Source organism: Eptesicus fuscus, chromosome 15, assembly GCF_027574615.1.
Source record: "Eptesicus fuscus isolate TK198812 chromosome 15, DD_ASM_mEF_20220401, whole genome shotgun sequence".
NCBI classification, from domain to species: Eukaryota; Metazoa; Chordata; class Mammalia; order Chiroptera; family Vespertilionidae; genus Eptesicus; species Eptesicus fuscus.
The window spans coordinates 21,873,000-22,013,795 of NC_072487.1; the positions used below are offsets into that span (position 1 = coordinate 21,873,000).

Consider the following 140,796-nt stretch of genomic DNA (forward strand, 5'->3'; position numbering starts at 1 on the left):
CAGCCTGCTGTTCAGTTGTTTGGTGGTCTCTCACTAACCTCCCTGCTGGCCTGGTCGTAGGCAGCCATCTTGTGAGGGTGTGAGGGTTAATTTGCATATTACCTCTTTATTATATAGGACTAGCTTTCCCGTTGCAGGAAAATTCCTGCAATGGGATTTCCTGCTGCACTCTACCCCGCCTCCGTTCCTCCCTTGCCGCCCGCCTCGCCTTCTCCTCCGCCCACCCGCGTTTCCCTTCGCCCCCGGCCCCGCCTCCGCCCTGCCCTTGCCGCCCGCCTCGCCTTCTCCTCCAGCCCGCCCGCGTTTCCCTTCGCCCCCGGCCCCGCCTCCGGCCCGCCCTTGCCGCCCGCCTCGCCTTCTCCTCCAGCCCGCCCGCGTTTCCCTTCGCCCCCGGCCCCGCCTCCGCCCCACCCTCGTCGCCGGCCCCGCCTTCTCCTCCAACCTGCCCGCGTTTCCCTTCGGCCCCGGCCCCGCCTCCGCTCCGCCCTTGCCGCCGGCCCTGCCTTCTCCTCCAGCCCGCCCGCGTTTCCCTTCGGCCCCGGCCCCGCCTCCGCTCCGCCCTTGCCGCCGGCCCCGCCTTCTCCTCCAGCCTGCCCACGTTTCCCTTCGCCTACGGTCCTGACTTCGCTCCTCCCTTCTCCTCCCCCCGCCCCCCTGGCTTGCTTGCTTCTTCGAAGCTTTACTCCCCTTTGCAGCTCTTGGCTTCTTTCAACAGTCTTGATATGCAAATTAGCCGCCATCTTTGTTGGGGCAATTTGCATACTCGTCCTGATTGGTTGGTGGGCGTGGCTTGGCTGGTGGGCGTGGCTTAGGTGTAGCGAAGGTGCGGTCAATTTGCATATTTGTCTATTATTAGATTAGATAGCAAATATCTGGAAACAACCAAAATATCTTCCAATAGTTTAAAGGTTAAACAAACTCTGTACATCTGTACTGTGGAAACTACTCAGCTATAAAAAGCAATGCACTATTGATACACAAAACAATTTGGATGAATTTCAAAAGTACTAAGGTGAGTGGAAAAGCCCATCTGAAAAGGTCACATACTATATCTTTCCATATGTATAATGGAAGGAAATGGCAAAATTATAGGGATGGAGAAATGATTAGTGATTGCTAAGGGTTAGGAATTGTAGGTGGAGGGGAATGGAGTGACTAATAAGTGGTAGCATTTAGGAAGATATTTGTGGTGATGCAAATGAAGAAAAGAAAGCATTGTAAGGGCCGTGTGTTAAAACACACACACACACACACACACACACACACACACGAGGAAACACTACAAATATGGAATTTCTTGGCTAGACCTCTTCCTAATAACTTCCTAATATCTATCAACACAAGCAGATTTTCCTTGTCTTAGACAATTACCTTCCCTTGATCTTTTGATATATCAATCTTTTTCACTTTTTATTTTGAAATAATTATAAATTCACAGGAAGTTGAAAAAATAATGCAGAAGGTTCCACTGTACCCTTCATTCATTTCTTGCAGTGGTTACATCTTAACCAACTATAGTACAAAGACAAAACTAGGAGACTGCCATTGTGTTTGTATAGTTCTATGCCATTTTTATCACATGTGTAGATTCTTACAATTACTTCCACAACCAAGATACAAAACTATTCCATCACTAGAAATATCTCCCTAGTGCTACTAATTGATAGCCATGTCATCCCTCTCCCTTTAACAATTCCTAGCTCTTGGCAATCACTAATGTTTTCTTCAACCCCCAGAAGAATCAAAGGCACAAAGATAATTAAAGACACCATCTCATGAGTAGGCCCAGTCACCAGAATAAGGGATCATTCCACTTCCCAAGCCACACCTCTCAGGTACACAAATCAGGAAGTGAGAACATGCAGCGTAGGAAGAAGATGAGAAGGAAAAAAGGCACAAACAAATAAAAACCAGGCAGAAGAATAAAGAGGAGTGTGATCCACAACCATGTGGGATATTAGAAGCCTTAACTGAGACTGGATATGGAGACATAAGAAAGAAGCCAATCAAGTGCCTGAGATGAGAAGTGATTACAGGAGGTCAGGTAGTGAGGTGAAAATTCCACTCAAGACAGTCAAGGCAGCCTTCAGAATAGGCACCAACAGCACCCCCAAATCAGCTATCAATCCCTGCCCTGGTCTACCTTATTTCCAGCTATTCTAATGACCACACAGTTTCATTAATGCTTCCCTGATCCCTGTCTGAGAACGACTCTCCTCATTGGAACACCATCTCAGCAGTGTATCTAGTCACTGCCTCAGAAACAAGGACATCTTCATTTTTTTTCCTTAGAGGTAAAGTTCCAAATGCTTATTGGTTTCCAGGGGGAAGCTGTAATTCGATAAGACTTATGACATCTCTGACTGAACTAGCTCTGATTAATGCGTTTTGTTTCCCCCCTATTCTGGTTAACTTCCCCACCACAAGGCTTAATATCACACATGAGAGAACAGTTCAATAATAGCTAATCACACCAATAAGCTGAAGGTGTATTACTAATACTGTGTATTAGAGTGGGAAGTGACATATATGTAAAAGGTGTGGAGGGAGGGATTATCACTGTTAAAGTTTGGGGATGTGTTAAATCTCACAATGATTTTCATTAAAATGGTTACAATCAATGTATTTGTAGTCAATGAAAAATGTCAGTGATTTTAAAGGGTAAGTACATGAAAAATTCACAAAGTCTAAGCAAATATAAATACCCTCAAGTGTCTTCATATCTGCTTTCTCAGCCTAAAGGATGAGGAAGTCCCTGTCAGGGTTTTTCATCTGCCCCTTCCTCTCATTCATTCTGTTAGGGGCAGAAATAGAATATTGGGGACTGGCTATACTTATCTATATAGATAAAAGCCTAAGTGACCATTACGACCAGTCAACTGAACGACCAGTTGCTATGATGCGCACTGACCACCAGGGGACAGATGCTCAATGCAGGAGCTGCCCCTGGTGGTCAGTGCACTCCCACAGCCAACCTCCTGTGACCAGCCAATCTCCTGCAGTCCCCCACTTCCCCCCCACCGCCCCGCCCTCCCCAGCCCAGCTGGCCCCCATCAGGCCGACCACTGGCCAGGCTGAGGGACCCCATCCCTGCACGAATTCGTGCACTGGGCCTCTAGTAAGTAATATTAATCATGCTCTGTTAACCATGATTGTTTTGCTCTGATTAAAGAAAGCATGTTCTGATCTGTTTTAGCACATGGCCCATTTTAATTCCTTTTGCATACTCATTCTTATTCCTTTTGCCTACTTCCCCATGTAATCTTTATCCTTCTACCCAATATAAGCAGCTGGCTTATGTGTGTGTGGGGGGGGGGGGGGGGGGGATCGCAGAGCAGATTTTCATGGATGACCTGCTGCTCTTCCATACTGCCGGCATTATTGGAATAAACCCTTTCTCTGCTCAGTTGGCTTAAGTAGTGACAGACAGGCAGCCCGGGCCCATTGGTTGTCCAGTTTCAATTCACCAAAATGTATTGAGAAAAAATTCACCGAGTGCCTACTTCTAAGCAGTTTGAAAGGCTGGTTGGAAAGATTGCCAATAATTATGCCACAGTGAGATGAGGACAGAGACTTTGCCAGAGGTGATTTTTGGATTGAGTCCTTTAGGACTGGAAGGAGTTAAACAGAATGGACTGGTGGTGGGGACAAGCTGGGGAATGGGGTGGGGTAGAGGGAGGAGGGTTGTGAAGAAATTTGAAGCTGGGAATACTTTCTAGTCGGAAGACAGAAGGTGGAAGAGTGCTGGGCTGCTTCTACTTCCAACATCTTTTTCTCATTATAAGCTCTTCTGCTTGCAGAGCTGCTGGCTCCCTGCTCCACCTAGAGGTGGTGTGGGATCACACAAAGGCGGGGGCTGGAGAACAGACTGGCTGGAAGCTTGCCTAGGCTGCTAGACTAGATGTGTGATTCTGGGCAAGCCGCTAAACTTCTTTGAGCCTGTTTCCTCATCTGTGAAATGGGGATAGTAGCACCTGGATTAAATGAAAGAATGTAAGTCAAGCTCCTGCCTCAGTTCATTTAGATCTCCTTTTCCCCTCCCTCCGGCTTCAATTTGGAAATTGTATTCTTTCTCCTTATAACTTTCTCATTGCTCCTTTCATCTCTATCTTGCTATACTTTTGCTGGCATCCCCACTTAGAAGGGTGGCTATGGGGGGAGGGGTGCATCAAACAGGGCTGGAGGAGCACAGCCTGTCCATAGTTCAGAAACTGTCTCCTAGTGGCTCTGATGAGCCCAGCCCTCCCTCCTTCTTCACTCCTCCTCCTCCTCCTCCTCCTCCCCTTTCCGTTCGGATTGCTGCTCCCAGGGATCCTGGGCTTTTGTTCTCTGGAGGCTTAAAATACCACCTGTTTTCCCCTGACTTATTGTTCGAAGGGTATCAACCACAGTGCACAGACTATCAAATTGAAATTGCGCAAACTTAAAGAAAGCAAGAGCTAAGTTTGTGCTTTAAAAAATAAAACAAAACCCACAACCCTAAAACATCAATGCTTTCCCATTCCCATTGTCCCATTGTCTCCTTTCATTTCTTTTCTGAGGAACTCCCTTTGCAGTTACCACCTTTCTTTACTTGTTGGTAGAATCATTTAAAAGTAATAAACAGTTATCTTTTAATACTAATTATAATTTATCTATTGTAATCCTGTCTCCCCTATTTTATAGTCTGTAGCGTCCTCGGTATCTGTGGGCTGTTTCTCAAAATTGAATATGCGTAAGAATCACCTGGGGAATCTTTTTAAAATGCAGATTCTGATTTAGCAGTTCTGGGGAGGGGCTGAGTTTCTTCTAACAAGCTCCCTGCTGAAGCCACGCTGCTGGGCCCTTGACCACGCTTGGAGTTAAGCCTTACAGGGGTTACAACAAAGGAGGTTCACAAGAAATGATTGCTGGGTGAGGCCTTCGTCTCTCCTACACAGTCTTGGAACTTTCTTCAGTACATCTTTCTTGACTTTTTTCTCGTGCACGATTTATGATTAACACCTGACAATTATTCCTTTGTGTGCTTAGCTGTGCTCTTCATTGCCTTTTTCATTTATCAGTCTCATCCAGAAATGGATCACTTAGGGCGTACAACAGTAACCTCCGGCTTCTTTCTATTGTCATCTACCTTGTAGCGAGCAAGAATAACTTGTTAAAAAAAATCATCTCTGCCCTTTCTTGCTCAGCAATGTCTTGTAGCTACGGAGCTTCAAACTCAAAGTCAGGATGAGAAGCTTCAAGACATTTTTCCAAACCTACCTACTCCCTTGCCAATCAGTTCTCTTTCACCACTGGGAATCTTCTGCGTATTGCTGAGGTATGATTTAGTCTCTTGAAACTTCTTGAAGGACATTTTGCATTGGAAATGTCTTCTTTCATTCCTTTTAATGGCATGTGTATCACTTTCAAAAAATTCTTCTCAATGTTTACCCAACTTAAAGGTTTTCCTGATTTAGTCCTAGTTGTGAGTCCTTCAGTTAAAGGAGTATGAGCTCCATACCATTATTTATTTATGTATTTAATATTCTTAGTTTTTTTTTTCCATTTTCATTGTTTTAAATGGGAATTGTTTGTGCTTGTTGTTCACGATTGTATGCACAGCACCTAATAGTGCCTGACACAGGGTAGGTATTTATTTTGTGATTCAATGAAAGATAAAACAAAAACTTAAGATGAATTTTTATTAATTTTCAAAATGCCTTATTTACTATATTTGTAAATAAGTATTGGCTAAAGGATTAAAAAAATTGTAAACTCTATTGTAAATAAGTATTGGCTAAAGGATAAAAAAAAATTGTAAACACTACAACTCACCAGCAACCATTCTACTAGGGATTTAAAATTGAGACGCAGTTAAAATTTACTTAAGAGCCCGAACCCACATCCTATCTAAAAGGCTTATGCTTTCCTGTCATTGTTTTTCACTCATCACATTTTGCATTCGTTAGGACTGCATTTTCTTAACAGTCCTTGGTGCTTTAAATTTAAAAGAAAAGGAATGGGCGTTCTCATATTACAATTTCTAGAAGAAAAAAAAAAAGGTTGCCCAGGCCCATTCAGCGAGGTGTAAGAGGCCTACAAGCTGCACACCCTGCAACCGCCTCATGCTCGGATTTCATCTATGGGTTTTTGTACAGTTCTTTTTTGGATGGTGCAAACCGCGCAAGTGCAGCATTCAAGGCTCCCCACCCTGGGAAACGATGCAAGAACATGCAGCTGAGGCTGCCAGGTTTTCCCTCACATACAGTCACGGGCTAGAGGCCCGGATCCCCGCTCCCAAACCCAGTCCCCAACCAGCGTCCCCTCCCTCCCGGCCTTTTACATACAGTACACATACAAATACACACACGCAGCGCGGCCAGCAGGGGCGGGCCGGGCCCGACCACTCTGCAAACCGCAGGGGGGAGCCGCCGCGGGCCCATCTACCTTCGCCCACACCTTTCCCCTTCGCACCCATCTCTCCCTCCACTTGGCTGTAACTTTTGGGGAAAAGAGAACATGAGGATTTAGGGACTTCTGTCGTTCCATTTCGGAGCTACACACCTTAGGCGAGGGCTGCGCTGGGCCCCCTTCCTGGGCGAGCAGTTGGTCCCGCCCCAGCGCTAGCGGGCGCCGAGCGGGAGCCGCGCGGGAGCAGCGCAGCGGCGGCGGCGGCGGCGGCGGTTGCGATTCGGAGCCGTTGAGACGCCTCTGCGGCAGCTGGTGGCGCAGGTGGCCTGCGTGGACGCGGGCAGTGGCGGCCGGCCCGCCACCGCAGCCTCGGCGGCCGCAGCCCCGGCAGGTGAGCGGGCGGCGGAGGCTCGCCCCGCCCCCCACCCCCTCGGTGGCCTCGCTCGGGGCTGTAGCGGGGAAGTGGCCGCGGCCCGCCCGGGCGCGGAGGGGCGGCCCTGCGCTGCGACCGTCGGGAGGCAGGTCGGAGGGGGAGAGGTCGTGTGAGGATGGAGAGGGGAGGTTCCCCTTTCTTTTGCCATTTGCCCCCCTCCGACCCCTCCCTCGTGGGGCTAACACCCGGGGAGGGGGGGGGGCGGGAAGCTAGCGGCGAGCTGGGGTGGAGAAAGGAGAATTGGGGCTGAGCAGCATCTCTGCCTCAGGTGGTGGCGTCTTCTGGTCGCGGAGCGGAGGACCCGCCGGGGCCTGGAGGGGTCGCTCTGGGGCTGCGAGGCCGCGCACTCGCGGGGGAGGAGCGGGAGGCGGCTCTCCCCTCACTCCCACCCCCACCCCCCTCCCCCTCGGTCCTCCCTCCCGGTCCTCCCCCTCCCCCGTCCTCCCCGGAGGCCCCTCCCTTCGGGTTTCTTTGCTTTAACCGCCCTCCGCGCTCCCCCCCGGCAGGCGCGTTGGAACTCCCCGAGGCATCCTCCCGCTCCCGCCGCCCCGGAGCCTCGCTTCCCGGCGGTCCCCCCCGCCGCCCCTACCGCCGCTCCTCTCTCTTCGCTGGGCTTCGGATCCGGATCCCCCGCCTCGCCCCTCACGAAACATGACTCGCGATTTCAAACCTGGAGACCTCATCTTCGCCAAGATGAAAGGTTATCCCCATTGGCCAGCTCGAGTAAGTGATTTTTTTTTTTTTTTTTAGTCTTCGCGTTTAGCGGTGCTGCCTTAAAAAAAAATTTTTTTTTTTTCTCTCTCTCGTGTTCTTTCTCCCTCTGGCTTGCTTGTAGTCTCATTTGTAAGCCTACATTTTATTTTTATTTTTTTTTCCCCCCGTAGTCTCCCAGGTAATTGTGAAAATCCAGGTGTATCTACATACTTAACGTGTTTCCCTATTTCCTTAATGTTTTTGACAGACTTTGGCAGGTTTTCTTCAATTGGAAATGTTTACATGTGATGCCCGTTAATGTTTCATTGTAGGTGAAAATAATCAAGTGTGGACTTGATGTTTAAAAATTAATGAAACATTGACATTTTCTCCATTTTGAGTCAAATGCATAATATCAGTGAAATTGGGCAAAGTTTTGGATGTCAAAGAGATGTGTGATTAAATTGGATATGCAGGTACTTTTCATGTTTTGTAGTTTAGTTGATGAGGCCTTCTGTATTTGCTTGTTTAATGAAGGGATTAGGACTAGGTAGTCATGGGTATTGCACAGTAGGTTAGCACCAAGGAAAGTGTAGGAAATTTAGTATCGCGTTTTTATTCATGAAGTTAGCCTTATGACCTTAAGGAAGTTGTTTTGCTCTTTGATTGTTTCATAGGGGCAAAAGGCGGAGTTGACCCAGACCCCTGGGTGCACATGGAGTGATACAGAGGTGATGAAGGACCCAGGATGGGTGTGTGTGTGTGTGTGTGTGTGTGTGTGTGTGTGTGTGTGACATTTAGGAATTGAGATCGTCATAAGTGTCATTTTCAGAAAAAGTGCTATTTTTGTTAGTGTATGGTAGGACTCAGGTTCTAAGGTAATGATGGAACCTAGAAAATGTTGAGGCGTATTAGGTTAATAAGCTCAAAAATTCTTAAATATAAATGTGATATTGTAAGGTTGAAATTGCCACTAATTTACTCTTCTTTGAGGATTGTTGTTTCTTAAAGATAATTAAAATTATGGCAGCTGGATGAAACATAACCCGTTTAGTTACAGAGAATCACGAGTTATTGAGGCCTATGCAAATATAAAACATTGCTTGATTTTACCCATCTAGTTCTTTACAGACTCAGGTTTACAATTTCTTTCCCCAATCTGGAAAAATTCACCACCCCCTGTTAGTCTATCAAGGCTACCCTTTCAGTGGAATCTTACTTGAACAATCCTTAATCATAATTCTTGTCTATATATTTGACACTATTTCCTTTCTGATCATCTCTTACATGCACACCTTAACTTCCAAATAGATTGAAAGCTTCTTAAGGGCAGTAGATGTAAACTGAACTTCTTTATATCCCCACAGGACTTAGTGCATACTAATGCACTTACAAAACACTTTGTTTCATGTTTAAATGGAGCACATCTTTAAAGCTTGGCAGGTTTAAGACCCCTCTGAGATACTTATGGTTTTAGCATCCTTATTTATTTATTTTGAGGTGTTATCTTAGGTAATGGGATACATTTATTTTCAGATTTCTATGCCATAATACAGTTAAAAGCCAAGTGAAAATATTTTAAAAGTTATTTACTCTTCCAAATCGTTCTCCCCACATGCTTCAGTATGTCAGGTGAGTAAGGTTACTGCTGATAAAAGCAAAATAAACTAGCCTTAGGAGAGCCAGAATATTTTCCTTTATTTAATAAGTTCTGTATTTAACAAGTTCATTTGTATTTCCTTTTCTCCTTTTTTTCTTAGAAGTGAATGAATTTTGATTATTTATGTCCAAGAATTATATTCCTTTTTCTGTCTTCTTTCCAGTCTTACAAATTAGAAGTCTTTAAGAGTTTAGAATATGTATTTAAGGTCTCAGCAGTGACAGTGACAACCATCTGTTCCTATTTTGATTTTAACATTTTCTGTTCACATATCCCAAATTTCATTAATTTTTGTGTCTTGTACATTCTTTTAATCCTATACCAGTATTAATCATCTTTAAAGTCAAATTTTATTTAAAAAAATTTTTTTATTGATTTCAGAGAGGGAGAGAGAGATAGAAACATCAATGATGAGAATCATTGATTGTTTGCCTCTTGCACACCCCACACTGGGGATCAAGCCCGCAACCTGGGCATGTGCCCTTTACTGGAATTGAACCCGCGACCCTTCAGTTTGCAGGCTGATGCTCTATCCACTGAGCCAAACCAGCCAGGGATAAAGTCGACTTTTAAAAATTGCCTCTAACATTTATTAAACTCTGTAGGTACTAGACATTTTTTACAGACTTTTAAAGCTGTTTGCTAGCTGAAACAAGCATATCAATTGGTTTATCTTAAGGCCTCTAAGGATTTGCATAAGGCCTTAAGATAAGGTAATAATTTGCATAATTCTTGGGGCTTTCTCATAAAGTTGAAATGACAGGTAAAATAGTTATTGATCAGATAGATGAGACAAGCCCCTAAAAGTGTTGGGTGATAATGATTCTATTGATGCCTGAAACCTTCAGACTGCCAGTGAAATCATCCCAATGGTCTTTTCTTCAACATGGTAATAATGCTTGCAGAGCATAGTAGGTCTTCTGATGGTCTGCTCTCTCCTTAACAGAGTGAACTGATTTTTAAATTAAAGTGTCTTTGAAATTAGGGGGGAAATGTTATTATGAAGTTTAAATTAATAATGAAACAACATAGAAATTTTTAAAAATTGTGGCTAGATACTACTGCCTGATGGCTTAACTCTGAGATCTGCTTTCCTTTATTAATAAGCAATAGTATCATAGATATGTTAGAGGTAACAGCACCGGATGCTTTCTTCCTTAGTTAGTTAGGATTGAAAGAGAAAAAAGGAACAAGTAACTTCATGTGATTCAGCCATGTAGGTATAAGACCTTTTCAGAATATGTTTCAGACTTTGAGAAACACTACTATAAGCTTTTGTTAAAGTCTCTTTTACATTACTTCAATATTTGTATAGCCTTCCTGTAGAAATACAATTTAGGATTTTTGAACAGGTTTATACTCCACTATCTAAAATGCTTAGGGTCAGATATGTTTAAAAATTCAGAATTTGGGGATTTTAGAAAGGTAATGATGGTACATATATACCATATATTTTGCTCCTGATAGGGTCTCTGGTGGCACAAAATAATCTAGCACAATATTTCTTCAGAGGAGCATCTGTAGAAACACTAGGTGGACAAAAAGAAATGGACTAGCTTCCCTGTCAGATAAGGTTTTGCCACTGAATGACTTTTTAGAAATACCTTGGTTTTTAGAGCTGCTTGCGTTTCAAAACTGGGGATAAGGGATTATGGACTTGTAGAACTGGTTCACGTTATATCAGATCCGTTTTGGATGTTTTGTTTTCAGTTTATTCTGTTGTATTGAAGAATGTATGATTTAAAATATTTTAATTTTTCTGCTCTTTATTTTAGGTAGATGAAGTTCCTGATGGAGCTGTGAAACCACCAACAAACAAACTACCCATTTTTTTCTTTGGGACTCATGAGACGTAAGTCCTTTTAGCTTTAAAGGCAAATCAAAGTTAATTTAGCAGGGTCATTGGACATAAAATGAAAAACAAGTAGAGATTAATTTAAAGGGGAAATAGTAAAGGAATAAAAATTTAAAATCATGTTTGAACTTTGGAAAAAGTCTTCAAGTGTCCCTTTTAAAATTTATTTTTAGGATTGAAAAATTAGACACTATAGATTTTAACTTTTATTGGAAGAGATGTTTCCTTAATCATAAAGAAAGCTATATATGGATCTTCTCAGCAACTAGAAGAAGAACTGATGGATGAAAGTATATAAATGAAGATTAAAGGCATTTAGCATTCATATTTAGTATAAGTCCTTTTTTTTAAAAAAAATACGTTCTTACTGATTTTTAGAGAGAGGAAAGAAGAGGGATAGAGAGAAACACTGATGAGAGAGAAACATCATCAAGTAGATGCCTCCTGCACACCCCCTTCTGGGGATCAAGTCTGCAACCCAGGCATGTGCCCTGACTGGTAATGAACCACTGTTGGTTCCTGGGTCAAGGCACAACCACTGAGCAACACCAGCTGGGCTAGTATAAGTGCTTTTCATACAAACAGTATACAGTGGAAAAGGTGAGAAGAAGAAATCGGGATAGTTCCCTCTGTATTTATACGGTCCGGTCCTGAGAAACACTGTGACTGTTCTGTTGCCTCTGGTGCATAAGTGGGCAGAGAACCCGATTTGGTGAAACAAATTAATTTATAAAATTACAACTGAATATTGAACTGTTTACTTCCAGGTACATAAGATTACTCTAAGGCAGTGGTTCTCAACCTTCCTAATGCCGCGACCCTTTAACACAGTTCCTCATGTTGTGGTGACCCCCAACCATAAAATTATTTTCGTTGCTACTTCATAACTGTAATTTTGCTACTGTTATGAATTGTAATGTAAATATCTGTGTTTTCCGATGATCTTAGGCAAGCAACCCTGCTAGTGGTTCTCAACCTGTGGGTCGCAACCCACAGGTTGAGAACCGCTGGTGTAGAGCCTAAGACCATCGGAAAACACAGATATTTACATTACAATTATGAAATTACAGTTATGAAGTAGCAAGGAAAATAATTTTACGGTTGGGGGTCACCACAACATGAGGAACTGCATCAAAGGGTCGCGGCATTAGAAAGGTTGAGAACCAGTGCTCTAAGGGCTATCTCATTAATTTTGGAAAATAATATCCTGCATACCTTTAATTTAATGGCCTTACAAATATTATATATAATTTCATTGATTTTTGGACCTGAAGTTTAGAATTTGCCATAATTTTGGTAACATATACTTGTTTACTTGGGAGCAGGAGAAACAAAAGTATTGATATTCTAATAAGAATTATGTATTCCTAAGAGTCTACAATGGCAACATTTGCTTTATTGTTGCTTAGCTACTATATGAACTTTCCTATAATTTATTTTACAGCTTTATTGAGATTTAATTTGTTTCATAAATTTTACTTGTTTAAAGAGTGTAAATCAGTGGATTTTAGTATATTTACTTCCATAACTATTAGTGTTCATTCTCCATTCCCTCCCTAACCCTAGACAACCACTATTTTACTGTCTGTTTAGATTTTCCAAATCTAGATATTTCATATTAATGGTATCATACAATGCCACATAATTATTTTCTTTAAAATATAGTTTTGACACAGACAGTAGTGTGGTGAAGGCCAGGGGGAGGAATGGCTAGAAGGGGTCCATGGGGAAAAAAAGAGGACATATGTAATACTTTCAACAATAAGGATTTAAAAAATATATATATAGTTTTGAGTCTAGAATTTGGCCTTCAACATAATTATTTTGAGTTGAGTTTAGGAATATCCTATATATAAATACTTAATTTTGTAAGAAATTATGAATTTCTGATTCCATGGGATAATATACTATTTAAAAACTGTTCCATAAATGTATTAGGGAAAAACCCGGGCATGTGCCCTGACTGGGAATTGAGCCATGATCTCCTGGTTCATAGGTCAGTGTTCAACCTTCCGAGCCACACTGGCAGGAAAGGTATCTTTTAATGAAATATTTGCATACTGTTTATTAGAACAAGGGTTTCAAAGTGTGGTACCAGGTCAAGCTGCGCCAGCATCACATGGGAACTTTAGTTGACATGCAAAAATATGTTTTTACTAGAGGCCCAGTGCATGATTAAATCATGCACGTGTAGGGTCCCCAGGACTAACCTGCCATCCAGGCCATATCCACTGCCCCGCAAAGCCTAGCACGCTCCGCGGACACTGCTAGCAGCCTGCTCCCCGCTTTTGATGGAAGGGTGTCCGCTGGTGCCGGAACGGACACACAGCTCCCCGCTTTCGATCGCGGGGGAGCTGGGTGTCTGTCCGCTGGTGCACCAAGCCTTTCAGAAGCCTCCGGCGCGGCGGAGGCTTCTGAAAGGCCTGGTGCCGGAGCGGACAGGCACCCAGCTCCCCCGCTTTTGATGGTCCGCGGCGGGACGTGGGCTCGCTGCCTCAGAGGCCCCCTCTGTGCCACAGCACAGCCATGGCGCAGACGCGAGCTCAGCGTCCCGCTGGCCCAATCGGCCACCCCGAGTCCCACTCCCCCGCGCCTCCTGGCCAATCGTGGGCATAGCGAAAGTATGGTCAATTTGCATATTCATCCATTATTAGGTAGGATTGGTTTCTGAGAGAGGAAAGGAGAGCGAGAGCGGGATAGAAACAGGATGAGAGTGAATCACTGATCGGCTGCCTCCTGCACACCCCTACTAGGGATCGAGCCCACAACCTGGGCGTGACCTGGAATGGAACCAGGGACCTCCTGGTGCATGGATGGATGCTCAACCACTGAGCAACACTGGCTGGGCCCTTCTAGATGATTTTTATGTATGTGAAGTTTGGAAATACTATTAGAATAATGGGAATAGACGTTTCATAGAATTTTTCAGTTTTACAAGTTTTAGAATTATTTAATTTTTCTGAAATGGAACAGATTTTATACATATATATTGTTATAGTTTTATAGAACATATAGTTCATTCTTATGTTAAATTTAAATGAAACGTGGTCAGACCTTCACCAACATTTAAAAATGAAAATTTTTAGCCCTAGCTGGTTTGGCTCAGTGGATGGAGCATCGGCCTGCGGACTGAAAGGTCCCAGGTTCGATTCCGGTCAAGGGCATGTACCTTGGTTGCAGGCACATCCCCAGTGGGGGGTGTGCATGAGGGGCTGATTGATGTTTCTTTCTCATGGATGTTTCTAACTCTCTGTCCCTCTCCCTTCCTCTCTGTAAAAAATCAATAAAATATATGTTTTTTAAAAAAATGAAAATTTTTACATTTTATCTGTAAACTTGAAATCAAACTGCACCAACTACTGAACTTTCATAAGCATAGTTTGGTTAATGTAGACCATGGGGTGGGGAATATCCGGCCTGCAGTATCCTTTGGTTTGGCCCTATCAAGGCAACTGCAGATGGGACTCAAAATTAGATATACCTGGGAGCATAGCTACATAATTTTTAAGTTGATAATTTTGTATGACCCTTGGCAGAAAAAGGTTCCCCACCCTTGATGTAGACAATGAATTACTAGTATTTAAGAAATTTGAATATGTTCAAGGAATTGGAATGTAATTTTAAAATTAAGCTAATAATACATTTCATTTCAAAATGCACTGGTAATGTTTTGTGCCTTAGTGTTCTTATAAGTATACCATTTATCTTTGGAAAGGCCATGCTGCTGTATCTGTCAGTTCGGTGACTTTTTTACCTCAGGTTATATTTTAGAAACTAGGTCTTTGGTGATTTGCCTATCCCCCATCCCCAAAAGTTGGGAGGGTGGTTATTTGAACATTTCAATTTGGATTTTGCATAAATGGGAGTTTATTCTAATGGCCTGTAGTTAGGGAGATGGGAAAGGAGGAACATAGAAGATAAAATAGCAATTTAGAAAACTGTGCTTATTCATAACTTTTGAATATGGTGTTTTCCTTGATTATATATTACAGTTTTTCCCCTTCCCACATATAGTCAGCAGGTCTTGTTCTTTTCCTTTAAAGTGCATCCTGATCTGTCCACTCTTCTCCATATCCTCTGCTACAACTCAAGTCCGTGCCACAATTACTCTTGCAAATAGTTTCCTAACCCTATCTTGGTCTCAGTTTCTACTCTTCATGTATAGTCCAAGTGATCTTTACTAGGTACATCCCTGTCAGATCATGTCGTTTTCCTGTCTATAAACCTGCAGTGGTTCCCTTACGAATGTTACCAACCAATAAAACCTGCAAATTTTGTCTACAAATGCAATTTATGAAACCCTATATGAATTATTACCTTTCCAACCTCATCACATGTTTTTCAATGTTACATAAATATACTTTATTTTGTCTCGGGTCCTTCTTGCTTGTTTTTCCCTTTGTTGGAAAATGCCTTCAGATTTTTAAAGTCTGGATCTTAGCTCAGATCTTTCTTTTTATGCTTATTTTATTGATTGCAATGACGATTGAATTTTTTTCTGTTTGCTTCACCCACAAGTGAAGAGCATGGAGAGTAGGGAACTTATTTTTATTGTTTGTGATCACTTAAGTGCCTGGAACATAGTAGTTAAATAAATATTTGGTGATAGATTGCAAGCTCTATGTCCTAGATAAAATCATTTGTTGATTATGAATTTGCTTCCATTAACCAACATTTATATAGTGTTTAAGCCAATTAGATCAGAAGGCTGTCTTTAAATCCTGACTGCCATTTAACCTGCTATATAATATATGACCTTGGGCAGATTACTTAACCTTGTGTCCTTTTATTATTTGTAAAATGGGAACAATTTTGGGGTGCAAATAGGATATTACATGGAAAATGATTGGAACACCCTGGCTGGTTTGGTTCAGTGGTTAGAGTGTTGGCCTGTGGACCGAAGTGTTCAATTCCGGGTCAAGGCCTCATAACTGGGTTGCAGGTTTGATCCCAGCCCTGGTCAGGGGAGGCAACCAATCCATGATGTCTCTCTCTCTCTCTCTCTCTCTCTCACAATGATGTTTGTCTCTCTCTCCCCCACCCTCCTCTTCTTGTTCTTCTCCCCCTTTTTATCACTCTCTAAAAATCCATGGGAAAAAATATCCTCAATATCCTCTGGTGGTGATCCTATCTAATAATAGACAAATATGCAAATTGACCATACCTCCGGCACACCCACAAGCCACGCCCACCATCCAATCAGAGTGAGTATGCAAATTAACCCAAACCAAGATGGCTACAGCCACAGAGAGCAAGATTTCCTAGGTAACAGAGGAAGCCAAGCTTTCTGCCTGCCCTTGCCAGGCCTAAGCCTCCACTCAAGCTACAAAGTTTCAATTACAGAAGGTAAACAAATGGCAGCAGAATGGAGCTTGAGAGAGCAGGCCAGGGTTGCCGCCGGCAACAGGGGAAGCAAAGCTTTCCGCACACCCTGGCCGGGCCCACCCGCTTAAGGAAACAAAGTTTCAATTATAACCCCAACACAAATGGCTGCCGGGCCTCGGAGGGTGCCCCAGGCTTGGCTCCACTCCAGGCTACAAAGTTTCAATTGTAGAAGGAAAATAAATTCCAGATACCAGGGCCTCTGCTTGGGTTGCCAGGGGCCGTGGCCGGCCTGCAAACCACCACAGGCCCCTTGCTCAGGCCGCCCCACACCCCAAGGGAACCTCCACTTGATCTGGGACGCCCTTCAGGGCAAACCAACTGGCCCCCACCCCTGTACCAGGCCTCTATCCTATCTAATAAAAGAGTAATATGCAGATTGATCATCACTGCAACACACAATATAGCTGCCCCCATGTGGACACAAGATGGCCACCACAAGATGGCCAGAAGGAGAGGGCAGTTGGGAGGCACCCGGCCTGCAAGGGAGGGCAGTTGAGAGGGACCAAGCCTGTAAGGGAGGGCAGTTGGGGGTGATCAGCCCTGCAGGAGAGGGCAGTTAGGGGTGACCAGGCCAGCAGAGGAGGGAAGTTGGGGGCAAACAGGCTGGCAGCAGAGTGGTTAGGGGCAATCAGGAAGGCAGGCAGGCAAGCAGTTGGGAGCCAGCAGTCCTGGATTGTGAGAGGGATGTCCCATTTTGGAGAGGGTACAGGCTGGGCTGAGGGACAACCCCCCTCCGTGCATGAATTTCGTGCACCGGGCCTCTAGTTAAAAAATAATGATAAATAAAAAATGCTTGGAATGGTGATTGCATGTATTAAACACTAAATATCAGCTCTTAATTAAAGATAATGTTGCATATTATTTTTCCAAGACTAATAATTGTAGTGTTATTAAATTGTTTGGCATGCGGTGTGAGTTTTGCTAATTACCACCATTGCTAATTGAGGGAATAATCTTCACTTAGATCTAACTATTTCTCTAAAGTCTACAAAATTTAAATGAAGATGGTGTTTTTGCTTCTTTTATCTTACTGCTCTTTTCTCTCTTTTTTAACACAAACAGGTTGAATGCAGGCTGTTTTAAAACCTGCCTAATCTATAGTTTTAGGAGGGAAAGTGAATATGAGGTACTGGTAATGTCCTAATTTTTCTTATAACCTGTCCATGAAAAAGGAATAAAGGAATGAATCACAGAATAGGATTTTATTTTCTTCTTCATCTGTGCTTCTGTACAGCTTCTGTACTCTAGCCAAAGCTGCATGTGTTGGTGTGGGATTTGTCTAGTTTCACGTAGCCTAATACCAAGTAATGAGAGGAGCTGTTTATTCATCTCTATAACAGCAGGATCATGGCACGTAATAGATGTATATTCAGTTGTCTGTTGAATCATATTCTATTGTAAAAGAATGCATGCTGTTGTAAAATACAAGACCTAGTTATAAAACAACTAGAGGCCCAGTGCATGATTGAATCATGTATGTGTAGGGTCCCCTACACGCTTTTGCTTTCGATCGCGGGGGAGCTGGGTGCCTGTCTGCTCCGGCACCAGCGGACAGGCACCCAGCTCCCACGCTTTTGATGGTCCGCGGCGGGACGTGAGCTCGCTGCCCCAGAGGCCCCTTCTGTGCCGCAGCACAGCCATGGCGCAGACGCTGAGCTTGCGCCGCCACTGGTGACGTGGGCGCAGACGCTGAGCTCGCGCTGCCACTGGTGACGCAAGCTCAGCGTCCCACTGGCCCAATCGGCTACCCCGGCCACCCTGAGTCCCGCCCCCTGCACCTCCCTCTGGCCCAATCGTGGGCGTAGCAGAGTGATGGTAATTTACATATTACCATTTTATTAGGTAGGATATGTGTCAGATTTTATGATTTAATTAAAAAAGAAACAGCAAGTAAGAATTTAAAAAATAGAACTTTCTATTTAGTAATATTTAACAGTTTTGAGTTTGATATCTTTAGCTCTGATAAGCTTTCCCATGTTTTATATTCGACTTAAGGTTCGCCTTAAAGGAAGAATTCTAGGTGTGGTAACAGCTTTTGTGAGGGATATATGTTTATTTGTTGGTATACACATTGTTTACAAAAAAGTGAATTTAGAGAAATAGCTGCTTTTTCTATGTACTACGATCTGTGAAACCTGGAATATACAGAAAAACATTTATGGCCTTTAGGAGTATGCCATGTAACAAAGCACTTGAAGGATTTCAGTTCCTTCAGAATTGTAAAATGAGTACTGTAGTTAGTGATTTGTTATTTTCTTAGGATATTTTACATTAGCCTTGGTTCTTATGGGCTTTGACATTGATATTTGAAGTCTGAGTTCTTTTTTATGTATAGGGATATGGCGTCAGTATTAGTAGATGTTTGAAAAACTACAGTGGATAAAGGAAACTCTGAAACCTTTCTAAGGAACATTGTCAAGAGATGAGGCTCTGCTGTTGTGATCCCCTAAGGTTTCTTTTAGTTTGGGAATTTGGTTGAGTTACTTGGTTTGAATTACTACATATTTTTTTATTGCTAAAATAATCTTTTTTAACAACATAAAAGAGTTCTCTACAAAAGAAGCATTTTTACTCATATTTTTTAACGACAACCCCTAACCCTGTTAATGTTTTGATATGTTTTCTTTGAGATTTGCCACTTGAGTGTTTTGAGGGATGAATCAGCCACAGCCGCATAAGTTTGTACCCTTGGGGACCAGCAATGGCTTTCTAAAAGCTAATCTGGGTCCTATTCACCAAACCTTTGTGATTGCATCCCCTCCCTCCCACCCAGGATTCTATGTGTTGTTAATGTTTTTTATTAAAATGTAATTGACATATATTGCCTAAATTGGAGGTAAGTTAATTTGATACATTTATATATTGTAATATGATTACCACCATAGTGTTAGCTAATACTCCCATCATATCCCATAATTATTATTTATTTTTCGTGGTGAGCACATGGGAGGATTCTTTCTTCATTCACCATGATTTTTTTGTCTTAAGCATATCCTTTGACCCAAGAATTCTTTTTTCCCCGCCCAATAGTTTTACTTAGAATTTATTTTGGAGATATGTTCAAAGGTTGTGCAATATATTTTTTAATACAGCTGAATTATTTTATAATAGAAAATTGGACATAGAAAGCCCAATAATAGACAAATTAACTAATGAAATAGTATGTAGCTGTCAGGTAATTGTTGATATGAGAAGATGTTTGCTTTAATTTGAGAAACATTTATAGATGAGTATGTATATTTAATGTATATTTCCATATGCATTAAAATTTATTTCCATATACATTAAAATTACATATTTATGTGTATATATACAACTAAAATATCTGAAAACAGTGCCTATCTAGTTGATAAAATTATGGATAATTTTTATTTTATTTGCTGGGATGTGGCATTCACTGAAAAATATTTTAACAGCTTTATTGAAATATAATTTATATCCCAACCAATTCAAAGTGCACAATTTAATAGATCTTAGTATATCCAGGTAGCAGTGCAGCCATTTGCTCTTCTAAAACATTTGTAGCACCCAAAAAGAAACCCTGTACCCATTAGCAGATACTTCCATTTCTCCTGTTTTCCCTCCCATCTTGCCTCCTTTGGACATTTCAAGTAAATGGACCTGTACAACATGTGGTCTTTAATGACTGACTTTTTAATTTTTAATTTTAATTTTTTGAAAATATATTTTTATTGATTTCAAAGGAGGGGAGAGAGGGAGAGAGATAGAAACATCAATGATGAGAGAGAACCATCGATCAGCTGCCTCCTGCACACCCCCAACTGGGGATCAAATGCGCACCCTGGGCATGTGCCCTTGACCTGAATCAAACCCGGGACCCTTCAGTCCGCAGGCTGAAGTTTTGCCCACTGAGCCAAACCAGCTAAGGCATGACTGGCTTTTTTATTTACCATGTTTTCAAGGATCATCCTATCTAATAAAAGGGTAATATGCAAATTAATGTTATTCCATCACAAAGATGGCAGCACTCATAGCCACAAGATGGTGGCGCCCAGTCCTCTCAGTCCCGCCAGAGTCCCCCAGTCCTGGGGGGGCAGCCGCTGAGAGCGAGCAGCGTGAGCAGCCTGGCAGAATGCTTACTTTGTCGCTGCAGTGATGAGGCAAGCATTCCACCCTGGCCGCGGAGGGTCTCTGGGCAGCGGGCAGAGTGACCCAGGGCGGGGGGCGGGGGATAGCTTGCGTCGTCGCTCTGGTTCGCCTGGCTGCAGATGGGCCTCTGGCCAGGCCAGGGCACGGATGGGCCCCTGGGCTGCTGGGCAGCGGGTGCGGAGCGGCCAGGCCCCGCAGAGAGCTACTGGCACACGGATTCGTGCGTAGGGCTACTAGTCTATATTATAGCATGTGTTAGTACTTCATTTCTTTTCATTGCAAATGTTTCGTTGTATTGATGTACCATATTTACCAATTCATCATTTGCTAAATGTCTGGATTGTTTTGCTACAAACATCCTATCTAATAAAAGAGTAATATGCAAATTGACCATCACTCCAACACAAATATGGCTACCCCTATGTGGACACATGATGGCCACCACAAGATGGCCAGCAGGGGAGGGCATTTGAAAGGGACCAGGCCTGCAAGGGAGGGCAGTTGTGGGCGATCAGGCCAGCAGGGGAGGGCAGTTGGGAGGGACCAGGCCTGCAAGGGAGGGCAGTTGGGGGCGATCAAGCCTTCAGGGGAGGGCAGTTATGGGTGACCAGGCCAGCAGAGGAGGGAAGTTGGGGATGACCAGGCCTGCAGGGTAAGGCAGTGGGGGGGGACCCAGGCCTCCAGGGAAGAGCAGTTTGGGGGGACCAGGCCTGCAGGGAAGGGCAGTTAGGAGTGACCAGGCCTGCAAGCGAGGGAAGTTAGGGGCGATCAGGCTGGCAGGGGAGCAGTTAGGCATCTATTAGCTGGCAGGCAGAAGAGGTTAGGGCAATCAGGAAAGTAGGCAGGTGAGCAGTTGTGGGCCAGCAGTCCTGGATTGTGAGAGGGATCCCTGATTGGAGAGTGCAGGCTGGGCTGAGGGACACACCCCCTGTGCACAAATTTTGTGCACTGGGCCTCTAGTTTGTGTATAAGTTTTTGTGTGGACATGTTTGCATTCCTGTAAGAGTTGAATTCCTAGGTCAAAGGGTAATTTTATGTTAATCTTTTGAGCAATAGTCAGACTTTTATTTTATTTATTTATTTATTTTTAATATATTTTATTGATTTTTTACAGAGAAGAAGGGAGAGGGATAGAGAGCTAGAAACATCAATGAGAGAGAAACATCGACCAGCTGCCTCCTGCACACCCCCCTGCGGGGATGTGCCCGCAACCAATGTACATGCCCTTGACCGGAATCGAACCTGGGACCTTTCAGTCCGCAGACGCTCTATCCACTGAGCCAAACCGGTTTCAGCGGAATTGTCAGACTTTTAAAAAATCAGCTGACACCTTCCTGCCAGCAGTGTATTAGGGTTCCAATTTTTCTGTAGCTTTCCCAAGACTTGTTCTTATCTATCTGTTTTATTAGAGCTATCCATTTGGGTGTAAAGCTAGTACCTCATTGTGGTTTTGATTTACATTTCACTGATAGCTAATGATATTGAGCATCTTTTTATGTGTGAATTTTTTTAGCCTTCTGTTTATAACATGAAGGTCTCAGAAGAAGTGCCAACAAAAACATCCTATCTAATAAAAGAGTAGTATGCAAATTGACCATCACGCCAACACACAAGATGGCCAGCAGGGGAGGGTAGTTGGGAGGGACCAGGCCTGCAAGGGAGGGCAGTTGGGGGCGATCAGGCCAGCAGGGGAGGGCAGTTAGGGCTGACCAGGCCGGCAGAGGAGGGAAGTTGGGGGCGACCGGGCCTGCAGGGAAGGGCAGTTGGGGGGGGGCCAGGCCTGCAGGGGAGAGCTGTTGCAGGGGGGACCAGGCCTGCAGGATAGGACAGTTAGGGGTGACCAGACTTGCAGGGGAGGGCAGTTAAGGGCAAACAGGCTGGCAGGGGAGCAGTTAGGCATCAATCAGGCTGGCAGGCAGAAGTGGTTAGGGGCAATCAGGAAGGCAGGCAGGTGAGCAGTTGGGAGCCAGCAGTCCTGGATTGTAAGAGGGATGTTTGGCTGCTCATTTAGGCCTGATCCTACCGGAATTGGGCAGCCAGACATCCCTCGAGGGGTTCCCAGATTGGAGAGGGTGCAGGCTGCTCTAAGGGACACACCCCCGTGCACGAATTTTGTGCACTGGGCCTCTAGTTAAAGATATTTCACATCACTGAAGGTAGTGCAAAGAATAACATGTTGGAGGCTGATCATACTTAGGAGTATTACTGTTTGCTAAAGCATAGAAAATATGCTCACTCCATATAAGATATGTGATCAGAGGGCAGCAAGCGCTGTTCAAACTATTACAAATTTTACAGTGATATGAAACAGTTTAAATATCAATGTTTCTAATATTTTAAATTACAATGCACTAAATAAGTATTGGTTTTGCTATTTTTTTTTTCATTTCCTTGCACACTGTCAGTAATAGTGTTGAAAGCTTTGACAATATTTAAAGATTATAAGCCCTGCCAGTGTGGCTCAGTGGTTGAGCGTCTTACCTATGAGCCAGGAGGTCACGGTTCAATTCCTGGTCAGGGTACATGCCTGAGTTGTGGGCTCAATCCCCAGTGTAGGGCATGCAGGAGGTAGCCGATCCATGATTTTCTCTCATCATGGATGTATTCTATCTTTCCCTCTCCCTTCTTCTCTGAAATCAATAAAAATATTTTAAAAAAATAAAGATTATGGAACAATCATAATTTTTCCCATTGTTAAAATGGCCTTACACAGTCATTTTTATGGTCTCATATTGTCATGCAAGAAAAGGACTGCCTTTTTGAGAAAAGAAAAATCCATGTAAATTTATCTAGTCAAACCTACAAATACCAGCAAAAACTTAATACATACTTGTGTGTATCTACCTTTATAGAATTGACAGACTTCTACAGAACTGACTGATATAGTAAAATATAAGGGGTAAATATATCTGTGTGTATACACACACAAAAACAATAGAATCTGCTTCATTGGCAGATTCCATATTTCTGAATTCACCTCCTCAGTAAAATTTGTAATTCCAAATCAATACTTGTGGTGCCTTCATGGTCATGTCAGTGTGCAAAATGGCAAAAAAGTCTGAGTAATTTGATGCACACATTCCTAGCTGAGGCTAAACAAGACAGTGCTTTTGCCTTTTTGTTTAAGCTCTCATACTATAAACAAGTGTACTTTTGCAGTCTACGTAGTGCCATGGTTTTTGCATATTTGTACTTGTTGTTGGTCATTTGGTATTTATAATGACCCCCAAATGTAGTGTTGAAGAGCTGTTAGTGTTCCTAAGTTTAAGAAGGCTGTGGTGTGCATTATGGAGAAAGTATGTGTAATATAATCGCTTGGCTGTGAGATGAATGTTAATTATAAATACTTATCAAATATACTAAATAAGATGTCTTTAAATAAAATGACACATAAAGCAGGTTATGTATTTTGGTTTATTGATGAAAATGTGACCATAGGCCCACAGGAACCTACGTTGTATTTTTCCTGAAGCAGTGGTGCAGTATTTACTAATTCAGTATTTGTGATAACTTTATGACACAGTTACCACAAATACAAGAAGTTGTGCGTGTGTATGAATGAACCAACGAACCAGTTAGAACATTCGATTCCTTTATTGAAAAAGTAAAATTCTTAATACTTTTTAATAAAAATTTGTATAAATATAAAACGTAAGTGCATATAAGAATATATTCTATTGGTGGTGTTTTATGAGTTGTGTAATATACCAAATTACTTTAAAATAAACTTCTATTTGGAGTGCATTTAAATGTATTTATTAATGCAATCATGTCACAGTTCTGTTTTTATATTGTACAATCTATAACAATTTCCCATTTTAACAATTTCAAAGTATACAGTTCCATGCCCTTAAGTATTTCTCATTGTTGTGCAACTTGCTTGTTTTTTATTTAATTTTTTCCATCACCATGTATCCCTTTTATGCCATCTTCTACGTACATTCACTCCCCCCCACCCTAACTTACTTGGTTTTATAAATAGGATTATGGATGTAGGAACTTTGACTGAATTTAATAAAAGTATTCAGAATTAAATATAATTACTTGTCTACCACTTTATGTAAGATTTTTAATGCATTTTAGATTAAGTTTGATAATTGCATCATATAGTAGTGCTATTTAATAACATATTTTGAGATTGCTTTGCACTCATATTTTCCCCCCCTCTCCTTTTTTTAGTGCTTTTTTAGGCCCAAAGGATATATTTCCTTACTCAGAAAATAAGGAAAAGTATGGAAAACCAAATAAACGAAAAGGCTTTAATGAAGGCTTATGGGAGATAGATAACAATCCGAAAGTGAAATTTTCAAGTCAACAGGTGCGTCATATTACATGATACTTAGTTTAGTATTATGTATACAGTCTTTGGGAATACTCACTATTGTAGCAGTAGGAAAATATTGATTTAAGAACCATGTCAGTTTCAGATTAAATTGTTCTTATTTGTGAGGTTGAATGTTGACCTTTAATATCTAGATGAACTTTTGAAAGATCTCAGAAAACTGGAATATATTGTAGTTTAACTCCATCTGATTGAGAGTTTATTTAACATATCATTGAATATAAAGCCATATGTACTGTTCTCTTAAATTTAGGTTTATAATTTGAAGGGTGTGTGTTTTCTTATTTTTTTAAATTTATCCATAAAATTGTATTAGAATATGATCCTCAGATGGGTTAAATTAAATATGTGACAAAAGTACTGATAGCACTATGCAAATTATACTTAATGTTTTTGGTGTCTAAAAGATTAGCCTTATTAAACCTCCTTTTTCTGTTTTTCATGTGATCAGAGTTTTTGTTCACTTATATTAGACTTGAGATAGTAAACCCTAGGAAAAGTACAAGTAAACCTAAATAAGGAGAAAGCCATAAACTGAAAAATTTGCAAATTCTACTTTTAAATCTCTATTTAATTTTTTTTTTTTTTTTGGTTCTTTGCATGTGCCATGCTTGTTCTTCACTTTGAAAGCTTTTCAGGTGCTGTTCTATCTGGAACATTTAAATCATTCATTGATGCTTCAGGGCTCCATTAGATAATCCTAAGTGCTTTTCATTATCATCCAAAACTTGTATTTGTTAAAAACTCATCATACCATACCATAATTGTTTCTGTACTTTATTACCACAGACTATTAACTCCATGAACAAAGAAGTTGTATGCCCATTGTTATATGTTGTGGGCAGAATAGGTTTTCACTAAATATTTGTTGCATGACTAAGAATAGATGAGTGGATCCCCACCATTATTGCCTTGACTGTGTAAAGAGTCCAAAGAGGTTGAATTGTTTCCTAAAACTAATATTTTATAGCTTCATCTGAATCCTGTGTCCTGTGACTGTACCTTCAAGGTCTTTTTCATCCTCCAGATTGCCCAGCATGGTCACCCTATCCTCTGTTCCTATCTACCTACTTAATCTTTAAATAATTTTCACCATATATACTTGGAATTTCCCATTTCACCGTGAAATTTTTGGTTGGTTGTATGCATGAAACCAAAAATATGATTGTGCTGATAGATGTACTGTGTCCCGCCCAAACACATCCCCAGTGATGCCTTCCTAAGTGTGGTGAAAGCAGTGCTGCCCAAACTGAAATAAAACAAACAAGCAAAAAAATTGGCCATCATAATTTATAAAAATTTCTATAGTGCTGTAAGTAATTTGGGGGCATTTTTATGTGTTTTGTTGTAACTTTATAATAATTTTGTGGTTTATCAGCATTGCCTTTTCTTACAAAAGAGGAAATGGGTTTACAATTTAAAAGACTCGCCAAAGGGAATACAGCTAGAAAGGGGCACAGTTTGGATTATAATGCTATCATCGTGTAGATCTGTGCTTACCCTCATCTCCCAATGTACTGTGTTGCCTCTGTTACTCATCTTTTTAGTTGGTATTTATGACAGTCTAGGCCCCTAGATCACCTGCTTAAGTATCTATAACCTGGGGTTACTTTTACAATTTTTAAAATTATGTTCTGTTGGTTTTTAAAAAAATATTTTAAGCATTTTAAAAAATTTTTATTGCGTTTTTTACAGAGTGAAAGAGAGTGATAGAGTTAGATTCATCAGTGAGAGAGAAACATTCATCAGCTGCCTCTTGCACACCCCCTACTGGGGATGTGCCCGCAACCAAGGTACATGCCCTTGACCGGAATCGAGCCTGGGACCCAGTCTGCAGGCTGACTCTCCACTGAGCCAAACCAGTTAGGGCTAAAAAATATTTTTATTGATTTTAGAGAGAGATGAAAGGAGAGGGAGAGAGAGAAACATCAATGATGAGAGAGAATTATCAATCAACTGCCTCCTGCACACCCTCCACTGGTGATTGAGTCCCCAACTTGGGCATGTGCCCTGACTGGGAATCGAATCAGTGCATGGGTGGATGCTCAGCCACTGAGCCACACCATCTGGGCTACTTTTACAATTAAATGATGATTATTGACTCTCCCTCAGTACCTGTTAAATCCAAATCACTTAAGTTTGGGTCTCCGAAGTCTGCATTTTAAATTGAGTTACAGATCAATCTAAGGCTTTATGTCTTACATAGTTAAGCTTCTTTCTCCAGAATATTTCAGTAATTGAATACACTGTGCTATTCTAAATCAACTTACATTGTCTTGGGTATTTGTTGGTTAGACTATCAGAATGGGATTTGTGATTGTACTTTCAGCCTCACTATTTTGTCTTCTGCCCTTGTATACAGTTGCAGGAATTCAATAGCATTTAAAACTTTTAAAATTATATATATTAATAGTTCTCTGTGGAACAGAAATTGTGAGGGTATTTTTCTAACTTTCTTACGAACAGGCTTTTGATTTTTCATTGGTAAAAAATTTAAATTTGGTAAAAGTTTTATTTTATGAAATTAATACAATCAATTGTTCATAGGCATCAGCTAAACAATCAAATGCATCATCTGATGTTGAAGTTGAAGAAAAAGAAACTAGTGTTTCAAAGGAAGATACTGACCATGAAGAAAAAGCCAGCAATGAGGTATGTTTAATTTCTCTTATATTCTAAATCTATTTTGTAGCAAGGAAGAAATTATAAAATGAGATGATTATTTGATTGCAAAGTAGAAAGTTAATATTTAAAGTGGTTGGATAATGAATGAGAGAATTTAAGACTTATTTCCTTGTGTAAATATTAAATACTGTATTGTAAAATAGTTTTTGCGTCCTTAATATGAATGGATGTTTTTATTTGAGGTTATTTTGCTGTTCAAAATATGAGGTCTACCTATAGGAGAGTGGATTACTATTTGTTAGGAATATTTTTAAAGCAAGGTTTTGTGTAATGAAGGTACTGGAAAGGGCATTGAACTGGATTTTTAAAAACCTAGGTTTATTTCAAACTGTGAATAAGGAGACTCATTTAACCCTTCTAGGCCTCATGAAATGATTATTAGATGATCTCCAAAATCCCAGCCACCTCTTAAAATTCAGAACTCTATTGTAGAAAAAGTGATTTCATAAATTTAAATATGAACTTTCTGGTGTGCTAACAAGTATCACTTTAGATTTGATCTGACAGAGGAAAGAATTTTTACTTTTTGGCAAATAAACTGGCTATTACTTTGACCTTACAATGATAATGTTAAGGCTTTTAAGAAAATGATTTTATTGGTTTCAGAGAGAGGAAGGGAGAGGGAGAGATAGAAACATCAGTGATGAGAGAAAATCATTGCTTGGATGCCTTCTGCATGTCCCCTACTGGGAATTGAGCCTGCAACCCAGCATGTGCTCTGACCCAGAATTGAATTGAACCACGGCCTCCTGGTTCATGGGTCAATGCTCAAACCACTCATCCACACAGGCTGGGTAATAATGTTAAGACTTAATGTTTATAATTTCAAAGGTTAGAGAAGCAAAACCAATTTCCCTAGTAGTTTTAGTGAAGTGTGCTTTTGACTTTTTTTTTATATATATTTTATTGATTTTTTACAGAGAGGAAGAGAGAGGGATAGACAGTTAGAAACATCGATGAGAGAGAAACATCGATCAGCTGCCTCTTGCACACCCCCTACTGGGGATGTGCCCGCAGCCAAGGTACATGCCCTTGACCGGAATCGAACCTGGGACCCTTGAGTCCGCAGGCCGAGGCTCTATCCACTGAGCCAAACCGGTTTCGGCATGCTTTTGACTTTTAGTAAGAAATTTTCTTTCAGTCTTGGCAAAATTTATTTTATTTCATCTGTAATTTTTTTCTAGGACGTGACTAAAGCAATTGACATAACCACTCCAAAAGCTGCCAGAAGAGGAAGAAAGAGAAAGGTAATTTTACTGCTTAAATAATTTTTCAGTTGCACTAAGGAAGAGTAGATATAATAAAACCTTACCATTTAGCTTAAATTTTGCCTTTTACTCATAATTCCTTTAATTTTTTAAAGGGTAGGTTTTGTTTACTTATCAAAACTGTTTCTTCTTTTTTTTTTTTTTTCTAATATTCACCCGGGGATATGCTTTCATTGACTATAGAGAGACAAAGGGAGAGAGAGAAACATCAATTGGTTGCCTCCTATATACGTCCCCTCCTGTGTTCACACCTGCAAACTAGTATATGCTCTGACAGGAATTGAACTCAAGACCCCTCAGTGCATGGGACGATGCTCCAACCAACTGAGCCAAACCGGCCAGGACAAAACTTTTCTTTTCATAATGATACAGCATCTTTAAGATAAGTTGAATGGTAAAGAAAATAAAATGAACCAATTTTTATTCCTGTTAATGATGCTGTTGCAAGTTTATCTATAAAATGGATAATATATACTAATGAGGTAGTTGAGAAAATTAAATGTTACACATATAATACTCAAAATAAATTACATATATAAAGTGCTATTATAAGTGTGGTCCATTATTATGTTATTTTCAGAAATTTGTTGCGTGAAATGACAGTTTAGGAAAGCATACATTCTATGCTTTTAATGTTTCTTCCCTTATATGAAGTTTTTCTGACCAATTTTTATCTCAGGCTGTTGTATGCCAAAGATATAAAGAAAATTAATAGTTCAGTATCTAATGAGGAAGTAAAATAGGAAAACAATGAATTATAGTGACTTTTTATCCTATATGGGAGGTGAATGGAAGAGGCTATGATAACTTTAACAATATCTTAAATGATAGGAAGAATTTTGTTAGATGGATGAAGGGACGGGAAGGGCATATGAGGTGGTTAGAATAATATACAGAGGTGTAGAGAAAATTTCATTTCAAGCATTTTAAGTATTGTATTTCAGATTATCAGATCATAAAGTTAGAGGGAAAAGGGTACACAAAATATTTTATGTGGGGATAACCTGAACTTGATGGGAAGCCATTGAATCACTTTAAATTTTAGATGCCTCCTTGTAAAGCAGTGTGAATGATGGGGATTAGATTGGACTGGTTAGACCAGTTTACTAGTTAATTCATTCAGATTTTAATATTAACTTCACTGGCCCAGGCAGAGAATTGAGCAGTGAAGTAAAAAGATAAGGTCCTTGTTCTCGTTGAACACATTTTTGTTGAGACAGACAATAAAGACACAAAACAAGAGAGTTTAAGTGGGGAGTTATGATAGTGACTTGGTAGCTAAGTTATGGACCGCCTTACTAAGGAGCTCATATGAGATTGGAAGGACAGGAGGAACTTTATAGCAGGTATCTTGGTAGTGTAAATCAGAGATGGGATTTAAGAGCACTTCAGGGAGTAAAGATGGTAGTTGATGGGAATGGGTGTGAAGGGAGGGGGGTGGAATCTAGTATGACTCTAAGGTCTTTTGGCTTGTATGACTAGATTCGATTCTGAGAATACAAGAGATGTTGATTTGGGAGTAGAGGCATGGGGAGGAGGGAGCGAAACACTTGTGGAAATAAGACTAAAGATACATATACAGGATGTCCCAAAAAATGTATACACACTTTAACAGCTGATAGCTCAATTTTGAAAATGACATGTATTTTAATAAACACTACCTTTATAATTATTCAAAGTGTGTGTATACATTTGGGGGGGACGGACACCCTGTATATATTAATCTGACACCAAGAGGGGGAAAGGTAAAAGTTAAAGATGCCACCACTGATATAAAGATAGAATATAGCTGAAGTGGTCCAGATAGAAAGTTTACTGGGAAGAATGCAGAAATAAGAATCCTGAGGGAATATAATGGAGATGAAAGATTGCTTTTTATAATTCCTGCTGAGAATGAACTGTCAGGAGGAAAGCTAGGAGAAGAAGGATATCAAAAGGGAGAACAGAATTTTAAGGATGAGGGAGTGGTCAGTAGTGCCATGGTGTACAGGGTTTCCAGTAAGATATGTAGCAGGATGCTTTAACATTAAACAGTAAAATAGATGAAGTGTGCTGGTGAATAATTAATGTTAAAATTACACTGTGTTTCTGAAATCTTTGAAGGAAAGGAGAAAGAAGGCAACAACAGGGATTTGCATGGTTAAGAGAGAGTGTTTAAAGTGGAAAAATACAGTAGAGAAATTAATGCTTCTTTGCAAAAGTAGGAAAGATCCAACATGTGGAAAGATGAATTATTGTATGTAAGGACATGCTGGATGAGAGAGAAGGGAGGGCACATTACAAAACATAGACTTGCCAGCAAGAAGGAGTTGAATGACATTTCATCCTTTTTAACATTGAAGGGAAGGGTGGAGTAGGCTATTAATAATTTTTACAGGGACTTGGAAATTTAAGGAAATTCCTTCCTGCTGGCCTCAGTCTCTCCCTTCTCGGGCACTCAATTCAAAGCAAGGTATGGTATAAGGGGAGAAGAAAGAATTGCAAATTTATGCTAGTGAGGGGAGAAAAGGTACTACAAAAGACAGGGTAAAGGATTAATGGGTGGCTTTGAGATCCCAACTGAGATGGTATAAAATGAATGCATATTTGTATAATTATTTTCCGGAGGGCTCAGCAGCAGGGAATAATAGAGCAGGGAAAGGAGAGTTTTATAGTAATCCTCTGTTGGAGATACGTGGGACAGGTGCAGCAAAACAACTATGCAAAGGGCTTGAGAATGAATAGAAACACTATAATTTCATAAGGTGTGAGAGGGGTGAGATCATGAAGGGAGTAGAGGTAGAAAGTGGAGTAATAAATGGAGAGAAAATGTGTCAAAGGGTTATAGGTTTCAGTGAGATCAGGTAAAATACAGAAGAAATTAATTTAGTCAGAATATTAGCATTTAAAATACAAATATATGTACATTTGGAATAATATAATAGTCTTTTCTCTGGATGAAATATTTTTTGTTTGCTTTTATTTTCATGAGGAATGGATTTTTACTTGAATGATTTTGCCATAAGTTCAAAAGCATATCCATGGTAGAGCTGATTTTCCGCTTAGGATTAGGGTTATTTTTATTTCTGGTATTAGTTAATGATGAACTTGTTACCTCTTACTAGAATCTCCTCAAAAGATCTGTTCTACTTGTACAGTCTTATATCTTGATTTATTTGCAAAAGAACAGTTTTTATTTTTAAATATATTTTTATTGATTTCAGAGAGGAAGGGAGAAGGGCGGGGAGAGCCCAATGATGAGAGAGAATCATTGATCGACTGAAAGAGGTTTTATTTTGAACTGAAGACTCACAGTTTGAACTGAATTTTAGAGAACTTTTATTCTCTTAATGCCTCAATAGAAAAAGAGCTCTCATAGTTCTGAGATCTCAATCTTTGATATCTGAGGGACTTGGTAAAAACACAGCTCCCTGGGGTAGGAGTAGGTGGTTTGTAAATGCTTAAAATTCTGGAAAACAACCTGAGATAATGTTTAGGAACAGTTTTCTTCAGAACAATTCAAGAGTTATATTAGATGAGTTTATTGACTTTTAATAATGCTTATTATATGCATCATTTTATTCTAATTATAAAGGCAAAAATAATGTTTGAAGAAACTAACAAAAAGAAAATGGATAAACTCTTAGAAGTGGGATTGCTGAGTCCGATTTGTATATTCTTTATTGCCACTGTTCATTCATAAAGATATTATTTCAGTTAGTTTATTGATCATCATTAATTATTATCTGAACTAGAAGCCTGGGGTGGGGAGGGGCCCATGGGCAGTTGGCCGGCCCCAACCCCTGGTCGAACTCCTGGTTGAAGGGACAATTTACATATTAGCCTTTTATTATATAGGATGATTCTCCATATCCTTAGCAGTATTGGACACTATCTCGTAAAAGTTTGCAAATCAGATTGTTGATTAAAGATTTTTAATTTTTTCATCAACATTGGATTGTGCTTGCTTTTGCATTATTGCCTTTATTTTTGTTGATCTAGTTAATGTTGAATTCTAAGTAATTGGAGGTGGGGCAGCAGCTCATAGTGGTCCTCCCATTCTTCTCAGTTCTCTTTACTGTTTCTTTCTTCCCTTTTCCATTATGATCAAGATTGTACTTCCTTTCTAATGAGTGGTTCCTAACCTTTGTTCTACTTTAATACTTGAATCAATTAAATTGACTCTCATTTGGGGTTATTGTCTCTGGGGGCATTATAATCTGCAAAGTGTCATTGGGATTTATTTTCTACACTAGTAAATCCCCCTGTATGGAAAATAAGAATAACAATTTTCAGCCCAGCTGGAGTGGCTCAGTTGGCTGAGCATCATCATTGTGCACAAAGGGATGGCCGATTCACGGTACATACCTGGGTTGCAGATTCGATTCCTGGTTGGGTACATAAGGAGGGCTGATCAATGTTTCTCTCTCTCCCATTCCCCCTCTATGTCTCTGTCTCTGTCTCTCTTCCCCCCTCCCTCTCTCCTTCCCTCCCTCTCCCTCTACTCCTCCCCCCTCCCTCTCTCTAAGAATGACCTCAAGTGAAGATTTAAAAAAAAGAAACAATAACAGATCTTAATCCATTCAAAAATAAAATGTGTACATGTTAACAGTTTAAAAAACAATCAGCACTTATCTTGCATTTTCTAATATTAGAATATTAACTTGGGTTTTATGTTGTAAGTGTAAAGTGTTAGCATTTTTAGATATTTAAAGTACATTTATAAAGAATGTATGGGTTGTTACAGTGTAATTACGTTATACTTCGGTTACTATTTTGCATTGAGAGTATTACCTTTATATTTCCAAATGACTTTTTTAGGTTTATAATATCTAAAAAGTGAAGTTTTTGTTTGTTTCTTAAAATTGTTCACTAGAATTATAAGCTAAATTGAAGATCTCACTTGATGAGTCAACTTATGAAAAATAGCATATGAAAATTATGCATGTACTTGAATTTGTTATCTTAGAGTGGCATACTTTGGCCATTGACTAAAACTGGAATGCCTACTATTTGCTAAATAAGTTAATTAAATCTTTGTGATTCAGGCAGAAAAGCAAGTAGAAACCGAGGAGGCAGGAGTAGTGACAACAGCAACAGCATCTGCTAATCTAAAAGTGAGTCCTAAAAGAGGACGACCTGCAGGTAGGATTATAATGTTTAAAACTGGCTTATGGTTAATGTTACAGATATTTTAAGTGTTGTGCCTCAGATACTTTGGAATAGTTGGATAGGCAACTGGTTATGTATAATGTACAAGTTTTAAAGGAGTTCAACTTAGTTTCTGCTCTATGTAATGAAATATTTAAATTTGAGATAATTGCTTGGGACTTTCTGTTTTATCCCTCTTGTATTTTCCCCTAAAAGTGGCAAATGAGGCAGTGGTGAGGTTTAAATTACATGAATGATGGGCTCATTTTACCTCTTAACTTTAGAGAGCATAAGCTTTGCAAATAGAGTCATGATGAAAGCAAGAGAAACAGCATTTGAACAGTTATTAACATTTTTAACTAGAGGCCCGGTGCACGAAATTCATGCATGGGCGTGGGAGGTGTTTGTCCCTCAGCCCAGCCTGCACCCTCTCCAATCTGGGATCCCTCTCACAATCCAGGACTGCTGGCTCCCAACCAATCGCCTGCCTGCCTCATTGCCCCTAACTGCTTCTGCCTGCCAGCCTGATCGACACCTAACTGCCCTCCCCTGCCAGCCCGATTGCCCCTAACTGCCCTTCCCTGCCAGCCTGGTCAACCCTTACTGCCCTCCCCTGCCAACCTGGTTGCCCCTAACTGTCCTCCCCTGCAGGCCTGGTCATCCCCAACTGCCCTCCCCTGCTGGCCCGGTCACCCCTAACTGCCCTCCCTTGTCAGCCTGGTCGCCCCTAACTGTCCTCCCTTGCCAGCCTGGTCCCCCCCAACTGCCCTCCGCTGCCAGCCTGGTCACCCCTAACTGCCCTCCCCTGCTGGCCATCTTGTGTGCACATGTGGGTGGCCATCTTGTGTGTTGGAGTGATGGTTAATTTGCATATTACCTTTTTATTATATAGGATTATTGCATTATTTGTTTAGAGCCTTTACAGTATGTTGCTATCATCAGCATTGAAATTGGATTACAAATTTTCAGTTGTGAATATACATATACACACAATATTATAATATGTATATGAATATTAGATATAAGTGCAACTCATAATTTTGTCATACTTTGTTAAAACAACAGTGAAGGATGTTCTTTTAAGCCCTCTCAGCCATACTAAGGGCAGATTTAAAATTACTGTGTTATTCTATCTCTTCAAATTTTCAGCTGTTGCTCCTTTGATTTGTTAGAGGGATATTATCTTTACAACTTAAAATAATAGTATCTCTAATAAACAACTAAGTAATACTCCTTTAACAGGAATGAGCAAAAGTAGGTTTGCAGTTGTTTGTATGGTTATGATTATTATAACTTCATTAACTCAAAAGAATGTCACAGTACACTTCATTACAATCCATAAGTGCTAATATTGCCAGCCTTCATTATTCTTGAAGTCTACCTATCCTCAAGCACAGAGTTCTTCATTGCCATCAATAAACCTACTTTTGCCCACTCCTGTATATCATTTATAATCTTTATATGTGAGATTTACATTTCAAAGGAAAGCTGGTAGTTACTGAATTTTTTTTTTCCTGTGAATGTTAGCTACAGAAGTCAAGATCCCAAAACCAAGAGGCAGACCCAAAATGGTAAAACAGACCTGTCCTTCAGAGAGTGACATGTAAGTTCATTTTTAGTGTATAAATAGTTATCCAATGTTAGACATCTGACTTTAAATAAGCATAAATCTCTTTGCCTTTTTACTAGTTTTATTGTATAGGATATTTGTTATTCTATTTTTCTAAAAATTATGAGGAAAACTGCTCTTGTTTTTTATTACATTAAGTTAAAATTGATATAATAGAAAATGCAGGGTAAAATCTATAATAGGGAATTTGGGCAAGATAGTATGTTTAAGGAAATTTTAGGCAGTGTTCTTGGAGCAATTTCCACAAATCTTTTTTATCTCTTTCAGATAGCTTACTTAAAAATAATGTTACTTAGCCCAGCCGGTGTGGCTCAGTGGTTGAGCACTGACCCATAAACCAGGTGGTCACAGTCCAATTCCCAGTTAGGGCACATGCCCAGGTTGTGGGCTCTATACCCAGTGTGGGGCATGCAGGCGGCAGCAGATCAATGATTGTGTCATCATTGATGTTTCTATATCTCTCTCCCTCTCCCTTCCTAAGAATGAAAAAAAAAAAAAGTGGCATAGAATTGCAACATAGTTTTAACTATTGCAGTGAAATTAAGTTAGGTACATATGCAGATGAGTTTGTTTTTGTTTTAAAACATACAACATAGCCCTAGCTGGTTTGGCTCAGTGGCTAGAGCATCGGCCTTTGGACTGAAGGTTCCCGGGTTCAATTCCAGCCAAGGGCATATGCCCAGGTTGTGGGCTCAAACCCAGTAGGGGGTGTGCAAGAGGCAGCCAATCAATGATTCTCTCTCATCATTGATGTTTCTATCTCTCTTCTTTCCCTTCCTCTCTGAATCAATAAAAATATTTTAAAAATAATAAAAATCAAATGTTTTTTTTTTTTTTAAAAAAAACATACCACGTAAATCTCATTCATCCTGATCCTTAGATGAGTCATGACACCAGACACAAAATCTAGCTTTTCATGATCAACAGAAGGCTTTGCCCTGGATACTTAGGAACTGAAAACACAAGTTATCTGCTCTCCGCTCCCATTTAGACACCCATGTAGATCTGCGATAGGGAACCAAAATAAATATTCCCATTTGGAAAGGAGAGGTTTAAGAGGTGCACAGCATTGTTCATAAGAAATCTGAAATTATGCTCGGAACATACTGGGAGATCTCCCTTGATAAGACCCTGATAAGGTTCCCCTGAGAGTATCCTAGTCCATTTTTCTCCATGGCTTTTGGCTGATTCCTCTGAGAGTTCGGTGCTTTTCATTATCATCCTGAGTTGCATGTGAAAAGTTCATTGGCGAATGTTATCCTCCTTATCAGTTGAGCAGTTCTTTCAGACTATGGTAAGTTAGGGGCCCACAGTTCCTTTTTAGATCTCCATTACTTTTGATGTAGGCTGCTGTTAGTTTTGGTAATAATACTGTATTGTTAGTATGTGTTGCATTCCAGACAGCTTTGTGTGGTCTCACTGTAGCTCTCAGCTGCCCACTTGTAGTTCGCTGCCCCAATCTCAGAGGGAAGGTGGGGGTAGGTGGGAAGATATCAACCAAAGAACTTGTATGCATCTATAATAATCTAAAATAATAAAAGCATAATACACTAATTAAACTGAACATCCTTCCAGATGAAGCCAGTGGCCAGAGGGAAGCCTGGGTCCCTGCTGGCAGCTGGAGGGAAGCCTGGGTCCTGGGTGCCAGAGGGAAGCCGGTGCCGGCAGCCGGGAGAAGGAAGGCCCACCCTTGCACGAATTTCGTGCATCAGGACTCTAGTATGTGCACAATATCTATGGACACAGACAATAGGGTGGTGAAGGCAGGGGGCAGGTGTGCGCTAGAAGGTGTCAATGGGGAAAAAAGGGGACGTATGTAATACTTTCAACAATAAAGGCATATTCCCCAACAGGGAACCAACCAGTAACCTCCTGTTTCATGGATCGGCACTCAACCACTGAGCCACACTGGCCAAGCATGCTTATCTTTTTATACTTAATTACAGGCACTTTGAGTTGGTTTTCCTGAGAACATACCCCTTGGTTTCTTTACCCCATTTGCCCATCTGAAGGAGCAAGGTACCAAATTTGAATTCTTAAGCAAAGGCTGGTAGCTTACCCTTGATTGGATCTTTGATCCAGTCTTTGAATTTGAAAATATTTTACAGGATAGAGGCAACTTTCAACATTGAAATGCATGAAATTTTTGTGTTGGTTTTGTTTTCGTATTATTTTTTTGAACTCATTTCTTTCTTAAAGTACCCTGTTTATCTTGGTAATAGCCAACTCGAGATCCCAGCATTCTATCTTGAAACCTCTTCTTTACTGAAAGTCACAAGTTCACCGAATATATTTTCTTGTGAGTTCTCACATGTGACAGTTTTGTCCATCCTATATAATAAGAGAGGAATATGCTAATTATCTGTTACACCCTGAGGTGTAATGACCAGGTCACGGATTTGTAGGAGGGTGGGGCAGCGAACTACAAGTGGGCAGCTGAGAGCTACAGGAGGGGGCAGGGCAGCAAGCTATGAAGGGTTGGGAAGGGGGCAGTGGGCAGAGAGCTACAGCAGGGTGGCAATGACCTACTGGCGCACAGAATCGTGTGCTGGGCTACTATTTGTATAATAATAGTTTAGTTTTCCATCCTCAAAGCCAGATAGGTCACATATTTTATGTTTGGGTTGCTGGTATCACTTTCTTTATACTAACAGCTTTTTGCTGAGGTGATGGACAACTCCAAAAAGCAGTATCTTGCTATATTTATTTATTTATTTATTTAAATATATTTTATTGATTTTTTACAGAGAGGAAGGGAGAGGGAGAGAGAGTTAGAAACATCAATGAGAGAGAAACATCAATCAGCTGCCTCCTGCACACTCCCCACTGGGGATGTGCCCGCAACCAAGGTACATGCCCTTGACCGGAATCGAACCTGGGACCCTTGAGTCCACAGGCCGACGCTCTATCCACTGAGCCAAACCAGCCAGGGCGCTATATTTATTTTTAATTCACTCTATATGTAGGGTGGGATTGGCAGTAGCCACTCTCGGCTGTAGATCTGAAAACAAACTCAGTGGAATGCACAGCTAAACTGTATAGGTTCTTTTGAAACTTCCGCTCTCCACCATGGGAACAGCATGTATCTGTCAGTGACAGCTTCTCTGCAGTGGGTCCTGAAATGACAAGACAGTGGAATAAGCCCAGAAGAAATGAAGCCATCTCATAATGCTCATGTAAATTAAGAAATATTTGTTATAAGCCACTGAGATATTTTGGGTGTGTTTGCAGTAGGCTTTGCTAATTTATACATTAAAAGACTAAAGAAATTTACAAATACAAATTTCCTATTGTAACGAACTATTAAAAAGGAAAGTTGTCACTGGGGAAGCCTGTTTTTCATGGAAGGTGGTAAGGAGGACCATTGGGAAAATTATTTTTTAGCAAGCAGTGATCATGACATTTTTATAATTCTCTGCTTTGATACTATTCATTAAACCTTGAAATTATCTATTTCTTGTGGTTTTATGATATACTTTCTAATCTTTTTTTTTCTTTAAAAACAGCTGTGTGGTATTCCACTGTGTATTATAATTCTTAAGATCCATCCCATTTATAGATTTTTCTTCCCCTCCCCGCCCCTCCCTTTCTTGGTCAATCCTCACCTGAGGATCTTTTTCCACTAATTTTTGGGGAAAGGGGTGGAGGGAGAGAAGAGAGAGAGAGAAACTTCGATGTGAGAGGGACACGTCAGTTGCTTGCCTTCCATATGCATTCCGACCAACCAGGGTTTGAATCTGCAACCAAGGTATGTGCTCTTAACCAGAAATTGAACCAACGTTCTAACCATTTAGCACACTGGCCAAGGCTATATGTACATCTTTTTAAATACACTATCTTCTATTTTGTACATGTACAAATACATTGGTAAGAATAAATTGCTAGAAGCAGATGTGTTGGGACAAAGGTTATTTGTATTTTTAATATCTGCTTCCATCCATAGGGTGGGTAACATTTTTGGGGAAGCAAGTGGTCAGTAGCTAATAGCCATGAAAATGCTTTTTACATTATACTCTATTCCTATCTCAATTAAATTGATTATGATAAAAATATTCACATTTGTGGAAATATTAAAGAAAGTTAATTTTATTTCATGCTTTTTCTTCCATCGGTTAAAAGTAAAGGAAGAAATCCATTTGTTATTTGAAAATAAGCATACTTAATGATAGTGATGTCACAAAAATTTCTAGAGATAGAGTAATTTTTTTTCTTTTCCAATTGAATAATCTCTTGAGGGTTCAAGGAAACAAGTCTGGTAGGAGGTTTTTGGGCAAATTATTGACTTTTTGCACCATCATATTCTCATTTGTCAAATGGAATGGGTTGGACTAACTTTCAACCCATTCCATTCCAGCTTTCTTATGAGTTATCACATGTGAGAGTTTCACCTTTCTATAATAATAAATCTATAATAATAAAAGCATAATATGCTAATTAGACCCTACGTCCGCAGCAGCGGGGGCCAAGGCAGAGGTGGCAGAGGCCCCTGGCTGCTGCCGCAGCAGTGGGGACCAGAGCCCCTTGTACGAATTTCGTGCATCGGGCCTCTAGTTGTATAATAATATATTAGAGTTCAGTTTACCAGCCTTAAAGCCAGGTCACATAGGTCCCTTCCAGCTTTCAAATTCATTGATATAATTGTGTAATGTGAAAATTTCAGTAGAATTCCTTAAACAGTAAAAAAGGTTTGTCTTAAAACAGCTCATCCAAACTTCAAGTTGTATTTCTTTGTACTTTAGTTGAATACACACACACACACACACAATAAAGTTATGTGGTTAGCATCATTTGATTCTTCTAGACCCTGTTATAACATACTCAGTTTTATCTGCTGTACTTGTTAGCATAAATACCATCCAATGGTATGTTAGGATTAGTGAGCAATTTCAGTAGGTTGACTTGTTTTAGTTAAGTCTGAAATCCAGTGCTTATGGGAATGCTGAAGTTCTCTAGGGATAGGAAGTAGGGAATCTATTGCTGTTGATACTACACTTAATTGGTCATGTAGTTTATAAGTTGGGAGCCTTTTACCTTGTAAAGACTTTAATTCTAAAATTACAATATTTGATCATATGCAGTTCCCATGCAATTGTATTTTTCCCAGTGTTTCTACTTTTTAAACATTTCTTATAAATATGTAGAATATAAGTTCAAAAGGTTCAAGGACTCTTCCCATCTTGCACATTGCTATATCCACAGAGTCAAGAAAATGGCACTTTGTCAAGTAAGATAATGAGTCCCATTATACAAAAGATGTAAAAAAAAAAGGGGGGGGGGTGAGAATCACTTTCCTGTTAGCCCAATGCCACTATAGTTTTTGAATCTTGTAATTTATATTAAAAGGATGCTCTTCTCCTTTTGCGACTGGATGATGGACTTTCAATTATATTTTACTTAAAAATATTTTAAATAAAAATAAATTATAGCTTATTTTTTAAAAACACTTATTTGGCTGACTGAGAGTTTAATTGAATGATAAGTATTAATTATACATCAAAGTTCATTTTCCATTGTTGCATTCTCTAAAATAGGGTAACTGAAGAAGACAAAAGTAAGAAAAAGGGGCAAGAGGAAAAACAACCTAAAAAGCAGCTTAAAAAGGATGAAGAGGGCCAGAAGGAAGAAGATAAGCCAAGAAAAGAGCCAGACAAAAAAGAGGGGAAGAAGGAACTTGAGTCTAAAAGGAAAAATTTAGCTAAAACGGGGGTTACGTCAACCTCTGATTCTGAAGAGGAAGGAGATGATCAAGAAGGTGAAAAGGTAGAATGTTTTAAATATCAAATATTTGTTTTTAGTTTGATAAGTAGTTCTTTTTTAAAAAAATATATATTTTATTGATTTTTTACAGAGAGGAAGGGAGAGGGATAGAGAGCTAGAAACATCGATGAGAGAGAAATATCGATCAGCTGCCTCCTGCACACTCCCTACTGGGGATGAGCCCGCAACCAAGGTACATGCCCTTGACCGGGATTGAACCTGGGATCCTTGAGTCCACAGGCCGCTGCTCTATCCACTGAGCCAAACCGGTTAGGGCTGATAAGTAGTTCTTATTGAACCTCGGTATCTTTGAGAAAGTCTATAAATGTGATTACAAGTTAAACTGAATTTCTTTACCTTTCTGAATAAACTTGAGTTAGCTATGTTTAAAAGCATATTTTAAACTTGACTGTGCATTCTAAATTTATCTTACCTCTTCAAAATTATATGATACTAAGTGTTAATCAGTGTTACTTTATTTGGGTGCCTAGTTGCTTAGGAATTTTGTTTAAGCTATGCGTCTTTTTCTTTGTATAGCCTTGGAGATCTGTAGACCCAGGTTATATAGATCTTTTGTTTATTTTTATATGATTGACAGTTTAAAAGCCAAAAATTTCAAATTGGATAGATTGAGTAGTGTAGTTGTCACTAAACCAGTAAGGTACTGACATACTTCACTTTAAGCTAAGGTCATCACTCCTATAGCAGTGCAGAAAATAGATTTTAGTTCCCAGAATCATAAAGGAAGAGTTAAAGTTAGCAAAAACATGTATAATTCTAAGAAGAGCTAAATCCATCCTAATTCTCAAAACAGAAGAGAAAAGGTGGAAGAAACTTTCAGACTGCTCATAGGAGGAATATGCTGAAAGGCCAACATGAGAAAGAAGCAGCAGATAGAAAACGCAAGCAAGAGGAACAAATGGAAACTGAGCAGTAAGTATTTTCTTGTTCTAAATTTTGACTTCTTTCTAAAGCTAGCATGACATTTTCAACAAGGAGATCTTTTCCAGACCTTAAGAAGCCTTTTAAAGTGACTTTTCCCATGTGATAGGAAAAAATCTTTAGTATATAATGATAATTCTGTTTTAGGCTCCCTTCTTTTCTAAGTAAGAGGATGAAATTTACTGAGGGTAATTACCCTTTGTATTTTTAATTTAAAGTGCAGATAAGATTTTACTGTTAGTGGCTCTGTAGAAAGTGTCTGCATCCTCTACTGTTTATTTGTATAATGTTAAATACAGAAAGAATGGAATGAAAGAAATATCCTCATTGTCATACCACCAGCAGGCCACCCTCAAAAGACCAGCAAAAATAACAAAAGCACAGTTGGAAACCCAAAAGCCAGTAAATCTAAAGGCAGACAGGGTTTGCATTAGATGTGTATAATATAAATCTAGTTCAAACCTGATTTCTCTTAAAGTTCTCATACTTGAAGATACTGTATACTTAACATAGGGAATTTTCCCCTTTAATTTTATTCTACAAAATAATTTGATTGGAAGGAAAATGGCAATGGCAATGATAATTAGGCTTCATGTGTTACATTTGTTTTCCGAATTACCTTTAGACTGTCACTTCTGAGTTCTTTCTTTGAAAAAATATTTCGCTGGCATTATTCTAAACTTTTTTTAGTAAGGTGATTTTAAAAACATGCTCAAGGTCACTAAGAGACTTAATGATAAGCATTAATTCTTTAGAGTACTCTTAAATTTGTGCTTTTTCTTCATATATTTGTAAGCCAAAAGTCTTTCTTTACAAGTGTAGCATTTGACCATCTGCTTTCTTAGTTTGGAGGATATATAAGCGGTTTCAGCTGCTTGAGGGAGTAATAAAAACTCATCTAAAGCTCAGAAATGGTACTCCCTTTTATCTGTTAGACTAGACTTTGACCATTTCTGTGACTAGTAGTTATTTTTTCTTCCTGTCCTTTTCAATCCTTTCACTGAAAAGTTGTTGCATTGTTTGTTTTAACTTTATTGTGCTCTCCAAATTAAGATATAAAATTAGCCATTGCTTAGTAAAAAATATAGCCCAATCCTTCCTTAATAATACAACGTTATCTTTGTGTTTCAGTTTCTTTTTTAATGTCCTCCGAATGTAACTTTCTTAAATTCTAATATTTGTGTTTTCTTTCCTTCTCCTGTTATTACAAAACTTTGTACTTGGACAGTTTTGCTCTGTAAAGCATTTCAGATGCAGCTTGTGTGAAATGCATTATGCAAAATAAAGTTTATTGTATTGTATTCCCAGCCAAACAACATGTAATCTACAGTAATAAAACATATATCTCATTTTGGGCTCAAAGCATTAATCCAGTTACTGAAAAGAAAATACAAGTGGAGCAAACAAGAGATGAAGATCTTGAGACAGACTCATTGGACTGAATTTCCCCTTCCCCCCCTTTGATGGAAGAATGTTCCAGATTCTAAATTGAGGACTTCATTAATGGCATTAATACTGTGTTACGATTGTTAAATTTTCTGTAAGGTACACACTACATACTAAGGTTGGCAAAAAGTTTTTTCCAAGCTTAAAATGAAGCTTTGTGTGTGAAAATTAGAATAAGCTGAAAACATGGTGGTTGTACATTATTTCATTTAGAAAATATAAACTTTAATTTTGTTTTGAAGTTAGGTGTTAAACTGGAATAGTTATCATACCCCAGATAATGGGGCAGTTGTGCCCTTCCCTTGACATTCCTTTGTTGTTTAATTCTTTAGAATCTTAATTGTTTTTTTAATCGAGAAATTAAACATAGCCTTGTTAAGAACAAAAATGAAACTGTAACCAAAATTTTAAAATAAAGTTTTTTTTAAAAAAACACACCCTGATTTTTAGATATTTTTTGTTCTTGTCTATTCGAATGTTTATAAGGCTCAAACTCCAAGCCAAGGTACTAGAAATTAATAATTCATTTTAAGTGGTTATTTACAATAGCATAGTACCTTTTCATTTGTGAAATGGTATGTAAATGTTAGTGAATATCATCTAAGCTTGACATATTGGCAAAAACATTTTTATAAAACAATATTATCTTTTAAACAGCCTATTTAATGTGGAAATGAACTTCAAACCCTTGAAATTAACCTTCGGAGATATGGGAACAATTAAACCAGTCTTATATAATATGTTACTTTTTAAAGTAAGTGTGATGTGGAATTTATGAAACAATTATAAGCATTCTCTTCTCACTATGGGCCTGTCAGTTGGCCCTGATACTGGTCTTGCAACAATATACAATTTACTGTTGGGAAAAAATTTCACCATGGCAACTATTGAAATTTTATTTGCGATGCCAATGAAACATTAGATTGTTAGATTATTTTTAGCATGTTTTTACAAGTTCTGCTTATATTTATAGCAATTAATACTATGGCATTGCAGAGTTCTAAGAATCGGTTACTTGTGATCTAGGCTATTGACTTATTTAAAAAAAAAAGATTTTAACTTTACATAAGGGATTGTGAACATTTGATAGTCACAAAGTTCCAATGTTTTCAAATATTTGTGTTAACATTTGATAGGCAGACTAAAGATGAAGGAAAGAAGCCAGAAGTTAAGAAAGTGGAGAAGAAGCGAGGTTAGTTATTTCACTTTCTAAGATGATTTAAGTTATACATAGAAAGGAAATCAAAATTTTCTTATGTGTAGGTTTTAAAATATGTCATTTCATGTTCTTAAATCCTACAAATAAATTTTAAGTCCCTAATGGATTCTATATACCTTGCCTTGTATTATAAGTATATAATCAGGTGAACTTGCTAAGGAGTCATTTATTTTCATGCTTATTATATGATTAAGTCAAATTTTTGTAACATTGCCAAAAGCTAGATACTTTCCCATTTTTTGACAAATCTGGTTTCAGATAGAAATTGTGTTTTTCCTTAAACGTGTAAGGTGAAGCAGATGTTTAAAAATTAAGAGTCTATTGGGTACGGACTGCTTATTTTACAAATATGAAACTAGATGGTGAGTTTTCCCTTATATAATGAATGTTGCTTTCCTAAACCAAATACTAAGAACAGCAGATAACTTCTTAGTGATGCAGGAAGATTAAGAACATTCTAAAAATTCACCAAATCTTTCCATTATACTTTGCTTGTTATACAGAAATACTGGTTTTGGAAAAACTATTTACTGTTTCACATTTTAATTTATAGAAACATCAATGGATTCTCGACTTCAAAGGATACATGCTGAAATAAAAAATTCACTCAAAATTGATAATCTTGTAAGTGTTTACCTCATTTAAAATGCAGTACTGCTTTTATAGCTTCATATTTTCTCACATAGTTTTATAAATATGGATAAATTTAAGATAAAAGGGACTATCACTGGTTATTTTATACTGCCTTGTTATTTGAAATTTTAAAAGTAATATTTAAAAATAGGTCATAAAGGTTGTGGTAATTAACAGTTATAAAATTACTATTTTATAAAGGATGTGGACAGATGTATTGAGGCCTTGGATGAACTAGCTTCACTTCAGGTCACAATGCAACAAGCTCAGAAACACACCGAGATGATTACAACACTGAAAAAAGTAAGTGATCTTAAGTCATGCCGATTTTTAAATTTCCTCAAAACCACTTCATTAAAAAGTAACATTTAAAATCAATTGGGAAGATAATTATGAATGTATTTTGTTTTCTCAGATACGACGATTCAAAGTGAGTCAGATTATCATGGAAAAATCTACCATGTTGTATAACAAGTTTAAGAACATGTTTTTGGTTGGTGAAGGAGATTCAGTAATCACACAGGTGCTGAATAAATCTCTTGCCGAACAAAGACAGCATGAGGAAGCAAATAAAACCAAAGATCAAGGGAAGAAAGGGCCAAACAAAAAGCTAGAAAAGGAACAAACAGGTATGTATGTGGTAAATTCTTTGTTGGGACTGCTTTTAAGAAAATGGCTTTGATATATGTCATTAATACCTTATCTACATTAAATTACAAAAAGGTCTCTTCTGCATATAGCAGAATTTAGTAATATACTTAACCTTAGCTTCTGATTTTTCTTTTCAAGGTTAAATTAAATTAGTAGTAAATACTAGTGTTTACTATTAGAGTTGACTCTTGAACAATGTGGGCATGAGGGGTGCCAACCCCCTTTGCAGTAAGAAATCCACATAGAACTTTTGACTCTCCCCAAAACTTAACTACTAATAGCCTACTGTTGACTGGAAGCCTTAATGGTAACAGTCAACTAAAACATGATTTGTATATGTATTAAAGACTATATTCTTAAAGTAAGCTTGAGAAAAGAAATTGGTATGAAAACATAAAGAGAAAATATATTTACAGTATTCATTGAAATACTACAGTTCGAACCCATGTTGTTCAAAGATCAACACTATTAGTAGTAGTTATTCTCTTAATTGAAATTAGGAAAAATTTCTTACCTACACAAAAGTAAAGAGAAATGAACTTTCTATGTCCCTCTATCACCAACTTGAGCAGTTATACAACAGTAAGTGACCATTTCTATCGTATAGCCCCATCAAGTTTTTCTGTGACATCCCTGAAGTTTATTTCAAAGCAAATTCTGGATAATACCATTTGAACCATAAATATTTTAGGATGTTATCTGGGATAGAGTCTTAAAACAGAATCAGTACCTGAAATTCCATGTTATTGAAAGGCATAGCAGCAGCTGCTTAATGTAGAAAACAACATTCAGAAGAAGTTGGATTTTTGTGGTCATTTATTAGGGAATCTATATAGGTATTCTTAGTTGTTAAGTTTACATGGAAGCCCTTACTGTTTACTTAGTAATAGGGCACAAAATCATGTTAGGAAGTACTATTTTTGACATTTTTTTGTTCTAAATTATCAGTAATGATGTATGAGAACTTATTGGGTTTTTTTTCTCTGAGAAATATAATGAATCATAATGCTCCAAAGAGCTGTACTACCTACCCTCTTGCTGATAACAGTGACAAATGGAATAATCAAACTAATGATATACCTCCTGTTCCTGTGACTGTGCAGCAACCCTGCTTCTTACTGTGTGCCTCGGCTCTACCCTAAGGATTACAAATAAAACATATTAAGTATAAGACATTTCAGGGCCATGTTTTATTTTTTACTTTGATCTTTTGAGGATATCTAAAGTATTAGAAGCTCTAACAGTCTTTTTTTTCATTGGACTCTTTCTAAAGGTTCAAAGACTCTAAATGGAGGATCTGATGCTCAAGACAGTAATCAACCACAACACAATGGAGATAGCAATGAAGAAAGCAAAGATGAGACCAGCAGTAAGAAAAAGTGAGGACATGTTTTAATGGGTTGTAATGTGTTTGCTTTTTATATCACATCACATTGTTCCAAGGTTGTTTGTAGAAGTGATTATATTTTGATCAGTTCCTGTATTCAGTAAACAAGATGCAAATCAAAAAGGCAAAATCATAAAAAATCTTTATTTCCCACTAATTTGCCACTGTATTCAAGGGCATAGCTAGGCAGGAATCCAGTTTTTAAAAAATAACTATTCTTTCTTGGACTAAGTTAACTAAATACACCTTTAATAATTGACTTAGGTTCATACTTTCTTGAATTGTGACAGGAGAGAAAAAATTAGATCTAGAGTCTCAGGATATTTTGTATTATGATACCCACTCTAGATATGGAGCCATAGTTACCATGTTCATGGTTTGTACCACTGTGTATTAAGACAAGGAATCAAGCATCCCTTCTGATTCTGAAATTCAGGGAAATCCTGTCTGTGTGTAACATCCCATCTTTTCAATAAAGATGGTAATATGTTGGTATCACAGGCATATGGCATTTTCATGTTCTCTAAAGAGAATTCATTTTAAAGTAGGAAATGATGGAAAGGGCCTGATGCTTCCCTGAGGTACAGTGCTTGATCTGCATATTATTGGGAAGATAGAACATGGTAAATAAAAGTTTCAACCAAAAATAGTAACTCTAAATCTTTGGTGATTTAAAAAAAATCCCCTAATCCCAGTTGTCACACCTTTTTCCCCCCACTTTTCTTTAGGCCATCCAGTGAAGAGAGAGAGACTGAAATATCTCTGAAGGATTCTGCGCTAGATAACTAGGTTGACATACCTGGAATATAAAGAACATTTGAGAAGTTTGTAATGGTTTTCATTAGAAATATTTAGACTGCTGAAAGTTTTAAATTTTTATAAACATAGGTTTTGATGTTTAAAACTTGTTTTAGGGAGGAAATCCCTTTATCTTTGTTTAAAAGTAATTAAACATTGCTTAATTGTACTTGTGCAGTATTAACAGCTCCATTATATAGTAAATTGTGAGGGAAAAGTCATTTAGGAAATTTTGAGCTGCTTTTTAAGACATTGGTTGTAGCATATTTTCAATTAGTGTATGTATGTTAATGTGTAATTGATAGTAGAAAAAAATTACATTTTTAAAACTGCTACTTGTATAAAACTTCCTCTTTTCCCCAATACTGTGGGTTTTGTGCATAGTTTTTACAAACTTGGATTTACCAGACTGTCTTTTCACTGTTTGTGGTTTTTGTAGGTTACACATTTTTATGGTAGATAAAATGTTAGTTCTATATAATTACTCCCTGCTATCTAAAATTAAAATCAGTCTACATTGTGCTATATTATCTGCTGCTTTGTAACAATGTGTGGTCTGTATGCCTTTTTGTATGAAAACTACATTACCAACTGACATTGAACTAACAATTCCACAAGGTACAAAACTCATGTTAACTTTAGAAGGTAATTTAATACTGTGGCTGGGAATTTCGCAGTCGCATGACTTTCCTGCACAGAGCAGAATGGCTGTATATAGGAATGAATCTGGCTCTAGGCTTCAGCCATCTAATAAGATCCTTTACATGGACTGTATAGCTGAAACTGAAAATTAAATAAGTTTATTTTTGAGACATTTCTGAATTTTTTTTAAAAAATCACCCATTACAGTCACTGAGGAATATTTTTTTAATTGGGAAACAATCCATGATGCTTATACAGTAAATGATATATAAGGAAACTAACCTATTTGAAAATGGCCATATCAAAAGGAATCTTTTTTATTTCTAGATCATACATGTGACAGGACTGTAAAAATTGGAAATATTCGTTGCTTTGAGGCAGCAGACAAAGGAGTGGCGTTTGGCTTTTATTATAGTCTGAACATTCACTTACATGGAATAAATCAGGGTGAACCAAGTAACCCAAAAGACTTAAGGCTAACTTTTAACAGTATTTCTAAGATCATTTGATGAGGTCAGTTGGTGGTTTTTAGTAGCTAATCATACTTCTGTTTTGAAACTATGAATATGGAGAAAAGGCTTTTAATGCTTAAGTGTTTGCATGTGGCATACATTGTATGTTTTGACTGCTCAGATAATTTCGTTTTCATCGATTGGATGAAAAGTTAAATTATTTCAGTAGTTTGAATTTTAATTTTGAGAGGTCTTAAAATGGAAGCTAGGACTCTGTTTTGAGGGAACTTTTGCTATTTTATTTGTTTGATCCTTAGCACAATTAAAATTTGGACAGATTATTCTAGTAAAGCCATAAGTGTTAACATGTAAACTTCTTTTGATTAAAGAATTTTTTTTATCAAACTGTACTAGTAAATTACTTCTTTGCTATGTACAAAAATGTGTTGAAATTCTGGATTGGCTTCCAAGGGAGTAATTTCTTGGTGTCATCACAGATACCGTGTTGTTTGGAGAGACAGGGAAACTAATAAGCTCAAATTGTCAAAAATAAAGGTAATGTTATTTTTGGTTCACCCTCCCTTTTTCTTCTGTGACCCAGCAGGTCTTCATAGCTTACCAAGAGTATGTTCAACTTATAACACTCTAACCAGTCTTAATCCTCATTTAAAGAAATTTCTGTCAACGATTCACGAAATCTCAGAACTCTTAAGAAAAAGTCATACAAGTAATTACCAAGAACTTTCAGGAGCATTTGCTTAATTTAAATTGTGCACTTGGTCAAAATTCCACAACTGGACTAGTCACTTGAAAGATACTTTAAATGAGAGCTAGGACTGCTCCCTTAACCCCCCACCCCACATTTTTGGTATGTTTTTGTAAAGCATTTTAACAGAGTAAATTAGGCTTGACTCAGCAGAATCAATTGTTGGTTTTCTCACATGCTTTGGAAAACTTTCAGAAGTACCATCTGAATCAGAGAACCTAAATCAGACTTTATCTGTGTAAACAGCTTGACTGGAATACCTTCAGCCTTATAACTGCTGTTATGTCATGTGGTTTCAAGTAATAGGATAATAAAATGGACCATAGTGTACTCACACACTTACCTGGTTGAAGATGCCAGGTCAAGATGAGGTGGCCTATAGACAAGCAGAAGCTTCTACAGGGCTTTGAAGGCTTCAATAACAATTTTGTCCCACTGGACTGGCCAGAGAAAGGGTGATCTATTGGAAATAGCAAATCCATAATTACACCTTAAGAAAAGAACCTACTGTATAGGCAGAAATGTGTTCAGATTTGTGCTGCGTATAACCTTAAGAGAGGATAAGACATTGTGATGTGATTGGAATAAATGTCAAATTATTCTTAACCCTTTGCACTCGCTTGCTTTTTTTCTCGATTCCTTTATTCTAATGCTAACCGTGTCGAGTCAAACTCGACATCCGAGTGCAAAAGGTTAAAGGGTACTGAAGCCTGAAAAAGATGTTTAAGGAAATAGGCATTGCTTTTATAGACAGTGATTTTGTGCATGACTATATCCATTATTATATCAAAATCTAATTCATTTCTAAATGCAGAGGATGTTAATTCAAGTTCACAACATTTTCACATTTGTTTTCTTCATTAGATAGAATAAGTAACTTTAGTCATGTTGTATTTAACACTGAAATTTGCAGCTATAAAATCCCTGACAGAAGGTATGTGTTATGCCTGTGTGAAAGTTGGGAGATCTGTTTAACTGATATATAATACATTGACAAATTCTGGGAGTAACCTGGTTGGATTAGCCTTTTAGATTTTACCAGGAAATGAGAGCAGATATCTAAGCCTTTGTAACATTGGTGAAAAAAATTAAACTTAAGAAGCAGGATAATATTCTAAGTAAGTGATAAAACAAGAATTTCAGTAATAGTATTATTTTAACTAATAATCTTCTTTATCTGCTAAAATAAACTGATTGGCACCAGAAATTATCAATGCTTCTGATAATTTCTGGAATTTTGGTTTTGAGAATATGAAGTGGTGAAAATGAGTTTAAAAAATACATACTAATGTAAAACCTAAAAGGAACACAATTTAACAATAAATTCATTTTTACTTGTGTAACTCTGAGGAATTGGTTAAATCTGGTTTTCCAGCAGAATTTTAAATCAGTACAATTTAGCATCGTTGGAAACATGAAAAGTAAAATTTTAGGCAATGGCTTATTGGGACCAACTGCTCACTTATTTATATTGATTCTCTGGTGTACTGACTGAAATCAGTGAATAAGAACACCGCTAGACATACTAGAAACAGGTGTTGTGGTCTTGACAATAGACTTACCGTATTTTCCGGCGTATAAGACTGGGCGTATAGAAGATTTTCCTGGGTTAAAAAGTCGTCTTATATGCAGGAAAATACGGTAACTGGATATGTTGCATTTAAGTCCATAAAACATTTTACTGCCAATCTTTAAAACATAGGCTTAGAGGCTTCATCGGTTTTTTATTTCTATGGTAAATGTCTGTTCTTACCCATCAAGGGAGTGTGGAATTCAGTTGAATTTATAAATATAACCTAGAAGGAAAGTAAACTTTTAAATAACATTTTAATTTCCCACCAAAAAAACAACACAGGTTTCCAGAAAACATTTCAAAATAGGAGCTACAATTTTCCCTGATAATCTAGACCTTGGAATTTATCATAGTTCCTCTTTGGCCCAGAATGAGAGAAGAGAATAAATAGAATTATCATAGGGAGCCAAAAGAATGAAAACCTGAGCAGAAAAAAATGCTAGTGTTTTCTTTTTATATACAGAATACTGAGTATTATTGCCCAAGAATAAGTGAGCCAGAGCTAGCAATTCATAGGATCTTGATTTTCCATGTCCCAGTAGTCATAGTACATGAAATATTTTAATCATAAAAATATTAAATCAACACTTTAAACTCATACCATGTAATTCACAAAGTCAAGAAATGAAGCTTCAATTTAAATGGTACTTCTGTAAAGCTATGAGCATATATATTCAAGATCTTTTTGTGTTCATTATTCATGTAATGAATCTACTATTAAATTTTTACTGTATTGCACGGCCAGGATGGCTCAGTGGTTGAGTGTCGATCTATGAACCAGGAGGTCATGGTTCGATTCGTGGTCAGGGCATATGCCAGGGTTGCAATGTGGGGTGTGCAGGAGGCAGCTGATCAATGATTCTCATCATTGGTGTTTCTGTCTCCCTCACCGAAATCAATAAATATATTTTAAAATAAAATGTATATTGTACATAGTTTCTACCAAAACAAGAGCCATCTGTGAGATTAAATTACACAATAGCTATTAATATTGTATTTATTAAATGATCTACTTTTATTCTTCCTCATTTTTATTAGATATTTGAAAAATCTTTACCTTGGAAGCCTCATGATATATGGTGTAGTTCACATTCTTCAAATAATTTTCAAAGTACTTCCAACACTTGATGTAACACCAATTGAATTTTGCTAATGATTAGCAAAAAAGTATTTAGGATACATGAATAGGCAAGCCGTAGACTGGGAGAAAAATCAGAATACGATACATGGCAAAGGATTTGTATTCAGTATATAAAGCGCTCCTTCTGTAAGATAAATACACTTAAGATGGGCAAAATGCACTGAACTGAATATGAACTATATTGTGTAATAGTAAAATATATTTTTAATCATTTAGGTCAAGTTACTTTATAAGAAAATCTGTAATTTCAAATTTTGGGGGTGGGGTAGGGGTATCTGTAGCTGATTATTTCAGGTTGGTCATACTCCTACAGTGTACACTTTTTATTGGTTATTAATTAAATGTTCCAGGATCAACATAAGGATAAGCGAGGAATTCCCCCAGTTTGTTGCCTTCTGAGTCATAATGAAGCATTCGGAAGCAAGCATCACAAAAGAAACATGGATCATCTGGTGCAAAACTGTCATTGTTGGTCACCCATCTGTAGTTAAAAAAAAAAAAAAAAAGATCATAATCAACTTTCTCTTGTGAATTATGACTTGTAATATATGTAAATATAACATTCCCACTATTAAGTCCTCATCCTGTCTTATTCATAATTATAATACTTTATAGGATTTTCTGTACATATATACAGACATATCACTAGCAATACTCTACAAGGCAAAAGGGCAACTAACGGAGAAACACTGCAGGTTTCTCTGAAAGGACTACTTGAAGGTAAGTAGAGAAGAGTACAGATCCATAACTGAAAGCATCATACACTTAACCATGGCATACTTATCCAATAAACTGTCAACATGAACATAACCCTTTCCTTCTAATAGGCCATCTTGAAAAACAAGTTAGATGCTATAGATCTGGTAAACTTTTGCTTAATTTAACTAGTAAATTAGTACTGGTTAATTTGAAAGCTTCAGCTGTTTTAGAATTCAGGATAAAATGTTAGTGTATATAAATGAGAGATATGTGCACCTTTATTCAACTGAAAGGTCTTGACTGGAGATGTTACTAGTCACAGGAAAATGCTTTTTCAATTTATCTGAATTCTGTTCTCTCATGGAAAGTTTTAACATCCCTTGATTCCCATTTTGATCTAATAACTGATTTATGCTTTCCTATTTATCACTTGGAAAAGCATGTTGTGGTGAGGAACCCAAAACAAAGATTAAACGTTGCTCAGCAAACAATTTCCGATCGTTTACAAGCAATGGGAAAGATTCTAAAGGAAGGAAAATGGGTGCCACATCAACTGAACAAAAGACAAATGGGAAACCAAAAAGTCATCAGTAAAATGTTGCTTCAGCACGAAAGAAAGTCTTTTTTGCATCGAATTGTGACTGGTGATGAAAAGTGGATTTATTTTGAGTATCCCAAACGCACAAAATCATGGGTTGATCCAGGTCAACCATCAACATCGACTGCAAGGCCAAATTGCTTCAGAAAGAAGACAATGCTCTGCGTTTGGTGGGATCAGGAAGGTGTGTGTATTATGAGCTTCTAAAACCAGGTGAAACCAACAACACTGATTGTTACCGACAACAAATAATCTATTTGAACCATGCTTTGATCGTGAAACGACCAGAATGTGCTTGAAGACATGGCAAAGTAATTTTGCTTCATGATGACGCACCATCACACACTTCAAAACCAGTTAAAGACACGTTAAAAGATCTTGCCTGGAAAGGATTAACACACCCGCCATATTCACCAGACCTTGCTCCTTCAGATTACCACTTGTTTTGATCGATGGCACATGAACTTTCTGAGCAGCACTTCAAAACATAGGAAGAAGTGGAAAATTGGGTCTCTGAATGGTTTGCCTCAAAACAAGACAAGTTCTATTGGGACAGTATCCACAAATTACCTGAAAGATGGGGGAAATGTGTAGCTAGCGATGGACATTACTTTGAATAAAGCACTTTTGATGTTTCTCTTGAAATTATCGTGTTTTCTTTGATGACAAAATTCGCCATTATTAACCGGTACACCTAGTATATATATTTTAAATATATTTTTATTGATTTCAAAAAGGAAGGGAGAGTGGGGGAGAGAAACATCAATGATGAGAGAGAATCATTGATCGGCTACATCCTGCATGCTGGGGATTGAGCTGGCAAGCTGGGCATGTGCCCTTGACCAGAATCAAACCCAGGACCCTTTAGTCTGCAGGCTGATGCTGTAGCCACTGAGCCAAACCAGCTAGGGCTATAAAACCATATTTTGACCTCATTATATGTGAGATGCTGTGTTATGGTTTCTTAAAAAAAAAAAATGTTTTTTTTTTTTTTTCTTTTATAGAGAGGAAGGGAGAGGGGGAAACATCAATTGGCTACTTCCTGCATGCCCCCTACTGGGGATAGAGCCCACAACCCGGGCATGTGCCATGACCAGGAATCAAACCAGTGACCTCTTAGTACATGGGTCGATGCTCAACCACTGAGCCATACCTGCTGGGCTGTGCTTTTCATTGAGGAGAAACGACAGATGAGTCTGATTTTGTAAACTGCAGAGGAGACGGAACATAGTTCCCTGATGACACTGAGCATTGCCAACTAAACTTTTGACCTATCCCTGGACTTCTGCTATAGATGTTTAAAAATGCAGTTGTAATCTAATCTGTTTTGCAGCACTTCCCTACTAAATGGGAAAACCCTTTATATTATTTACACTCCAAAGTATAAGCCCTTAGATTCAACTCAGAAAAAAAATTGAAATACCAAAGTAAAAAATACTCAAATACTGAAAATCAATACTGCTGAAAAAGAAAAAAAGATAACCACTTACCTGGCTGTGTACATTTTACAAACAAAACATTTTCTGGTCCATAGCCAATGCTTCTTGATAAGAAGGGGATAAAGTGTTCTATCCAAGCAGTCATCTCGATGCACAAGCCTTTTGTACATGAGAAAAATAAATGAAGCTATTAAATTATACAAATTTCTGTGATTTGTAAAGAATCAAACATACAACATAGTAGGTATATTTTTCAAATTTTTGCTCATAAAAGTTTTTAATATACGTTGACTTGCACACCAGGTTTGACCAAATTGTGTTCCACGAAACACTTTCTCCCAAAGAGCATTTTGGATCAAACAATGCTTTCTATGGAACTTCCCAAATCCCTTCATGGTAACATGCATGGTGACTTTCTGAGATGCAATATGCAGCATTTCTTGAATGTATTCCATCACAGAATCCTTGCTTTACTTAGAACTTAGTACCTGAAATTTGTGCATGGGTAGGGTCCCTAGGGCTGGCCGGCGATCAGGGCCAATCTGTGGGGCAATTGGGGGGTCCCTGCTGGCACCCGCCTTGGCCAGCCTAGCGCCGCCAGTCGCCTCCCTCTGGGGGCAGCTCCTGTGTTGAGCATCTGCCCCCTGCTGGTCAGTGCACATCACAGTGACCGGTAGTTCCACTGTTCGGTTGATTTGCATATTTGGCTTTTATTATATAGGATAGTTTGGGCAACTAATTTATCTTATTTAAGTATTTTATCTAGCTATTTACCTAGATTAACTGGTTATGCGTCACAACAGGGCTCTTGATTACTAGACCCTCTATTAAAATCTAAATCTGATTCCTGGTATAATATCAACTGGTAGGACTTTAAGATATTGTGAGTAAAAATTAATCTCTATGCTACTCATCAGCTGAGTGGGTTTGGGTAAATCCCTTAACCATGCTGGACCTGATTCTTCATCTGAAAAATGAAGGGGCTGCTCAAGAAGTATTCTAATGGTTCCTAGTCTCTGACATTCTGAAATTTTGTTATTACTATTATTCTTATTTTATTTTATTGATTTTTTACAGAGAGGAAGGGAGAGTGATAGAGAGTTAGAAACATCAATGAGAGAGAAACATCGATCAGCTGCCTCCTGCACACCTCCTACTGGGGATGTGCCTGCAACCAAGGTACATGCCCTTGACTGGAATCGAGCCTGGGACCCTTCAGTCCGCAGGCCGATGCTCCATCCACTGAGCCAAACCTGTTAGGGCTATTTTTTAAGGAAGAAAGTAGCAATATATCAACTTCACCATCAGAAGTTGACTAATAAACTTTTTTGAAACAGTTTACTAATTAATTAACTATGGATGGCATATGATTAAATCCACCTGCAAGATGAAAATGACAGTCTGAATCACTCTCCAAATTGCCCTCAATTTAAGGAATAACACTGTGTGCAGCAATATGCCTACACTGTAAGAAATGTAAGGAAAGTAAGAGCAGCCAGAACAAAATTTAAAGAACACATTATTCAAGAAATAAGTGTATATAATCTTGAAATTCATACAAATCTATGGTTTATGCGCTCTCCTGGCTCTTCAAAAGTTCTACCCAAGGGACAATTGTTTCTCTTTAATTTAGCCCCTTAACATGTCCCTACAGGACTACTCTAATTTGGGTTAAATAAATGCTTAATGTTTAAATTATGATGCATTAATACTACCATCTAAGCTACATAACAGACTATAGGTTCCTTTTACTGTATGACACTTTGTTTTGTAGGTACTAATTCTCTCATGTTTGCATGTGCTGAGCTTTCCCTGTTCTGTCACTAATCCAGTTCCCTACTTTCTGACAGAGCAGTAAACATATTCTCCATATGGCATACACAACAGGAGGTCTAGCAGCTCTGGACACACTTTCCAAGCCCTCCATCCTGCTCCAGTCTCTGAAGGGAGCTGTTCTCCTGCTCTGCCAGCCAGCCATCATTCTGGGGTTCCCTTTCCCATCATTCCGAGAGTTCCTTTTATGTCTTATCTATTCTGTTTTGCATTCCATGCTTTTCTTTTCCAAGTCTGAAGTCTTTGTGTGAAGAACTTCCTCAGGTAGCTTCCTGAGAATCAGTGAATGGGAGGCTGAGGTTTGGAGCCTGTTAACGGAGATCCCAAAGAAAAGGAAGCTGGGACTTTCTGATGCATCAGTTCCTATTACTGGTATAATAGATACATGGATATATCATTGCTCCTCAAGAAAACTTAAAATGGTCTCGCAGAGGGAATCACACTGGGGATAGAGCAGGGCTTTTTCCTATATACTGTTCTCATAAATTGAGATGTCCTAAATAAGGAAAAGAAAAGCCACCAGCAATATAAAATTTATAACTAATCTTAAAACTATTTTAGTCCTTCCCACTTAAAATCTTTATGAAAGCACTGAGACTTCATATTGGTCAAATATTAGAATTATTCTTCCCTTTCTCCAGTTCCCCTTTAACTCCTACAAATTTTGGCAAAAAGACAAGAAACCGAGAAATATGGCTGCAAATTTGCAAAGGGCCTGTATGCTATGCAATTTGGATAATTACTACCTGAGTAACAGCTGTCTAGTACACAAATGGAGACACTTTAAAAAGTACTTACAAAACTTTAACCCTCTAATAAACAGTAAAGCATTTCTCATATATATTTCCCCAAAAAATGAACAATAGAGGATGCAAAGTTGGTCACTGAATGGAAAGCACCTATTTTTGCTGTTGCCAAGCCAAGCTGCACCGATAATTACTTTTATTCCTCTTATTAAAAATACAACTGTGCTTTTACACTGCAAAACACAGAAAAGGAAAACAAACGAATGTTCTGAGTAATGCCACTTACCTTATGTCAGTAATGACAACAACATGTTCACAGTCTCCCTGGTGACAGTATAAATAGGGAAAACCCATTTTAATATTTAAGTCATTGAAGGTGAAATCTTCCATTTTAGCAGTCTGAAACTTTCCATAGCCTCTGTCATGGGACTCTGACCACTCAATGATAGTTCTGAGGTGGGGGGAAAAGGCAAGATACGTATCATTGCTCCACAAAAAAACTAGAAATGACTGACAACAGTTTGTGACTGCAGTACTTCACAAAACCTGGCTCACCCATTAACTGGACAGTTACCATCTTGAAATGAAAATCATAGTGTTGGTGTATGTTGGAATTAGGAATTCTGAATTTTTCTTCATCTGTTAGAGCAGCAGTTCTCAAAGTGTGGTTCCTGAGACCCCACAGGGGTTCATGAGGTCAAAATTATCTTTACAATAACCCTAAAATGTTATTTGCTGCCCTTTCAACTCTTATTCTCTCATAAATAACCATTTTTCTGGAGGCTACATGACATGGTTTAGCACTTCAGACTTAATGAAAAATGTGTAACAATGTCACTCTTCTCACTATTTTATTTTGTTCTGAAAAAGTTATTTTTCACAAAAATGTAAATGTTTAGTCAATATTTCTTAGTTTGAATTGCTAATATGGTACATGTTGATAACTTTAACCCACATAAATAAAAGGCTCTTGGGAGTCCGCAATTATTTACAGTATAAAGAAGTGCTAAGCCCTAACCAGTTTGGCTCAGTGGATAGAGCGTTGGCCTGTGGACTGAAGGGTCCCAGGTTCGATTCCAGTCAAGGGCATGTACCTTGGTTGCGGGCACATACCCAGTAGGGAGTGTGCAGGAGGCAGCTGATTGATGTTTCTCTCTCATTGATGTTTCTAACTCTCTGTCCCTCTCCCTTCTTCTCTGTGGAAAGTCAGTAAATACATTAAAAAAAAAATTAAAAAAAAAAAAGAAGTGCTAAGGCCAACGAGATTGAGAACTGCTACATTAGAATATAAATACAAATGGCTATAATAAAGGAGAATTTATGAGCCTAACCAATGATCACGGACAACAGGGGGGCGGGGGGGCTTGCGTGTGGGGGGGATTGGGAAGGGAACGGGGGGAGGGGGTTGATGACAAATATGTGATACCTTAATCAATAAAGTAATTAAAAAAAAAAATCTCTAGTAGGAAAAAAAATCTTTATTTTCATTAAAAGCAAGTTTCTAGCTTTAAAAAAATAAATAAATAAATAAATAAATAAATATAATAAAGGAGAATTTATATAAACATTCAGAAAAGTATATGTATATACTCTATTTCCCAGGACACTGATGATAAAACTGTAGTCTGCCCAGCCAGTGTGGCTCAGTGGTTGAGTGTTGACCTATGAATCAGGAGGTCATAGTTCAATTCCCGGTCAGGGCACATGTCCAAGTTGCAGGCTCGATTCCAGTGTGAGCCATGCAGGAGGCAGCTGATAAATGATTCTCTCTTATCGTTGATGTTTTTCTCTCTCTCTCTTTTCCTCTCCCTTCCACTCTGAAATCAATAGAAATATATTTTTAAAAAGTGTGATCTAATTCACATGATCATTAGATGCAAAATTTTTCATGTTTTGTATTTAAGCAACCATATATATCACGTAGATCCAACAACTGTGCACACTAAACAAGCAGAAAAATAGTGAGAGATTCACTGCTATCATCTAATATGAAGAACAGACAATAAATTGTTTAAGGGAATTTAGTTTCTTTTTTAAAAAAATGTATTTTATTGATTTTGTACAGAGGAAGGGAGAGGGATAGAGAGTTAGAAACATTGATGAGAGAGAAACATCGATCAGCTGCCTCCTGCACACTCCCTACTGGGGATGTGCCTGCAACCAAGGTACATGCCCTTGACCGGATCGAACCTGGGACCCTTCAGTCCGCAGACCAACACTCTATCCACTGAGCCAAACCGGTTAGGGCGGAATTTAGTTTCTTTTTTTAGATGTATCTAAGGCTCAAATGAGTTAGTGTAATTTCTAAAATAGCAGATAATACTTTTAAAAAATAATTCTGGAGAGCCAGCAAGATCTTGAAATGGCTGATGTGTGCTTTTGATAGGAAAATGTTCTTCCTGGAATAAAAATGTTGATTAATTAGTACCTAAACCAACCTTTTTCACATATTTTAAAAATGGAAAGAGAATTTCTTACCCCAAATCAACAAAAACTAATAAAATAATTCCTTGGCAAATATCCTTAACAGACCAGTTAAAGGATTTGTGAAGACAATACCATTTTGAGAACTAGAACCTGGAAAGACTTTGCGAAGAATTTTGGAAATTGTACCTGCTCAGATCTCTGCATTCAGGGTATCTTCTATCATTATAAAACGTTCCTTCAAAATAAAAGAAGGCTGATTTGTATAGGTCCTATAAGAAAACACATGGTATTGAGAAAAAGGAATTAGAAAATTGCTCTAAGTATTAAATAAAAATTTGTATGACATAAAATTATACTAATATGTTTAACAATAACTATGCAACTTCAGAGAATAGGCTCAGCTCATTAATTAATTTGTTTAATATTTAATGGAAACCTCCTATGTTACCTCCTATGTAAATATTATATTAGTTACCAGGCATAAAGGTATAAAATTTTATCCTATTGCTATTTTATTACTAGGTTTGATTTAAATTTGTATATTCTGAGATTCATGAAAGAAATCCAAATAGAAATTAAATAAACTTCAATATTATTTTATTATATGCATACAGCAATGACAGTTATTTTTTTTATTTAATTAGAAAAATTATTTATTTATGCTCCTTTCATACACCTTATTGTTCAGGAAACAGTCTTACATACACATCTGAAATAATGTGCTGCTATCACACACTCTGTTTAAAGGCAAAGCACCACAGGTAAAACTGGTCAGCTGTCCAGAGTTCCCAGCTTATGGGATCTCGCTTCCTGAATATACATTCATTTCTGAAAGTCAGAAATGTCATCTCCAAAATAATGTTAAGATGGTTGTAAAAAATAATTATTCAATATTATAGGTGTAGAAATGAAGTATATTTTCTTTAAATTAAAAACCGAGAAAAAATGCCACTTAACATTGGTATGTCACTGTACTAGTAGGTCAGCAGGAAAAAACACTGTATAAGCTTGTCTCTTTGATACCAAGAAGATATACTAGTCCGAGCTTTAATATGTTTCCATGTTTCCTACTAGATGCTTCTTTTCTGCTACTTTTTATTCTTTTCCATATTTCATAGCAGAGTTTTGGTACCACCTTTAAAACTTCAGTATCAGGAACAAATCCAGTATCCACAGATTTCTTCTCAAAAGGCACACTAACCCATCAGATAGCCCGGCAGTTTCATTCTCATGAATACTCTAGCCATGAAAAAACTCAATAGGACACAGACGAACCCAATGAATAGGAGAAGAAATCTATTGAGTTTTGGAATGTTGGGAGCATTGGATCGGTCTAGGATTATGAAACCTAAACCTCCCATTGTGGACAGGAAGCTGGATGCGAGTCCTTCCATAATATATTGTCCCTTTACTCTGTATGCCAAGAAAGCTACTGGTCTTTGATGCCCATGCTCATCAGTCATAGAGCCAACACTTGGAGGTTCAACAATAACATCATAAATTCCTCCTCCGGTGATGAGGAAGACACCACCACCAGAGCGTACACCGTCATGGCCGAGGGCATGTGCACCCAGGGCGGCTTCTTCAGCTTCAGGTTGGGGCATTCCAGCACTAAGAATGGGACTCGGTACAAACTCTCCATGTGGGTGGTGGCGAGAGCAGCTCTCATCTCAAGCCAATGACAGTTATTTTAGATATTAGAACTAATGACTAAACAGCCATGTATTTGGTGTTTCCCAGTGACAATAACCATAGTTGTGTTTATCTGCCATTTAAAAATTTTTCAATGTGCTTTTATAAGAATTCCCTCTTTATATGTTCAAGAACTCTTAGGCAGGCAGAATGTGAATTTCTATTCTTACTCAAGCAATCTTGCCCGAAGTACTATAGTAGTTGCACAACTGGTCTGAACCTTTACGTTTCTTTTCTCTTTTTAAATATATTTTTATTGGCTGGCTGACGCTACCGGGCTTGAGAGGTTGTTTGCACAGTGAGCTGAAGATGAATATCAGAGGACTTGGATCTCAGCTACAGGACAATATTCTAGTTACTGGGCGATCAGCAAGTGGACCTTTTGAAAGTCATGATCTTCTTCGAAAAGATTTTTCTTGTGTGAAAAATGAACTTTTGCCCAGTCATCCTCTGGATTAGAAAAAAACTTTCCAACTCAACCAAAATAAAATGAATTTTCCACACTGAGAAACATTCAGGGTCTGTTTGCTCCACTAACATTGCAAATGGAATTCAAGGCAGTACAACAGGTTCAGCGTCTTCCATTTCTTCTCATCTTAAGCCTTTCACTGGGTAGTTTGAGGAGTAATGATGAGACTATTGGATTTGAAGATATTCTTAATGACCCATCACAAGGTGAACTAATGGGAGAACCACACTTGATGGTGGAATATAAACTTGGTTTACTGTAATGTAGTGAGCTGACCATGGAAATGGAGGGGCTACATCTTGTTTATAGTCAGCTTTTTACTATAATTTTATGTACACATTAAAAGTACTGACACATGTAAAAAAATGTTTTATTGATTTGAGAGGGGAATGGGGAGAGAGAGAGAGACATGGAACACCTGCCTCCTGCATGCACCCTTCTGGGGATTGAAACTGCAACCCAGGCATGCACCCTATCCTGGAACTGAACCGGCAACCTCTTGGTGCACGAGACGACATTCAACCAACTGAGCCACACCGACAAGGGCTGAACTCTTAGGTTTCTTAACTTTCAGTCTATCAGACTTTCTATCACAGGGGTGTCTCTTAATCCCGACTACATAACAAAATCACAAAACCATCAAAGACTAAGTCTCATCTCAGATCCGTTAAATGAGACGCCCTGAGGATGCATCTCAAACACCAGTGTTGTCCCAAGCTCCCCCAGTGATTAAATGTGCAACCTGTGCTGAGAACCACTAGTTAGACTTGTCTTTCGCCATATGCTTGGAATTAGACCCCTGGGAGAGGGTAAAAAGACCTATGTTCTCTTCTTTAACCTACACTTCCCCGTCGGACCTGTAAAATCAAAATACCTGGCATGCTATTTTACAGGATTGTGATGAGAATCGAAAGCAGTGTATGAACTACAAAAGACATATAAGCTTCAGGTATTAAAATAATTTTACCTAATTACTTAATTAGGTAACCTAACTTCTTGCTTTAAAGTTTTTATTTTTCTTCACTGTCCCATTTACCGGCCTGGCATTGGTTACAAGACTGGCTTTGCTGTGTCCCCTTGACAGCTCACTAAATCTCTCTGACCCTCTTTTTCTCCGTGAAAATATGAGTAAAACCATTACCTTCCTCCCAGGTGGTTGCAGAGATAAAAGGATATGATATACTATACTGCCATGTCCGGCTGCTGTTAACACAAAATCTGCCACTTAATATACTTCTATACTCTCAAAGAGGTCAGCCAGGGTCCAAAATAAAGGTTCTGAAAGAATAAATACTGCCTTACTTAGGAGACAAAAAGAAAGTTTAGTGTATATAAAATTTTGTTCATTACAAAATGTTTCTACAGAACTTCATTTTAAGTGACTTAGTTCTTTGGCATTATTATTAACTAGAGGCTCGGTGCACGGATTCATGCACTGGTGGGGTCCCTCAGCGTAGCCTGCAGGGATCGGGCCAAAACCAGTAGTCTAACGCCACCTACTGCTCCTGCCTGCTGCTCCTGCTCATCCCGGCCCTGCTGCGCCTGCTGCCACTGCCACTCAGTAGGCTCACTGACACACTGCTGAGCTCTCCGGGCTGCTGCCGTCTCCCGGCTGTGGCGGCCAGCCGTAAGCCCTGCGTCTGGCACCCGTTGGTCAGCTGAGCGGTGCTCCTGCTGTGGGAGCGCACTGACCACTAGGGGGCAGCTCCTGTGTTGAGTGTCTTCCCCCTGGTGGTCAGTGCACATCATAGTGACCGGTCGTCCAGTTGTCCAGTCACTTAGGCTTCTATATATATAGATAAATTAGAAGGGAACTCTAAAAGAACAAAAAATGTTTTCCATCTAAATCCTAATTCAATCCACGCCCTGGCCAGGTAGGTCAGTTGATCAGTGTCATCCCAACCCACCAGGGTTGTGGATTCAATCCCTGGTCAGGGCGCACACAGCAATCAACCAGTGAATTCATAAGTAAATGGAAAAACAAATGATGTTTCTCTTCCTCTCTTTTCAAATCAATCAATCAATCAATCAATCAATCAAATTAAAAAACAATACAAAACAAAAAATAAATTGTAAGTCATCCATTAAACATCGAGCTTGAGCCCTAGCCAGTTTGGCTCGGTGGATAGAGCATCAGCCTGCGGACTGAAGGGTCCCAGGTTGGATTCCGGTAGAGGGCATGTACCTTGGTTGCAGGCATATCCCCAGTGGGGGGTATGCAGGAAGCAGCTGATCGATGTTTCTAACTATCTCTCTCCCTTCCTCTCTGTAAAAAATCAATAAAATATATTTTTTTAAAAATTGAGCTTGAGCCAGGACCGGTTTGGCTCAGTGGATAGAGCGTCGGCCTTCGGACTGAAAGGTCCCAGGTTCGATTCCGGTCAAGGGCATGTACCTTGGTTGCGGGTGCGTCCCCAGTGGGGGGTGTGCAAGAGGCAGCTCGTCGATGTTTCTCTCTCATCGATGTTTCTAACTCTCTATCCCTCTCTTTTCCTCATTGTAATAAATCAATAAAATATATTTTTAAAAAAAATTGAGCTTGAGGTTTCTGTGGTTTATTCATTTCTTCAACAACTATTTGGGCACTTCCTCTGTGCCTTACACCATCAAAAGAATAAAGACATAAACATCATTGAACAAAACAAAATGTCCAGTAGGCACTAAAAATTAATGGTTTGGAAATCAGGAGACAATGTGGCTATAGGGAGAGAGATTAACCAAGATTAGAGTACACCTAAAACCATGAAAACGGGGGCGGGGGAAGGTCAGGAGAAGAATTAGAATAAGAACAAGTAAGACAAAACCTAAGTTATAACATTTATGTGGCTGGTGGCACAGGAACAAATGAAAATGGAGATTGTGATGGCTCTTGTCCACACTCTGTCTCCATTCTAGCTGATCCAAACCTCTTTTCACTCTTCTACAGGAGGCACTGCCCCTCCTAAGTGGGCCAGTAACTCTGAGGCCCTCTGCTGGTTGTACCAGGTAAAAGAGTTAGTTCAAGCTTGCACATCGTGAAATTCAGAGGATCAAGGCCCTACTACTTTACTGGGCAAGGAATCCCTTCTGAAAACGTCCTGGATAGCAGTCTACCAGTCTTCTCCTTTGCATAATTACCCAGTGAGTGTGTCAGTTTCTCTGTCCTCCTGAGAGCATCACCCAGAGAACCACCAGCAATGACAAACATCAGATGCTACGTCCCTGTTTGGTATTGGTCGTCAAACAGACAGGTCCTTCGATGGGCAATGAGATTCTCACCTAGACTCCAACCCTTTGCTGGAGTCTCTGTTTACAACAAACTCACATAGAGTTTGAAAGAGGAGAGCTTGAACAGCAAATTCAAGTGCTACAGTGAGATCTAGTTGTATCAACATGGAAGAGAGATCAACTGGTTAAACAATTAGGTGGTTACTATGACCTTTGAAGGAAGAGTGTACAAAGAATGACTGAAAAGGAATAGGACATGAGGAAATCAAAACTGATTATAGCCTGAGCTTTGAAAAAGTCTTGATGATAAAGAACAGAGAAGAGACAGGCTTTGAGGGAATGGACAGAAGAAGAAAGCATTGACTGGAATACTGATGATCCTGCTAGAGTGACCATTACATCCTTAGCTTAGTACTATTATTTCCTCTTGCTTTATGGGGATAATAAAAAAGAAAAAGCACCTTACTTTGCTGATGTGCTCAGGGGCCTGGTCAGGAGTGTTGCTGAATTCCCCACCAATCTGGAGGTCACTGACACAGCAAATTGAATCCCTTAGTTCCGTGAGCTTCTGGCTGCCCAGTACCAGCATCGTCTGGTATGGTTTGTGTTCTTTGTGCTAAAAGTCAAACAGTAAATAAATAAGTGTCCGCTTAGAGATAAGAAATTTAACTATAAATCCTGTCAGGATCAGATCTGAATTAAGTTACTGGTTTTCTTGATTTAAGTGATCCTCATAACTTGGTGCTGTGTGTTTTCTTAAATTCCGTATTTGTCTATTTGGCATTCATTAGGAACAGATCCAAACTAATGGCCAAAGCTGTTTACATCTCCTCTGTGATACAGAGCCTATACCCTGAGCCCACCTCCTTTATCTAACTCCCACACACCAAGCCAACCTTCACTTATCCTAAATCAAGGCACAGACAACGCAAGCCCCAGAGCCCACCCCTAACTGTTCACTCTCCTGCCTCGCCTTTCTCACGGAAACCCTCATAAAGGCTGTGGCCTCTGCCTTTCCCTCCCTCCTTTCCGCCCCGACTGACACCGGTGCTTCCCCTGTGGCCCTACATAGCATGGCACACCCCCTCCTCTCAGAAAGTGTAAGGAATAAAAATCTTCTTTCCGTGGCATTAGCCTCTCCTGTTGTCACTCAGTCACCTCCATAAATGAAAATCCTTGGGTATAACTGAGACACGTGGTGCGATGGTCTGAAAGTTTGTGTCCGCCCAAAACGTGCCTGTAGGAATTCTGACACCCAAAGCGACGGTGTGCGGAGGTGGGGCCTTTGCGGGTAACTGGCTCATGAGGGTGTGCTCACGAATGGCATTAGTGCTCTTATCCCAGGCTCCAGGAGCATGCCGCGCCTTTCCCTTCCCCCGTCATCCCCCCAGGCGTGTTACCTCCTCCTTTCTCCTAAGCTCCAAGGGCCCTTCTACTATCTCTGTACTTTCTAAATGAACTTCTCTTATTTAAAAAAAGCAAGCAAGCCCTGGCCAAGTGTGGCTTAGTTGGTTGGGCGTCATATCGTGCACCAAAAGGATGCTGGTTCTATTCCCAGTCAGGGCACATGCCTGGGTTTTGGATTCAATCCCTGGGGGTGGGGTTGGGGGTATGCAGGAGGCAGGCGGCCAATGTTCTGCTCTCACATACTGATGTTTCTGTCTTTCCCTCTCCCTTTCTCTCTCTCTAAAATTAATGAAATTCTTTTTGTTTGTTAATCCTCACCTGAGGATGATTTTTCCATTGATTTTCTAGAGAATGGAAGAGAGAGGGAGAGACAGAGAGAATCATCAATGTGAGAGAGACACATCTGGTTGTCTCCCGCATGTGCCTCCGCGCCGGGGATCGAGCCTGCAACTGAAATACTTGCCCTTGACCGTAATCGAACCTGGGACCCTTCAGTTCACAGGCTAACGCTCTAAACACTGAGCAAACCAGCTAGGGCTCCATAAAATTCTTTTAATGAATAAATAAATAAAAGAGATCCCACAGAGCTCCCTAGCCCCTTCTGCCATGTGAGAGAGAAGTCTTCAGCCTAGAAGAGGGCCCACCTGACCATGCTGGAGCCTGATGTTGGACTTGCAGGCTTCACAACGGTCAGAAATAAATTCCTGTTGTTTGTAAGCCACCCAGTCAGTGATACTTGTTACAGAAGCCTGAATGGACCAAGACAGTTGGTAACAGAACTTTATTTTAGTTTACGCTAAAGTTTATAATCAAGATGCTACTAAATGACATCAGCATGAAAAGCCTGCGGACTCTTAACTTCACTTAGCAGCACTCTCTTTTAAAATTTCCTGGAAGTTACCACACTGAAGTCAAGTAACCTAGTCACTATCATAATGTTATAAACCCAGAGGTTCCACTGTACTGGTTTGGTTTTGATTGGCAATTTAAGATCTTCATCAAACAAGATAATTACTACTAACTACTAGTATATTCCAGATGCTTCAGAAAAGCCTATTTATTCACAAGTGCAGTGTATGTACAGTAACATTGCATTTAACCTTATCGAAGTTTATAACATCTATTTGAGGAATCAAGAATACATATACCCGCCCAGCTGGCGTGGCTCAGTGGTTGAACGTCAACCTATGAACCAGGAGATCACGGTTCGATTCCCAATCAGGGCACATGCCTGGGTTTCGGGCTCAGTCCCCAGTGTGGGGTGTGCAGGAGGCAGCCAATTGGTGATTCTCTCTCATCATTGATGTTTCTATCTCTCTCTCCCTCTCCTTCTCCCTTCTTCTATAAAATCAACAAAAATATATTTAAAATAATAATAATACATACACCCTGGTACGGGATAGTTCTTTTTATCAGAGACTCCTAAGGAATTCCTAGACACCCCTGACCTGTTAACTTTGTGCATTTCCATCAAAGAGGAGCTGTCTTTAGTTATATAACTTCCCAACTATTCTAAACTGGTGAACAAAAGTCACTCCACTCCTGGGGGGGAAAACAACCCTCACAACAACATATAATTAGGATCATGTGGATTTCTATCTACTTGCAGTTGCTTCCAGTGCAGAAACCAGGGTATGTATTCCAACACTAAAATTGCAATCATATTAATCAAGAGATGATTTGCAACTTGATCTTATTTACAATATTTCTTACTAAAATAAAGAACCCAAGAGCATAAGCACAATGCCAGATAAAATAGTACTTGCTATTTTATCTAAGATATATGACTCTTCAAATAATTAAACCATTTGACAAAAGTCACTCCCTATTATCTGTGGAATCCAAAAGGTTTTACTACTGACCTTATGAAATATAACAGGGTAGAAGACATTCACAGAGAGGATAAGTTCCCCCTCTTCTATCATGTCTGCTGGATTTTCAGGCTTTTTTCCTATGGCATGTGACTCCTGAAGGAGGAAAACAAATTAATAAGAGACATTAAAATCACTATGACTCAGAGAAGAGGCAGTGTGGGACAATGGCTATGAGCAATAACCGAGTCAAACAGCCCTGATTTTGACTCCTAATTCTACTTCAAGAAAATTAATAAAAACCCCTCTAAGCTTTAGTTTCATCTCCTGTAAGACAGAGGAAATACTTATTTTATAGACCTGTTGCTGGGAATGTGTACCTAAAGCAGTGATGGGCAACCTTTTGAGGTTGGTGTGTCAAACTTCGCCAAAAAACTGAGCATGACTCGGGTAGTGTGTCACTTTGAGGAAAAAACATTATTTCGCAAATGTTTCATCCTCAGGAGCAGCAAATGTTTCATCCTCAGGAGCAGCAAATGTTTTATCCTCGGCATGCGGCCGCCTTAGTGGCCGTGTGTCATCAGAAATGGCTACACGTGTCAGTGCTGACACGCGTGTCATAGGTTCGCCATCACTGACATAAAGCATCTCGTAAGATGTCTGGCACTAAGTGCTTACCAACTGATAATAAAACAGGAATAATAGGAATATCAATTACAGTAATATTGGTATAACATGGGCATTTACAACTACAAATCTTTTCATACCTCCTCTCATACTTTTATGAGAGCCATTTGATAGATGAAGCCAAAGATTCAGATTTACTTTAGGTAAACCAGCAAGATAGGATGCAAATACAGATCTGTCTGGCTTTAAAACTCTTGCTCTTTACAAGACTGTCACATCTTAGACCAAACCACACTTTCTTTTATATCTGCTAAATAACTATAAAAAGGGGGCCGCCAGAGTACAAAATACATTTTAAAAGTAAGTGGGAGTGATGTCACACGAAATGGTGAAGGAGGATCAGTCCCTCCACCAAAGCAACCAGTGAGATGGGAAGAGAGAGAGGAATGCACTATTTAGAACTGTGGAACCTGATCAGATGCGCGTATCAGCCAGGGGAGTGCTTAATGAAGGAACAAGCTGCTGATTTCTCATAAATGAGGAGGGGGTACAAACCAACTACCACTCATTCCCCCATTCTTCAGCCCTGCTGCAGATGTGGAAATAGCAGCCCCTGGGCCTAGAAACGGTGGCTGATGCCAGGACAGGTAGTGGGGACCCTGTTCTCCAAATATTAGGGCTTATGTGTTTGGGTTGGTCTAGTGATGCCCTGAAGTACTGGGGCAGAAGCTTGCCTTGGTTTTGGCTTCCCCCAACAGCAGTTATTGGAAACTTAAAGGGACAGGACCTGTTCTCATTTGTAGAGGCAGACATTTAAGAAAATCTTAGGTCACTGGCTGACCACAGAGATAATGAAACAGGAACATCAGTGATAATACACAACACATAATACTCAGATTGGAAAAATAGTTTGGAAAAGTCCCAAATAGCTCCAGCCCTCAACATGTAATAAACATACTCACAGAATGTCCAGTTCTCATTAAAAAACTTATAAAACACACAAAGAAACAGGAAAATATGGGCCACTTGCAAGAAAAAAAGAATTTGACAGAAACCACCCTTGAGGGAGCCCAGATGTTGAAATTACTAGTCAGTGATGTTAAATCAACTGCCTTAAATGTACTCAATGAACTAAAGAAAACTATATACAGAGAGCTAAAGAAAATGAGGTTCTTTAATAAGATTAACAACCAATTTCTCACCAGAAACTATGTAGACAAGAAGGCAGTGGGACTACACAATAAAAGCCATGGGGGGATGCCCTGGCCAGTTTGGCTCAGTGGATAGAGCGTCAGCCTGCGGACTGAAGAGTCCCGGGTTCGATTCCGGTCGAGGGCATGTACCCTGGTTGCGGGCACATCCCCAGTAGGGAGTGTGCAGGAGGCAGCTGGTCTATGTTTCTCTCTCATCGATGTTTCTGGCTCTCTATCCCTCTCCCTTCTTCTCTGTAAAAAATCATTAAAATATATATATTTTTAAAAAGCCATGGGGGGAGAGAGGGTAGAGAAAACCCCGTCAGCCAAGAATTCTATACCTAGAAAAACTATCCTTCAAGGTGAGGGAGAAATTAGGACATTTTTTCAGATACACTATGTAAGTAAATATGAAAACCAGGTACTACTGTACTTTTGGTTTATAACTTCTTTTATTCAAACACACAGAACAATATTTATACATTTATGTTAATAGACACAGATAATATATGAAGATGTAACTTGTGACAATAACAATCTAAATGGGGAGGGATGGAGATGTATAGGAGCAGTGTATTGATTCTTCTGGATATTACTAAAACAAAGTTGGTATTATCAACACTAGGTTGTTATAATTTAAGATGTTAATTGTAATCCTCAAGGTAACCAGTAAGAAAATAAGAACATATATAAAAGGAAAAGAAGGGAAGCAAAATGATACACCACAAAAAAGTCAACTAAATACCAAAAAACGCTGGAATAGAAGAATTGAGCAACAAAAATATATATGCATACAAATAGATAAACAGAAGTAAGTCTTTATCAGTAATTACTATAAATATAAATGGACTAAACTCTCACATTAAAAAAGCAAAAAGACTGGCAGATTGGATAAAAAACCACACACACACACACACACACACACACACACACACACACACACACAGAGTCTCTCTCTTTATCTCTCTCTCTCTCTCTCTCTCTCTCTCTCTCTCTCTCTCTCTCTCTCTCCTCTCTCGGAGAGACTCTAGATATGAAGACACAAAGAAGGTGAAAATAAAAGAACAGAAAATGATATTCTATGCAAATAGTAACCAAAAAAAGGCTGGAGCTGGGTGGCTGTATTGTTATCAGACAAAATAGACTTTAAGTTAAAAGAGGTTACAAAAGACAAAGAAGGGCTTTTGATAGGGTGTTCCCCAAAAAATGTATACACCCTTTAACAGCTGATAGCTCATTTTTAAAAAATGAAATGTATTTTAATAAACACTGCCTTTACAGTTATTCAAAGTGTGTATACATTTTTAGGACACCTTATATATTGATAAAAGGTGCAATCCAGCAAGAAGAAACAGTAAATATAAACATACATGCAGTTAAAAATAGAACCCCAAAATACATAAATTGACAGAACTGAAGCAAGAAATAGATGGTTTTACAATAGTTGGAAACTTCAATACCAGAATTTCAATGAGTAGAAAAACCAGACAGAAAATTAATAAGGAAATAGAAGACATGAACAACACGATAAACCAACAAGACCTAACGGATATACAAACACTCTATCCAGCAACAGCAGAATACATACTGTTCTCAAGTGCACAAAGACCATTCTCCAGATAGACCACCAAGTCTTCATCAATTTAAAAATAATAAAATCATAAAAAGTATCTTTTCGCATCACAACTGATGAAACTAGAAATCAATAACAGGAAGAAAACTGAAAAATTCAGATATGTGGAAATTAAGCAACACACTCACAAATAACCAATGGGTCAAAAGGAAATCAGAAAATACCTTGAGACAAATGAAAATAAAAACACAAGACAAGAAATGTATGAAATGCAGCAAAAACAGTACAAACACGAAAACCTTAGAACTATAAACACATACCTTAAAAAGAACAATCTGAAATCAATAACTAACTGTATACAATTAGGAACTAGAAAAGAGCAAGCTAAACCTGAAGCTAGCAGAAGGAAGAAAACAATCAAAACTGACTCAAGAAGAAATAGAGAATCAAAGTAGATCTATATACGGAGACTGACTTAGCAATTAAAATCCTCCTAACAAAGAAAAGCCAAGGAGTAGATTACTTCACTGGTGAATTCTCCCAAATAGCAAAGGAAGTTAATAACACTAACCCTTCTCCAAGTCCTCAAAAAAATCTTCAAAAATCCCTAAATCATTCTGGGGTCAGTAGACTCTGAAACCAAAGTAAAACAAAGACACTACAAAAAAACTAAAGGCCAATATCCTTTATGAATATAAATGCCAAACTCCTCAATGAAATACTAGCAACCTGAATTCAACAGTGTATTAAAAAGATTATGTGCCACAAGCAAGTGGGACTTATACTCAGGATACAAGGGTAAGTTCAACACATACAAAATCAATGTAATATACCACACTAATAGAATGATGGCAGGAAAACTCACATCATCATCTCAACTGATGAAGAAAATGCATTTGACAAATCCAATTCTTTTTCATGATAAAACACTAAATAAACTAGGAATAGAAGGGAATTTACTCAACACGATAAAGGCTGCATGTGAAAAATTCACAGCGAAGATCACACTCAACAGTGACGACTGATAAGGATGTGCACTTTTGTCACTTCTTTCAACACAGTACTAGATATTCTAGCCAGAGCAATTAGGCAAGGGGCGAAAAGGGAAGAAGGAAGAAAGACAGAGTGAGTGAACCAAACTGGAAAGAGATAAAGTTATCTGTTAACAGAGAAATTACCTTTCTTTTAATTAAAAAATTTTTTTTATTGATTGATTTAGAGTGAGTTCTTAGTTTAAGAACTCATGCAATATCTGCACCATCACCACATAAAGTCCCTGGGAGAAAGACACTGGTTTGCTGTCCCACTTATCTACACATTCATTGGTTGCTTCGTGTATGTGCCCTGACAGGAGATCGATCCTACACCCTTGGCACACTGGGAGGACACTCTAGCAAACTGAACTACCAGCCAGGGCCCATGCATTATCTTCAGTGTACAAAAGTGTAAAGGATTCACACAAAAACACCCTGTTACAGCTAATAAAAAAAAATGAAGCAAAATTGCAGGATATAAAACCTATTAAAAAAACAATTTTATTTAAAATAGCATCAAAAAGAATAAAATATGTAGTAATAGATTTAACAAAGGAGATGAAAGACTACTTCCCAGTCCCAATAAAGTTTCTCTAGTTTGCTTTCAACTAAGCATACCGAATATAAAGCCACCACACAGTCATCATTAGCCCTCATCCAATGTCGAAGTTCATGGTTTCATGGGAAAAGGTGAACAAGATGAGACTCTTACCATCTCATAAGCAAGTACTTCTTGTCTGCAGGCTCGATCTATCGTTAATGTTTCTTCCCGACGTTCCAAAATCTTCTTTCTAACTCTATTACAGATACAAGAACAATCAAACGTCAACATTCTCTACTGGGCTTCAAACACATCTTCAATACTCATTTATTTTGAACTAATTTTAGACCAAAGGAAAGCTGTAAAAATAGTACAAAGAGTTCCCTTATATCTCTCACCTGGCTTCCTCTATGTTAACATCTTACATGATCAGAGTATAATGATCAAGACTAGGAAATTAACCTTAATAGAGTATTATTAACTATTGACCTTTTTGGAAGTTCACAAATATTTAAATTTAATGCTTAAAAATTTTTTTAATGCCTCTTTTCTGTCCCGGCATTCTGAGCAGGACACCACATTGCATTTCTCCTTTTTCCTCCAGTCTTCTACAGTTCTGCAGTCTCTCCTTGTCTTTCATGATCTTGACACTTCTGAGGTGCTCTGATCAGTTATTTTGTGGTGTTCTTCAATTTGGGTTTGAGTGCTGCTCGCTCATGACTGGAGTTAGCCTATACATTTTTGGTAAGAATACCACAAGAATAATGATGTCCTTCACTGTATCATCAAGAGGTTAATGATGTTAATACAGGGTGGGCAAAAGTAGGTTTACAGCTCTTCATATGGAAATACAACAATACATAATAATACAAGAATATACTACTCTGTTTTACATACTCACAACTGTAAACCTACTTTTGCCCACCCTGTATGTCTTATCACAGGTGATGCTTACCTTGTCTCCCAAGTTCCTACACTTGAGAGATACTTTTCCTTTGTACTTGACAAGTATTTGGGGGAGATATTTTAAAACTATGCATCTCATTTCTCCTTAAACTTTCACCCAGAAATTTGAGCATTCACAGATTTCGCCTGCAATATTTATTACTATAGTTAATGCCTAATGGTGATTCTCTATTTCCCTCATTCTACATTTATTCATTGATATTATGAGGAAGACCTGTCTCTTTCCTCCCATTTATTTATTTGGTGATTTATATTAGCATAAACCCATATTTATTTATCTTATTCTATAGGTTAAAATCTAATACTATCATTATTTTGTTGCTCAAATTGTTCTAGCTGTGTCCTTTAGGAGCTTCTTCAAGTTGGCTCCTGTTCTTTCAATAAGCCATCATTTCTTTTTCTTGGTGTAGCATGTCCTTACTTTCTGGTACCCTAAGAGGCTCAAGGCTCATCCTCTATTTCCATGTCTCAGCCCTGGAATCAACCACTTCTCCTAGGAGTCCTAATACCTTTATTGGAGAGAGGCGTTTAGAAACCAGTATCTGGGTGCTAGGCATCCTCATTGTTACTGCAGTCACTGCTTCTAGGCTTGGCAGCAGAGAGAAGTGGGAAACACATATGTATACTAACCCACACATGTAGATACCTGCATTTTTCTGTTACATATTTAAAACCATGCGTTAATGATGATACTTTCAATCCCAAACTAAAATCACAGGATTCATTTTAGCCTTCAACCTTCCCTTGTTTATAACTTCTTTCTCCACAAGTGAGAAACCCAACTCCTATCATTTATAATCCAGTAACTTAATTCTAGAAAATACACACTCTCTACATTCAATTCCCAATCCCTTTGGAAATTATTCTTATGTAGTATCATACCAAATTTCCATACCTATTAAATATAAATGAACTTTTCCTTCTATTCCACTGGTCTTTTTGGCAATTCCTGAGCTAGTACCCACTGTTTTAATTATGAGAACTTTGTAGTATATTTTAATATCTGGCAAAATTACTATGCCCTCAGAATTTTCCCCCCAGAATTTTTTCTAGTTATTATTGCATATATTCCATATGAATTTTATTATCAGTTTGTCTAACTCCATAAAATAATCAATACTTCTGATATTTTTATTGGGATTGCACTTCATTTATAAATTAACTTAGAAATAACTGACATCATTACAATGTTTATTATTCCTCAAGAACAAAGGATATCTTTCAATTTTTTCAAGTCTTTTTTTTTTTTTAGTCTTTCAGGAGTGTTTTGAAATTTTCCTTATTTGTGTTTCCTAAATTTTACACATTTCTTATTAAATTTATTCCTAAATATTTAACCTTTTTGACTACTGTAAATGGGATTTTTCTCTACCATTATGTCCTCTAATTGTTGTTTGTGTACATGAAGGGTATTGTTTTTCATGTATCAATTTTGTATCCTGCTATTACAATAAATTCTTTGTAAAATTTAATTTAAAATTTTTTATTTACTGATTTTTGGAGAGGGGGAGAAGGGGGGAAAGTAGGAGTACAGAGGTATATATATATATAGAGAGAGAGAGAGAGAAAAAAAAAACCATCAATTGGTTGTTTCAATTATTTTTGCATTCATTGGTTGATTTATATGTGCCCTAACTGGGGACTGACCCCACAACCTTGGCACATCAAAGAACACTAAGTGTTGTAGGCAAAGGCCAGCAGTGAGAGCACACTGCAGGAACTGAAAGAGAGCTGTAGTGTGGCTGGAGCACTGCAGAGACCATTCTACAGAGGCCCTTGTGAGCCACTTAAGAACCCAGGACCTGTGCCTAAGAGCCACTGAAAGGCTTGCAGGGAAAGTGACACACCAGATGTGCAGTTTAGGAAAAATCTAACTAATCAATCAACAATAGTTAAAGAGCACCAATGGGAGCAAAGCAGCATAATATGCTTAAGGGCAATACACAGATGAAAGAGTCTGGATTCTCAAATGTGTCTTCAAAGACTTTAGAAATGTTAGAAGTGTTTCTAGACATTCCAGAAGGGACAGAGATGGGTTTTAGTAATGTGGAAAGTAATCTTAGGGCCTCAAAGATGGGGTAGTTTCAGATGGGAGAGGGGCCATGTGCATCCTGACATCTGAAAGAAAAAGTGATTGAAAATGAATCTAGAAGGCAAATTTGAGCTATATATGTGGAAGGTTTCAAAGGTCTAAGGAAGGAGTCTGAAATGTGTCCATAAAAGAGGGTAGAGCCATTGACAATTTCTTAGTAAATGAGCTTGTTCAGATGACAGCACAACCCATAAATCAGACAGGAGCCTTCCTTAGCACTCCAAAGGTTGCTAATGTAAATATTAGCAGTAGGGAAGGGAAACTGATTTGTTTCTGTTTCAAAAAAAACCAAAACAGCCCTGGCCGGTTTGGCTCAGTGGATAGAGCGTTGGCCTATGGACTGAAGGGTCCCAGGTTCGATTCCAGTCAAGGCCATATACCTTGGTTGCAGGCCCATCCCAGTAGGGAGTGTGCAGGAGGCAACAGATTGATGTTTCTCTCTCATTGATGTTTCTGACTCTCTGTCCCTCTCCCTCTCCTTCTCCCTTCCTCTCTGTAAAAAAATCAATAAATTATATTTTTAAAAAACACACACACCAAAAACCCAAAAACAAAACACACACAACAAAAAACAAGGCAGAGTTACAATGCCTGCCTGAACTTTTGGACTTTTACTGCATTTATCTTTTAATACCATTTTTCTAACAATTCATTTTTTATCCTATTTTACAAAAGTATGGATGTCAAAAATTTAAAAAAAAAACAAAAAACTGGTCCTTTATCATATAGTTTGAGAGGCACTACCAAAATATTTAGCTTGCATCTGATATCTAAGTAGATTATTATACCTTTAAAAATAAACATAAAGCCGAAACCTGTTTGGCTCAGTGGATAGAGCGTCGGCCTGTGGACTCAAGGGTCCCAGGTTCGATTCTGGTCAGGGGCTTGTACCTTGGTTGCGGGCACATCTCCAGTAGGGGGTGTGCAAGAGGCAGCTGATCGATGTTTCTCTCTCATCAATGTTTCTAACTCTCTATCCCTCTCTCTTCCTCTCTGTAAAAAATCAATAAAATATATTTATAAAAAAATAAAATAAAATAAAAATAAACACAAAATTGGATATGGACTAGATATTATAAGTTATATATTTACTGTTAATTTTCTCAGTTGCTATAATCCCACTCTAAGTAGGAGAATGATACTTTTCGGAGCTATAGGGCCTAGTGGTCGGCAAACTCATTAGTCAACAGAGCCAAATATCAACAATACAACAATTGAGATTTCTTTTGAGTCAAATTTTTTAAACTTAAACTTCTTTCAACGCCAATTCCTCAAAACAGACTCGCCCAGGCCGTGGTATTTTGTGGAAGAGCCACACTCAAGGGGCCAAAGAGCCGCATGTGGCTCGCGAGCCGCAGTTTGCCGACCACTGCTATAGGCTCTCTGCAACTTCATGGGTTCAGCAATAGATAAGGACACAATGTGAATGATGGTTGAATTGAGGGGGTGGGATGACAACAATCAACCTTTGAATAATATTTAAATAAGTAGCACATAATAAAAGCAAGGTCCTCCATACCCCAAAGTCACTAGGTCAGTATCCTCGGGGATGACTTCTGGGTCCTCGTCCTCCTCACGGCACCGCAGTTTATCGAGGCTAAAATAAACACACAAAAAAGGCAAAGCCATCATGCACCTTGTTCCTAGGGAGTCAGGGTGGTGCCCCAAATACATCACCAGCTAACTAAGGGAGATAAAAACCCAGCAGGCGGCTCAGAGGAGGCCAGAATCCAAGGCAACATCGGTGCGGATCTTCTATAAATACAGGCATACACGGCCAATTAAAGGAGGCCTACACTGTTAAATGGAGGAAGAACAGTATTTTTTAAAAGTCATTTTTGTATTTTCACTCCAAATAAGGCAGCTGGGGAGAAAATGTCAGTAACAGCATGCCAGGATGGTCCCCAAAGAGACCACAGTGAATCAAGGTTTTAACACTCCTCTGGTTACATCTTCCGGCCTTACCCTCACTGAGGTCCAAAGCATCTGTCAATGGTAGGCACGCGTCGCTGTTCCTCTAATTGCTTTTCTACATTAACAAGCACTTTAATAAAAAGCGAATAGAGGCCGAAACCGGTTTGGCTCAGGTGGATAGAGCGTCGGCCTGCGGACTGAAAGGTCCCGGGTTCGATTCAGGTCAAGGGCATGTACCTTGGTTGCGGGCACATCCCCAGTGGGGGGGAGGGGGTGCAGGAGGCAGCTGATCGATGTTGTTTCTAACTATCTCTCTCCCTTCCTCTCTGTAAAAAATCAATAAAACATATTTTTAAAAAATTTAAAAAGCGAATAGAAAAATGAATCTTTCAGGCAGCTCTCTCGTCCCTTCCCTCCCACGCGGAGGAGTTATGCATCCGGATCACGGGCCCCCTCCCGCCTGGGGTTCCGGGAAAGCTCCCGCAGGTTGAAAGCTTTGGAAGGGCGGTGCTCCTCCTACCCCCGGAGTCCACCCCGGGCACCCCCAAGCCAGGGTCCCAGGGAGCGCAGGGGCAAAGCAGCACCCGGCCTGGCACCAAACAACAGGAGCCCCTCAGCCCCGCACTCACCCGCAAACTGCCCTCAGCTCGGTCGCTGCCTCCAGATCGCAGCCCAGATCCCGCGCCACCGCGGCATCGTCCCAGCCGGGGTCGGCGACCCCTCCTGGCCCAGGCAGCTCGGATGCCGGCGGCTCCTTCAGCGACAAATCCCCTTGCCCGCGCAGCCGGTCACGCCACAGCTCCCCGAAGGCGCCCACGTGGAAAGCGCGTGTGTTTAGCTCCGGCATCTCGTACTCTGGAAAGTTGCTGCTGGCGACCGGGTCCTGCTCGCCGCAAGCCCCGCTGCTCGTTGGGACGCCCTGGCTGCTGTCAGCCATGTTCGCCCCGCTCCCTTCCCTGCAAAAGCCGGAGGATCAAGGTCTCGCGCAGCGTGATGGGACTTGTAGTTGCACGTGGCCTGGCCGGCGGACGGTGGGACTGCGCAGACGGAGCTTCAGGCACTACATTTCCCGGCAGGCCCCGGGTCAGGGGCACCGCGAGCCTCCGTGTGTGGGGCTGAGCTCATTGTTCTCTACTGGGGCGGGGCGGGGAGCGATTGTGGATCTCTATCCCCCACCTCTGGCCGGCTCTGGTTCCCGGCCCCCAGAGTTATGTAGCATCTCTGCCTGCTGGCTGGGGCGGCCTCCACACGCTCATGGGTCTCCCTCTTTACCTTTCCTCCGCCCCCGCCCCCGGGTGCGGGACTTGTCCTTCTCTCCGTTGATGGGCTGCGCTGCTGCCTCGCTGCTCCGGGGCCTGAGAGACATGGGGGCTGGGGGCCCAGGTCAGGTCCCTCCAGAACCTCTCCAAACGCCCCATGTTCGCGTGTGTATACACACGTATGCAGTGTTGCACACACAAACAATAGAGGTTTTTTTAATATATATTTTTTTATTGATTTCAGAGGGAGAGAGAGATAAAAACATCAATGATGAGAGAGAATCATTGATGGGCTGCCTCCTGCATGCCCCCCACTGGGGATGAGCCAGCAACCCCTATGCCCTGACCCGAATTGAACAGGTGACCTCTTGGTTCCTGGGTCAACACTCAACCGCTGAGCCACACCTGGCTGGGCAACAATAGAGTTTATTGAGCGTCTGTGTATCAGACACTATACATCATTAACCCTAACGTATATTGTTACACATTACAGTGTTTCCAGGATCCATATGTTGCTCTTGAGGATGGAGATAGCTGCTAGGATACAGAAGCAGGATTGGAATTTAATCTGTCTTGCTTCCGATTGAGCTTTCTCCATCTCTCAGAGACCTCCAAGGAAGGAGCAGGACACACAGAGCAAGCCCTGATTATTTATTTATTAGGGTATAAATTCACATATACGTCACCCATTCAAAGTGTTCATTCCATGGTTTTTAGTATATTTGCAGAATTGTGCAACAATTGTGTATTATGGACATCCTATCTAATAAAGAGGGAATATACTAATTGACCGTCACGCCCTCACAAAGATGGTAGTGCCCAGTCCCCTCAGCCCCCCAGCCGCCCAGTGCCAGCCCGAGGCTCAGGTAACCAGAGCTGGCCTAGGCTTGCACTGCTGGCAGAGGCAGCAGCAGAGGTGTGATGGGGGCGTCGCCTTTCCCTGATCACTGGGTTGCCTCCCGCCACTGAGGGCTCCTGGTTTATAAGAGGGGGCAGGCCGGGCTGAGGGACACCCCCCTCCAGTGCATGAATTTTTATGCACCGGGCCTCTAGTTTAATATAAATGGAATCCTATGCGTGATGTTCTGTGACAAGCTTCTTTCACTTAGCATAATATTTTCAATGTTTATCCATAGTGCAGCATGTATTAGTACTTTTTTTAATGGTCCAATAACATTGCATTATATGGATATTGTATTTTGGTTTTCCTTTCATCAAGAGGTTGTTTCCAACTTTTGGCTATTATGAAGGATGCTGCTACTTCTCTTGTGTATATCTATATCTGTATCTGTATCTATCTATCTAGGAGTGAAATTGCTGGGTCACATGGTAACTCTATGTTAAATAATGTGAATAACTACTGCTTTCTACAGTGGCTGCCTCGTTTTACACTCCTACCAGCATTATATGTGGATTCTGATTTCTCCACATCCTTGCCAACACTTTTATTATCTGACATTTTCATTATAGCCATCCTAGTGGTTGTGAAATGGTATCTAGTGGTTTTTTGTTGTTTTTTTTAAATATATTTTATTGCCAAAACCGGTTTGGCTCAGTGGATAGAGCATCGGCCTGTGGACTGAAGGGTCCCAGGTTCGATTCCGGTCAAGGGCACGTACGTTGGTTGTGGGCACATCCCCAGTGGGGAGTGTGCAGGAGGCAGCTGATCGATGTTCCTCTCTCATCGATGTTTCTAGCTCTCTAGCCCTCTCCCTTCCTCTCTGTAAAAAATCAATAAAATATATTTTTTAAAATATATTAAACTTCCTTATTTTTTATTTTTTAAAAATATATATATATTATTTTTTAAAAATATATATATATATTTTATTGATTTTTTACAGAGAGGAAGGGAGAGGGATAGAGAGCTGGAAACATCGATGAGAGAGAAACATCGATCAGCTGCCTCCTGCACACCTCCTACTGGGGATGTGCCCGCAACCAAGGTACGTGCCCTTGACCGGAATCGAACCTGGGACCTTTCAGTCCGAAGGCCGACGCTCTATCCACTGAGCCAAACCAGTTTCGGCGGTATCTAGTGGTTTTGATTTGCATTTCCATGATGATTGATGATTTGAGCATCTCTTGCTTATTGACCATTTGAATATCTTCTTTGTAGAACTGTCTATTCAAGTCCATTCCCTATTTCACAATAAGGTTGTATGTCCTTTTATGGGAGCCCTGATCTTTATAGATATCGGCTGTTTTTGTCTGCCTAACATTCTGATTCTTAGAACTTACCTTCTTACTCCTTTTGATCCTTCTGGGGTGGCTGCCAATCATAGAACCCTTCCTTCTCTGGCCACAGTAATTGGCTCAAGGATGAGCAAGTGACTTGACTAGAGCCAATCAGAATCCTCCTCTGGGATTTTATTTTATAACTAGAAACTCTCCCTCCCTTCTGAAGATCTAAGGATGCACCTTGGACACAGCCTGTGTTGACCAGTGGAAGAGTTAGAAGGGAGAAAGCCAAGGGTTTAAATAAGCAAAAGCAGAAGATGGAAAAAAAGAGAAGTTACATGACTTGGAACAATTGTGGCTGATGTCATCTTCCTCCCTAGGTTTGCTAATTCATAAGTCAATAAAATCTTAAATTAGTTAGAGTTGGAATCTCAACCTAAAGACTAATAGTCTCTTGGTGCAGCCACTGAGGAAAACAGTATGGAGTTTCCTCAAAAAACTAAAAATGGAACTCCCATTTGACCCAGTGATCCCACTTCTAGGAATATATCCCAAGAAACCAGAAACACCAATCAGAAAGGATATATGCACCCCTATGTTCATAGCAGCACAATTTACAATAGCTAAGATTTGGAAACAGCCTAAGTGCCCATCAGCAGATGAGTGGATTAGAAAAACTGTGGTACATCTACACAATGGAATACTACGCTGCTATAAAAAGAAGAAAAAAAAAAAAAAAGAAGGAACTTTTACCGTTTGCAACAGCATGGATGGAACTGAGAGCATTATGCTAAGCAAAATAAGCCAGTAGGAGAAAGATAAATATCACATGATCTCACACATATGTGGGATATAATGATCAGCATAATTTGATGAACAAGAATAGATCCAGAGACAAACGGCAGGGAGGGGGGGGGTTAGAGAGTAACCAAAGGACTTGTATGCATGTATATTAGCATAACCAATGGACACAGACACTGGGGCGGTGGGGGCTTCCCCTTGGGAGTGGGAGTGGCAGGTGGGGGGTCAATCGGGAAATAAGGAGACATATGTAATACTTTAAACAATAAAAATATAAATAAATAAAGACTAATAGTCTACCCTTGGGCCTGTACGAGTTAGTCCAAATCTCTCCACAGGGGGAGCTCTCACTCCAGAGAATGTAGCCACACTTCAGGTGGAAAGAACTCAACGTATATCTGGAGATGAAATAATATTGGTTTCAGGAGTAGAGACCACAATGGTTCCTGAGCAGCAGGGGCTAGGGGCAGGACCAGAAGAGTTCCCGGGAGAAGGTGGTTAGTTGTTGCTGTGAGGTGCAGCATGGGGTAGCAGTGGCTTGAGGCATTAGTAGATAGGAAGGATTTGTAGTGAGTACCAGCAGCAATCACAACACCGCCCTCCGTTCAATCTTATCATCAACAACCAATCCTTGGAATAAGGCTGAAGAGGTCCAGAATAGCCACTGCAGCATACAAATTATTTTGAACTGGAGGCATTTGGGACTAGGCCCCCCCCTCCCTCCCTTAAACTTCCTTATCTACCTAAATGATGAGCCTGCCAAAAGCACCGAATTGTCATAAAGCCCTTCTCTGAAACCAGGGAAGATTGACTAGAAGGGGGCACCACACCCAAAGAGATTTTGTTGCAAAACTCCCATCTGTTCTCCTACGGGCCCATTTATCTTTCCCAGAAGTAATTTGCTTTCTCTTAAGTGTCCTTTCTCCCTCCCTAACCCCCCTCAATTAGGAAGTAATTTATTTTCCTGTAACTGCCCTTCTCCCCTTCCCCACCTTCTATTAAGATGGTAAATAAGCTCAAAATTCTAAGGGCTTTCTGAAGTCACATTTTTCTGTGAACGCTTCCATTTGTCATATGCATATGAGTAAAAATCTGTCTTTTCTGTTGCTAAGCTAGCGGGGTTTTTTTGTTTTTGTTTTTTTTAGTTTAATTTACCATCAGAGGGTAGAGGAAAGGGTTTTCCTCCCCATGAAGACCACGGCAAAGGCAGCTCCTGGCCCTGTGGCAAATTTGGCAGGTGAGAGTATTGCTAGCCCTGGCACTAGAACCAAACAGCAGAAAGAAGGTAAAATGGTTCCAAGGTCCCAGTACAGGTATAGTCCTTCTGATTCTGGGTGAGCTTTGTACGATTCTTGAGGAAGAAACAACCCTAATGTTTCCCAACTGGGTGAAACGGGTTAGTAAGTCAGGACAAATGGAAAAGGGAAACTGAGATAGATAGGTAAATGACCCAGCCATTTATAGCCATCTAGTAAATTGCCAAATTCTATCTTCTCTGACCAAGGACACGTTAGAGTAAATGGTTTTCACTTCTTCTCCCCAACCAGAGGGTAAATAGCTTAAATCACCCTAGTCAGGGAGATACATAATATAAATACAATTTCTTCTGTCTCAGCAGTGCATCTTTATTTTTTTCTCCTAAACTCTAAAGGGCCCCAGGAAACTTGCCACCAGGGGAGCATTAGGCAGTGGCAGCCCATCCTGGGCTAACCCCCTGAACCTGTTTCCAAAGCCCCCTTTTCTCTGACTTTTCTAGCTAACAGCAACCCCACCTTGGCTAACTTCTTCCACTGTGACTTTTACTTCTCATTGAGTCCACACAGCCCAGCGTGGCTCACTTCTTTCCTATAACATTTCTAGATGTTATCAGAAAGGGGCCAGCCTGGAGCAAGTCTACCTTGGGCCGGCCTGTTGTGTATGGGTTTTTGGCTTTCTGTGGGAATGACTTCAGAGTATATTTATTAAAACTGGGGACAGTGAAACAAAGAAAGATGTAGGGTAGAAGAAGCAAGCTTTAATAATCCTACTCTCAAAATCACCTGGACTCCCATTGTGAAATCTTTCCTGCATGAAGTAAAAAACCCACACACTACAGGCCAGCCCAAGGCAGACCCACTCCAGCCCCTTTCTGGAGATTGAGGTGGTGATGTAGGTTTAAAGTAGGGATTCTGAGTAGTGACAAAAATCAAGATTATGAATTGTGATCTGGCTGTTGGTTTCCCAACCCTTCTTATGCTCTGTGGGGCAGGCATTCCCACCAGGTTCAAAGTTGGCCACAGCCAACTCTGGCATTTCTAGTGAGAAGAGGGTAGGGCAAATGCCTAATCCTCACCCACCCCTTAGACATTGCAAGGCTTTAGAAAAACAACTACTAGCCACCTCTTCTCAGCAAAATGGTTGGGGACTCGTCCTTGAAGATACAAGAAGGAGAAGATTTTTTTGTGTATGTATTGTTCAAGGATTCTCTGCTTCAACTGATTGCTTGTTCAGGTGGAGAAGTGCTTTCCAGAAGCCAGGAGACCACGTGGGCTTCCTCTCTGCCAAAGAAAGGAGTAGAGAAGGACGGAAAGGGAACGGTGTGAACAGGAAAGACAGCTGGGGTACTCTTAGTCATAAAAGCAGTTGGCAGAATAATAATCATTTAGTGAGGAGTAAGATTTATAACCATTCAAAGGGCTTGCATTAATTAAAAAGAATCTTAGCAACTGAGGCGGAAAACCTGAATCTAGTGCCCTCTACTATTCTGAGCAAAGATTGTTTTCACGGCTGAATAACTGTTAATAGGCCTATATTTGCATAATGACTTTGTATTCTCTAAATTGCCTCCAATGAATTGCTTTAGGAAACCTCTACTGTTCCTTGTTCTCCCATCACCACCATCTCAGTTCCATTGATATGTAAAAATGAAGTAATTCCTTTTTTCCAAGGACAATGCCAAATTTATTGTAAGGTGTTGTAATTTTTAAAAAAATATATTTATTTATTTTTTACTGAGAGGAAGGGAGAGGGATAGAGAGTTAGAAACATCGATGAGAGAGAAACATTGATTAGCTGCCTCCTGCACGCCCCCTACTGGGGATGTGCCTGCAACCAAGGTACATGCCCTTGACCGGAATCCAACCTGGGACCTTTCAGTCCCCAGGCCGACGCTCTATCCACTGAGCCAAACTGGTTAGGGCAGGTGTTGTAATTTTTTAAAAAAATATTTGTATTGATTTCAGAGAGGAAGGGAGAGGGAGAGAGAGATAGAAACATCAATGATGAGAGAGAATTATCCATTGGCTGCCTCCTACACTCCTCCTTCTGGGGATTGAGTCCGAAACCTGGGCATGTGCCCTGACCAGAACCGAACAGTGACCTCCTCCTAGTTCATAGGTTGACCCACACACTACAGGCCAGCCCAAGTGAGCCACACCAGCCAGGCCTATCGTAAGGTGTTGTAAATCTTGGATTAGCAAAGAGAGTGAGAAAGTCTACTGGCAGGAGATAGAGAATCAGAGAAAAAATATCAGCAGGCTTCCTAGCCCCTTTTGGTTACAGGGACTGTGAACTCGGAGAAAGGTGGGAGAAGCTGTCATTTTTTTGGGGCGGGGAGGCTTGGAGCAGGACAGCTTAGGATGATGCCGGCATCATCCAAACATTCTTTTTTTTTTTTTAATATATTTTATTGTTTTTTACAGAGAGGAAGGGAGAGGGATAGAGAGTTAGAAACATCAGTGAGAGAGAAATATCATCAGCTGCCTCCTGCACACCTCCTACCGGTCAGGGCCATCCAAACATTCTTTTAGCCACTTAAGTTATCTTAATGGTATAAAACGATTAAAGGCTAGAAGCTGTGGGATCAGATAACAGAATACTCTCTGAAAAGATTCTACCCTCATCTCAGAAGAAAAGCATCTTTCCACTGTGAAGTTACTTCTCCCTTCTTTCCATATTGTACTCTTTGAAAGTAAGTCTCTGAGTGCAGTTCATACTCGAGTGGGAAGACTCCATCTCCTGGAATTGTTGGCAGCGGCGAGAAAGGTACCAGGTGTTAGACTGGTGGGGTCAGACCGGACCTGCGGTTCGCCCTGGTGACCTTCTGTACCTGAACCACAACCATCGTGCTGTGCTCCTGTCTAACTGTCTACTGCGGAATGGGGAGTGGTTGCTTAATTATTTGGAGTTCTATAAGGGAGGTTTGTCTCTTCTCCATTTATTTAAATATTCAATCTTTTATTTATACAGTATGGACTCATGGCCATTTATTTTATGCTTTGGGTTATCATCCAATACTACCGTATCAGCTGTGTGTTTCTGATTCTTGGGCATCTGGCTCTTGCTGACTCTGGGGAGACTGCCCCTCCCTGGGCATGCAATTCCTAGACATAGTAAAAGACTCTCCACTGAGTGGGCCTTTCAGATGTCAGGCAACCAATCCAGGGCCTGCATCCTTTCCACCTTCTCTATCTGGTTCTCATACTCAGGACTACTAATCCCCAGCCCTAATTAGCCATGTCCAGAAAGGTACCAGATAACTAGGGACAGCATAGCTGCTGGAATTAATCATAATAGCCAACCCTAAACCTGCTAATGCCTTGCCTGATCCTTCCTATAGAACCACAATACAGGCTCTTGCTCACATTCCCCATTGCTCCTTCTGCCTCCTAATCAACCCCAGTGCTTCTTCATGTGGCCCCTGTGGCCTGGGGTGTCCCTCCTCTTGGGAACTGAATACACTATATTTTCAATGGCAGCCAACTCCTGATTTGCCCCTTCACCATACTTGCATAGCCTCCACTTTATTTGTTTATTTTTAAAAGTTTTATGAGTTTATGACTTATGCCAGATTTCAAATGCTTCCCTAGCCTACACTTTAACACAATTACTACTTACTTTTTGCTCAAATTGTTCCAGCTCTGGCTTTTGGGAGCTTTTTCCGGTTGGCGCCTCTGTCCCTTTCACTCGCTCTCTGTCCTCTTGTTTTTGAGCGCTTCCTTACTTTCCGGCACTACAAGATGCTCCTGACTCACATAATCCCTGCCCAATGTCTAGAATCAGCCATTTCTCCAAAGAGTCCTGGTTTCTTTGTATTGGACAATAATATTACCATTGTGTGTTTTTTTATAAATAAAGTTTTATTGGAGCACAGTCATGCTCATTCATTTTCGTATTATATATGGCCGCTTTTGCATTACGGTAGCAGAGTTGAGTAGTTGCAAGAGACTGTATGGCCTTGCAAAGCCTGAAACATTTACTCTCTGGCCCTTTTGCTGACCCCTTTTCTAGACAAAGGTGGTCTATAAGGACACAGAGAGGTAGGTCTTATGAAACCCCAAAACACGAACCGAAGGGCTCACAGGATGGGATACCGGAAATCAGCACTACATTTTCCAGCGTGGCTTTTTGCATTTTATTCCTTTCCTTTCTTTCTTCCTCAAGTACACTGCTTATCGTGGGGGAATCTCCCCTTCTAGCTATGTCGAGAAGGGAGAAGATTTCTTCTTCTTCTTGTTTTTAAATAACCCTTTTCTTTTGGAATACTATTAGATTTACAGAAAAGCTGTGAAGATAGTGCAGTGGCTTCCTAGATGCCTCTCACCTCCACCTTTTAAAATTGGTGATGGTAGAACAAAAATAGTTGAGTCAGTGTGCCCTTGGACAAGTCACAACATCTTAGCAGGCCTCAGTTTTGTTGTTGACACATTACACATGTCTGCCCCTCCCCCACATTTGCTCACCTCCACCCAGCCCCCTCCACCCCTCCTCTGGCCTTCACCACCCTGTTGTCTGTATACATGGGCTATGTATATATGGTCTCTGGCTGCTCTCTTCCCCTTCTTTTATCCAGTCTACCCCAACCCCCTGCCCTCTAACCTCTGTCAGACTCTCCCATACATCCATGCCTCTGGTTCTATTTTGTTCATCAGTTTATTTTGTTCATTAGATTCCACATATAAGTGAGATCATACGGTACTTGTCTTTCTCTGACTGACTTATTTCACTGGATTTTTAATACAGAAGAATCTGATTAGAGCTGGAACCACCCTGTAGGATGGTAAATAGAGACAAGTATACCTCTGGTCATGCAAGCTAGGTCCAGAAAAAAAGAAAAGCAATTCCTTCTCAACACAATTACTCGTTTGCAACTTGTCAAATTAAGGCCATTTTCAGGAAGAATATTCTTTCCTTGTATGTGATTAGACATTGTGGCTGAGAAAATACTACTCACCTTGGAGGGTGTGCCTTGCTTTGGGTACATATCTAAGAATGTCAAGTGCACTTAACACTAGGGATTACATCACTCTCCCAGAGTCAGGTGTGAATAAGCCAAGTGCAGCCTCTTTGGTGCTCTAGTTTGCAAGTCCCTGCCAAGACAGAAGGGACGAATGTCCTCTTCCTACAGGGACAGCAAGCTGTTCCTGAGGGAGTGGATGGCATGGTGGCGCTTAACCGGGGCTTCAAAGAGAGGTTACATTAGTCAGAGAAGGGTTGAAGAAGGAGGGAGAGAGGAAGCATTGACACTAGACTCCCTCCTTCTGAAGATCTAGTCTGGAAGGTTTTCCCGGGTGTGCAATAGAATAAAGAATAAAGTCTAACACAGTTACAGTCTGACCTTTAATGATGAGCCTCTGTGTGTCTGGTCAGGGAAGACTGAGCAGCCAAGATTCCCCAGATGGAACAGTACGTGCTGTCCAGTAGCTTGGTGGGGCTCCAGCAAAGGGAGGACGGGAGACACACCTGCAGCATCAGGCACAGTCTCCCAGCATCAGGGACGGTGGCCTGCCTTCCTCTTCAGGGCGGAATAGGAGAGACCCGCACGGCTTCGCCCCACATACTTCATTTTCACATGCTGCAAAGGGGATCTTGATAGGGTTGCCAGATCTGGCAAATGAAAAACATCAGGGCAACCAGTTACATTTGAATCCCAGAGATGATAATGAACAAATAACTTCTCAGTGTAAATATATCCCATTCACTACCTGGACATAGTTATACTAAAAAATGTTATTGTCATTTACCTGAAATTCAAATTGAACTGTCCTGTATTTTATTTGGCAACCCTGACCTACAGTCTACCGTACAACTTTTAGATCAGCTCATGGGGTTACAAGAAACTTCCCTCTGGATCTCCTGAGAGAGGGCAAAGACCAGAGGCAGAAAAGGAGAGGAGAGGACTGGCCCAGGATTCCTTGTTTAGGAAAGGCCTATGCTGCAGGCCATGCTAAGCCATTGGTCAACATTCAGATGGCCCTGTCCTATCTCCACCTCAGGGCTGACCAGGTGCTGGAGACAGAGGGGTTGTAGGGCGCATACAGAGTTTGTTTACATAGACAGAAGCCAGTGCAGCATGTAAATATGTCTGGTGCACATATGTCTGCTACAAGGCTCCCTCACTCCAGTCCTCCTCCCACTGTCTACCTCAGGGCAGGGGCTCCCTTTCTAGTACCCTTTACCTCAGTTCCATGCTGGGCCCTCTCCTCCCTTAGTCTCAAGACTCTCAGAGATGGCCCTGGCCAGTTTGGCTCAGTGGATAGAGGTAGGCCTGCAGACTGAAGGGTCCCAGGTTCAATTCTGGCACGCAGAAGGCAGCCAATCAATGACTCTCTCTCATCATTGATGTTTCTGTCCTTCTCTCCCTCTCCCTTCCTCTCTGAGGTCAATCAAAATATATTAAGAAAAAAAAAAAAAAGACTCTCAGAGATGAATCTTATGTTTTTGGCCCAATTATTTGTCTGCCGACAATTACTCTTTGCTCCTGTCAAGTTGATCTTCTTGCCTGCCTCCTTTTCTGCACAAAATGTGGTCTGTATTTCTCTGTTCATCTAATCATTTAAGATTAGACTAATATTCCTCAGTTCTGTGATTTTTTTCCCACTTCAATCTGTACTATTCTATGCAAACTTTATATAAGTTGTCCTATATACTTAATTACCTCAAAAATTTAATTGGCCTGTTTGTTTTTTTTAATTGAAAATAAAAAGTATAGCATTAAATTATAGTGATTTTTTAAAAAAACTACTCAAAATGCCAATACAATAAAATTATTTTATTTTATTTTTTAATATATTTTATTGATTTTTTACAGAGAGGAAGGGAGAGGGATAGAGAGTTAGAAACACTGATGAGAGAGAAACATCTGGGTCTGTTCTTGATCATCAGTCTATGTTGTTCATCATTTCCCCTAGATGAGTGAGATCATGTGTTACTAGAAATCCTACCTAATAATAGAGTAATATGCAAATTGACTGTGCCTTCGCTACACCCACAAGCCACGCCCACCAACCACGCCCACCAGGAAACCGTTGCAGGGACGTTGGGGTGTGGCGGAGCCCAAGGCCAGGAAAGCCTCGGGCGGAGGCTTTCCCAGCCTTGGGCACCAGCAGGGAGCCTGCACGGATCGCAGGCAACAACCAGGGGGTCAGCTCCTATGATCCCTAGCAGGGAGGCTGGGGTGCAGCAGAGCCAAGGTCGCCGCCCTGGGCCAAGCCCCGACCCTGAAAGAAGGCAGAAGGCGGTGGCCACAGCCAAGGCCTGGGTCCCCGGTGCCGGCAGAAAACTGGTGCAGGCAGCCAGGTGAATGAAGGTCTATTGCACAAAACTTAATGCAAACGGGCTGCTAGTATACTTATAAGAACCGAATGTGAGACGAGCAATAATAGTTCTGCTGACAGGCAAATGAATCAGTCCATAGTGAGTTTCTTTCTGGACCAACAGTTCTTTTGAGACCCAATTTCAATGTCCATCAGTTCCTTATGTGTACATGTTGGCACTGACTTTTCAGCTCTGGATGGTGGACAAATGGTGGTAATGCAGGTCCGACTCCCTCTGGTTTGGTCTCACCCGGACCCAGGGGCACGGCTTCACCCGGACTCAGGGGCGCGTGGCCTCACCCGGACCCAGGGGCGTGTGGCCTCACCCGGACCCGGGATCCAGCCTCACCCAGATCCAGGGGCGCACGGCCTCTCCTGGACCCGGGGGTGCATGGCCTCACCCGGACCCGGATCCAGCTTCACCCAGACCCAGGGGCGCATGGCCTCACCCGGACTCAGGGGCGCGTGGCCTCACCCGGACCCGGGATCCAGCCTCACCTGGATCCAGGGGCGCACGGCCTCTCCTGGACCCGGGGGTGCATGGCCTCACCCGGACCCAGGGGCGCGTGGCCTCTCCCGGACCCAGGGGCGCATGGCCTCTCCCGGACCCAGGGGCGCACAGCCTCACCCGGGCCCAGGATATGCTGTTTTATTTGTTTTCTTTTCCTAGTGTTTTAAATTAAAAGCTTTTTTCTTTTTAAAAAAAATACGTTTTATTGATTTTTTACAGAGAGAAAGGGACAGAGATAGAGAGTTAGAAACATCGATGAGAGAGAAACATTGATCAGCTGCCTCCTGCACACTCCCTACTGGGCATGTGCCTGCAACCAAGGTACATGCTCTTGACCTGGAATCGAACCTGGGAACGTTCAGTCCACAGGCCGATGCTCTATCCACTGAGCCAAACCAGTTAGGGCTTAAATTAAAAGCTTTTACATCCTTTAAAAAAATAAGGTGGAAGGAATGTTGTTTAAATTGAATAAATACACCCACATAAGAAGGAATAAAAATTCTGCTTTCAAATATGTGTGTTAGGTTTCCCTGACAACAATGTTTTGCTTTTGCACCAGCCATAAATCTCCACTCATATCTGTGTTTTCAAAGGTGCTTGTTCTCATATTTTGAAATTGTTTGAGCAGGTTAGCTATTGCAATATCGCTACCCACATAAGAGGGAGGTAAAGCAAAACATTCTCTCCTTATTTTCTTTTGCCAGCAAATTTCTGACTCATAGAGCAGCTAAGAAAAAAAAAAAAAAGTGTTGTCTTTTGAGCCCTGTATCTGACTTTGCTGTTTCCTTGCGATGTATTATTTAAAAACTTATTTACATTTAGAAAATATATAACTTTTGTTTTGTTAATCCTCTTTACTGGATATAGTTCCTATAGGTGCAAGCACCACAAACAGATCTGTCACTTAGCAAAAATTAGATTTATTGTGGAGGCTTACATAGAAGACAGAGCTGAGCAGCCGAGTCTCAGGAAGGGTGGCAACAGGGCCAGACCTTCAGAAACAGGAAGAGCTGTGGGCTTCTCAGCTGAGCATTGTCAGAGGTGACGTGGCTCTTACCACTTTGCTGTCTCTGTTTCAATTCTCAGAGTTCCCAGGAAAGAACCTGATAGATCAGCAGAGCTAAGGACAGGATGAGTAATGTAGGTATGGCTTTTGGAGAAAACATTATTACAGTAAGCCATTGTAACAGGGCCAAGCTGACAAGGCCGTGGGCTTCCTATCAGATGTGTGTGGCAGAATGACAAGGAAGCCAGGGAAGAGTAGAAAGCAGGTCAGTGGGGCAGGGAATCAGGTAGGAGAGCAAGCAGAAGCCCAGCCATGAAGATTTGGGCAATAGGTCAGGATGAGACCGGCAGCCAAATGTGGAGTTGGAGTCATCTGAGCATATCTGGCCCCAGGTCAAGGTTGGCTCTGGGAACTAGAAGAGGACTGAGCCTGCCCTTGGGAAGGAGTGGGGAGCCAGCAGAAAGGGTGTGCAGGCTGGAAACCAGGCTGGGCCATTCCTTGATACAGAACTTGGAACACATGTCTCCTCACTCATCCGCTGACACAATGAGAGACAGGCCCAGCTGCCTTAATCCCAGCAAAGTGCACCAACAAAAATGCTCACATATTTCATTGTCTCTCAACTATTGGTGCTCATTATGTTTCCTAGTTGATGGTATTTGGCCTTGAATCCAACTTGCATGCTGATGTGACTGAGAGAAGGGCACATGATTTCATTTTGTGCCTGCTGTGTTTCAGACATAGTGACAGAGGTCCCATGTGCTTTCGTGCATTTTAAAATATCTTCAAAATAGCCCTTTGAGGGAAGGATTAGCCTGCCCCTTTTTTAAATATTTACCCGAGGATATGTTTATTGATTTTAGAGAGAGGAAGAGAGAGAGAGAGAGAAAGAGAGAGAGAGAGAGAGAGAGAGAGAGAGAGAGAGAGAGAGATACACATCGATGTGAGAGAGAAACAATGATTGGTTGCTTCCTGTATGCACCCCAACTAAGGATTGAATCTGCAACCCAGGTATGTGCCCTGACTGGGAATCGAACCCATGACCTTTTGGTGTATGGCAGTGGTCGGCAAACTGCGGCTCGCGAGCCACATGCGGCTCTTTGGCCCCTTGAGTGTGGCTCTTCCACAAAATACCACGTGCGGGCGCGCACGTGCAGTGCGATTGAAACTTCGTGGCCCATGCGCAGAAGTCGGTTTTCGGCTCAAAAGAAATTTCAATCATTGTACTGTTGATATTTGGCTCTGTTGACTAATGATTTTGCTGACCACTGGTGTATGGGATACTGCCCCAATCAACTGAGCCACCAGTCTTTATATAGATGAATTAACTTGGGCCAATGAAGGTATCTTAGTCCATTTGGGCTTCTGTGGCAAAATACCACAGACTGGTGGTTTATAAACCGCAAACACATTTCTCCCAGTTCTAGAGGCTGGGAAGTCCGAGATCATGGAGCTGGCAGATGCAGTGTCTGGTAAGGGCCTACTTTCTAGACAGCTGTCCTTTCACGGTAACCTCAAAAGGCAGAAGGGGCGAGGCAGCTTTCTCTGTGAGGCCTCTCTTACAAGGGCACTAGGCTCATTCATAAGAGCTCTGCTCTCATGATCTAATCACCTCCTGAAGGTCCCACCTCTTAATACCATCATCACCTTGAGAGTTAGGTTCCAACATGTGAATTTTAGGGGGGCACAAACATGCAGACCGTAGCAGAAGGTACAGTAGCTTGAACAAAATTCTCTCCGGCCCCGGTGCTCATGCTTCCTTTTCACAGCACTGTCTAGATTCTCTTGGGTCTCATCCCATCTTCCGGGGCCTGCCTTGATGGTGACTATATGATAGCCATGATGTCATGGGCAATGGAATACACTGGCCTCAGGAAACCTCGACTTGGGGCTCAGCTGTGTTATTAATTAGGTGGTAGCTTAGTTTCCTCATCTGTGAAAGAGGGCGCTGAATTAGCTGACAGTAATGCTCTTCTATTGCTCCAAAAAATGCCAAGTTTCTGGTTTCCTCACCTTTAAGCGATGAGAGGTTACTTCTGTTTCAGAGAACTTGATTTTGATCTGTAGATATCTGCCACATGGATACCTGATTAAGTTAGCCTCTGCAAAAAAATAAAATAAAATAAAAATGCTGTATTATTGGCATTTAAAAAATTTCTTAGCTAATTTTTTCACATGAGATATAATTCAACAACACAGAATTGAGCGCCACATCTGCATGGTTGGTGTTCTCAAGGAAACTTTGTGCAATGTCTCAGGTGTAACGTACATTGCCTTCTCTACCTTTAGCACTGGCCCATACAAGTTATTTTTATTTATTTATTTTTAAAAATATAGTTTATTGATTTTTTACAGAGAGGAAGGGAGAGGGATAGAGAGTTAGAAACATTGATGAGAGAGAAACATTGATCAGCTGCCTCTTGCACATCCCCCTACTGGGGATGTGCCCGCAACCAAGGTACATGCCCTTGACTGGAATCGAACCTAGGACCCTTCAGTCCGCAGGCTGATGCTCTATCCACTGAGCCAAACCGGTCAGGGCATACATACAAGTTATTTTTAAACTTCCTCCCCCAATTTTAGTAGTGAAAATCATTTTTTAATCTCAGGAAAAACATGTAGGATAGGTGGGTGGGGATGAAAAATAAGGAAAAGGCCTGGTTTCTACATACGTAAATTAATTCACTGAATGAAGAAACTACCACTTATCCAGTGCTTCTAGGTCCCAGGCAATATATTCGGTACATTTAAATCTTCCAAACAACCCTAGGAACTATATGAATAGCCATTTTAGAGATGATGAAACTAAATTCCAGAGAAAATTAATAACTTGCACAAAGTAACCCAAGGAGCATGTGGTGAGAATAAGACTTGAAATTCAAATTTGCCTGATTCCAAAACCCATTTCTTACCCAGTCACTAGCCTATGTGGCTGCTCATGTTAGACAGGGGTCTAGGCACTGGGACTACAAAAACTTGAAACTGGTAGCGAGCTATGCTTTCTACTCTTCTTTATCTTCTTCCTCCTGAGTTTGTCTTACCAAATATAAACATTGCATGGACTTATGTTAGTAATAACACATAGCATTTTTGTGGTATCAAATAACTCACAATCTGCTTGGCATTATGCTTTATAAGTTAGATTGATAGTCACATCAAAGAAGGCAATAGGACAGAGTGGTTAAGAGTGCAGGTCTAAAGCCAGGCCGGCGTGGTTCAGTGGTTGAGTGTCGACCAATGAACCAGGAGGTCACGGTTCGATTCCTGGTCCGGGCACATGCCTAGGTTGCAGGCTCAATCACCAGTGTGGGGTGTGCAGGAGGCAGCAGATGGGTGATTCTCTCTCATCATTGATATTTCTATCTCTCCCTCTCCCTCCTCTCTAAAATCAATAAAAATATATTTAAAAAAAGAATGCAGGTCTGAAATCTTGAGCTCAGACACTTTCTGACTATATGAAACCTACTTTATAGGCTAGTGTTATTATATTGCACTTCCATTTTCGACCTAAACTGAATCACCTAACTTGGTCCTTGATTTTTTTTTTTCCTGCAGAAGTCCCATAGCAAATTTGAAATTGTTTTGGTATTTTAAAATTAAGCTTCAACCGAGTGAGAAGATGTCCCATGAGAAATTGCACCCATTTGGGGCTGGAGCCACTATTTTCATTCACTCATGCAGCATTTCCCCCCGATTTTATTGATAAGTCATTGACATACAGCACTGTATAAATTTAAGGTGTACAGCAGGCTGGTTTGATTTACATATATTATGAAATGATTACCACTATAGGTTTAGTTAACATCTATCATCTCATATAGAAACAATAGAAAAAAAGAAAACAGAATTTATTTTTGCTTTGTGATGAGAACTCTTAGAACCTACTCTCTTAACAACTTTCCTATGTATCATACAGCAGTGTTAACTATAGTCATCAGATGCGCATTATATCCCCAGTACTTATTTATCTTTTTTAAATTGAATTTATTGGGTTGACATTGGCTAATAAAATGAAATAGGTTTCAGGTATACAATTTTCATCTTATAACTTAAAGTTTATTCCTTTTGACCACTTTCCTCCAATTCCCCCTCCCCTACCCTCAGCCCTGGTAACCACACATCTGATCTCTTTTTCTATGACTTTGGTGTGTTTTCTTTTGTTTTTGTTTTTAGAAACACATCTTTTGAGCTCATCTTATTTGCAAAGCAAAGCATTCTGAGCATATAAACAGTAGCGATCCTGAGAAGCCCAGGGCTGTGTGAGAAACATAAAATGTATATTCCATAAGTATAATACAATGTAGGAAGTGACAACTGCCGTAAGAAATGAAGAGATAAAGTACAAAGAGAGTTCAGAAGGAGAGGAGGAAGAGGTTGACTTTTATTTTTATTTATTTATTTATTTTAAAATATATTTTTATTGATTTCAGAGAGGAAGGCAGAGGGAGAGAGAGAGATAGAAACATCAATGATGAAAAAGAACAATTGATCAGCTGCCTCCTGCATGCCCCCTACTGGGGATCAGGCCCCCAACCCGGGCATGTGCCCTGACCAGATTTAAACCTGGGACCCTTCAGTCCCCAGGCTGACACTCTCTCTATCCACTAAGCCAAACCAGTCAGGGCTGAGGTTGCCTTTTAACCTTGAAAGTTTAGAAAAAAATTTGTAGGGGTAATGGCATGTGATATGGCCTTGAGAAACATATTTCAAGCAAGGAAAAATCTAAGTCAAGATACCTAGACAGCCTGGCTGGAGTGGCTCTGTTGGTTAAGTTCTTCCTATGTGCTGAAGGGTTACCAATTTGACGCCTGGTCAGGGCACATACCTGGGTTTCAAGTTTGATTCCTGGTTGGGGCACATACAGAGGGCAACCAGTCAATCTCTCTCTCTCTCTCTCTCTCTCTCTCTCTCTCTCTCTCTCTCTCTCAGAATGTCCTAGGTTGAGGATTTTAAAAAAAGATACTTAGGTAGGAAAGCATACTACATGTGTAATGATACTTTTTGCTTTACCACCTTGGATTAGAAGACACAATTCTGAATCTACATCTTATCTATTGTGGAAATGCTTTTTTTCTCTCTTTGGGTTTCTTACTCCCTCCTGTGGTAACTCCAAAATTACATCTAATTTTTGTTTACAAAGGAGAAGGACTCTTGACCATTACAGTTGACCCTCGTCAACTGACTTTTCATTAATAGTTACTCAAGTTTTGGAATTCTTTCCCTAGTGCTATGTTTATTATGATAGCTCTACTGCAGACATGGGTCTCAGTGCTGGAGCTCTATTTATCCAGCTACTTAATTCTCCCTCCCCCCAAAACACACAACTTTAAGACAGCTTCAGGGAGGTTGAGTCAGGGAGGGTTTCTAGTCTTATGTGGTGTGCCTAGAACTGGCTCTCTCTCCAGCCCTCCATATACTAATGCGGGGCATGGAGGAGGAAGACTGTTAAAAAATGTTACTCATTTCCTGGATCAAGATGAGTGCTACTTCTTTTAGAGGGAGATCTCCTCTTGTTTAAAGTGAATGACCAGAGAACTTCTTTCTTACTAAGCATAGCATAAGCTCAACATCTTTATATTTTCTTCCAATAGGATTTATATTTAATAATTACAGATTAAGCAAGAAACAGTAAAAAGAGCTCCTTCTTTTAAAAAATCTGAGTGCTCTGAATTTCCATATTTGGTCATGAAGGAGTAACTGGTTCTATATTTTCCTTTCTACTATAAACATTTTTTTGTCTATGTGTATGTGTGTGTATTTCTACTACAAACATTTCTAAAGCTGAATAAAATATACGAAACAATTGCGTTCAGGCATTGGACAACAGATAGCATGGGCTATAATTGTATGTCAACTATAATTGAAAAATAAAATTTTAAAAATATTTTTATTGATTTCAGAGAGGAAGAGAGAGATAGAAACATCAATGATGAGAGAGAATCACTGATCGGCTACATTCCCTCCTCCCCTCCCCCGCTCCTGCTCCCCCCGCTGGGAATGGAGCCCGCAACCCGGGGAATGTGCCCTTGACTGGAATAGAACCCGGGACCCTTCAGTCCTCAGGCCAATGCTCTATCCACTGAGCCAAATCGGCCAGGGCAAAAAATAAATTTTTAAAAAGTTATGTTAACACTTAAAAAAAAAAAAGGCCTATTACTTATTCAGTCAAGGGAAGCTTGCCTTGCTCCTGCAGAGCATGTCTTGGTTAAGACATCAGAAGAGTATTGCCAGGTATCTTCACTCCCCACTTGGAATAACCCCAAGAGAGCAAACTTGTAAGTGGAAACACAGGCTGTGTGCAGTGCTGGGCTGGCCCCAGAGGGTCCCCATAGGGCTGAGCACATAGGCCCAGATTTAGCTCCTCCAAAGATCTGATCAGGAAAGAAGACAGCTTGTGATGAAAACCAACCTCTGGGCAAAAGCTGAACATTAGCATTTCAGAATTTACCAGAAGGAAATAACTACACCATACATTGTCCACACCCCTCAGAAGCCCTTTACATTCTGTCTTAACACAGGAAGGAGCTCTCCCTTGGGGGAGAATGAGAAGGGCAGTTGTTCCGTAGGACTCCCCATAAAACATCCAATGAGATAAAAGTAAGAGCCAGCAATTAAGGAGGGCACATGGGATTTGGTTTCTTTAACCAGCTTGACGCAAAGCAGCTCCCATTGGAAATCTCAGATATCAGAACCAAGCTCAGTTGTTTGCAAAACCAAGCTAAATTACCGATGATCCCAACTTCCAGGATGAGGCAGAGTGGAAAACAAACAAATAAATGATAAATCAAGCTGCATTTTTGCTGTTCCTGGAGGCAGCTTGGAAGAGAAAGACAGTCTCGTGGCTTAGGTCACTGGACCACTCTGGATCAGCCTCTGTCTTCCCCATTCTCTCTCATCATGCCCTCCTCTCCTTCTGAACTCTCTTTGTATTTTATCTCTTCATTTCTTACAGCATACTTATTTAACTAAACCTCAATGGCTATTGTGAGGGTTAAAGAAAACACACGCCGGGAATCTTAGCACAATGCCTCCCTCTAAGCAGCTCAGTGATGTAGTAAGTATTGTATGTAACAGGATGTTAAATAGCACATGTTGTATATGAAATAGTAAATATTATATGTCAAGGATGTGTATTTTCTGTGGTCCTCTATATAGGGTGTATGTTTTCCAACGCAGGGAAGTGATAACATTGCAGGATTAATTCCCAGAGGGTTAGGAGAGAGTAAGCAACTCGTCATAACAGAGATGCACTTGCCTTCATCGAGGGACCTGGAGGTGAGAGATCCCCAGCGATACGGGTGCACCGGTTCTTCTGTTTGTCACCCTAGACGGGTTATTCTCCCCAGGAGGCTGTCTCCTGAGATCGCTATTATTTGAGCTCCCTTGCTGGCTAGCCACCAGTTGGGTTCGGCCAATGTGAGGCACTGGCAGGAAATCTCTGAGTAGGAAGAGAATGTTCTAGGTGTATTTCTTCCTGCTCCCTCCCTGCTTTGGAATTGTGTCTTGGGCAGCGTTTCCATCCTCCCAGGACTACACTATGGCCAGGCGGCTCCTCTCCCACTGTCTCAGCCCTCACTGCACTCTGGTGCTACTGTTCCCTTCCCTTGTCCCCTCACACCTGGATGCTCATGGCTTTCCACGGTTCCAAATCGGTGTGTGACCCCATTCCTTCTGTATCCCATTAACTCTGTCACACCTGTATAAGCAGGCCCTTCAGCACAGTCTCTCTGAACCATCTGGACAAAGGATCTTTTTTGCTAGGACCTTGTCTAATCAGGGGTCTCCAAGGATCTCTCGAGTATACTCAGTAGAGAAAGATAAAACTGCAATTAACCTGGCAGTTCCAAAGAGTGCCAACCAGTTCGTCATAACAGTGCAAATAGTAATTTCCCAGGCAATCTTAGTGAGATAGAGGCGGAATAGTAAAAGCCCAAAGTTGAAGAAAGAGAGTCGCTGACATGAGCTGGCAGTTAAGTCAGAGCTGGGGCAACGGGAGGAGAGACTCCAGCTTAAATATAAATTTCAAAGTTTGAACTATTACATGAGACGGATGTATTAAATATTGACCTGAGAATAAGTAGACAAGCCATAGGAACTGCTTCGGTTTTTATCCAGGGGAGGAGGAAAAACAAGTCCCAACAAGTGTATTTAAAAGGAGTGTGGGAGGTAGATTTGTTTTATCCTTATATACCGGGCCTGCTGTTCACTACCGCACTCATGTGGTTTCAGTGGCCTGAGTGGTAGCCACAGCTCTAGCAAGATTGACTTGTACAGCATAGGTCATACTGGCGAGCCCAGCTGGGATTCGGCTGCCTGCCTTCCCAGCTCTGGCCTTGTTACCAAATCCTCAACCTTGTCACACTGGATGGCAATGAACCTGTTCATTTCCTTATCATTTCACGACAGAGGATGTTTCCCTTCTATTTCTTAGCCCTAATCTTTACAAATGCCATACGGACTCGCAGGTATATGTTTATGTTCTTATGTGGCACCATGTGACAAATCACCCCAGCTTTGTTAGTGTAACTGTTGGTCTGTACTCTCTGGTCAGTAGAAAGAGAAGATGCTTGGATCGCTCACAGAAATCAGCGGTGGGTTTATAGGAGGACAGTGGGTCAGAGAAGAACGATGTAGGGAAGGACTGTTGTCACCCTAACCCAACTCTGTAGAGCAGCACTATTTTGTGCTATTTTTTCAGGGCATGATACTAAGCTTTTTAGGCTCTGAAATTCAGTTTTAGGGCATCCAGAGGTATTTGGACCTTAAAGGCTACATCATCTACGTATGAGAAATAGCAGGAATCTGGCTGTCAGGCTAAATTAGCCCATGGCCCAGGGTGCTCACTGCCCTGGCCCCTGCTAGGGGCACCAAGTCTTGTCGGTGACTCTGACTCTCATTCATACTTCACTTATCACCCCAGCCACAACCTGAGAGACACGCTCTCTCTTTAGACGTGTAACAAAAACACTTCAAGTAGCGTTTTACTGGCCTGGGAATCCTGCCACCTGCCTCTTTACCATCACTTTCACTCCCTCTGATAAGATTCTTTCTTTGCTTACATAATCCAGCTACCGGAGGGAAGAGTTTTTCCTTTATTTTCAACTTCTTAGGGAGTCCTCATTTGGGGCCGTGTCTGCCACCTATGGCTACCAGATGGGAATCCATGATCGCTAGGGCTACTTTTTATTGATTTCAGAGAGGAAGAGAGAGATAGAAACGTCTCTGAATAGTAAGTATTATATGTAACAGGATGTTAAGTAGCACATGTTGTATATGAAATAGAAAATATTATGTGTCAAAGATGTGTATTTTCTGTGGTCCTCTATACAGGATGTATGTTTTCCAATGCAGGGAAGTGATAACTTTTTTATTTTGTTTTGTTTTGTTTTGTATTGTTTTGGTATAAATTTTTTTCTTTTAATTTTCAATTACAGTTGACATTCAATATTATATTAGTGTCAGGTGTACAGCATGGTGGTTAGACATTTACATAGCTTACAAAGTGATCCTCCCCTTAAGTCTAGTACCCACCTGGCACATACATAGTTATTACAATATTATTGACCATATTCCCTGTGCTGTACTTTACATCCCCATGACCATTTTGTAACTGCCCATGTGTACTTCTTAATGCCTTCACCTTTTCCACTTAGCCCTTCAACCTCCCTCCCACCTGACAACGAGTCTGCTTGTTCTCTGTATCTAGAGTCTGCTTCTGCTTTGCTTGTTCATTTATTTTGTTTTTCAGATTCCACATATAAGTGAAATCATTTGGTATTTGTTATTTCACTTAATGTCATGCTCTCTCGGTCCATCCAGCTGTCTAGGACTAGTTCTTGCTGGGTGCCACGCTTCCTCTGAGTTTCAGACTTCCAAGCAGAGGGACAGATGGCTATCTCTCTTTTGATGTCTCTCTAAATTATTTCTATCCTCTGGACCTCATATCAAAGATTGTGGCTTTTTAATAGTTACAAGTAAGACCTGACTGGCTCCACCTCTAAAACCAGACAGTAGCAGAAAAAAATGAGAAACAGAAGTGCGGAGAAATATTTAAACTCTTTAGTCACATCAAAATTAAATTACTATTGCCCTAGCTGGTTTGGCTCAATCGGCCTGCAGACTGAGGAGTCCTGGGTTCGATTCTGGTCAAGGGCACATGCCCAGGTGTGGGCTCAATCCCCAGTGAGCGGTGTGCAGGAGGCAGCCAATCAATGATTCTCTCTCATCATTGATGTTTCTATCTCTCTCTCCCTCTCCCTTCCTCTCTGAAATCAATAAAAATATATTTATAAAAAAATTAAATTACTCTTTATTGAATAGATGCATAAACATCTCACTTATTCTCATGACACCTTTGTTGGTATTACCATTTCTACCTTATAGAGGAGGAAAATGGAAGTAGGAGATTAGACAATTTTTCTAAAATGATCCCAAATGAAGTCAAATGTTATTTCCCACCCCTTGTTAAGAATGTTGGGCAGCTGGCTTTCAGCACATTTCTTCTGTTGATTTCCAAAAGTCTCTTGTAATAAAAAATGACTGCCTGGGCAGTCCTACAAAAGCACATTCTTCATGTTGTTACTTGCTCAGCTTCTCCAAATACTGTGTTAGAGGCACTTTTTAGATTGACTTTCCTATTGTAATTGCCAATGGTTTCTTCTGCCCTTAGAATTTTAAAATGTATAACTTAGATTATTAAGATTATGTTATTATTCTTTAAAAAATATCCAATTTAATAAGGGCAATAAATGGGGGAAAAACTTTTCTGCACTAAGGTTAGAATCTAATAATCATACTAGTGGTGTTAAAAAACTGCAAACTGCCCAGCCTGTGTGGCTCAGTGGTTGAGGGTCGAATCATGAACCAGGAGGTCAGAGCGGGGTTGTGGGCTCGATCCCAGTAGGGGATGTGCAGGAGACAGCCGAGGGATATTTCTCTCTCATTAATGTTTCTATCTCTTTCCCCATATCCCTTCTTCTCTTTTTCAAAAACCAATAAAAACATACCTTTAAGAAAAAATGAATGGTAAAGAAATAAAACTCAATTTTTAAAAAAAGTGCAAGCTGCTGGTACATTCATTTTTCTCCATCCAGGAAGGAAGTAATAGAAATGTCTAATAGTTTAAATTGGGTTTTTATAAAGATAAATGTGAAAGGAAAACAGATTTCTTTCTTCCTTTGTTTTTTTGTTTTTTTTTTAATCCTCACCCAAGGATATTTTTCCATTGATTTTTAGAGAGAGTGGAAGGGAGAGGGAGAGACAGAGAGAAACATCGATGTGAGAGAAACACATCAATTGGTTGCCTCCTGCAATGTATCCTAATCAGGGCCTGGGCCAGGGAGGAGCCTACAACCCAACAGAGGTACATGCTCTTGACCAGGATCAAACCTAGGGCTCTTGGATCTTCAGGCCAATACTCTATCCACTGAGCCAAACCGGCTAGGGCTCTTTCTTCTTTTGAAAAACAGCGTCCTTTTCTATTTATAGTACACATGCTATCTCATTCTGGAAACGTTGGAAATGACAGAAAGTGGGAAAAGAAATAACAGTTTAAACTCCCTCCTGCATGACAGAGCCTCTGTAAACCTTATAGTGTATGTTTCCCTCCAGCCTGGAAAGGAGGTGTGTGTTTTTTTTCAGATGAAAAGAATCCTGCGGCAAAATAATTAGATCAGTGACATGATTGTTCAGAATTAAAGGGAGAAAGGTGAACTGGCTGGGAAATCTTCCAATGCTTTCTACCCTTGCTCTGACATGATCTCTTCTGAGTAAGAGAGGACAGTGTGAATTGTAAGATTGCCCCATCACGCTCACAGGTTCTCATAGACACAACCTTTGCCCTAGTTACTACATTACAATAATTAGCAGTACTAGCCCAAGGTCAACTTCATCTGGTCTTTTCACAAGTCACAAGTGGCCATTCTCCTGAATAGCCAAGTAGAATTTGGAATTTAAGGAGTTTTTGGGGATCATTTTTACTGGTACAGACACTTTGGGAAAGTAAAAGGTGAATAAAAGATGATTTTACTTCGTGGTTGAAGAGGGGAGTTTTGAAGTAATGGAGGAGAGGAACCCAGGACCAGAGGATGGAGCGGTGTGTGCTCCTGCCCAGCTCCCTGCACTGGGTCAAGCTGGAAGCTGGAAGAGCTGGTTTGTGGAGAGACGTCAGGGTTGTGAGCCCCCAGGGCAGGTGCTGGCACAGGGGGTTAGATTTGGGAGACAGCACACTTGAGGTTGGCTTTGGAGATTTCCCAAAGATGCCATCCTTAGCAGTGGCAATGGGAAAACCTCCGAGTGACACAATGGGCAGGGGTTGTCTACAGCAAAAGACAGAGGAGAAGAACCTGGGGCCAGCAGGTTCTTGTGGGGCTTTGAGGAGTCCCGGAAAATCAGAAAGGAGGCAGCGGGGGATTTGGCCCGGAAGGTTAGAAATCCTCTCTGAGTAAAAAGTGCACAATCAGTAAGCGGGCGTATTCCTTAGGAACTGTGTTTGGCTGCTAATCCAGAGATCTGAAATGACAGAGGCTTAAACGATGTAGGCTCGGGTGGCGTCAGAGTGTCATCCAAATCCTGGGTCTATTCAAACTTTCTGTTCCACATCCTTAACCAGGAGCACAGTGGTTTTCTCGGTTTCATGAAGGCGGTGGCAGCTTCTCCTGTCACATCCACTTTGAGGTGGGAAAGTGGAATCAGGCTGTATTAGTTTACTAGGGCCGCATGACAAAGTATCATGGACTGGTGGTTAAACAGTGGACATTTATTTTATCACTAGAGGCCCGGTGCACAAAATTCATGCAAGAGTCGGCTTTCCTTCCCCAGCACTGGCTTCCCTCTGGCACCCAGGACCCGGGCTTCCCTCCTGCCGCCAGCAGACACCTGGGACCCGGCTTCCCTCGGGCCCTGGCTTCGTCAGGAAGGACGTTTGGAATGACATCCAGTCTAATTAGCACATTACCCTTTTATTATTATAGATAGTTCAGGAGGCTAGAAGTTGGAGTTGAGGGTGGTGGCAGGGTTAGATTCTTCTGAGGCCTCTGTCTGTGCTTATAGATGGCCGCCTTCTCCCTGTGTTCTCACATGGTCTTTCTCTTTGGCCCTCTTTGTCTGTGTCCTCGTGACACCAGTCATATTGAATTTGGATCCAACCTAATAACTATAACTGCTTTAAAGGCCCTGTGTCCAAATACAGTCACATTCTAGGGATTAGGACTTGAACATATACAGCTTGGAAGGGGACACAAGCCAGCGCATAGCAACGAGGAAAAGCAAAAGGGTAGGTCTCAGCTGCTCAGCCCTTTTTAATGGGCTTTCCCTGAAGCCCCAACCCACAGCCGAGTGCTTCTCTTTGTGAAGAGGTGAGAAACGTAGTTTCTACAACTTTACACTTTGCTGTACTTATTAAGCTTGGGATTTGTTTTTTGTTTTTTTGTTGTTTGTTTTTTTAATATATTTTATTGATTTTTTTACAGAGAGAAAGGGAGAGGGATAGAGAGTTAGAAACATCGATGAGAGAGAAACATTGATCAGCTGCCTCCTGCACACTTCCTACTGGGTATGTGCCCGCAACCAAGGTACATGCCCTTGACCGGAATTGAACCTGGGACCCTTCAGTCCGCAGGTCGACACTCTATCCACTGAGCCAAACTGGCTAGGGCTAAGCTTGGGATTTGGCTGGTAAAGAAGAAGGGGGAAGCCCTTCTGGGGTGGCTCAATGGTTGAGTGTCAACCTATGAACCAGGAGGTCACGGTTCCATTTCAGATCAGGACACATACCCAGGTTGTGGGCTCTGTCCCCAGTGGGGGCATGCAGGGGGAAGCCAATCAATGATTCTCTTTCATCATTGATGTTTTTTTCTCTCTCTCTTCCTCTTCTTTCCTCTCTGAAATCATTAAAGATATATTAGGGTGGACGGGGGAGAAGAAGAAGGGGCATATGAATGATCTAGCCAGACAATCTATTGAAGTAAATGTGACCTCATTCATGACCACATACTAATATGGCTCCGTAGCCGATGGCCTAGGTCTGTGAAGAATGTACATCAACTGACGATGGATATCTGTTCACCAGCGTTGATTTTGGGGCCTGTGTTGTATGGCGTGGACCGTGGTGGCTGCCCAGCACCATAGCCCCGAGTGTCTCCAGTGGGGTGAAATGTGTGTGGCTGCCTTTAGGAGGGTGCTAAGGTTTAAGTGGAGGAGAAGAGCAGCAAAGGAAAAGCAATAGAGAGAAATGAGAAAGGAAGTGTGGGAGTAGGGAGTAGGATGAGAACAGAGGAAAGGATAGACAGTGAAAACAAGTGCTGGGATGAGGAATAAGCAGGTCCCTTTTCCAGACATGGCAGTGCCTACTACCAGTGATCGGGTGGGAGAGGAGAGGAGAGGCAGTGAGGGGGCTGGGCCCATTATCTAGGCAAGCAGTCTCTCCAGATTAAGCCTGAAAGGAAACTGCAAGCCCTGGAGCAGAGTGGGTCCAGGCCCTGAGGAGCGCCAGCTGGGAACAGTTCTAAAAACCTGGCAGGCTCGCTACAGGAAGCTCCAGCTCTTCAAAGAAAAGGAAATTCTTCCATTTGGTACTAACCCTCCTCATTTATGAGCTCACTGAGTTCTGAGTCATCGATTTCCCATGCTACTAACGGGTGAAGTGATGCTAAAGATGAATGTTATAAACATTGGGCTAATTATCATTTCCATCAAGGCCACTGCCTGTGATCCCTGTGTCCCCAGCTCCTGTGCATGAGTCAGTCACTGAGGTTTTAAGTAGAAAGCATTATTTGATTTCTGATGCAAAAGCAGCAATGCCCTTCCATCAGCTGAGGTGGGCAGAGATCCCTAGACTGGGACGGAGGGACAGTGTTTCCATGGTGATGAGATGACTGGCTGAGCACTGAGCTAAGCACCCTCTATAGAAGAATAGAAAGAGGTTGTTCCTCACTGTCATCCCTGCTGAGTCATAGCTGACTTACATAACCCCCTCATTCTTCATTAAAAGCTGATATCTCGGAGCAGGGAGAATAGTGAGAACAATGGTAACGGTGGCGGGTGGGGTTGGTGATTCACCATTACCATTTAGGTTTTCTGGTTAATGCTTTTAATTAAGATATTGTTCTCTGCTGAGGGCATATATAAAGTGATTAAATTTTAAAATGCCAGCCACATTTTGAAGAGTGTGATATACTAGTAAACTAGGTTATTAGCTACATAACATTGAATAATATACTCAACCTTCTAAACCTGTGTCAGAATACATGTGCTTCCTTTTAAGGTTGACACTTGGAAGTAGAGAACACTCCTTTAGATGTTTGTTGACGCATTCCTGAGGGGTAGTATTGACTGACTTTCTTTTCGTCCCCAGTGCGAGTGGCAAATGGTTTGTATGTGATAAATGAATGCTTTAAAAAACGATGCCTATGAACACTCATACATTACTGGTGGAAATACAAAAGTGTATTGGAAAGTAGTTTGGCAGTTAAACATGCATTTATCATATGTGATGGGTAATTTTATGTGTCAATTTGGCTAGGTTATGATTCTCAGTTGTTTAGTCAAATGCTAGTCTAGTTATAGCTGTGAAGATATTTTTTTTAGATGTGACTACTATTTATAATCAGTAGACTTTGAGTAAAGCTGGTTACCTTCCATAATTTGGGTGGGCCTTATCTGGTCAATTGAAGGCTTTAAGAGCAAAGGTTGGGGTTTCCCAAAGAAGATATAATTATGCCTCAGGATTGCAACATAGAAACCCTCCTGAGTCTCTTGCCTGCCAGCCGATTTTGGACTCAAGACTGCAACATCAACTCAACTCCTGCCCCTTTAGATAGAAGGATGGATAGATCAAATTTCCTATTGGTTCTGTTTTCTGGAGAATCCTGAGTCATACGTCATACAATTCATCAATCATAACGTTAGGTTTTTACCTATGAGAAATAAAAAAGTATGGTCACATTAAGACCTACCTGTGAATTTTCTATCAGCTTCATTCACAATTGCCAAGAATGGAAACCAGATGCCCTTCACTTGGTGAATTGAGACCGAACCATGGTTCATCCATGCAATGGAATATTAGTCAGCAATAAAAAGTAATAATAGTAATAATACTATTAGTATAATACTATTAGTATACACAGTCTCAAAAGCATCATGCTGAGTGAAAAAAGCCAGTATCAAAAGTCCATATGAGCCTTTTAAAATAAAATTCTGGGAAAGGCAAAAATGTATGGGTAGAAAAGACATCAGTGGTGCCAGGGCCTGGAGTTAGGGATGGGGCTGCCAACCAAGAAGCATGAAGAAATTGGCTGGGGCGATGGTATTTTCCTGTATCTTGGTTGTGCTTACGTGACCATATGCACTTGTCAAAACTGTAAGAACTGATGGAGGCGATGGTGAGAAAAGGGAAGACATGTCCAGAAAACAGAAGGTAATAAAATGTGGGCTGGGATTTATTATAGAAATTTCAATATTGGAAATAGCATAGTAATATATTTCATCATATTAATAGATTTGAGGAGAAAGAGCATATAGTTACCTCCAAGATGCTAAAAATATATTTAATCAAATTCAACAACTATGCTTGATAAAAATACTGAATAACTTAGATATAGATAGATATTTCCTTACATGGTAAAATAGACCGATCTCAGCTCAAAGCCCAACATCATACTTAATGGCAGAACTTAAAAGCATTTCCAATGAAGTCAGAATCAAGCTAAAAGATGTCCATTGTTACTACTTTTATTTAACAGGGTGCTGGAGATTTTAGCTCATGCAATTAGACAAGAGAAAGAGTTTAAGTGAGTAACAATTGGAAAGGAGAAAATAAAATTACTGTTTGCAGATGTTGTGATTGTAGACTTAGTGGCTTTACATATATTTACAAGTCAGAATCAGACAAAAGGAAGAAAAACCCCATTTACAATAGAAATAACAACAAAAATAAAATTAAAATACTTAGGAGTAAATGAAACAAAAATGTGCAAAACCCATGAAGAAAACTTTAAAAAATTCTTAAAGATAAAAACAAAAACTTGAACAAATAGCAGGACAGATAATGTTCTTGGGTGGGAAGACTCAGCATTATACTAGTAAATATTTTAATTTTCCCTAAGGTAGTTCACAAATTTAATTCAGCTTCCTCCACAATTTCAATAAGTGTATTTTGTTGTGATGTTTTAGTTTTGGATACTCGATCCTAAATTATATATTAAAAAGTAGCTAAACTTGACCAGCGTAGCTCAGTGGTTGAGCATCCTGGACCTATGAACCAGGAGGTCATGTTTTGATTCCTGGTCAGGGCACCTGCCCAGGTTGCGGTCTTGATCCCCAGTATGGGGCATGCAGGAGGCAGCCAATCAATGATTCCCTCTCATCACTGATGTTTCTCTCTCTCTCTCCCTTCTCTGAAATCAATTAAAAATATTTTACAAAATAGCTAGAAAAACCTGGAAGTTAGAACAATGATAGAGGATGATAGCAAAACTGGATATTAAATGTTTTTGAATCCTTATCTGAGGATATGTTTTTATTTATCTCAAAGAGAGAGGAAGAGGCTGAAAGAGAGAGAGAAACATCAATGTGAGAAAGAAACATCTATCTGTTGCCTCCTGTACCTGTCCTGACTAGGGATTAAACAACCAGGGATCAAATCCGAAACCTGGGGATATACCTTGACTGGGAATCGAACCTAGGTACACAGGACAATACTCCAGCCAATTGAGCCACACTGGCCATAGTGCAAAACTGGATATGAAAACGTATTATAAAACCTCTTAATGCTGGTGTCTGGAAAATACAAAGTTACCTCTATACATCTCATCTTGTCCCAGGATAAATTCCAAATGGATCAAAGATTTAAATGTGAAAAATAAGACCCGGAAAGTTCTAGAAATAAACAGAAGGGATTCCTTCAAAACCTTTGAGTGAGCTAGGCCTTTTGAACTATGACTTGAAATCCAGAAGCCATAAAAGAAAAGTCTGATAAATGGACTACATAAAAAAAAAAAAAAAAAAGTTTGCATGAAAATAAAACCCAACCCCAAAAAACAAACAAAAGAAAGTACATAAAATAAAAGGACAAGCAACTGGGCAATAACATCTGCAACTCATATTATAGATAGTGTGCTGGTCTTCCTAGAATATAAAGAGCTACTGGAAATTGAGAATACAGACTAGTAATCCAAGAGAAGAATGAGCAAAGCATGTGAACACCGGAAAGATTAGCAAAACTCCGAGTCTGATCATGTATTCTGTGGGTGCAGCTGTGTGGACATGGTGTTCTCATACACTGCTGGTAGGCGTGTAAAGTAGTGCAATGCACGTGGGCGGGATTTGGTAACACCCACCTAAATAACTAACATGTACAGCCACATACAGACTTTGAACCAGCATGTCAACTTCTAGAAATTTATGCTACAGATATTCTTGGGGGTGGGGGAAAGAGATGTCTATATAAGGTTTATTATTGCATCATTATTGGCGAATGTAAAGAGTAGGAAAAAGGTCTATCTATAGCAGATTGGCTGAATACACAGGTACAGATACTGTATATACAAACATAAAATAAAATGAAAAATAATTAGGGAGTTGTCTATGTGCTGATGTGCCACTTTATTTAAAATGATACTGGGAGAAACAAACATATTGATTGCTTTTGGTTTTGCAAAAATGGCAGCTGGTTAAAATGTCTTTTCAATGGTGGCACGGGGGGGGGGGGTTGATGACAAATATGGGATACCTTAATCAATAAAGTAATTAAAAAATAAAAAATAAATGGCACCAGTAACCAACTTTTTTCGTTTGTGGGTTAACAGCTCTCCTGTTCTGTAAGTGAACTGAGCTATTTCAACCCGGGCCGTCCTTGTTTTTTAAAAGCTCCAGCTCCAACCTAGTCTAATGGAATCAGAATCTCTTTTGGGGTCAATTTAGGCTTTAAATCCTCATAACAAACTCCTCTTCCTCCCTGGGAAGCTCTAGAAATATAAATTAATAAGGCATCTGAAGCTCCTTATGCAGCCCTCCTGCCCTACTGAGGCAACCACCATCCTGACTTTCTTTTTATAAGATTAAAAAAAATTTTTTTGTAGGCCTTTTGACATGTTTGACTTACAAATCTTGTTCTCTTCTTTGTCACCCTCCAAGCACAGCTATTGACTACTAATTAACTACAACTAACAAGCAGCTGTATAGTTACTTCCTATTCTGAACAAGGTCCCTGGTCAAGTGATCATTGTCGTCAGGAGCTGTTGCTTCTACTCAATTTTGCTTACACACTGATTTGCTATATGAAAATTCACCCTAGGCTAGACTTGTTATTTTATCCTTCATAGCTATTTTTGTCCCATAATGTTATGTAGTAGGAATGAAGTTGAATGAAGATGTTTTGAAAGTAAATAAAGTAAGTAGTGTTAACATAGTGTGGCGTTTCCCAACTCAAGGTATATCTCTAAACAAATAAGCTTCCTATATGGCTGTGGAAATCAAGGGGGTGTGGTCACTGTGGGCTGTTCAGAGTTGTTCTAACTCCTGCGGTGAGTGAACATGCATAATTGACATGAGTAATTGCTACTTGAATTAAGCAATATAAAATTCTGTGTAAAATCAACTGCAAGTGAGAGACTTGAGAGTTAAAAAGAGGAAAATTAAGGTTTAAAGCAAAGGTTTGTAAGCAACATGAATGATTGAAAGAACATGGGGAACTTCTGTTTAAAAGGATGATGGGAAAGATATCTATGACAATGTAGCAAGCCATTCTCTAGAGGTTTAGTGTACTTAAACAGATTTTTAGTTATGGGAGTGAAAGGGATCAGAGTATGTGACCTCAAAATATGCCTCTTTGGCATATTTATTTTGAAGCTGAAGATATCTGAGACTCAAGAAGCTTTATTAGAGCTTCCCTTATGAGGAGAAACTTGTGAGACATGAAGACTGTCATAAACTCCCTCACTCAGGGGAGTATTATGGACATAAGAAAATGGAAAATAGACACCAAGATGATCTGCATGAACCTAACCTTCCTTATCTTCCATTAGTTTCCCCATATATTTACTTTTCCACAATTTACTGTCCCTAGAACCTAACAACCCTTTTCCTTGGTCTTGTCACTTCTCCACAAACTTATTGCTCTTTGTTAAAATGGTATATAAGTATCCAGGACTGACCACCTCTGGGATTTTCATTTCATTTCTGTAAGTCCCCCTATATGCATAGGTAATAAACAGTTTTCTCTTGATAACCTTTTTTTCAGTCTAGTTTGTGGGGTCCGGTTAAATCTAAAAGGATAGAGGAAAAAAGGTGTTGTTTGTTTTTTTCCTACAAGAGTAAGCACTAAATAATTATATTTTAAAATGAACCACAAGGGCCAAATTTAGCTAAAGAAACTTAATTTTCTAAAAAGAACATTTGAATGAGAAAATATTTGTGAAGATTCGACCACTCAGCTGAGTGATGAACACAGCAGTTTAGACTATTCTTTTATTTTAAAGGAAGCTGAAAAGAAAGTTTTGTATGTGTATTTTTTTTTAAACAGTTGGAAGTAAGCTTGGTTTTTCTGCCATGTTCTGTAAAAAAACAAATCAAAGTCTGTGGCAGATCATTCTCCCCAACCCCCAAACTGTCAAGATTACAGGCAGAATCCATATTGAAGACAATCAGGAATTCATTCTGTGAGCAAAAGTAATCAATCAGACCATCTTGTCTGATCAACTCATTGTTTTTTTAAGTTGAAGCCAGTAATGTAAAAAACAAACAACAGAAGTAAACAGTAGCATCCTAGGCTCACAGGTCGTTCTCTGAAACTATTTTGCGCCCTCCCAGGATTATCTAAAATCAGCTGTGAGTGACTTGGCTTTTTAAAAACGAATTGAAGCTATGATATAAAATAAAAGACAAAATCTGAAGGGAGTTATTTTGAAGAAGAGCTATTATTTAAAGTATACGTGGAACAGTGATAACATTAGGAGAAATGGCGTATTGTTTCCTAAAACAAACACATTGACTAATATTCTTTGAATGTTTATTGGGTGTTCACAAGTTTCAAAGTTCTAGAAGAGAGGAACACTCATCTGGATGTCTCTGAACCACTAGTACAGTGGTCAGCAAACTGCGGCTTGCGAGCCACATGCGGCTCTTTGGCCCCTTGAGTGTGGCTCTTCCATAAAATACCACAGCCTGGGTGAGTCTATTTTGAAGAAGTGGCATTAGAAGAAGTTGAAGTTTAAAAAATTTGGCTCTCAAAAGAAATTTCAATCGTTGTACTGTTGATATTTGGCTCTATTGACTAATGAGTTTGCCGACCACTGGTCTAGCCCTAGCCAGTTTGGCTCAGTGGATAGAGCATCGGGCCTGCAGACTGAAGGGTCCTAGGTTCCATTCCGGTCCAGGGCACATGCTCGGGTTGCAGGCTCCATCCCCAGTGGGAGGTGTGCAGAAGGCAGCCAATCAGTGGTTCTCTTTCAACACTGATGTTTCCATCTCTCTCTCCCTCTCCCTTCCTCCCTGAAATCAATAAAAATATATTAAAAAACAAACAAACAAACAAACAAAAGCCCCCAGCCCCCTCCAGGGCTATCTGACTACACACACACACACACACACACACACACACACATTATGGTCTAGTCCAGTGATGGGCAACCTTTTGAGCTTGGTGTGTCAAACTTCGCCAAAAAACTGAGCATAACTTGGGTAGTGTGTCACTTTGAGGAAAAAACGTTATTTCGCAAATGTTTCATCCTCAGGAGCAGCATATGTTTCATCCTCGGCATGCGGCCGCCTCAGCGGCTGCGTGTCATCAGAAATGGCTACGCGTGTCAGTGCTGACATGTGTGTCATAGGTTCGCCATCACTGGTCTAGTCCTTTGCTAGCTATTGACGGGGAAGGAAGCAAAGGGGGAATCAGACATTGTCGAGCATATTCAGGAGGGAAGCAGGGGCCTGTTTGCTTCACCCGGAAGCGACAGCTTCATGCTGCCCCACAGGGAACTAGCAGTCCACTCCCAGCAGATCACTGGGGGGAAGGGATAGAACAAAAGGGGGCGGTAAACACATGTACAATAAAGTCAAAATGGCACAGGGGGAGGCGCTGGACCTTAGACGTCTGTCAGTCTATCCCGGGAAAGGGATCAGTGGAACCCAGTGCAAACCTGTGAACGCTAGGGAAGTTGGAAGTTGATTGGTTGCTTTGAAAAAGCTTCTTGTTCCTCCCAAGCCCGAGAGTACATAATTCCAGGGGAACAAAGAGTCTCCCTTCCTCCCTGCCCCCCACACCCCTCCGCCTCTGTGACTCCCACTCACCCTCTGCCTTTGCCTGATCTCCCTCCATAGCCATGTGGTGGCCAGCTGCCACCAAATGCTAGGCTGAACTAAGTTTTAATATGGCACGGAATTGCTGGATATTTGCTCTACTTGTGGCCCTGACCCTGATTTTCCATGGCCAGAGGGACAGAGCTGGGCCACTGGGGACAATGTCCCAGCACTGTCCATGAATCTGATTTTACATCACAAATAAAGACTGCCAACAGACCTCATCCTCCCTCGCGGGTCCCCGGAAACGCTTTTCCTCGAGATGCCACTGCAAAAACACCACATCCACTGACAACAAAACTGGACTGTAAAAATGCATTCTCTGTATGATCCTCTTTTATAATTGATACATATACATATTAATTTTTATTACTTTATTTTCTATTTTATTTTCATAGGATAAAGGTCTGGAATGGTAAATTCCAATGGGTGTTTAACTTTGCTCTGAAGAATTCTAAGGTGCCAAGAGGTGCTTCAGGACTCAACTTGGGGGTTGAGGGCCAAACCCTTGGGCTTCAGGCCACCATCCTCTATTTTTTTTTAAAAAAAATCTCTTTTACATGCTAATGAAACCAAAATGTGCGAGTTCGAGTTCAGGTTCACTGTCGCGAAAAACCGAAGAATGGACTCATGGACAAAAACAGTTAGCGGAAGCGAAGTTTATTGAGAGAAGCCAGCCCTGGAAAAGGTGCAGCTAGGGTTCCAGGAGAGTAAACCGTAGGCCAGTGTCCAGAGCTTCCGTTCCATGTTGCAGTCGGGTTTAGTTTGGCATCCAAGCTAATTAAAGTCTATTAGTCCATGTGTAGAGTCCCACATGGCTTATGCTCCCCCTGCCCCCGCAACCCCTGTCTTCCCCCCCCCCCGCCCCCCTCTCCCCTGCCTCAGGAACCCATTGCATGCCAGCGAGAGCTGAGAGAGGAGAGGAAGCTCGCACTTTTTAACCCTTTCACTCGCTTACTTTTTTCTCGATTCCTTTATTCTAATGCTAACCGTGTCGAGTCACACTTGACATCCGAGTGCAAAAGGTTAATCTAGGGATAGATACATGTCTTGCTAGAACATCCTTGGGATTGGTTTATACTCCTCACTGAATTGTGATTGGTTATCTGCAAGCTGCCTGTCTTAGCAACATCCACACATTTTAAACTTTGTCTCCAGCGCCCACCCTTCTATCCATGCCCAGCTGGGTTGCCTTAGCAATTGCACCAGCTGAGTTCCCCTGTTCTACTTCCTTCCCCCCAGGGTCTGGTCCTTGTCTACCTAGCTTCCTTCTGTCTCCTCACTAAAATCCTACCTAATAAAAGAGCAATATGCAAATTAACCATCACTCCACTACAAGCCCCGCCCACCAGCCACGCCCACCAGGAAACCATCCACGGGAGGCTTTTCCGGCCTTGGGCACCAGCAGGGAGCCTGCGATGGATCGCAGGCAACTGGGGTCCACTCCTGTGAGGGGGTCTGCTCCTGTGGTGGATTGCAGGGAGCTGGGGTCCCCTGCCCAATGGGCGGTGTCTGTGATCACAGGGAGCTGGAGGTTCCCTTCCCAGGCCTAAAGCTTTGGCCAGAGGCTTTAGGCCTGGGCAGGGCACAGCCGGTGATTGGTGTGAACTATAGAGGAAACACCTTTTCTGACTGCACATTGGCTAAGCTTCCTGTATGCCACTGGTAATATTCTTAGTAACTTGGGTAATAAGAATCCAAAAAGGTGATCTGGGGTTTTTCCACCACACTTCTGGAGAAAAAAACAAAAGTCCGCTGCTGGAGGGCTAAGAAATGTCATATCCTGCCCTAGCTGGTTTGACTCAGTGGATAGAGCCTCGGCCTGCCCACAGCAGGGTCTGGGTTGATTCTGATCAAGGGCATGTACCTAGGTTGCAGGCTCCTCCCTGGCTGGGGCCCAGATCAGGGCTCATGCAGGAGGCAACCAATCAAAGTGTTCCTCTCACTTTGATGTTTCTCTCTGTCTTTCCCTTTCTCTTCCACATTCTCTAAAAGTCAATGGAAACATATCCTAAGGTGAGGATAAAAAAAAAAAAAAAAAAAGAAAGAGAAAAAGAAAGAAAGAATGAAAGACATCCTATGAAAGACACATCTTGAAAATGCCTAAAGAAAGTTGTCATTTTTTCTTGGTGAAGGGACTGGAGTCCGTGTTGATGAAAACACCTTGGTGGCTGTGGTGACTGGCAGTGGCTGTGGTGACTGGCAGTGGCTGCAGCAGCAGGGTGATGGGGCTGGTGCCTTCCCCTGACCAGCCCGGTTGCCTCCCACAAAGGCCCGCTTCCCATGGGGATCAGGCCTAAGCCATCAGTAGGACATCCCCTGAGGGCTCCTAGTATGTGAGAGGGGGCAGGTTGGGCTGAGGGACCCCACACCCCCAGTGCATGAATATCGTGCACCGGGCCCCTAGTCCTATATAATAAAGAGGTAATATGCAAATGGTCGTTATGCCTTGACGGACACGACCAATCAGCAGGAGGGTGGGGCAGCCAGCTACAGTGCGGTGGAGAGCTACACGCGGCAGTGGGCAGGGCAGCCAGCTGAGGCAAGCAGCAGCAAGCTACTCCGGCATGAATGATTCGTGCGCAGGGCCACTAGTCCCAAATAAGATTCATTTGAAAAAAAAGGTTTTGCAAATTTCAAAAATTTGCTAATCACTGACACATACTGTGAGATTAAAAGTAGTTATTGCTTAAAAAAAAAAAAAAGGTAGTTATTGCTAGATGTTTTTCTCAAAATTTTATTTGTTCACTCAAGTCCCAATGGACCTATTAGCAGAAAGTCCAATTACCTCACGAATAATTTTCTTTTCTTTTTTACTCATCTGCAATTTCAGATTTTTCTATAATGCAAAATACTGCTTTTGTTATAAGAAAAAAAGTCATTTTAACTTTAAAAACCTAATGAGAGAAGAGCAATGTTTAATCCACTTGGTAGTGACATTTAAAATACATTAAAACTCCCAGAGGGAAGGCAGGGGAGGGTGGGTGGGAAGAGACCAACTAATGAACTTGTATGTATATATGCATAACCCGTGGACACAGACAATGGGGGACTAGGGGCGGGGGAGGATGGACGGGAGCAGGCTAGAAGAGGTTACTGGTGGGGGGAAGGGGGACCTATGTAATACTTTCAACAATAAAGATTAAAAGCAAAATAAAAAAATAAAAAATAAAAGACATTAAAACAGCAAAGTGCCCTGTGAAAGGTGCTTCGAAGGGAGTTCTTGTCACTGAGCAGAGCACAAAGGTTTGTTTGTATCCATGGATTTACTTGTTTCCATAGTAGCAACCTGCAGCAACTGGGAACAGGTAGGTTGACTTTTCTGTTGAATATGCACTCTTAGTATCTTGTAAATTAAGTTCTTGCCCTATTTGGCTGTATGAGACCAAGGGCAGGAAGAATTGGAACCAAGCCAGAGTACCCAAAGAAAACACGTTCAAAGCAAAAGTACGAAAAAGTTTGCTTTAAAAATCCCTTTGTCCAAGTGAAAAGAGTAATGGAATGTTATCATGGGTGTTTCTGAAGCTCCCAGAGTAGATGATTTTATTGCATCTTGTTCTTTATTCGTTTATGTAAATAAAAAATGACCTAACATCTAAGGAATCTGATCTTATTAATATTTTAGTGACTCCTCAAGCTTTTAGTAAGTGAATAAAACATTGGTTCACACTCAGCTTTCAGGGGGTTACATTGAGAAAAGTAAACCTGTGGAATTGGTTGAAGTAAATCTATTTAACTTGAAAATGCTTATCTTTTGACTTCCTGCCATTAGAGTCTACATCCCTATGGCAACCTAAAAGGTTTTTCATCATTCATTCCGCAATTATTAACTGGAGGTTTCCTAAATGCAAGTTAAATGTTTGTTGAGTGATAATAATGGAGCAAGCATTGTACTTATCCTGCTTATAAATTCAAAGCAGGTCAAAAGGAATTTGCCTCTGACAGCTTCACAAATGTATACTTAGTCAATTTGGGACTTTCCCCAAATAAAAGTGACTCACGAACCCTTCATTTCATTTGGTACGGGATGTAAAACAATGTTGGCTCTTTGGAGACAACCTTTCCTTGTACGGAAAAGGTGTCCTTTCCCCTTATTATCCAAACCCAACTGTTAGGGGTGGGAGGGAGAAATAGAATAGTGAAGACCAGCTATGGTTAATAAGAAATATTAATCATGCACTGTTGACTGTGCTTGTTTTGTTCTGACTAAAGAAAGTACATTGTAACCTAGCTGGGAGTTGTACGCCCTGGGACCTGGGAGTTAACCTGGAAATGTGTCCATCCTCCTCATCCGAGAGCTGTCTATTATGATGGAAAGATTAACCACCTTGTCACAGAAACTGGAGGTGTCTGCCCTTTGCAAATCCACCACCACTCATTGCCTGTAATCTATAACCATTATACCCATTTTTATTCCTTTGCCTACTTCCCTATGTCTGCATACCTATTGTTATTCCTTTTGCACACCCGTTTGCATTTCTTTTGGCTGCTTCCCCATGTAATCTTTGTCCTTCTACCCAATATAAGCAGCTGTCTTATGGGAGTGTGGGGGATGGAAGAGCAGATTTTCATGGGTGACCTGCTGCTCTCCCATACTGCTGGCAGTATTGGAATAAATGCTCATATATGACTCAACACTGTCCCTGCTTAATTGGCGCAAATAGTGACAGGCAGCCTGGACCCATTCGTTGTCTGCTTTCACCACCCCTGCACTTCTGGTCTCTTAATGGTAACCAGTTCAATCAATCTTCATTTATACCTGTCACACTTTATTTACTACATGCTATATATTTCATACCACAGCTGGTAGTGGGCTTCAAAGATACAGACAAAGAGCCGACCCTCAAGAAGCTCACACAAAAGTCTGATAAGCGCAATGACAAAGGTAAGTGGGATGTAAATAGGAGGAATAGTGGATGTATTGTAGGCAGTTATACGTGAGCAGAGCAAGGACAATGGGCCAGGCCCAGAAGATCACCAGGGTGGAAAGCCCAGGAGCCTAGCATGGACAATGGATTGTAAGGTGGGACCTCGCCCCCAGGGTGACTTTTCCTCCCCTAGCACGTTGCTGGTCATGTGGTTTGGATCAGGATCCCTGACCTTTCCTTCCTAGATAACATCTATGCCTCAAGTTGTATTTCAGCTCCAGGCTCAGTGAAGTCACAAAACCAGTCTCAGGACCAGTTGCATTGAATAATGATCCCCTGCCCTGGTGCCAGCCAATCAATCACATCCCTGAGACCTGTGGTCGGCAAACTGCGGCTCGAGAGCCACATGCAGCTCGAGAGCCACATGTGGCTCTTTTGCCCCTTGAGTGTGGCTCTTCCACAAAATACCACGGCCTGGGCGAGTCTATTTTGAAGAAGTGGCGTTAGAAGAAGTTTAAGTTTAAAAAATTGGGCTCTGAAAAGAAATTTCAATCGTTGTACTATTGATATTTGGCTCTGTTGACTAATGAGTTTGCCGACCACTGCCTGAGACCACCTCCCTGAAAGGACACGTCTGGAAAGCTGCTGAATATTCTATTGAGTCTTCCCCTGGGACCTCCGCTAAAATCTCCACCCTTAAACCCTTTGGCTGGAGGACTCAGTGTGCTCTTCCTCCCAGGACCACGCCCACATCTTTCACTTTCCTCTTCCCCTTCCTCCTCCCTGCCCCAGATAGGTTTCCATTAGCTTCCTCACTCCCAAGCTCCAAAGACCCTTCCTTTACCTCTATAACTTGTGTCCTAAGCCCATTTCTTCTAGGAATTACTTCTTCCACCTCTGTGATTTACCAATTAAATGTTCTCTTACAGTTTGGGTCTTGGCTCTGAATTCTTTCCCAGCCAGAACCCAAATACTGAGGCTGCTGAACCCAGGTTTGCTCTGACCTCACCGGTCTATGACCTGGTGCCGTTCCCGTTGCCTACAACAGTGTAGGCTTCCTAGAGAGACTGGGTTGCTGTCCGTCAGGTTTTGTATCTGATTCTTGCACAGATTTTAGGAAGAAGATATAAAATACTTCAAAATCAATATACCTAAAACTGAACTTATTATCTTCCTTCCCAAATCTGTCCTCCTATGTCTCCTCTTTGGGAGCCATCAGTTGTTGCTGCCTCCATCTACCTAGTCATCTGAGACAGAAACCTGGGCACCAGTCTAGATTCCATTTCTTCCTTCTTCCTGACCTTCTTCAGAAGCTGGGCTGGCCTGTTGGGATCACCACATTTGAGGGAAGCGCTGGGATGTGTGAATCTCGAGCCCATTCAAAGCAGGAGGGGTGTTTTCCTGAGACAACATAGTGAGGTGGACAGAGAGACTCTTTCAAATGAAGTCTAGTTTGCAGCTAGAAAAATAGGATTTAACACTGAGGGTGAAGCTTAAGACAATGACACATACTGGAAACAAGGACCAAGGTTGGTAGCTGGGAGGTTTGAAATGAAGATAGTCTAGCCCTGGTCAGATAGCTCAATTGGTTAGAGTGTCATCCCCATACACCAAGGTTGTGAGTTCAATCCCTGGTCAGGGCACATACAAGAATCAACCAATGAATGCATCAACAAGTGGAACAACAAATCAATGTTTCTCTCTTCTTTTCTCTCTCTATCTCAATCAACAACAACAACAAAAATTAATGAAGATAGTCTAAAGATTGAGCATCCAGTGGATGAGAGTGAGATGTTTAATGCTGAGTGCGGGATCTTGGCTTCCCTATTAAGTAGTAGTACACTGTATTACTCGTTAGATGCAGTGCCATAAATAGTATCTCCACATCCTCAGTTGGGTTATTTATAAGAAGCTCTCTGGATTGGTGATTGGTCTATGAACACAAAAAGTTCGTTAAAGTTGAGAGTTTTTCTTGCTTGAACTACCCCTTAATTTCTGTCATCATACAGTTCTGTTGGGCAGTGCAGGATGTCACCCAAACACCAAAATGCCATGCAAAGGCCCTAATGCTTCTCTCTCCAGCCAGACCTTCCGTCAGTGCCCTGTGCTCACGCTAAGCTGAAGTCATACTAGTAGTGCCACTTATGAACCTAAACATAGCACTTATGTTAGGTAGGAAGATAGACATTAGCAGCTGGGGTGGGGCCTGCCCGGGGATCCCGAACAGGGGTCATACCAACATTGTCTTCAGGCTGCCTCTTTATAGGCGGCCCAGTAGCCAGCAGACCGCCAGCAGGCAGGTTTGGAACCAGCGGATGACCTATCCTCTCCTAGCATGTCACTGTTCATACAGTTTGGACCCTTGCTCCTTCCTATCGCTGGTCAGGCAATTTAGGACTCCCCCCCCCCCCCCCCCCCCCCCCGCCGGCCTTCTCCTCCCTAAAGATAGCATCTAGGCCTCAGTTGTATATCAGCTCCAAGCCCAGAAAAGCAGCAAAACCAGACAAGTGATGCGTGGCTGCCTCAGGATCAATTAGTCATTGATTGCTTGCTATGACGTATGCTGACCACCAGCCAAGATCCCCCACTCAGCATTAAACATCTCACTCTCATCCACTGGATGCTCAATCTTTAGACTACCTTCATTAATTTTTTTGTTGTTGTTGATTGAGATAGAAAGAGGGAAGAAGAGAGAAATGACTAATGACCCCCTGCCCTAGCTCCGACCAATCAGTGGGGACCACAACCTTGAAAAAGCACAGCTGGAAAGCTAATAAGCATTCTATTGAGACCCTCCCCAGACACCTCCCCTGACATTTCCACCTGCAAGAGAGAGATAAATATGCTCAGGACAAAGGGCCCAGGGCAGCTCTCCCTCCAAGGAGCACACTCGTGCCATTCCTTCTCTCCTCCTTCCCTCACAGGCACGTATCTTCCAACTTCTAAGGGACCCCATGAGGCTTGCAACCAGGAGGCAATGGGCAGTAGCAGCTCATACTGGGCTTACCCCCGGAACCTGTCTCCAAGGCCCCCTTTTCTCTGGTTTCCCAGTGAGCCAAAGAGACGAGCCCCCTCCCCACACCCCCCTCTCCCTCGATTGGCCTGCTCTGCTCCTCATTTTTGGAGTATATCTTCAATAAACTCCATTTTGCTTTACTTTCATTTTCATCGACCTTAAAATCTTTTCTGCATCAACGAGAAGCAAGGTCCCAGCCAGTAACCCCAATCGATAACAGTTGCTTCATATGTCTCTGTGTTCATGCATATTCCCTCAGTAGAGTGCACTATCAGTGGAAGGGAGCCTGGTGAGTTCTTCCTACTCAGTGCTTTACAATCTAACACAGTTGACAACTCTCCTTGTCTTTCCTGATCTATAAGATTCCTTCACTGTCTAATCATTGGTTGTTTTTAACCTCAGGAAGAAAATATGACTTGTGTTTAATTTTAAATTATTTGTTTATTATCCTTTTTCTACAAATTATTTGAGTCCATTTATAATGTTACTAGAAGCCTGGTGCACAAAATTCATGCACAGGTAGGATCCCTAGGCCTGGCCATCAATCAGAGCCGATTGGGGCCTTCTGGCTGCCTGCCGGGGGCCTCCCTTCATTCCGTGCTGCTCCCTGGTGGTCAGCATACGTCATAGCAAGCAATCAAACTCCCAGTCTCCCAGTTGAACTCCCAAGGGGACACTTTGCATATTAGCCTTTTATATATATAGATGAAATATTCATGAAAAGGAAAACATATGAGGATCGGATCAGGAAACCTTGAAGGGTTATTATGAAGTTAAAATGTGACAGTGCAAGTAGGCACTTAGCATAGTGTCTGTTCAAGGTGAGGCTCAGTAAATGGGAGTTATTGTTAAGTGGATCAACCCCAGCTCTCCCTAAACATCACTTTTTAAAATAGGCTTGGAGAAACATTGGGCGGCTGACTGATGATGCATCCTCTAGAAGATAGGTATTCTGTATTTACTGAGTAATGGCACCTGAAGGAAGTAGAGAGTAGTTGGGGGAAAGGACTTTCCAGGAGAAGGGGACATTTTGGGTAGAAGTTCCCAGGTTCTGACTTGGTGTGTCTGAGTGATTGAGGAGAGTAACCTGAGAGGCAGTAGGTGCTGGGAAGTAAGGACAGGTATAGAGATCTCCAAGACTGAGCAGAGAGTGTAATTTGGTGTTAGAAAGGGAACTGTTGAAGCTTCACTTGCTGACTTTATGGTATGACTACTTCTCATATATTCACAAAACTCCCTATAAGAACATCTTGTACTTCCAAAGCAATTAAAAAAATTATTTTTATTGATTTCAGAGAGGAAGGGAGAGGGAGAGACAAAGAAACATCAATGATGAGAATCATTGATCAGCTGCCTCCTGCATGCCCCCTACTGGAGATCTAGCCCATCGCCTGGACATGTGCCCTGACAGGGAATAGAACTCTGACCTCCTGGTTCATAGGTCGACACTCAACCACTGAGCCACACTGGCCGGGCCCAAATCAATTTTAAGGACATGCACTGGAGCTGGGAAATATTAGACACCAGGAGGTAGGCCCATCTTTGTTTTCTTCTGGAGGAAAGAAAGTGTTTAGAATAATGTTCTTCTCTGACAGAGTGTGTACCTCTACAGGGTATGATGCAAATTATTAGTCATACGTTCCTTTTGCGAATTCATATTGTTGACAAGCCCTTCCCTACCTTAAGCCTCCCCAGAATGACAGAAGCCCACGGCTCTCTGAGGATCCAGGTGCTGCGTGGAGCAGAAACCACCTGAGCAATTGCTGGTGATTTGAAGCTAGCAATTGGGAAGCATGTCCCTGCTCCACCTGGGAACCCACTGTGACTTGTGACAAACCTCATATTGGCTTGGTTGTCCTTATCTTTAAAATAAAATCCTTTATGTTACCATTTGTACTGGTCCAACTCAAACTCTACTTTCAAATGGTTGGTAATCTGTATCCATACCCCAAGCACACCTTTAGGGCAGGGTCCACTGGGCTTTCCCCCATCCTCTTTTGCCTCTTAGATTTTACAAGGGCCTTTAGGTCAAGGACTGAGCTTCACCCTCCTTCACCTGCCACCACACCTGCCACAATATTAGCTCTACGCCTGGCCCAGGCCGTGTGTGTAAAACTGACAGGAGCTTCCCCTGGAATTGTAGCAGGAGGCTCGGGTTTACCCTGTGCAGACAGCGTGTACTGCCTTGCCGTTTATAATGATCAGTGAGCTCTTTGTTCAGGGAAGGTGACTAACTCTGAATCAGCAGTCAAACTCCTACCTCTGCAGGGTGGTGATTGTATTTTTTTTTTTATTTCAAGAGATTGCTCAGAGCAATGCTTCTGCAATCATTACAAATTCTACCCACGTAGCTGTGTGGAAATCAGAACAGCAAAATGAAGGAGGGAATGTGTCAGTGTGTGTAGGTCATATGTGCACGTGTATGGCAGTCTATGTTTCCTGGCTAAGATTTTGCAAATATGTTGGTATTTTGTGAGTGTGTTGGTCAGAGGGATGACCAAAACATTTCATTGAAACTACTCTCCTAGTCATACCTTATTCATTCCAAACCTGACTTAGAAGTAGAAATTGGAGTGGCAGTAAACAGTACAGATAATGTTCAGGGATTCTTTTTCTTCTAAAGCCAGGTTGATTGATTTCTGATATATTAGGGATGATTCCTCTTGAACAGACACACAGTGCATTCCTTCCCATGCCATCCTTGGGAAGCTTTCATCATTTCCGGTACAGGAAGTCTCTACCTTTGTTCCTAACATGTTCTTAGAAGTAAGTGTGTTTCTAAGTTGCGTGCTTGAAAGTCAAGTACCAGACTCACATGTTATAAAGAGCAATACATTCCCAGAGGCCTAAAAAAATATGTTGCTGTGGGGGCTTCTTTCTTTGGAGATAGGCAACTGGGCATGAGGTAGAGGCTGCGGGGCACCTGTGAGGGTAGAAAGGGCAGGAAGGTGAAATGGAGACATTGCTTTCAGCCAAGTGACGTTAGTAGGATTTCCCAGAGCATGGCGCGGAGGGTGGGAGGAGGAGGAGGAGATAAGCTCAGGGCTCCAGATATCAGGCACTGTGGGGTCTGTGGTCTCTTCAGACAAAAGGTAGGGATGGGAATATGATCATGATAAGACCTGGAGGAGGGGTTTCTACGTTGACACCGTAAGTGAAGGCAAGAAACTTTCCCTGGCACCGTGCCTAAGTCTGACAATCTGCAGGTGATTTTATTATGTAACTAGAGGCCCGATGCACGAAAAACGTGCAAGAGTAGGCCTTCCTTGCCCCGGCTGCCGGCACCGGCTTCCCTCTGGCACCCGACCCAGGCTTCCCTCACAGACCGGGCTTCATTCGGAAGGTCGTCCGGAAGGACGTCCAGTCTAATTCGCATATTATGCTTTTATTATTATAGATAGTTTGAGACCCTCATTGGCCAGCTGAAGTAGGAAAACTAAATCCAGGCAGATGCTTTAGCAGTGTGAGTGTATTAAAGTCAAAGACACTCAAAGGCTGCTGTAACAAAAAACCATGGACAGGTGTCTCATGAACAACAGAAATTTATTTCCCACAGTTATGGAGGCTGGGAGTCTGAGATCAGGGTGCCAGTGCAGTTAGATGAGGGCCCTCTTTTAGGCTGCAAATTTCTCACATGGCAGAAGGGCCTAGGGAGCTCTGTGAGATCTCTTTAATAAGAGCACTAATCCTATTGTGAGAGTCCACCTTAGGACTTAAGCACCTCCCAAAGGCCACCTCCAAGTGCCATCACATTGGGCAACAGGATTTCAACATACAAACGTTGAGGCGACACTAACATTCAGACCACAGAAGACACCTACAATAGAGTTCTTCACATAATAACTGTTTTAAAGCCCTTGACTATTACTATCATCTATGTCATTTCTGAATCTGTTTCTATTGATTGATTTTTTTCTCTCATTTTTCCCCAGTTCTTTGCATGCCTGGTCATTTTTGATGGAATGCTAGATGCTGTGTATTTAATCTTGTTGAGTGCTGTATACTTTCGTACTCCTATAAATATTGTTGAACTTTGTTCTGAGACACAGTTATGTTATTTGGAAACATTGGTCTACTTATGGGCCTTGCTTTTAAGCTTTGTTAAATAGGACCAGAGCAGCATTTGATCAAGGGCAAATTTTGCCCCACTGCTGAGGCTATTCCTCCTGACTACTCTACTTGATGTCCTATGAATTATGAGATTTTCTACTCTGTCTGGTGTCACATGAACTATTACCACCACTGTGTGATCGCCCAGAATGTTCCTTCTAATCACTAATGTGCTGATGATTGGCTGAGGACTGGAGACTGCTGCAGACGTGCAGATTTCTCTCTTTCTGTAAGTCTCTCCTCTCTTGTACTCTGCCCCTCAGCTCTAGTCACCTTGGCCTCCCTGTGCTTCTGCCTGTCTCCTCCATTCAGGGAGACTATTGGGCCTCATCTCGTTTCCCTCCCCCTAAGCTGCAGCCTGGAAACTCTTTCCTGGTAGTGAGGTTGGGCAGTCATAGGGCTTGGTTGGTTTTCTATCTCTGTGGGACCACTATCTTGCACTGCCTAATGGACACTGCCTGAAAACCATTGTTTCACACATAATTGTTACGCACACTATTTTTCAGTCATTTTGGATAGATGGGTAAAATCTGAGACTTGTTATTCGGCCTTGCTGAGAAGCAGAAGTCATTTATTACTTTTGGAGTTGACATATATAATGAAACTGCTCCATCTGAGCTGCAACGTTTATGTGTTTTTGTGTTAATTGATGAATGTGTGTTGTGTTACAAGGATAAGGGTTGGGGAAGGTTACAGGATCAAGTCACTTGTTTCTTTTAAAAAATAATCTTCAAATGCATTTTTGAAAAGTAGTTTTTTAGCTCCAGCCGGGTGGTTCAGTTGGTTGGAGCAACATCCCATACACCAAAAGGTTGAGGGTTCGATTACTGGTTGTGGCACATGCCTGGGTTGTGGGTTTGATCCAAAGTGCATACAGGAGGCAGTAGATCAATGTTTCTTTCTCACATCGATGTTTTTCTTTCTCTCATTCTTTCTTTCTCTTAACTTAATAGACATATCCTCGGGTAAGGATTAAAGGGGGGAAAAAGTAGCTTTAAAAAATATGTAAAAATAAGTGCTTAAATAAATAATATAAATATAGCACAGATAACATAGAGTGAACATTAAGTCTCTTGACTGAGCCACTGTCCTATCTTTAAAATATATATATATACATATATATTTCAGAGAGTAAGGGAGAGGGAGAGAATGGTAGAAACATCAATGATGAGAGAGAATCATTGATCAGCTGCCTCCTGCATGCCCCACTACTGGGGATCAAGCCTGCAACCCGGGCCTGTGCCCTGACCAAGAATCGACTGTGACCTCCTGGTTCTTAGGTCGATGCTCAACCACTGAGCCATGCCCACGGGGCTCTGGATGTGATTTAATACTATATTTTTGCAAAATGTTACCATTGAAGGAAACTGAGTAAAGTGTGCATAGGATCTCTGTTAAAAAAAAAAAAAAAGGTGGATAGTAGGAACATTACTGGAAATAGCCATGGTCTGAGGCTATTGGTATCAGAAAAAAACCTCCAAATTTTATATTACACATTTTGTACTTTATGATATGGACCTGACTTATATTTTTAGTCTGTCTCCCATGACATGCCTAGGCAATCCCAGCATTGCAGCCCCTTTGAACTCTTTGCCATTTCCCAAAATGCTTAGTGTTTTCTGGTGTAATATGGGAGGGTGTTATGGCTCAGGGTGTTGGTCCCCCAACTTGGCTGTGGGTCAGATTCCCTCCCTTGCTCACCCAGTACAGTGTAGGCATCATGATGCTTGCTTGGGCCATATAGTCGTCCATGAACTTGAAGTTCTTACCCTTAATCCTAGTAGCTTACCAAAGTACTTTTCCAAACAAAGAATGTTCTGTCCTATTCTGGTGTCAGTGATTAAGATTTTAAAAGTTCACCTCTTTTTTGATCTTCTCTTTCTCATGGCTTCTCTGGCTGGCATTTCCTGACCCCCGCTCTGCCCCTCCCTCTTCTCCTTCTGTTAAAGCTACTTCCCTAGTGAAGTTTCGTGTCCGTCAGCTGCATGAAATTGCTTCCTTCTTGGAAATCCTGAAACCCTTTTGTTCACACCCTCTGTGTTATAGTTTGGTTATTCACATACCAGCGTGATGCTTCGACTTGATGCGAACAATTTGGGGTCAGAGTCTGTCATCCGTTCGTCCCTCCCACTGCTGGCCGCTGTGGGAGAGAGACTTGCAGTCGAAGTCCTTGAATCCCTCACAACTTGGTGAAGGAGATGGTTTTTCAATATATCCCTTTATCCATCGCAAACTGTGGAGCAGCCAAAAATCAGTGTCCCATGTCAATTTCTCCTGAGGCGCCTGTCACAGTAAGAGGCAGATTAAATCGTCAGGTGTTGAGCCCTAGCTGGTTTGGCTCAGTGGGTAGGGTGTCAGCCTGCGGACTGAAGTGTCCCAGGTTTCATTCTAGTCAAGGTGTCATGCCCGGGTTGCAGGCTCAATCCCCAGTGGGGGGCCTGGAGGAGGCAGCCCATCCATGATGATTCTCTCTCATCATTGATGTTTCTCTCTCTCTCTCTCTCTCTCTCTCTCTCCCCCTTCCTTTAAAAAAAATATATGTATTTTAAAAATCTGCAGGCTTTGATTCTCTTCACACAGTACTTTGTGCTTTTTACTGCTTCACTCAAGTTGCTGAAGCCAGAAACTCTCCAGAGGAATGGCTAATTGGGAGAAGAAACGTGGAAGGTAAAATGGCTGTCCCGGAAGTTTCATCCCATCTGGGAAAATAGAAAATCTCCAAGGCTTTGATACACAAGGCAAAAAACAAAGAAAATATAAATATATACATTCATGCACGCCCCCGTCCCCCAAAGCAGCAATAGGAAAGGAAAGGAAATCTTATATTGTTGAAAGGCTTTTTTCCTCTTAGAGTTCACATTTGGTAAAATTTTGCTAATAGTGTAAAAGTAATCCAGAGTCACAAAGCTTTGGCTAATTTTAGATGCCTGTACCTATGGGCATGGTGGATAAAAGTAGTATATGGCTAAAAGCCTACTATTTTGAACCTTACCAGGCACTCAGAAGGAAGATGATCCTTTCATGGTAAGGCAAGCCTGGTAGATTTTTATCTTATCATTGGGACCTTTTCTAAGATTCCTTACTTGGTTACATATTTCTCCACAATTGCCCTGTGGATTATATTAATGTCTAAAGCACATATTATGTACCCATCCTGTGCCCATTCTGTCTTCTTTTGGTAGCAGTACCTGATTTTCCCAGGGAGACTCCATAAGTCCCCCCAAATCTTGGCTCAGCACATGACTCAGAGCAGCCAATCAGAATATTGTATTCCTCTGGTCACTGTGGCTGGCTGATTCTGTGCTAGGTATGTGACTCCATTTGGTCCAATTAGAGTGAATGCCAGGACTTTTGCCAGAACCATTGGTAGAGAGAATCACTCTGCACTGAGGTTGCTAAGAGAAAACAGTGTAATCCTGGAACTGCTGGCAGCCATCTATATTTATAAAAGGCGAATATGCTAAGTGTCCCTCCTACTGCCCAACCAGTTGCTATGACGCGCAGTGAACACCAGGGGGCAGACATTCAATGCAGGAGCTGCCAAGCTGCAGTGACTTGGCAGTGGTGGTTCTTGGGCAACGCACCCCGAAACCAGAGAGGAGGGAGGCCGATTCCTTGTGGGACCACAAGATTCCACCTTCTGCTGTGGGTTATGTTGTTGCTGGGGCACTGTCGGCCCTGAATCTGGTTTACTGCACATTTGCATTTGCGTTCCACACCCTGTACGACAGCAACTTTGCAGAGTGCCCTCTCGCACTCTGGGACCCCTTGGGGGATGTCAGAGAGCCGGTTTCAGCCTGATCCCCACAGGCCAGGCCGAGGGACCCCATCTGCTGGAGGAACCTTGCTCACTCTGCAGATACCGGGGAGGGCCTGTGGGAGGTTGGCTCCAGGGCATGTCCGGCCCATCTCGTCCAGTTCCGCCCCGCCGGCCACCTTCTAATTAATTTCCTTTCAATATGCACAAACCTGTGCACTGGGTCACTAGTTTTTCCAATAAAAGAACAGAGTTTGTCAGAAAGCATTGTTATTACACACACAACACACACAGAGAGAAACAAACAAACAAACAAACAAACAAACAAAAATAGAGCTGAGCTATGAAAAGAATGGCTGAGGTTTTTTGTTTTTTTTGTTTTTTTTTAAAGGCTGAGTTCTTGATACCTAGTTTAAGCCTCTGTATCTACATGCCCAGTGCTTGCTTCACCCTTGGAGTTTTAATTTATGTAGGTTAATACATTTCCTATTTTACTTAAACCAACCTATTCTGTTTAAGCCAAATAGAAATTTCTTTGTCCCCATGTAAGTAGAACTTGAACTCTTGGTGTCTGCTGCTCCATCTATTTTAGGGACTCTTTACATGTGTTAGGGCAAATCAGTAGGCGTGAGCCATGGGCTGGTTTTCCAGAGGGCTCCGAGAACCGACTCAGAGACTTCACAACCAGAAACGATGCGCATTGGTCATGCCACAGCGCTGTCCCACTGACCACAGGCCCTGCAGCTGGGGTTGCTACAGCTAGTGAACTGGATGGACACTGACCGCCATTGCTAGACTGTTGCTACAGCTGCTTCTGGAAATGGCTTGCAGCCTGTTGGTTCACGGACAAGCTTTGAATCGGTTGGTGGAACCTAGGTCCTAGTTTGCGTTCTAGCTACAAAGGAGGCAGAGGAAGCAAGTCTGGGATTTTCAGCTTTTTGAGAGGGAGGTGACCTTTGCCTTATAGGTGGGGCTCTCTGAATACAGTTTTAGATACTGGGTGGCTAAAATCAACGGCAGATGTCCCTTCTAGTGGCTCGTGCTTCCACTTGGTGATTTCCAAACAGCAGAACTTCATTACAAGATTGACGATCCATCTTTGTATGCCCTGAAGTTTGTCATTCAGACAAGTAGGCGATAGTGAGAAAAGGACATTTATTGAGCACTGACTGCAGGCACTTAGCTACTGTCAGATGTCTAGTGGTGAAGGAGAGAGCATCCCTGTCTTCTAGAGCTCAGGGATCAATACCTGAGACAAAATTTACATAGGTGTTTTTTAAAAAAGCTTTTGTACTATAGTTTCAAACGGTGAAAATAGCTATACAGTCAATCCTCATTATTATGGATTTGGTATTATGAATTCACCCACTTGCTGTAAGTTACCGTCAACCCCAAATCAGTACTTGTGGCTTTTGAGGTCTCTCCTGTGCTCTTTGGAGCCAGCATCTCGATTCTGCTGGTTCCCTTATTAATGAATTAAGTAGGTGTTTAGCATGTGTTCATATATTATATATATATATATATATTTCAGATATAATATACTTGTATCAGTCATGTTTTTAACTTTCTGACACTCTAAAATGACAATTTTAGAACTTTAATGTTATATGTTCTAAATCATAGTGTGTGATGTAGTGGAAAATTTGAGTCATCCAACACTTACATTCCCAGCTGAGGTCAAACCAGGCAATGTCTGCCTTCTCGTTTCACTTTTATGCTGTAAACCAGTGTCCTTTTTGTAGTCTACTTAGTGCCATGTTTTTCACATTTTTGTCGGTGAATTTACTGCCTAAAATGGCCCTCAAGGAAAGTGTAGAAGTGCTCTCTAGTTCCTAGGCACAGGGACGCTGTGATGTGCCTTACAGAAAAAAATACGTGTGTAGATAAGCTTTGTTCGGGCTTGAGTTATAGTGCTGCTGTGAATTCAGTGTTGACGAGTCAACAATATATATTAAATAAAAATATATCTTTAATGGAAACACACCTAAGACAAGGTTATGTTTTGATCAGTTGACCAAAATATGTGACTAGACCTGGCCAATGTGGTTCAGTTGAAAATTCATTTTTAGTCATTGAAAGAGAAACTTTAATCATATGAAAGAGAAACTTCCTTTTAAATCATTCATAGATCTAGAAAGCAAGATTGCTTATTCCCTGTAGTGAGGGTTGTGTCTGTGTATGCTTAGCAGTACTGGCATTCAGAATAAAAGACTGACTGCTATTTTAGGAGCGTTTGGTTAAATCGCGGGGGGAAATGAATAGCTATCATTTTTATCGTTTCACAGCATGATTTAGGATCAGTACGGAGCATTAAAGAAAACAGCTAACGAGTCTGTCTTTCCTTTTGTATCTTCTACAGTCATCTCAACTCGAACTCCACCTCCACCCTCACCGTTGCCATTTCCAACACAAGCTATTCTCCCTCCAGCCCCATCGAGCTACTTTTCTCATCCAACAATCAGATATCCTCCCCACCTGAATCCTCAGGATACTCTGAAGAACTATGTACCTTCTTATGGCCCGTCCAGTCCGCAAAGCAGCCAGGTAAAAATGAAGGAGGTCGCCGGTTTGATTCCTGGTCAGGGCGCATGCCAGGGTTGCCAGCTCAATCCCCAGTAGGGAGTGTGCAAGAGGCACCTGATGGATGTGTCTCTCTCATCTCTCTCTCTCTCTCTCCCCTCTCTCCCTCTCACCCTCTCTCCCTCTCATTCTCCCTCTCCCTTCCCCTCTCTCTAAAAAAATCAACAAAAACATATGTTTTAATAAAATGTGACCAGAAGCTCATAGGAAACGAACCCTTTATTTCCCCTATTTGCTAATTCAGTGTTTGTGACAACTTTATAGAACATAACTTCTGTGCACAATAAGAATAAACTGTATCATTACTTTTTCTAATTTTAAAAGCAACACAAGTTTATTGCAAAATAATGTAAACAACAGAGGAATGTATGAAGAAGAAAGTAGAAAAACACTCAAAATTTCACCACTCAGAAATCCACTAGGGTTACTATTTTGGTAAAATGTTTTTCCACCATCGCATTTTATCCAACTTTTCAATCTTTGCCTACTGGATAATTAATATCCAATTTAAAAAATGAAAACCAGTGCAACAATTTAAAAAGTTTTACATGTATCTGTGCACCTTGTCTGCTTATCTCTAAAGATGAGATCCTAGAGAGGAACCTAGAATGATTGAATCAAAAGTTATGATGTTTTGTTGAGTTGTACACTTGAAACCTGTATGTTTTTATTAACCATGTCACCCCAATAAATATAGTAAAAAATTAAAATTCTTGTGATCCCTTTTGGGACACTTTCCAGGAAAGATGTGCCAATTTTCTCATTCCCACCCACAATGCTCAAAAAGAAGAGTGTAAAGAGGTAAAGTGCTAGGAAAATAGATATGCCAGAGATTGAGTTAGACTCTTTTGTATTTTCTGAAGAGTATTGAATTATTATTGTTTTTTAAATCAGTTAACTGGGCTGAACACAAGCAGCGAACACTCTTTCCCCTGTGCTGAGTGGTTGCGGAAATTTCAGTTCTGCTCCTTCAGTGTTGGGGGTGGGGGCGCTGATCTGAGTCAGCCTCACCTGTGCACCTTTCAGGGTCAGTCGGAGATTTGGGCAAGAGTGTCTACCCATACAAGTGAAGGCCCCTACTGCTTCCTGGCCTGGACATCTCTTCTTAATTTCTAGCTGCTCTGAACTTGAGTTCTTTCAGTCAATCAAACTGCACAGGCTATCCTCAGGGTCATGCCACTGAGAACGAGAAAGCCACAGAGTACTTCTCTCTCAGCATGAGACCCGGCCGCTTTTTGTTTTGTTTTTTTTGTTTTGTTTTTGGCTGAGAGTTTTTACCCGCAATTGGGTCTTCTCTGGACTTATTTTATACTAGAAGCCCGGTGCACGAAATTCGTGCACGGCGGGGGGTTGTCCCTCAGCCCAGCCTGTACCCTCTCCAATCTGGGACTCCTGGAGGGATGTCCGACTGCCCGTTTTAACCGCTTCTGCCTGCCAGCCTGATCACCCCCTAACCACTCTGCTGCCAGCCTGGTTGATGCTTAACTGCTCCTCTGCCAGCCTGTTTGCCCCCAACTTCCCTCCTCTGCCAGCCTGGTCACCCCTAACTGCCCTCTCCTGCAGGGTTGATCACCTCCAACTGCCCTCCCTTGCAGGCCTGTTCCCTCTCAACTGCCCTCCCTTGCAGGCCTGGTCCCTCACAACTGCCCTCCATTGCAGGCCTGGTCCCTCACAACTGCCCTCTCCTGCTAGCCATCTTGTAGTGGCCATCTTGTGTCCACATGGGGGCAGGATCTTTGACCACATGGGGGCAGCTATATTGTGTGTTGCAGTGATGATCAATCTGTATATTACTCTTTTATTAGCTAGGATAGAGGCCTGGTACAGGGGTGGGGGCCAGCTGGTTTGCCCTGAAGGGTGTCACAGATAAGGGTGGGGGTTCCCTTGGGGTGTGGGGTGGCCTGAGCGAGGGGCTTGTGGTGGTTTGCAGGCCGGCCACGCCCCCTGGCAACCCAAGGGGAGGCCCTGGTATCTGGAATTTATTTTCCTTCTACAATTGAAACTTTGTAGCCTGGAGCGGCAGCCATTTCTGTGGCAGTTAATTCACCTTCTACAATTGAAACTTGGTAGCCTTAAGCGGGTGAGCCCGGCCAGGGTGTGCAGAAAGCTTTGCTTCCCCTGTTGCTGGTGGCAACCCTGGCCTGCTCTCTCAAGCTCCATTCTGCTGCCATTTGTTTGAATTTGTTTACCTTCTATAATTGAAACTTTGTAGCTTGAGTGGAGGCTTAGGCCTGCAACAGCTATGGAAAGCTTGGCTTGCTCTGTTACCTGGGAAACCTTGCTCTCTGTGGCTGTAGCCATCTTGGATTGGGGTTAATTTGCATACTTGCCCTGATTGGCTGGTGGGTGTGGCTTATGTAGCAGAGTGATGGTTAATTTGCATATTACCATTTTATTAGAGAGGATTCTTCACAGTTTGATAACGATGATTTCTATAGATCCCTTGTGTGTGAACAGTGCCAGAAAAATACATTTGTGAGTTCACCACGGGTTTATGTCTCCAAAGGCCTTGGAATTGCCTGATAAAGACAAAATAGCCAGCCAGTAGGGTGAGTGGTAAGGGAGCTCACAAGTTTCTGGCGTGTGTGTATTGTATTGATGCAGATTTAGGGTATTTAAGCCTTTCCTAATCTCTCTAAAAAACATGGTCCAGGCCTCAGTTATCCTATATAATAAAGAGCTAATATGCTAATTAGACCAGTCGGTGGTGGAACAACCTTCCGGAACAACCTTCCAGACGACCTTCCAGAACAACCAGTGAGCGGGGCTGCGGGGCTGCGGGGCTGTGAGGCAGCCAGGCTGCATCGGGCCTCTAGTACCCTTTATAAAATACCTTTTAGAAAAGGGCCTTAGCATGTGGTTTATTCCCACTGACTAATGACTTTGGGTGAGCCATTAAACATATCGGAAGCTCGGTTGCCTCATCTGTAAGTTGTAAACCCTGCCTAGCTCACAGGGTTGTGAACGTGCTTAGCAGATGATAAAATAGTTCAGATATACAGGAACCATACTATGCTGCCTCCGACGTGGGCATAACTGCTGAGTGGATCAGAGGTTCCCAGACTGCACCTGGAGGCCATCCCCCTACAGCCTGCTTTTTAAAATATTTAAATATGTTTCCAGAGAAAGCTTTCTGTTGAGAAACCAATGGGGAATTCCGAGTCAGCTGGAAACATCAGAAAGAGGCGACGGACTAGAGATAGTATATAGTAGATAGGAGAGCATAAATTATTTCACTTTAAAAGTCCACCCTCCCCGCCCAACACATGAGCTAGTATGACCTTTTTTTTTGGAAAACCCCTTGAGATACCTGGTGATTTGGGAATATGTAAAGTCATTTACTTGGCTACTTCCAGTCACCACACCCCACCCTCGGTGGTAACTACAAGCCAAGAAGAGCTTTCGTCAGTTCAGCTATTAGAATCCCAGGATTGCAGTCTTCTAGAAAGGGATAGTTATATACACAAAACCCCCATTCTATATTTGACTTGCATGCACACAAAAAGCTGAAAGCATTGAAGTGCGTTGTTCAAGGTCACAAATCCAGGTCTCAAGAAGCTAGGAAATGAGGCTTTATTACTGGGAGTCCAGTGTTGGTGCCAGAGTCAGGCTCCCTTGAAGCAGTGAAGAACCATCTTTTTCTTTTTTTTTACAATGGTCAACTGCACAACAATAAAAATTATTGGAAATGAAATGTAAGTTATTCTATTGGGTCACATAGAAAACAAAGATATATTCTTACCACTAGATTGTTATTGGAAGAATGTCAGGGAGGAAACTGTCACAGATTTTCATTGAGATGGAATGTTAATGTTAACGTCAGCCTTGTGTGCTAAGTTGCAACTCAAGAGCACCGTTCTAGTGTTTGCTCCTGAAATCTTAGTGGGGCTCTGTCTGGCAGGTAGGCTGCTTGTGTCCCAGGGACTTGAGTTGCTTACCACGATTTAGAGCAGTGGTTCGCAAGGCCTGGTTCTTGAATTAGTAGTAGCAGCCAGGGCACAAGCCGGCGCCACGCCAGATCTATCTAATCAGAAACTCTGGGGGTCCAGGCCAGTAATCTGTGTTTTTGCAGCCTTTGTAGGTGATTCTAATACCTCTCAAGTTTGAGAACCATTGCTTTAGAGATACTTACAGCTAATCACTAGCACCAAGTCAAACTGATTTTAGAATATAGATGTTACTAGGAGTAAGTTTTAGGAAGAAGGTTTGTATCTGTATCTCCTCCTTTAGGTGAGTGAAGGAACTGCCTGATAGAACTCCAAAGTGCCCAATCAGAAGTGCTGGAAATACTAGGCCCAAAAAAGACTATGAGAATAGAATTGCCAAAGGTGGCTAAAGATAATTATCTACACTAATAAAAGAAAAATATGCAAATTGACTGTACCTCCATGACACCCACCAGCCAATCAGGAGTGAGTATGAAAATTAACCCAACAAATATGGCTGGTTAATTTGCATACATAGCAGCTGGATGGGGCGGGATACCAGCTATGAGGAGGTGGGTGGGGGGCAGAGGGAGCTACAGGAGCGGCACTCCGGCCGGGAGCGAAGACTTGCAAAGGCTCCTGGGCTGCTGGGAGCGAAGCCAGGGGAAGGAAGGACTATTCTTGCACGAATCTTCGTGCAACGGGCCTCTAGTCTATTTACTAAATGCCTTCTCACCCTGGTGGATGTGGCTCAATTGGTTGGAGCCTCGTCCTGCACACCAAAAGGTCTCAGATTAAATTCCCCGTCAGGGCACATGCCTAGGTTGTAGGTTGGGTCCCCGCTTGGGAAACATAGGAGAGGCAACCAATCGATGTTTCTATCTCTCTCTCTCTCTCTCCCTTCCTCTCTCTAAAAGTCAGTAAACATGTCCTCAGTTGAGGATTTAAAAAAAAAATGTATTCATGAAATACAATGAAATGTCATTTTAAAAAAGATGCTAGTATTCCTCAGAATGTGGAGACTACTTGGACTTGTAGGACAATGAAAGACTCTAGCCGTGTGAGGGGAAACATGCCAGAAGTGAAGGTACAACAGAACCCATAGAGAGAGGACTTGGGGGAAGTGCCCCCTGGAGAGAAGGTGTACAAGCAAAACTGCTCCAAGTCATGCCAACTCAACATTGACCAGAAGTTCTAAATGCTTTGGCTGGAGTTGGTGGGAAGTTATATAGGAACCCAGAACATCTGAAAACACTGAATTACATATGTATACGTTTAGATTTACATTTGCTTGCATATAATGAAATCTCAATAGAACCGTGACTTAAACAAAGTAGTAATTGACTTATCATTCATGCAATAGAAATCTGGAGGTTGGTAGTCAAGTATTTGTGGCTTAGTTCCACAGTTATCAAAAGTCCAGACTCCTTCTGTCTTTTTGTTCCAGTATTTTAATTCATGGCTCCCATTCTCAAGGTATTACTTCATGGCCCAATAGGGTGGCAGGAGCTCCAACCATCATATCTGTTCCAGACTATGCGGAGGAGGAGAGGCAAAAGGGCAAAAGGTCACAAGCCCTTTAAGTAGCCTTCTTGGGAGTAAAATATAATATATTTTATTGGCCAGAATTTAGTGACCGTTGGTCATTCCTAGTTGTAAAGGAATCCTTGAAAACGTAATTTTTTAGGCAGGCACCACGCTGCTCAATATAAAACCAGGTTTCCTTACTAATGGAGCAGAGAGAGCATGAGCAGCAGGTAGCAAGGAGCAGGCTCTACCACAGATTGCTGATTTATTCTTGTTTTTTAAGTCCTCAACATTCCGCTCTGAAGTCTCGTATTGTCAAAGTTAGTCTTTGTTTTGCTTTGCTCTTCTCTGGGTCTCACTTTCCTCATGTGAAAAAAAAAAGTTAATAGAATTTAAAGTGTATAGTAAAATTAAATAGTAAGGTGATTGAAAATATTGTATGTATGTATGTATGTGAAAAAAGTGAACCAAGAACTGATAAACAGGGCAAAATAAATGTTTACCCAGCTCCAAATTCCTAGAACAAGGATGTTCTTAAGGGAGGATTTCAGCCTCCAATAAATGATGAATTTTTCCCTCTTGCATTTAAATCTCTCCCAGGGATATGAATTAATCCCCTTTAGGTCATTGAGGGACCTCTAAGGGCTTAGCTCTTGTATAATTCTGCAAAAGTGAGTAGGCATTAAAGTAGGCATCCTGCCTGCCACATTACCCTAAGAAAAATAGTATTTAATTTTTAGGCTTTATGTAATTTATATTCTTTAATCTTCTTCATTATTACCAGTTTTCTCAATTAAAAAAAAATCATATGCTAAAGCATTAGTATTCCAAGGTCTGAACAAAATGCTCTGTATACTATGAACTTTTTCATACTTTCATTTATTCACTCAATATCCATTTATTAAGTATCCATTACATGTTGGGCACTGTGGTTTTGTTGTGAACACAAAACACAAGGTTACTTCCTTCAGAGAGTTTATCTTATAGGGTGTGTGTGTGTGTGTGTGTGTGTGTGTGTGTGTGTGTTGTTATTGAGGGAGATAGACCATCAACAAGTAAATATATATTTAAAAAAAAAAGGGAAAAAAAGTTCTTGTGGATGTTTTGTGTAGTATCTCCACATTTGTATTAATAATAGTTAAGTTCACTT

The 140,796-nt window shown here is 40.9% G+C and overlaps 2 protein-coding genes and 2 pseudogenes across 6 annotated transcripts; 2 read left to right on the plus strand and 2 right to left on the minus strand.

Moving 5' to 3' along the window:
* The first annotated feature begins 6,610 nt into the window (after positions 1-6,610).
* PSIP1 (PC4 and SRSF1 interacting protein 1) lies at positions 6,611-53,408 on the plus strand. Of its 5 annotated transcripts, none has more exons than XM_054727669.1 (16): positions 6,611-6,763; positions 7,312-7,528; positions 10,934-11,010; positions 24,688-24,826; positions 27,398-27,502; positions 28,720-28,782; positions 33,831-33,927; positions 35,461-35,536; positions 41,095-41,323; positions 42,135-42,253; positions 44,845-44,900; positions 45,481-45,551; positions 45,762-45,863; positions 45,976-46,189; positions 47,485-47,590; positions 53,321-53,408. In XM_054727669.1, exons 2-16 carry the CDS (start codon positions 7,457-7,459, stop codon positions 53,367-53,369), a joined length of 1,575 nt encoding a protein of 524 aa, XP_054583644.1. In that variant the 5' UTR covers positions 6,611-6,763; positions 7,312-7,456; the 3' UTR covers positions 53,370-53,408. The 5 variants fall into 5 exon arrangements, with proteins under 5 accessions (XP_054583644.1, XP_008143247.1, XP_028006505.1 ...); XM_008145025.3 differs by lacking the exon at positions 53,321-53,408 and adding an exon at positions 48,327-50,065; XM_028150704.2 differs by lacking the exons at positions 44,845-44,900; positions 45,481-45,551; positions 45,762-45,863; ... (1 more) ...; positions 47,485-47,590; positions 53,321-53,408 and adding an exon at positions 43,626-44,143 and having other exon boundaries at positions 6,616-6,763.
* Positions 52,682-80,191, minus strand: SNAPC3 (small nuclear RNA activating complex polypeptide 3). The gene is made up of 9 exons (XM_008145024.3): positions 79,868-80,191; positions 78,844-78,921; positions 74,438-74,522; positions 69,350-69,454; positions 66,547-66,696; positions 60,899-60,981; positions 58,572-58,736; positions 55,758-55,865; positions 52,682-53,451 (listed from the first exon to the last, which is right to left on the minus strand). The coding sequence occupies exons 1-9, from the start codon at positions 80,173-80,175 to the stop codon at positions 53,304-53,306; spliced, it is 1,230 nt and encodes a 409-aa protein (XP_008143246.2). The 5' UTR covers positions 80,176-80,191; the 3' UTR covers positions 52,682-53,303.
* LOC103289175 (oligosaccharyltransferase complex subunit OSTC-like) lies at positions 61,718-62,354 on the minus strand (annotated as a pseudogene).
* On the plus strand, positions 62,681-63,135 carry LOC103289176 (proteasome maturation protein-like; annotated as a pseudogene).
* Positions 80,192-140,796: the final 60,605 nt, after the last annotated feature.

Excerpts from the sequence above, each read along its gene's own strand:
- PSIP1 (XM_008145025.3), top strand. The coding sequence starts at position 7,457 with ATGACTCGCGATTTCAAACCTGGAGACCTCATCTTCGCCAAGATGAAA. Across the intron at positions 35,537-41,094 it reads TGTCCTTCAGAGAGTGACAT|GGTAACTGAAGAAGACAAAA; the intron begins GTAAGTTCATTT and ends TCTCTAAAATAG. Across the intron at positions 41,324-42,134 it reads ATGATCAAGAAGGTGAAAAG|AAGAGAAAAGGTGGAAGAAA; the intron begins GTAGAATGTTTT and ends TTCTCAAAACAG.
- SNAPC3 (XM_008145024.3), bottom strand. The coding sequence starts at position 80,175 with ATGGCTGACAGCAGCCAGGGCGTCCCAACGAGCAGCGGGGCTTGCGGC. Across the intron at positions 66,697-69,349 it reads ACCCTGTTATATTTCATAAG|CACAAAGAACACAAACCATA; the intron begins GTCAGTAGTAAA and ends TTTGACTTTTAG. Across the intron at positions 60,982-66,546 it reads CCCCTGAGCACATCAGCAAA|GACCTATACAAATCAGCCTT; the intron begins GTAAGGTGCTTT and ends GTTTTCTTATAG.